Here is a 125,459-nt window from a genome sequence, read left to right on the forward strand (position 1 = left end):
AATAGATTCACCCTCACACCCTCCAGAAGTGAACACAGGTCTGCCTACAGCTTGACTGGAGTCCGATGAGACTTCTGACCTACAGGATTCTAATATGAATATCATAAAACTGGGTGGTTTAAAGCCACTAAATTTGTGATAATTTGTTACAGCAGCCACAGGAAAACTAAAGGGTTCTTCCTCCATCCTCATCATCCTTAATCCTCACAATCACCCACTTTCAACGTATTCAGTGCGTACTTTTCCAGCTCACCTTCCATCTCCCAATATATATCTGTAAAAAAGAAGTGTATAGAAAGTTGGCTGTGAGTTTTGAAAAATCCAAGTACATAGCATGGTACTCTGTTGTGCTCAGATGCTCAGTCCTGCCTGACTCTTTGCGACCCCATGAATTGTAGCCCGCCAGGCTTCTCTGTCCGTGGGATTCTCCAGGCAAGAATACTGGCGTGGGTTGCCATGACCTCCTCCAGAGGATCTTCCCACCCAGGGATCGAACCTGGGTCTCCTGCATTCCAGAGGGATTCTTACCAACTGGCCCACCAGGGAAGCCCAGTATGGTACTGTCTCTCATATTTAACATTTAGCTTTTTTCTTTCTTTCTATGTTCAACTTCGCATTATGTATCACCAGCTTTCAAATATACCTTCCGTCCCGTTCACAAAGGAGGCTTCCACCAAGTGCCCTCTTTGGTCTTCCAAGTGCACCCTGTGAAGTCAGGCCTGGGATTTCTAACCCTGGAGTCAGAGTTTTAGGAAACAAGGGCTCAGAGGCCAACGACTGCAAGCTGAGACTCCAGAAGTCCAGGTCAAGGCTCCTTCCGGAGGCCGCCCTGCCCTGCCCTGCCCGGGTGCTCGGCTGGACACGTCCGAGGTTCCTCCGGGCTGCACACCATTCGCACCGAGCCGGGCGGCGCAGAGGCCTGGCCGCGACGAGGTCGGGGCCGCTCTGCCTGGCCGGCGATCGAACTCCCGGGGCGCGACGGAGGCTCGGCTGCCGCGGGGCCAGGTGTCGCGCCTCGGAAGCCGCTGCTGGAGCCGCGGGCGCCCCGCCCCTCCGCCGGCGCTGGCCGCGGGGTTACCTGCGGCCGGTGGGCGGGGCGGCCCTTCCCGTCTGCGCCGGCCCCCCCTGCCTCCAGGGCGGCGGAGCCGGGAAGTGGGAGAGGGAGCGAAAGAGGCGGAGACTGCGGCGGCTGCAGCCCGGCCGGGCTCCGAGCGAGCGGGGGGCTGCATGGAGCGGCCGGCGCGGCTCTGCGGGCTGTGGGTGCTGCTGCTCTACGCCGGCCGCGGCGGCGTGGCTGCGCCCGCGGGTGAGTTCGGTCCCCCAGCCGGGGCAGCGGGAATCGCGGCCGAGAGGCCCGCCGGGGCGCCTGGGGCCGAGGGCCGCGGCGGAGTCGGGGTCGAGGGCCCTCTCCGGGACAGCCCGCGGCCGCGGCGGCAGGCGCCTCCCGCGCCCGGCTGGAGCTTGGGGGACCCGGGGCGACCGGGCTTTCCCGGATCCCGGGCGGCGGGGGCGGCGGGGCGGGAGGACGACGACTTGTCGCCGCACTTCCCTTGGTCGTCGGGCAGCGCCGAGGAGCCTGGCGCTAAGGCCTGGGGCCCGAAAGGAGTTCGCGGGGTCGGGCCGGGAGTGTCGCCCGTGGCCCGGAGCGGGGATGAGGGGCTGCGAGCCCGCGGGGACGGCGACCAAGGTCCGGGAGTGCGGGTGACGCGCCGAGGCTCCTTGCGCGGCGGGTCCAGCGAGGTGGCGGCAGTCGAAGGGAACCTCTGAAGCGCCTAGTCCCTGTAGCAAAGGACGGGTCTCCTCTGGCGTACAAGAAATCCACGGGAAATCCGGGGCACCATCCGCGTGGAAGCCTTTTTCTTTAGTAACCTTTGTATTTTGGAATAATTGTCGATTTACAGGAAAGTTGCACAGATGGGAATTCTCATATGCTCCTCACCTGGTGCGGCCATTTAAATGAACCAACCAGTTACTGTGGAAACTTGGGGGGAGGGGCACTAATGAATTCCTGAGGGACAGCTTTTGGCCTGAGCGACCTTCTGGACTTTTTTTTGGTGAAGATAGTAGCTCCGAAGTTGATAGGTTTTATTGTCACGTTGACACAAACACCCACAATTTGTTTATTGCTTTTTCAGCCAGTGCCTTGGGCTTTGAAACCCCAGCTGAAATGGTGATTAGGAAACTTGGATGCCCTCTATTGATTCAGTCAACAAAACCTATGCCCACTCTGCGTGCCTTGTGCCAGGCAGTGTTCTAGGGGCAGAGAATACAGTGGTGAGCAAAACAGAGCAAGTCCTTGCCCTTTGGAGCTGGTATGCTATTGGTAGAGTCAGCTTAAGCGGGGGGCGGGGGGGGGCGGTAAATTATAAGGTCTGTTAGAGGGCAGTAAGTACTATGGCGAAAAACAAAGCAATCTAGGGGTTTGCCATTGTAAATAGGGTGGACTACGTAGACTGCCACTGAAAAGGCAGCATTTGAGGAGAGACTTGAGGGAAGTTTGTAGTTTGCCAGTCATTCATTCAAGTGCCTGCCTTCTTTAGTACTGAGCCAGGTGTTGTGCATTGGCTTAGAGCCTTAGAGTATATTGTGTAATCTTGTGTTCCTAGTTCACTTGGGGGGATCTGATTTCCATATCATGGGGCAGCTACAGTGCAGAGAAGGGAGGGGGGTCACCTTTCCCTTCGGTTGTTGTCAGTGAGTTACTCAGTCACGTCCAACTCTTTTCCGACCCCATGGACTGTAGCCCTCCAGGCCCCTCTGACCATGGGAATTTCCCAGGCAAGAATATTGGAGTGGGTTGCCATATCCTTCTCCAGGGGATCTTCCCGACCCAGGGATCAAACCCGCATCTCCTGCATTGCGTTGTATTGCAGGTGGGTTCTTTACTGCTGAGCCAGCAGGGAAGCCACCCATCTCTTTAGTCTCCTGATTGTCACTGTGCCACTCCAGTCCCCTCCCTCCTCCAGACTCCTCTCCCACACACCTCACACCTGGAACAACAAACAGCTGACTCTAGCTGATACTGGCAATCCCCAACTAATCAGTTTTGTCACAGAGGTTCATTGGCGACTTGGTTACTTAGAAATACAGAAACTTTTTCCCATTGGAAATATTGATACAATTGCATTAAGATATGGAGGGGGGAAAAAAGGCAAAACAAAACAGGGGACTTGGCTGTTATAATGGTCTGACCTTACCCAGCTGTGGGACTTCAGGACTGGTCATTTCCCTCCCTCGTGCAACAGTGTTCTCTGTGAAAGGAGGTTGAACTCCATAAGTTTTAAGGGCTCCTCCAGCTCTAATGGTTTGAGTGTGTATAAAAATGATGAGGTTCCCAGCTTAGTTTTAGTCTGTGTAGATTGGTAAGCCCACATTGTGGCATTCTTAATAACAACTAGCATTTCTATAGTGTTTACTCTATGCCGGGCAGCGCTCTAAGTTTTCCACGTGACCTATTTCAGCTTTCCACAGAACCTCTCCTGTTGGTGCTGTTACCATTCTTGTTTTGTATAGGAGGAAACAGGCACCGCAAGGCCCAGAGGCTTGCCCAGAGTCTCGTAGGTGGTAGACTGCAGGAGGGAGCTAGGCTGCTGACCCCAGCAGTGGCTTCCAGAGACCATGCCCCTAACCACTGCACTCATTGCCTCTCTCTGCAGAAATGAGGAGAGTCCTTGGCTGGGAGGGGAGCTGGGCCTCTCCCAGAGCAGCAGGGCAGGACTGGTGGGCATTCACGCAAGTATGTACAGGCCATTGGTAAAAAGCGAATGATCATGTATTGGAGACTTGCTTTATGATTGCCAGACTGTGTAGTCCAAACAATAGGTACCACAGGCATTCAGAAGAGGGGAAACTGAGGGCTGGGAATTCTGAGGAAGAACTGAAATTTGAGCTAGACTTTTAGGGTGGGTGACATTTGAGTTGGTGGAGGAGAAGTTACTCCCAGTTTGGGAGGCGAGCAGGAGCACAGGCCCAGAAGTAACGGTGGTGGTGCCCCTGTGGGCTCAACGAGGAGTCCGGCTTGGCAGGAGGGTGTATTGGCCAAACCAGTCAAGGCAGAAGGGCTTCATTTGCCCTTGAGGCTGAGTTGGGGTGCAGAGGGAGGGAAATGACACTGGAAGAGAAGTCAACAGGGAGACTTGACTGAGTGTGGGGCTGGAGGGAGAGGGGACTTGCCAGAGTGCAAAGCTCCGCAGGAATCTAGGATTGGAGGTGGCCCCTAGAAAGATGGGTCCTGCACGCCTTCTGTCCAGGCTCGGGCCTGACTGCTGTATGTCTGCCTGCCTCACGAGACACAGCAGAGCACCTGAGTATGATCAGGATAATAAGAGAGGTGTTGCAAGGAAAGCACTGAAAGAGGTTGATGATTAAGATGTAAAGGAAGGAGATGGATGACTCACGTGTGACTCGTGATTTCCTTGACTTTTCCCGACATACGCATGCTTCTGCCAGTTCCTGTGACTGAACGAGAGACAGCACAAGCTTTGAGTTAAGCCTTATTATTAGAGACAGCATTGATCGTAGTCATTCAAAATTAGAGTGGAATCTTGCGCTAGATGACCATACAGACTCACTTGAGGTTTGAAGTTTAGTCAAGGGTAGTTAACTTGAGTCCCCCTGGCTTTCCCACTCCCCTTTCCGGCCAGTGATCAACCCCTAAGAAATGGTTGGAATTAGGTGCCTAAGAAAAGTTTATCAGGCAGATAAGCTTGTTCTGTCTCTAAGGCCATGGGCAGATTATCAATTCCATAGAAAACCAAAGCAACCATTCAGAACTGTTGGTCTCCTCAAAAAGAAAGAAAGCACATAGCATGTATTTACATAGCCCTTATTCTGTGCCAGGCACTGTTTGGGGCTTTTCATCTGTCGTAACTCATTTAATCCTCATAATAACCATTTTCTTTGGGTATAATTATCATCTTCATGTTATAGATGCAGTGAGAGGCAGAGAGGTTAAGTAACTTGCTGGCTAGTAAGTAATAGAGCTGGCATCTGAGTTCAGGCAGCCTGGCTCCATAGTCTGTGCTCTTAATCACTACACTACGCTGAAACGAAATGTCTTACAGATGAAGAGCTGTTAGAGAGCTTTACAAGAAGCACAGTCTCCACTTGTTTATGAGTATGTCTGGATGTATTATACCCACATACATGTATTCAGATACGTTTAAACATTTGCAGATTGCATTTAAACTTTCTGTGAGTGTGTGTGTTTTAAATAGGAAGTAGAAGAATCTCAAGAGAAATGGAAGGAACTATTAGGGGAAAAAAGGATGGCAGAGAGCCATAAGTACCTAAAATGTAAACGAGTTAGAAGATCTGACTAAAGGATGTTTGTGTGTGTGTGTTAGTCGCTCAGTCGTGTCCTACTCTTTTCGACCCCATGGACTGTAGCCCACCAAGCTCCTCTGTCCATGGAATTCTTCAGACAAGAATATTGGAGTCAGTTGCCATTTCCTTCCCCAGGGGATCTTCCCGAGCCAGGGATCTACTTCAGAACAAATGGGCAAAAAATAAATCCATTTGAGAGATGGGAAATAGGGGAGGCTAATATTCCATTAAAATACCAAGGTTAAAAGATAGATTTTAAAAAGTCTTAAACTACCTTGAAAATTGGGGTATGATTTAAAGCGAACCATAAATAGGTAATATTTTTATTGTGAGGGCTTTAATTTCTGTGTGGGAGTGGGAGGTGGGTGAGAAGGCAGTATGTCAGGAAGGGCTAAACCAGCTATCCTGGACTTTTGGTGCAGTGCATTTCTGGAAACTGCACAGTAAGGGAGTTAATCCTAAAGTAGAGTGTGGTCTCCAGTAGGAACAATGTTTTCATTAAAGGCTGTATACCTGATAAATGATTTGTCTTCAAAAATATCATTGATGTGATGTCAGAAAGGCCAAAATGGAATAACTGTATATCAAGTCCTAACTTAAATCCTAACTTTTAATCACTTAAAATCTTAACTTAAAATCATTGTCACCTGACCCATTGGTGCCCCCTGGCACCAGCTGTGTTTAAATGCAGTGCAATAGGAACTCCCTGCTTCTACAAGGACTTGGCCTGCTATGGGCTGCTCCTCCCCACAGCTGGGCCTTTGGTCTACCTTTCAGAAATGCTAATGGTAGTTGAGTCAGGAATGGTGGGCTGAATATTGAGAATTCATGGCCGGTGCAGGCTGCCGTGTAGAAAACTGATTTTGCGGGGAATCACAACTACATAGTGCCTGTCGGGTTGATGTTTTGGGACAAATGGCATTTTTTTGTTCAGTTAAAAAGGAAGGTAATGCTATAAATATTGCATATCATGTAAGAGGCCCAGAGTACTCCAAAGTGTTGGCATAGAGTATAAAATATAACTACCTATTGATAAGTTAATATAGCTGTAGTTTTTAAGTAATTAATAATGATTAAGTTTCCATTAGTTTAAATAACTGAGTTTTGCAATAATTTTCAACTTATAGAAAAGTTGCAAAGATAGTACAGAGAAGCCCTTATCCAGTCTCCTTGCGGCGGGGTGGGGGGGCGGGGGATGATTTTGGTAGTCCTGGCCTCAGGAGAAGTTCTCAGGAAAGTTTGAAATGATATTTCCTTTCCCTCTCTGTTTCCTTCCCTGCATTTGGCAGAAGCATGAAAACTCCTTTCCCTGGTCCTAAAGCTGAATCCAAAATAATAGAGTCAGTAAATACTTGGTGGAGACAGTGGTGGGTTTTCTCCAAATGAAACACATTTTTCAAGACATTGGTTCACTGTTTCTCCTCTTCTCTTCCCTCTTCAGATTTGCCAGAGCTACAGTTCCAGCTGTTTAGTGTCAGACCTCAAGGGAGCAACCAGGGCTGTTAAATCTCTCTCTCAGTACTTCTTTGGAATAGTCATTAAAAAACAATTACCAGGTCACGTTAGCAAGCACAGTTAAAGATGAGGCACTTCAACACATTCGCAGAACTGCCGAGAGGGAAGTGTCTATATGGAGTGCCCTTTGGTGAGCAAGTGTAGGGGACTCCAAATACCCACAGGAGGAAAAGTTGGATGTTTAAGAATATACTGTCCTCTGGGTTCACTCTATAGCAGATGATGCGGAATGGGAGCCATACTTCCTGGGTTTGCATCTCAGCTCTGTCATTTACCAGCCATGGGATATGGGGCAAGTGACTCAAAGCCCTTGTCTTGGGCTCCTCATCTTTACAAGCTGATAGTCCCTGTCTTCTAAGGTTGTGAGGGCTGAGCAGATTCGTTTGTGGAGAGTATTTATGATACTACCTGGGTCAGTAAATGTTAGCTCTCATTAACTCAGTTTTATGATTCCTGGCCTCTAGGACTTGGAGGAAAAATGAAATGAACCACTGAAAACACTGGCTGCTGTTGATAAATGTGTTTCCTGTGCTTGATTTGAACAGAATCTCAGCCACCTGTGACAAATTTGAGTGTTTCTGTTGAAAACCTCTGCACCATCATATGGACATGGAATCCTCCTGAGGGAGCCAGTCCGAATTGTAGTCTAAAGTATTTCAGTCATTTTGGCAACAAACAGGATAAGGTAAGTTTTCTGGAACAGATCACACTGATAAGGTAAAGTGATCAACTGTGAGTTGGAGCTAAGAATGAGCTACATTCTAATCTCATTTCAAAGTGGGGTTTTTAGAGTCATGTCCAAATTTTTTTTTTTTCACTTGCATCTTTTTTTTTTTTTAATTTTTTTTATGTGGAAAATTATGAAAACAACTATGTCCAAAACTGAACATCAGAAAATATTTGCTAATCAAATACAATTGAGGTTATTAATCTCTTAGGAAATATTAGGTATCGTTGTCTAGTAGGCACTCCATAAATAATTAATTATGTTAAAATTAGTTCCTATAGGCACTCCATGAATAATTAATTATGTTAAAATTGGTTTCTGTGTTGTTGCCTGAAGCATTGTATTTATATAAGACTCTCAGTTTCTCAGGGAATTTTCTCATTTACCATCCATTAATCACATGCACAGGTAGATATGCAAGATCTACGTGTTGCCAAAGAAAATAGCCATGACAGGTGGGATTGACTAAAAGATTCCCTGATGTTTGAGGAAAAATGAGAGAAACTTTCAGCTTTTCCCAGTTGGATGTGCAACCAATTTCAGTGAATTTTTGTTAACAAGATTTCAGATTCTTTATGATAATCGTATTTAACTTAAATTTCTCTTAAGAGCCTTATTGGTTTGTAGCCCCTTATAATTGACAGGTTCCTCAAAGCATCATATTGTCTGTTCAGAACTGTTTTATACCTGTATACACTCCTTGGTTTCTGCATCTGCAGACTCAACCAACTACAGGTGGAAAATATTCAGGAAAAAAAAAAATCCCAGAAAGTTCCAAAGCAAAACTTGAATTTTTCAAACTGTCAACTATTTCCATATCATTTACATTGTACTAAGTATTATAAGTCATCCAGAGATTAAGTATAGGAGAGGATTTAAGTATAGGGCAGAGGTCATATGCAAACACTGAGTGAAGTGAGTGAGGAAGTCGCTCAGTCGTGTCCAACTCTTTGCGACCCCATGGACTGTAGCCTACCAGGTTCCTCCGTCCATGGGATTTTCCAGGCAAGAATTCTGGAGTGGGTTGCCATTTCCTTCTCCAGGAGATCTTCCCGACTCAGGGATTGAACCCAGGTCTCCCGCATTGTAGGCAGACGCTTTACCGTCTGAGCCACCAGGGAAGATCCAAACACTAGGCCATTTTAAATAAAGGACTTGAGCATCCACACATTTTGGTGTCTACAGGAGGCCCTGGAACCAATGCCCCTCCCATGTAAGAGGGGTGATTCTTCTTTCAGTGTGTGGGTGGGGAAGATGGAGGATGTTTGGGGTTGAGTTTGCCCAGGATTTTGAGGAGGCCAATGAGAAGTTGTTATTAATGACAGTACTTCGGCTCAGTGAACTGTGGAATCATCACGTCCAGGCAGTTTGGTGGCAGGAAGAGTCCGGAGAACTAGTTAGTGCACCATGCAGCTAGCTCAGTGGCCTGGGGTAAAGTCCTTAACCTCTCTGAGCCTTCATTTCCTTGTGTGTAAACTGTGGCTTTATACTTCTCTGGCTTGCTGGGACACCAAAACTAATGTATGGGAAAGCTTAATGAAGTGAGGATGAAATGGGCTCTCCCTCCCGAGGGGAACTTGCTAATCTGCCTTCCCACAGAGGTGTTAATTGTAGTTTAGATGTCGATTGATAAGAGGCTGGTCAGTTCCAAGTATTTGCCTTTTAAGAGAGGTCCTCCAAATGCGGAAGCCAGTGAAACTCTGGTAGACCAGTTCCCCTTTTCACACTGTTGGCTTCCTCTTGTTCCGAAGGATGGGCCTTGGACAGTTGGAGTCTTAGTGACAGCTTCTGGTAGTTCAGCCTTCAGAAATTACAGGAAAGACCCTTTTTAGTGTGTCACCTAAATAATCTAACTGAAACCCCCAAGAGAGGTCACCATCTTTCTAACAGGGCCTTGTTCAGTAGCCTGTCAGCCATGCTCAAGGATCAGTCAGCTAGATATGCTGACATGCCAGCCTAGAAATGGGGCTGACTCCTTAGTATAGTTACAGAAACTTAGACATAAAAGTAACTTTAGGAGGCAGTCGAATCAGAATTGGGTTGGAAATTTTGTCTTTTCCCCTTTCAAGTCTTGTGGCCTTAGGCAGGCAAGTCATTTAACTTCTCTGAGCATGAGCCTCCATTTTCTTATTTATAAAATGCTGGGGTGGGGCGGGGGAAGGCTAGTAAAAGTACTTACTTCGTATGAATGGTGTACATTTATGAAAGGAGATAATGTTTGTGATATACCTGGTACAGAGTTTGTGTTCAATAATTGTTAGCTTTTATTATGATTACTGTTGGATCGAATCATGTAAAATTGTTTCTTTTATAGGTCATCTGTATGGTTGAACTAGTATTATTGTTTAATCTTGGTCCCTCCCTTTTGCTCCCAAAGAAACCTATAAAGGGTGGCCTCTGCCTAAGGCCTACTCATTTATTGCAGGCATTTGCAGCATTGAAGGCTACCAATGTCAGGACCGTGATAAACACAGATTATCCCTTCCAATCAGTGATGGGGGATTTCCTGTCTGGTCCTTTTGAAGTTTACAGTCCTGAGTCTGAGAGTCAATGGCAGGAGAGATTTTCTTCCCCTCACACTGTCCTTTGAATATAGCATTAATGTCGTGAGACCACACTGGGATGTATATATTGTTATTGTTTAGTCACTAAGTCGTGTCTGACTCTTTGCAACCCCATGGACTGTAGCCTGCCAGGCTTCTGTCTCCATGGGATTTCTCAGGCAAGGCTACTGGTGTGGATTGCCATTTTCTTCTCCAGGGGATCTTCCTTACTCAGGGACTGAACCCATGTCTCCTGCTTGGCAGGTGGATTTTGTTCCACTGAGACACCAGGGAAGGCCCATGCTTTGAAGCATATTGATGCAGTGGCATTATAATAGTTTGTATGTGTTATGGTGTTTTTGTGACCATCTAATGGTCCCAAATTGCTAAATGAGGTAAATCATTGAGGTCATTTTCAGTCTTCAGATTGGAGAAACATTAAGATGAGACATAGAGAATCGTAGAAAAATTTTTTTTAAATAGAAGACTAGTCCAAATGGCTGCCCTCCACCAGTGTTTTAGCAATATCTAATAGGATCTGGCCTCAGATTTTAGATTTCTTTCATCATCAAGAGACAGGTGAGTCTCACTCGGTGAATAAATTAAAAGGCTGTTGTTCTGTCTAGGCATCCAAAGAAGCTAAAGATCAAGCTGACCCCCCTTTCCTTCTGAGAAAGGATTAGGAATTGGGAAAGCTGCAACCTAGCCAAATGAACATTGGTCTTGAGGGGGAAGGATTGGCTCAGGACTCTGGCCTTGATTTTTGATTAATTTTCAAAGGAGCCCAGACTCTCTGAGGGGTGGAGCATAATGTCATACAGCAGCTACCAGTTGAATGAGTCACCACAGCCGAAAGTCACGTGGGAGCCATCAGACATACTTCATCAAGATCTGCTGGGAGGGATTTGGTTCCTGGTCTGATAGAGGCACACTTGATGTGGCAGTCATTGGCAACTGGGATTCCTACTTTATTCATGCCAGTTTAATATTATTTGCCTTGAGCTTCAGAAGAGAATTTTTTTTACAGTATTTTATTTTCCCCTACCATGTCGTTTCTATGTTATTTTATTATTCATTTGCCCAAAACAAAAGGTTCAGATTTAGGTACTAAAGTATGTTTTTAATTTAAGAAATTCTATTTATTAAAAATATTTGCGTAATAAAACTCAGCCCACTCACTGGAACAATATCTAGTATAATAACTGAGATTTTTCATTGATGATTCTCACTGATGGCATTTGACCATGCATTTTCCCCTGGGTGTCCTCAAATGGCAAACGCAACTTCCACACAAGAATTATCAAGGATTCTTGGTCAGGGCGGCTCCTTCAGGGGTATATGGGACTTTTGCTGAGTAAAATAGTGTGGTTGGTGAAATGTGCATTCAGAGCTTCCCTGCCGTCATCACCAAAAATCCTGGGACTGGTCGTCAGTTTCACCGGTTGAGAAACCTCATTTCCTCAGCACACATTCATCAACGCAGGGCCAGTTCCTTACTTCATCATGGGAACAATAATGCCAAAGCATTCTCAAGAGTGTTTCAAGAAACCTCATTTCCTCAGCATGTATTCATCAATCCAGGGCCAGTTCCTTACTTCACCATGAGAACAATAATGGTGAAACAGTCTCGAGAGGCTTCTGTTGGCACAGCTGGTATGTTCCATCCCTGTAGGCAGCAACTGTATGGAAAGCAAAATGATAAGTAGGTTCCTTGGCAAGGAGTCAGGAATTTGTTGTGAAAATGTACTTGGCTCAGAATAGCTGGAGGCACCACTGAGGGTAGGCATGGCTTTGCTGCTGGGACAAACTGACTCAATGTTCATGGACCGAATCACCTTTTCTCCCCATCACAATTTTGTTTGCAGACATTTCTTTTTCTCTTCTTCCAGGGCTGACCAACGAACTCCTCTTTTAGAGTGCTGTCTTGCCTAGTCCTTAGAGCTATTCAGTATCTCATAAAGTGTTGTTTTTTCCCTTGTGTGTTTGCTATGGTTTGTTGCTTGATGATTGGCTGGCTACCTCTCAGAGGACATCCTTGGGTCCTCATTTTGAGAGTCTCTCACAGTCGCCTTCATGCTCAGCTGCTGGCAGGCATGTGAAATGGTAGAGTAGCCCCTTTAGAGTGGTAGATAGAGGTAACACTGACAAAATTTCCTCTTCATGGCTCTCAGCACGTATATAAAAGGAAATGCTGTCTCCAACTTGAGTCAGAAAATATTACAAAACAGGAAGCGCCTTGGAACTCTGATTAAAAGCAGCTCCATTCTTAATAATTCCAACTCTGTCACCTTGGAAAATGTGAATTTCCTGAAGAGTCCTTTAATCTCATTATTCTAAATCATAATAACAAGACTTGTGATTTTTATCTGTAGGCTGTCTGTAAGTTGGCTGTGGTTCCACAAAGCTTATCTACCTTTCAGAATAAGAGTGTGCTGCACTCAGTGCACGTGTCAGCCCTTATCATTCCTATGTTTATGTGAGATTGTCAAAACGGTCAGTGCGGAAAGATGTTTGGTGAAAAAGTCGTTCCTCAGCCCTCAGGCTCCTCTTCTTTACTTCCTCTCCTCAGAGGTGACCAGAGTTGCCAGGTTCTTAGACCAGTTCATTTGACCTTAATCTTGATGTTATACTACGTCTACTTGGAAGTGAATTTTTATAATCTCACTGTGTTTCCTTTGAGTTTGCTCTTAGACAGTTGACATGTTAGCATGGTAGGTTTAGAGAAAATGTCATGATGTTTATACATGAAAATGTGAGGAACTGTCTCTTGTTTCTACCAAGGTTTCTCAATGGTGGCACTACTGCCATTTAATGTAGGGTAATTCTTTGTTGTGGGGGGAGGGAAGGCTGTCCTATGCCTTGTAGAGGGTTTAGCAGCATCCTTGGCCTCTGCCCACTAGATGCCAGTAGCAATTCACTCTGCCCCCGCCCCCCCCCCCACCAGTTATGACAACTAAACGTGTTTCTGGACATCAACAAATGTTATCAACGGGGGGGAGAACAGAATCACGCCCAGTTGAGAATCACTGAACTGCATACCATTTACTAACTTTTCATTTTCTTTACACATTTCAGCATGCAAATGTTTTATTACATAAATGTATTTCTGTGCATTGGCTACAGCAATACCTTTTACATTTCTTTACCTTAGAAAATTGCTCCAGAAACTCATCGTTCAAAAGAAGTGCCCCTGAACGAGAGGATCTGTCTGCAGGTGGGGTCCCAGTGCAGCACCAATGAAAGTGAAAAGCCCAGCATTTTGGTGGAAAAGTGCATCTCGCCCCCTGAAGGTAACAACCAAAAGCACTATCTCTTGGCATTTAGAGAATACATCCAAATTATCTACCTGCTTATGTTCAGTGTTCATTAATTCATTCCATTTTCAAACACTTGAGTCTAATAAGTGTCAGGCACTTGTACTAGATGATGACAACACACTGATAACTGTGAGATGCTCACAGACAACTTGAATGACCATGCCTGGTAGTTATAGAGTACCGACTAATTTGGAAAGTAATACACACTGGCACACCCTCACATGCACACATGCACGCGCACACATGCCTTTCCCCTGAATTGAGCTTCTTAAGCTTATTCTGTGAAATGACAAAGGTGTGTATTATTATCCTGATTCATTTTATGAGGAAAAAGGAAACTGAGTGAGTTGCTGTAGATCTTCAGATCCTAGATCCAGTGCCTTAAAAAAATAACACAAATATTATTCAGTATGGGTAAGAGGCTGGGAGCATGGTTTATAACAACTTAACCTCCCCTATTCTCATTTCCCGAGGAGTTTAATAATCTGAATAAAGCCTAAACTGTATTATGACCAAAAGGTGGTTGGTGATACAAAAAATTGTATTATGGCAAAAAGTAGCCTTTTAAGGATCACGATAGATAGCAGGTTTGAATTTTAAACAAAGGCATTTAATTTAGAGATGTTATATCGTAACTTAAAAGGCTTTCTAAAGGTAGAGATTTCAGGTCAATAAGATTTTCTGGCTCCTAAGACCATAACACCATAACACGCAATAGGAAGTGACTAAGAGTTATATTTTGTTTACCTTTCCCCAAATTGCTTCAAGAGGAATGTTTGTTTAATTTTTAAAACAAGATGTGTCAGTATTGCTCAATTGACAAGAAGGTAAATTATAACTCAGTAAATGTATTTTTTTAAACAACAAGTAGATATAATGGTTGTTTATGTTTTCACATTCATTTGGGAAACTTCCTAGTCATTTCCTATGATTGAAATATTGTTTGACCTTTAAACTCTCTCTCCAGTTAGGAGTACAAGAGTTAGGGTCCCTCAATAGTAAAGATGTCTTCTTAATCTGAGGAGATGAGAGAGAAAGTTGTGAGCAAATTAGATTTGGGTTTTCTCCCTCCTGGGTGCCTTCTGGGTCAAATGGGACTGAGAAGTTAGGGGTCAGCTTTCTGGAGAAGCAGCCTGAAGCACCCTCATCACACCCAGCCCTCAGAGTGATTGGCTAGCTGGCACTACAAGGCGAGGACAGTTGTGAACTCTTAGCTGGATGTTCTAGGTGATCCTGAGTCTGCTGTTACTGACCTCCAATGCATTTGGCACAACCTGAGGTACATGAAATGCACTTGGCTCCCTGGAAGGAATACAAGTCCTGACACTAACTACACTCTATACTACTGGTGAGTATGGACTGTACACTTACTTACTGCAGAGGGACTGACTGTGATTGCATTGGGAACCTTTGAAGCTAACCTAGTTAAAACATAAACAGAATACCCTATTCCTTTCTACAGTTTGCTCTAATGAAAAATGCATCTGCTCTTGGTGTCTCATTAAAAAAAAAAAAAAAACCTTAACAAATAATTATAGATCCACTGGTATGTTGCAAAAAATATCCAAAGAGATCCCATCTACCCTTCACCCAGTTGCTTTCAATGGTAACATCTCATATATATGGTGCAGTATTAAAACCAGAAAATTGACATTGGTACAGTCCACTGACCTTATTCCAATTTCACCAGTGTTCCGTCCAGGCATTTGGATCTGTGTGTAGTTCTATGCAGTTTTATCATATGCAAAGATGTAGAACAGTTCCATTACCACAAGGATCCCTCTAATTGTCCTTTTATTTATTTTTAAAAATCAGTTAATCTGTTTGGCTGCACCTGGTCTTAGTGGCTATATGATAGATCTTTAGTTGTGGTATGTGTGTCTAGTTCCCTGACCAGGGATCGAACCCAGGCCCCCTGCATTGAGAGTGAGGAATCTTAGACACTGGACCACCAGGGCACTCCCAAGTTGCCCTTTTATAGCTACACCCACCTCCTTCCTGCACCCCTCTCCCCACACTCCTCTCCCCCAAGTCTCTAACCTCTGGCAACCACTCATCTGTTCTCCATCTATAATTTTGTCATTTAAAGAATGTAACAGGAACAGAATCATACAAAATATATTAATAACTGTCAGAGGCTGACTATATTTTTCAGTCTCTGCATAATACTCTGGAGATCCATCCAAGCTGTTGTATATATCAATAGTCCATTTCTTTTTCTTGCTGTGTGGTGTTCTATGATATGGATGTATCAGTTTGTTTGACCTTTTATTCACTAAAGGATATCTCGGTTATTTTCAATTTTTTTGCAAGTATGAGAAAGCAGTTATAAATATTCATGTTCAGGTTTTTATGTGAATATCACTTTTCAGTTCTCTGGAACAAATGCCTTAGGGTATAATTGCTGGATCATATGGTAATTACACATTTAGTTTTATTAAAAAACCACCAAATTATTTTCTAGAGTAACTGTATTGTTTTACATTCTCACCAGCAATGTATGAGTGATTGGTTTTTATCTTTCAAAAGGAAAATTATATCATTCCCAGAGTTAAAAAGTAGTTTACTGCCCCAGAGAATAACTTGTATTTCCTATGTGTGACTGTATCTACAAAATTTGTTAAATTTGTAAATTAATCTTTCATTATTTCCTTTCATTTGGAGCCTAGAATTGATTATTAACAACAGAACAGGGAAGAAAGAACCAGGTTAATCAACTGAATTTAGTAAAACCTGAGCATACATAGTGGCTAAAGCTCTGAATGGTGAGCAGAAATAAGAAACCCGTCTTTTTACCCCTGAAGCGTCATTGTAGAGGTGACAGCGCTGGACACGGTAGTTTATATAGAAAGAAGAGTGCGTGATGGAGGCTTGCAGAAGTGCAGACAGGCGTGTGAGGAGTGAGGGTGGAGCTTGGCATGGTGGTGGAGCGAGGTGAGAGGCATTGCTGAACGGGTGGACTGCCCAGATGGGGAAGTGTCTCTGAGGCTGGAGGCTGGCGCTGAGGCAGAATGGTCTCAGGACTGGGAGTATTTCGTTTATGTGATTCCAGGTAGGGAAGCAGGAGGTCTGATGTTGGCAGGGTGCCCTGCACCTGGCCTTGTCCCCCCATCTGTCATTCATTCAGACTGTTTCTGAGAGAGTGGGGTATGGAGGGCCACATCCAGAACTTCTGAAGTTATAGGATGAACAGGGCCTTTATCCTGGAATGTCCATTTTGCCCAATGACTGGATGAAAAGTATGAATATTTTTGGTATGTGACGACCCTCGTGGCTATATCATGGAATAGGACACCAAAAAATCACATGAATTTTTGAACAGAAACCTCCCAGGTGGCCTGGAGGTTGGCATTCTCTCTCTTCCCCTGTCCCCAGAGGTGCTCCCAGGCAAGTTGAGGGGCACTGCAGGCGAAGGCAGACAGTATTGAATTCACGTGGTTCAGTCTGGAGTCCCCCTGACTCCCCAGTACAGATCATTCTCATGTGAGGTCTGCAGTTTCACTTGCCTGCTGGTGGTACCTGTTGCTTCTCCTTTACTTTAAGCCCTTCAGTGGTTCCTGGCGCCTACAGTCTAAAGTCCAAACTCATCAGCAGGAGCAACAAAGCCTTTTATGCTCGCTCTCCTAACTGGCTCTGTCGCCTCAGTGTCATCCTGCACCCACCACCCAACCCACACTGAACTTCTTTCAGTTCCTCAAACTCACTCTTCAGACACTCAAACAGAAGAGTGGCATACAGACCCAACATTCAGGCAGAATAGTGGAATCACTCTGCATGCCCTTGTGGCCCAGGCCTTGCCTGTTCACCTGGACGCTTCTAACTTGTCCTTATCTCAGCTCAGGCACCTCTTCCCTTCCAGAAAGCCTTCCTTGACCTCTCTAGCCTAGGTACGTGCCCGGTTGTCATGTACCATAGTACCTTGTACTTTCCTGTGTCATAATACTCAGCACATTGCAATGTCATTTCCTGTTTACTTAGTGGTCATCCTCTCCAGGCTACCGTCTCCCTTGAGAGCAGGGGCTGTGTCTTATTCCCCCACACCCCATGCCTGACACATGGGAGGTGCTCTGTGAATAGGTTTTTGAACGTTTGGTAGTATCCAAAGTTAGACAACATTCAGGATTGGGGTGAGGACTTAGGGGGCAAGGATAAGCAACTCAGGAGCATTATAATTCAGGAACAAAAAGAGAGAAGGATGGAGTAGATCTGCCTCCCCAAGAACTAAGCCTTAAAAGAAGCAGCCTGGCCCTGGTAATGTTTTGGTGAAGTCTGGAAAGAGCCGTTACTATAGGCTTAGGATCCCTGAGTTTATTATGCTATTAATTCCCCTTGCTTTTCCTAGAGTTGTTATTGGTAAAATCACAGGGAAAACCTTCAAAGAATCTATCTTTAGCAGGGACAGGGAAAGGAAGGGAAGAAGTCTTAAAACTTTATCTCAGTCCACAGCAGACTGTGCAGGAAAGTAACCTAAATATAGAAATTAGGGTAGCTCTGAGACAGATGATAGCCTAGCCCTTGGAGTTCTTATTAGACAAATTTAGGGAAGTGCCTTGGAACGTGTTATTATTTAGTGGCTCAGTGTGTCTGACTCTTTTGCAACCCCATGGACTGTAGCCCACCAGGCTTCTCTGCCCATGGGGTTCTCCCAGGCAAGAATACTGGAGTGGGTTGCCATTTCCTCCTCCAGGAGAACTTCCAGACCCAGAAATCAAACCCACATCTCCTGCGAGTCCTCATTACTTATCTGTTTTATATATAGTAGTGTGTCGTGCTCAGTCACTCAGTTGTGTTTGACTCCCTGTGACCCCACCAACTGTAGCCTGCCAGGCTCCTCTGTACATGGAATTTTCTAGGCAAGAATACTGGAGTAGGTTGCCATTTCCTCCTCCAGGGGATCTTCCCGATCCAAGAATCAAACCTGCATTTCCTCCATTGGCAGATGGATTCTTTACCCTTGAGTCACCTGGAAAGCCCCACCTTGGGGCATATACCAGCACAAAATGAATCTTAGTGCAGATTACAAAACTAGCATCCCCTCTGGATGAATAAATTATCAAAAACTGGCCCAATCAAATAAGAAGGCATTCTTCTTCCTCTGGACCAAAGTGTTCAACTTCAGGGCTGATGCAGCATCTTACCAAAGCTGACCGCAGACGGTGCTTGGGCTGGTTGGCTGGCTTTCAGCCCTTAGTTCATACTGTGGTGCAGGGATAAGCTACAACCATGGGATGGCATCCATCCCAAGATAGTGGGGGTTCGCTGGCACCCAGAGGTGGGGGGAATGCAGCAGGGACACCACTTCTTGTCATACACATTCCCAGAGTCGGTCATCAGCGTGGACTCTTCCTATAACATAGACCTGTACTGTCCAATACAAGAGCCACTAGTCACACATGACTGTGTTTACATTTTAATTCAAATTAATTAAAATTAAATCAAATTAAAACTTAAGTTGCTCAGTTTTACTAGCCAGTTTCACATATGGCTAGTGGCTCCTGTACCAACAGCACAAATTTCCATAATCCCAGAAAATTTTATTGGACAGGCTGGTATAAATTCTGTATCTTTTGCCCTTACCACCTTATTCTCTTTTCTGGAGCCATACTGCTTGGGTTCAAATACTGACTCTCTTACTAGCAGTGTGATTTGGGGCAAGTTACTTCTCTCTCAGCCCCAGTTTTGTAATCTGTAAAATGGGAGTAGTAACAATAGTGCTGCCTCTTAAGGATGTTTTGAGGGCTGTTATATGAAGAGTGTTTGGAGTTGGCCTAATTGCTAACATCTGTAGAGTAACCATGCAATGAAAGTGAAAGTGAAGTCGCTCAGTCGTGTCCAACTCTTTGTGACCCCATGGACTGTAGCCCACCAGGCTCCTCAGTCCATGGAATTTTCCAGGCAAGAGTACTGGAGTGGGGTGCCATTTCCTTCTCCAGGGGATCTTCCCAACCCAGGGATCGAACCCGGGTCTCCCGCACTGCAGGCAGATGCTTTACCGTATGAGCCACCAGGGAAGCCCATATAGCATGCAATACGTGCTAGCTATATGGTTTTTTATTATTCATCCCCACTCCCTTGAGGATGCAGCCAGTACACAGAGCTGACCTCTTCTACCACCTCACAGAATTGGCACCTAGCCCACACCTGTTCCTCCCCACTCTCCCCTGGAGAGATCCTTTCCAGTCTAAACCACAGAAGAAAGACACGTGGCTCATTCATTATCAAACAGTCAGAATTGGTTGAAGTACCAGTTTAAAATCACCTCAAACAAACTGCCAGAGACTGTTTCCCTAATCTCCAGTCAGAAAAAGATGGAGTCATTTTGAAGCCCCAGGGTGATGACTTCCAGTCCTTCAGGGATAGTCTGGCATTGAAGGGAGCCTGACCTTAATAGCTACAGACTAGCCAAGCCAATGAATTTTAGGGAATTTCTTAACAAACTAATCATCTTTACAGTGCAGGAAATAGTCTTTAATTTGTCCATTTCCTCCTTCTGTCAGCAGAGTGATTGTGTGGATTTCAGTGTGTGGTTTTTAACAGGAAGCACTCAAATGCCTCCTATCTTAGGTTATCATCTAATCTTTCACAAGATTTCAAAAATTTTCTCTTCAAAATCAGTATTTTCCCTTTTGTTATTTTTTTCTGAAGTACAACAAAAGATTTTTTTTACATTTCTTATCTGGATTCCATGAGAATATGTGAAATACTCAGGGTACAATGAAAAAGGAATCTCAAAGGTTACTCATTAGAGGAGTTCCGTTCATTATTGAAAAACGTTAACTTTCTACATAGTTCTCTTTAGTTATGTAACAATAATGTCGTAAGTTTCTTCAGTTTCTATTTCTGTGTGTGTGCAAAACATTTCAGGCCTGTCTGATCTAAAAACTAGTCATGGCTGTAACTTAGTTTTTAAAAAACTGTTTTCATTCATGAACCACAGGGGCCAACAACTAGGAGAAAAAATTTATATACTATCTCTTAAAGGACAAGGTCACTTTGTATATTGAAGCATTTCTTTGAACAGCCTTTGAAGAAGTAAATACATTAGATCTGAATTAAAAAAAATTTTTTTTGTTTGTTTTCGTTTTTTTAAAAAGACATTATTTATAGCAGTTCTAGGTTTACAACAAAATTGAGAGGAAGGTACAGAGATTTTCCATATACCCACTGCCCCTACAATTAATAGCTTTCCCCATTATCAACATCCCTCACCAATAGTACATTTGTTACAATTGATGAAGCTACATTGATATACATCACCACCATCAGAATTCTACATAGTCTGTATTAGGGTACACTCTTGGCCTTCTACATTTTATGGGTTTGGACAAATGTATGACATATATCCATTGTTATAATTACCATACAGAGTACTTTCATTGCCTTAAAAATCCTCTGCGTTCCACTAATTCATCTCTCCCCTACTCCAACCCCTGGCAACCATTGATTTGTTTATTCTCCTAGTTTTGTCTTTTCCAGGATTTCATCTGGTTGGAATCAGACAGTATGTAGCATTTTCAGATGGACTTCTATCACTTAATAATACACATGTAACATTCCTCCATATCTTTTCATGGCTTGATAGTTCATTTCTTTTTGGTGCTGAATAATACTCCACTGTCTGGATGTATTACAGTTTATGTATCCATTTAGTGACTAAAGGACATCTTGATTGCTTCCAAGCTTTGGCAATGATGAATAAAGCTGCTTTAAACTTTTGTATGTTGGTTTTTGTGTAGATATAAGGTCTCAATTTCTTTTGGTAAATACCAGAGAGCACAATTACTAATCATATGGTAGGAACATGTTTGGTTTTGTAAGAAACTGTCTTCCAAAGTGCCTGTACCGTTCTGTATTTCCACCAGCAATGAGCAAGAGTTCTTGTTGCTCCACATCCTCATCAGCATTTGATATTGCCGATGTCTGGATTATGGGCGTTCTGACTGGTGTGTAGTGGTATCTTGTTGCTTTCATTTGCATTTCTCCGATGATATGTGCTTATTTGTCATCTGTATGTCTGTGAAGATCTTTGGCTCATTTTTTAGTTGAGTATTTTGCTTTATTGTTCAGTTTTATGAGTTCTTTGTATATTTTGGCTAACAGCCCTTTATCACATGTGTCTTTTGCATACATTTTCTCTCCCGCCCCTCCAGTGTTTGGCTTCTTTTCTTATTCTCTTGATATTATCTTTTGCAGAAGTTTTTAATTTTAATGAAATTCAGCTTATCAATTATTTCTTTTAAAGATCATGCCTTGGATATTGTATCTAAAAAGTCATCACCATACCCAAGATTGTCTAGGTTTTCTCCTATGTTATCTCCTAGGAGGCTTATAGTTTTGCACTTTACATTTAGGTCTGTGATCCATTGTGAGGTTAGCTTTGTGAAGAATATAAGGTCTGTGACTAGATTCTTTTTTTTTTTTTTTTAACATGTGGATATCCAGTTGTTCCAGCACCATTTGTTGAAGAGACTATTTGTGCTCCATTGTATTGCCTTTTCCCCTTTGTCAAAGATCAATTGACTATATTTATGGGAAAGATCTGCTTTTTATAAGACTGGATTTGTAGCACAGTCCCCTGGAGAATTGCTGTCAAAATGCTTATCTTAGTCCCTGGGCAAAACCTTCTAAGTAGGATTCTCTGGGAGAGGGGTTGAGGGACTTGCATTTTTCAAATGATCACAGATGATTCTAAAGTAAACAAATCAAGGGTTTGGGACTCTTTCCTCTTAGTTCATTTTCTACATTGTCTTCCTTTTCTGCAGAATGTTTGCACATCTCCCTTGTGACTAATGATGTAAGGCTTTACTCTGTGTATTCTTCTAGTTACTATAAAAGAGAATCCTTTGATAACTTTGACAAAAAGTGTAATGAGCACATTCTGTCTGCCTGTACTGTGCTGGATGATTACTGGGGAAAGGTCTACATAGACGTTTTTGGAAATAAGAAAGAAGATATCAGCATTTAGAGCCACATAGTAGAGTAAGACACTTAGAAAGACCTCATGCTATGGAACACTGATCTGGCAGTGGTTCAGTTCAGGTCAGCCACTCAGTCGTGTCCGGCTCTATGCAACTGCATGGAATCTAGCACGTCAGGCTTCCCTATCCTTCACCATCTCCCAGAGTTTGCTTGAACTCATGTCCATCAAGTCTGTGATGCCATCCAACCATCTCATCCTCTATCATCCACTTTTCCTCCTGCCTTCAATCTTTCCCAGCATCAGGGTCTTTTCCAATGAATCAGTTCTTCGCTTCAGGTGGCCAAAGTATTGGAGCTTCAGCTTCAGCATCAGCATCAGTCCTTCCAATGAATATTCATGATTGATTTCCTTTAGGATAGACTGGTTTGATCTCCTTGCAGTCCAATGGACTCTCAAGAGTCTTCTCCAACACCACAGTTCAGAAGCTTCAATTCTTTGGTGCTCAGCTTTCCTTAGGGTCCAACTCTCACATCCATACATGACTACGGGAAAAACCATAGCTTTAACTAGATGGCCCTTTGTTGGCAAAGTTATGTCTCTGCTTTTTAATATGCTGTATAGGTTGGTATATATGCTGTATAGGTTGGTCATAGCTTTTCTTCCAAGGAGCAGCATATTTTAATTGCATGGCTGCAGTCACCATCTGCAGTGATTTTGGAGCCCAAGAAGTCTCTCACTGTTTCTACTGTTTCCCCATCTATTTGCCATGAAGTGATGGGACCAGATGCCATGATCTTTGTTTTTTGAATGTGGAGTTTTAAGCTAGCTTTTTCAGTCTCCTCTTTCACTTTCATGGATCACAATAAACTGTGGAAAATTCTGAAAGAGATGGGAATACCAGACCACCTGACCTGCCTCTTGAGAAATCTGTATGCAGGTCAGGAAGCAACAGTTAGAACTCGACATGGAACAACAGACTGGTTCCAAATAGGAAAAGTAGTCCGTCAAGGCTGTATATTGTCACCCTGCTTATTTAACTTATATGCAGAGTACATCATGAGAAATACTGGACTGGAAGAAACACAAACTGGAATCAAGATTGCCGGGAGAACTATCAATAACCTCAGATATGCAGATGACACCACCCTTATGGCAGAAAGTGAAGAGGAACTAAAAAGCCTCTTGATGAAAGTGAAAGTGGAGAGTGAAAAAGTTGGCTTAAAGCTCAACATTCAGAAAACGAAGATCATGGCATCCAGTCCCATCACTTCATGGGAAATAGATGGGGAAACAGTGGAAACAGTGTCAGACTTTGTATTTTGGGGCTCCAAAATCACTGCAGATGGTGACTGCAGCCATGAAATTAAAAGACGCTTACTCCTTGGAAGGAAAGTTATGACCAACCTAGATAGCATATTCAAAAGCAGAAACATTACTTTCCCAACAAAGGTCTGTCTAGTCAAGGCTATGGTCTTTCCTGTGGTCATATATGGATGTGAGAGTTGGACTGTGAAGAAAGCTGAGCGCCGAAGAATTGATGCTTTTGAACTGTGGTGTTGGAGAAGACTCTTGAGAGTCCCTTGGACTGCAAGGAGATCCAACCAGTCCATTCTGAAGGAGATCAGCCCTGGGATTTCTTTGGAAGGAATGATGCTAAAGCTGAAACTCCAGTACTTTGGCCACCTCATGCGAAGAGTTGACTCATTGGAAAAGACTCTGATGCTGGGAGGGATTGGGGGCAGGAGGAGAAGGGGACGACAGAGGATGAGATGGCTGGATGGCATCCCTGACTCGATGGACGTGAGTCTCAGTGAACTCCGGGACTTGGTGATGGACAGGGAGGCCTGGCATGCTGCGATTCATGGGGTCGCAAAGAGTCGGACTTGACTGAGTGACTGAACTGAAAGAGGCTCTTTAGCTCCTCTTCACTTTCTGCCATAAGGATGGTGTCATTTGCATAGCTGAGGTTGATATTTCTCCCAGCAATCTTAACTCCAGCTTATGCTTCATCTAGCCCACCATTTCACATGATGTACTCTGCATATAAGTTAAATAAGCAGGAAAATAAATAAATAAAAAGCAGTTAAATAAGCAGGCTGACAATATACAGCCTTGAGGTGTTTCTTTTCCAATTTGGAACCAGTCCATTGTTCCATGTCTAATTCTAACTGTTGCTTCTTGACCTGCATACAGATTTCTCAGGAGGCAAGTCAGGTGGTCTGGTATTCCCATCTCTTTAAGAATTTTCCAGGGTTTGTTTAGATCCACACAGTCAAAGGCTTTGGCATAGTCAATAAAGCAGAAGTAGATTTTTCTGGAAGTCTCTTGCTTTTTCAGTGATCCAAGGGATGTTTGCAATTTGATCTCTGGTTCCTCTGCCTTTTCTAAATCCAGCTTGAACATCTGGAAGTTCTTGATTCATGTTCTGTTGAAGCCTGGCTTGAATAATTTTGAGCATTACTTTGCTAGCGTGTGAAATGAGTGCAGTTGTGCAGTAGTTGAGCATTCTTTGGCATTGCCTTTCTTTGGAATTGGAATGAACACTGACTTTTTCCAGTCCTGTGGCCACTGCTGAGTTTTCCAAATTTGCTGGCATATAGAGTGTAGCACTTTTACAGCATCATCTTTTAGGATTTGAAATAACTCAACTGGAATTCCATCACCTCCACTAGCTTTGTTCATAGTGGTGCTTACTAAGGCCCACTTGACTTCACATTCTAGGATGTCTGGCTCTAGGTGAGTGATCACACCATTGTGGTTATCTGGGTCATGAAGATCATTTTTGTATAGTTCTTCTATGTATTCTTGCCACCTCTTCTTAATATCTTCTGCTTCTGTTAGGTCCATATCATTTTTGTCCTTTACTGTGACCATCTTTGCATGAAATGTTCCCTTGGTATCTCTAATTTTCTTGAAGAGATCTCTAGTTTTCCCCATTCTATTGTTTTCCTCTATTTCTTTGCATTGATCACTGAAGAAGGCTTTCTTATCTCTCCTTGCTATTCTTTGGAACTCTGCATTCAAATGGGTATATCTTTCCTCTTCTCCTTTGCCTTTAGCTTCTCTTCTTTTCTCAGCTATTTGTATGGCCTCCTCAGACAACCATTTTGCCTTTCTTTTTCTCAGGATGGTCTTGATCACTGCCTCCTGTACAATGTCATGAACCTCTGTCCATAGTTCTTCCGGCACTCTGTCTATCAGATCTAATCCCTTGAATCTATTTGTCACTTCTGCTGTATAATCATAAGCAATTTGATTTAGCTCATACCTGAATGGTCTAGTGGTTTTTCCCTATTTTCTTCAATTTAAGTCTTAATTTTGCAATAAGGAGTTCATGATCTGAGCCACAGTCAGCTCCTGGTCTTGTTTTTACTGACTGTAGAGAGCTTCTCCATCTTTGGCTGCATAGAATATAATCAATCTGATTTTGGTAGGGACCATAAGATGATGTCCATGTGCAGAGTCGTCTCTTGTGTTGTTGGAAGACAGTGTTTGCTATGACAAGTGGATTCTGTTGGCAAAACTCTGTTAACCTTTGCTTTGCTTCATTTTGTAGTCCAAGGCCAAACTTGCCTGTTACTCCAGGTATCTCTTGTCTTCCTACTTTTGCATTCCACTCCGCTATGATGAAAAGGACATCTTTTGGGGGTGTTAGTTCTAGAAGGTCTTGTAGGTCATCATAGAACCATTCAACATCAGCTTCTTTGTCATTAGTGGTTGGGGTATAGACTTGGATTACTGTGAAATTGAGTGGTTTGCCTTGGAAATGAACAGAAATCATTTTGCTGTTTTGGGATTGCATCCAAGTACTGCATTTCAGAATCTTTTGTTGACTGTGAGGGCTACTCCATTTCTTCTAAGGGATTCTTGCCCACAGTAGTAGATATAATAGTCATTTGAATTAAATTTGCCTATTTGGGTCCGTTGTAGTTCACTGACTCCTCGTATGTCGATGTTCACTCTTGTTGTTTGACTACTTCCAATTTACCTTGATTCATGGATCTAACATCCAGGTTCCTATGCAGTGTTGTTCTTTACAGCATTGGACTTTACTTCCTTCACCCGTCACATCCACAACTGGGCTTTGTTTTCTCTTTGGCTCCATATCTTCATTCTTTCTGAAGCTATTTCTCCACTCTTTGCCATATTGGACATTTACCGACCTGGGAAATTCATCTTTCAGTATCATATCTTTTTGCCTTTTCATACTGTTCATGGGTTCTCAAGGCAAGAATACTGAAGTGGTTCACCATTCCCTTCTCCAGTGGACCACGTTTTGTCAGAACTCTCCACCATGATCTGTCTATCTTGGGTGGCCCTACACGGCATGGCTCATAGTTTCATTGAGTTAGACAAGGCTGTGACCCATGTGATCAGTTTGGTTAGTTTTCTGTGATTGTGGTTTTCATTCTGTCTGCCCCCTGATAGGTAAAGATTGTGTTTAAAGGACACTAATAATGTCAGAGAGGTCAATCTGGAGAAGACATGAAGCCTCAAGTGATTAGGGCATGAAAAAGGGTGAGAGGAATATCATAGAGAATTCCAGAGGGTTTGCAAAGAAAGAAGTAACCGAATTTGGTGATAAGATATAAAAAAGAGGGGAGGGGTGATTTCAGAGGCTCTAATCTAATCAAGGAGCCCAGAGAAAAATGAGCTCTGGCTGATGGCAGTTGGGATGGTTAGAAAAAAAGGCAGTTTGTCCAAGAAGAGGGGACATCTGTCTTGGCTGTTGAATTTGAGGCAAGAGTGGAACTCTAAAGTGGAGCAGTTAGAAATCTGGGACTGGCTCCAAGGCAGTAGGTCAGGATTAGGAATCCTCAGTGCAGAAATTCTAGTTGAGGAGTGGAAGTGATAAATGGGCGAGTGGATGAGGGAGTAAGAAATAGAGAAGAATACACAGAGGGCTGAAGACTGGGTGTGAATTCTGTGAGAATAGAAGAAAGGAAAGGAACAAGCCAAGAGAACAAGGAAGGAGCAGACAGAGGGACTAGGGAAACTTGGAATTGAGCAGATAAGGCATTTTCAGGAAATATAAAATTTGTCCTCCTGGCCTCGTACTGTTTCCCATACAGAAGAGGAAAAAGAGTCAAGACTCCTATGGTTTCCATAGCTATTGAAAATACAATATTCATGAAAAAGGAACATTCATTTCTTCCTCAAGTGTGAAGTGGAGCCATGTTATAAAATAGGGCTTTAAAAAAAAAGCTACCCTGCCAAATTGCAAATATGGCTTTTCATGGATATCTTTAATCATTTAAAAACAAACAGACATCTGTATTTGTTTCTTGCATATGTGGTTAAAAAATAATGCAGAAGGTTATCTCATTTTATCTTGTAGGCACAACAGCCTGGGAAAAATTCTTCAGTGTGAAAACATCTACAGAGAAGGCCAACACATTGCTTGTTCCTTTAATCTGACTAAGGTGAAGGATTCCAGTTTTGAACAGCACAGCGTCCAAGTAATGGTTAAGGACAATGCAGGAAAAATCAGACCATCCTTCAATATAGTGCCTTTAACTTCTCATGGTAAGTTTTAGAAGTATTCCATGACAGTGTGGATGAAAGTGTTATGTCATCAATACGAATGATAAAAAAAATGATGATTTTGATTTGAAGATCTTCCCAGAAAAAAGGGACTATATTTATGTATATTTTTCTTTGTTCCTTGTTAAAGTAGCAAGCTTGTAAATTCTCATATTTCTTGTGCATATATGCCACATGCTTTATCCATATTTACTTATGCATATGCTGAGCCTTAGAGCAAGCAGTTAGTTGTAGAACTGAGATTGGAGCTCAGGTTCTCTGACTTTTTTAACAGTTTTAAATGTTTAGTTATTTATTTGACTTCACTGGGTCTTTGTCGAGGCATGCGGAGTCTTTGATGTTCATTGTGGCAGACGGGATCTTTAGTTACAGCATGTGGGATCTGGTTCCCTGACCAGGGATCAAACCCAGGCCCCCTGCATTGGGAACATAGAGTCTTAGCCACTGGAGCACCAGGGATGTTCCTCTCTGACTCTTAAGATCTATTCTCTTTTACTTACATTCCAGAGGATGATGCTGCAGAATAAATGTGATTTAATATAGTTCCTGAATAATCTGTCTCTTTGTTTAACAACAACAAAAAAGCTTAGACTGGAGATGGAGTGATCAGGATTGATATTCAAACTGTCTAACATTTTGAGTAACCCAGGCACGGATCAATGAGAACAACCAGTGCAGCTGAGTTTCGGCCCATTACAAAGAGCCCTCAACTTGAAAACAAAATACCTGCTTAAGGTCACTTTGGATATGGCATATACACTCTAATTTCCTCTTCATCTATAAAAGGGGGTACATAGTCCCTCTGGAACTCAGAGGATTGTTGTAAGGTCCAAATGATGTGACATATGTAAAGGCATTTTGTATATCTCTAAAGCAGAGTCATATGTGCTTAGTCACTCAGTCGTGTCTGACTCTTTTCAACCCCATGGACCATAGCCCACCAGGCTCCTCTGTCCATGGGGATTCTCCAGGCAAGAATACTGGAGTGGGTTGCCATGCCCTCCTCCAGGGGATCTTCCCAACCCAGGAATCGAACCCAGATCTCCTGCATTGCAGGCAGATTCTTTACTGCCTGAGTCACCAGGGAAGCCACATTATATTTACTTATTTGCTGTAGTATCACAACAGGGAGCTCTGATTCTAGCTAAAGTGGTACACAGAAAATTTACAAGCAAATAATCATGAATTGACAAAGGTTCCCAAGTCTGTGAGCAGAACACTATTTACTGGCCTTTCAGACAGTCGTGGAAGTGAATTCTAATGGTGCACCCAAGGCAGCTTAATTTGTAAGCCAGGGAGTGATGTTGAGGCAACTTGCCAAATGGGATCATTTGAAGCAAAGCCCTTCTCTCTCCTCCCCCTTGCTTGGAAGCATGTCCTCAATGGACCTTTTAAAGCTCATTTTGCTGCTCTTCTACCTAGAGATGAGTGGTGCTGTAAGAGATGAATGGGAGATTCTTGTTAGCCAGAAGAGGATGCTGTGAAGTTGTTTTCTGTTAATTGTCCACTCTCTTTTGTTGCTTGGTCTTAAGCATAATTGACTCCTGAAAAACTAAATTGACCAGGCTAATTTCTCTTTTTACTTTCTTTTAAATCATGGTTATGATTATATAACATTAAATATGCCATCTTAACCATTTTCAAGTGTACAGTTCAGTAGTGTTAAATATATTCACAGTGTTGTGCAGTAGATCTCTAGAACTCTCTCACTTTGTAAAACTGAAACTTCATGCCCATGAAATACTAATTCTCCCTCCCCCGGCCCCTGGTAACCACCTTCCTACTTTCTGTTTCTATGGCTTTGACTGCTTTAGATGCCTCTTATAAGTGGAATCATACAGTATTGGTCCTTTTGTAATGGACTTATTTCATTAGTATCATGTCCTCCAAGTTCATCCCTGTTGTTGTTTAGTCACTCAGTCATATCCGACTCTTTGTGACCCTATGGACTATAGCCTGCCAAGCTCCTCTGTCCATGAGATTTTCTAGAGTGGGTTGTCATGCCCTCCTCCAGGGGATCTTCCCAGCCCAGGGATCGAACTCACATCTCCTACATCTCCTGCATTGGCAGGTGGGTTCTTTACCACTGCACCACACGAGAAGCCCTTCATTCCTGTTGTAATCTATGACAAAACTATGCTGATGTTTTCATTGTGGTCTTTGATTGGCATAAATGAGCGCTGGCTGCGGGAACCCCTTGTACCTGATGCCCCTCAGTACCATCAGGAAGAGTCACGTCTGGACCCAAGCACTTCTTTACCCCACCCCCTTGTTGTAGCTAGATGTCTAGATTATACCCCAGCCATGCCCTAACCAGATGCAGGTCAGAATCTGCATCATCTGCCAGCCCGAAGATGTTCCTTAGATCTATTTTACTACGCAGTTTAAGCTTCCTACAAGGGACTTTCCTTCTGGTCCAGTGATCAGGACTCTGAGCTTCCACTGCAGAGGACCCAGGTTCAATCCCTGATCAGGGAAATAAGGTCCTGCATACTGTGTGGTGTGGCCAAAAACAAGAAAAAGAAACAAAGAAAAAAAAATAAGCTTCCTACATTAACTGTGATTAATCAGAAATTCTAGAACTGTATGTCTGATCATGTAAGGCCATTAAAAGCATCAGACCTATTTTGATTTACCTTTGTGACCTTCATTGTCTCTACGTATAAGTGCTGTGCCGTGTTTAGTCGCTCAGTCCTGTCCAGTTCTGTGCAACCCCATGGACTGTAGTCTGCCAGCTCCTCTGTCCATAGGGATTCCCCAGGCAAGAATGAGGATTTTCCCAACCCAGAGATCGAACCCAGGTCACCCACATTGCAGGTGGATTCTTTACCATCTGTGCCACAGGGAAGCCTAAGAATACTGGAGTGGGTAGCCTATCCCTTCTCCAGGGGAATGTCCTGACCCAGAAATCAAACCGGGCTGTCCTGCATTGCAGGCGGATTCTTAACCAGCTGAGCTATTAGGAAAGCTCATATGTGTATCTCATCAAAATTAACTCTGGAAATTAATTTGTATTCTTCTGTTTTTTGTCTTTCAGTGAAACCTGATCCTCCACATATTAAAAATCTCTCCTTCCAAAATGGTGACTTATATGTGCAGTGGACAAATCCACAGAATTTTCAAAGCAAATGCTTGTCTTATGAAGTAGAAGTCAATAACAGCCACGCTGAGACACATGATATTTTCTATGTAAGTTTTTTTTTTTAGATAGTTGTTATTTAGAAATTTTTCTTGCATTTCTTACAGTGTAATAAATTGAAATATCAATGAAAAATAGCTTATAGATTTGTCACCTGATGATAATGGTTTCTCTGAAACAGCGTGTGGTGGAAGGTTTGATGGTTTATGATAGTATTGCCTACAAGAGTTCAGGCATTCCTTAATGTATTTGCTGAAAAGTCTTTTTACTACATGTCTGTCGTGTACTACCAGGCACTATTTTACGTGCATGTGACACCTGATAAAAAAAAAAAAAAAAATTTGCCCATGAAGCTTACCTACTAAAAAATAAGGACATAAATGAGCAAACTAATTTCAGAGAATGAATGCTATGCAGAAATTTAAGTGGGGTAATGGCAGGGCCTGAGGGAATATTAGGTAGGGTAGGTATCCACAGTGATGAGATTTGAGATGAGACCAGAACAATGAGCAGGAGCTAGCCATTTGATGATCTGGAGGTGGAGGGGACAGCGTGGTCAAAGACTTAGGCAGGAATGAGCTTGGCATGTGTGAGAAACAGGAGACTGGCATGACCAAAACATAGTAGGAAGAGGTGTCTGAGCCTAGAGCCGAGATCAGATTATGTAGCTACTTAGAGGCTCCAGTATGGCTGTTCAGTTTTTTTGGAGTTTGTAGCAACTAGAGTAGTCAATACTGAGTAGTTAGTATTTTTTGGATAATCTACATTTATGCTCTTTAGAATCTAATACAAAACAAGCAGATTAGAGGTCCCTGTGGAGTAGGAAATGGCAACCCACTCCAGTAATCTTGCCTGGGGAATTCCATGGACAGAGGAGCCTGGCGGGCTACAGTCCATGGGGTCGCAAGGAGCTGGACTCCACTGAGCGACTGAGCATATACGCATGCATTGGAGCACTGGGCCTAACAGGGTGTGGCATAACCTCAGGGCTCAGTTGCATTGTTATGCTCTAGAACAGAGATCTCAAACTCAGACCTCAGACATTTTTGTTTGGACCACAAAACGAAGTGGGGTTTTGTTTGCTTGTCTATTACATTTGATTTTTCTGCCCAGATTGAAAACTGTGGTACCTGAGGGTATAGTTGCCATAAGGTGGCGCCTTAGGACCACTGGAACTGTGCCACTCACTTGTGTTACCTGCCTGGGCCCTGTGTCCATTTGAGTTTGAGAGGTTAGAAACCATGGGCTTTTACAGGAGTCCTGCATCTCACATGTGGGAAGATCCCTTGGTTCACTTGTTTTAGCTCGTCATGGGAATTTCGAAAACTAAAGTATTTTATTTACTAAAATAAGCCGCTGTTGACAGGCTGTAACTCTTGAGGGAGCAACCAGGTCCACAGCTGAGCAGAGCTCTTCTGGGCATTTGCAAATGAAAGCATTTGTTGAAGCAGAATAATCATTTTTCATCCCAGAAACCAGGGTCTCCAAATAATGCCACAAAAGGAAAAAGCAAAGGGCTTCCATGCGGGGAGGGGGTGAGGCTTGAATTTACAACTGAGTTATCAGAAAGCCAAATATGCTTGACTATTCCAGCCTTGACTGCTCTCTTCTGTCTGAAATCCAGAGACACATGCCACTTGCATTACTCACTTGGCACTAAATGATGTCCTGCTAGCTACCCATGATCTTGACTAAAAATATAAGCTCCTGTAAGGGGGAGGAGTTAGGTGGTGTTTACTTTGTACTGTTCTGGCTACTAATACCAGCTAATATGTATTAAGCAATTGCTGTGTATTAGCTATTTCAACTGGAGAAGGAAATGGCAACCCACTCCAGTATTCTTGCCTGGAGAATCCCAGGGATGGAGTAGCCTGGTGGGCTGCCACCTATGGGGTCGCACAGAGTCGGACGCGACTGAAGCGACACAGCAGCAGCAGCAACAGCAGCTATTTTAATAAGTACTTTATCTGAGTTGTCTCATTTAGTCCTCACAGTAACCCCAAGGATCTAGGCCTGTTACAGATAGGAAAACTTCAGTCTCAAAGATTATTCCTAAGGTCACATTTCTAGTAAGGGTTAGAATTCAAGATTTCAGCAAAAGTCTAACTCCAAAGCTTTTATTCTTAACCCCCTAGGGACCACCTCAGTACTTCCTCTTGCTAGTAATAGCCATCACTTATTGCTCATGATGTATTACAAATACAGTCTTCTATGTACTTCTTATAGAGTTGCTCATAGCAATCCATGAAATTGGTTCCTTTTTAACCTATGTTTTAGTGAGAAACAAGGCTCAAAGAGCAAGTTGAGTAACTTGCTACAGGCCACACAGCTAGTAAGTATGACTTCAGAGGTTGGTCTCCAGGTATTACATTTTAACCAAGAACACTGGGTATAAGACCATGTGTACAGTTGTCACTTAATAAATTCTTATTGGATTGTTACCTTTTTAAAAAAAAAAAAACTTCTGAACTGAAGAGAGCATATATACTGTGGAGTTTATCCATCAAAACCAGAACTGTAGTCAATTTGGAATTAACTCTGTTTATACACTTGAGTTTAATGTTCTGTATCTTAGCAGATGTTCACCAGCTGCTCCATCCCCTAGATTGTCATCAGCTTTTTGTGTGCACACTGCTTTTGAGCTCAGCTGGTTAGACCCTTTCTTGGTTCTTCTTGCAAGACTTTTTGAGGAGCTATTTGGCCTGGTGTTCTAGTTAAGAGGGGGAAGTAAACTGGAGCATGAGCTGGTGCCATCCATGGCTCTGGGTCAGGGGTCGCTTATGACAGAATCATAAAGCATGGAGTGACTTATCTTTGGGCATGCCCATTCCCGCCAGCTATCCACTTGGTAATCTGTGTCCTTGTTTCCCTTTTCTCACGGAAGTATCTGAGCAGCTGATAAACTACACAAGGAGATTTACATTTGAACAAGAGCCCAGAACCATCAATTTACACAACAGGCCTCTGACTCCATATGGCCAGCACTGGGGTACAGTAACCCCCGAGTAGCTTTTTCTCTGACCTTATATGAAGTATTGACAGGATGGCTCATCATCATTCAGTTGGCCTTTCACTCTTCACAAATGCTGGTAGGAACCATTCAGTGAATGACATTGAATGCCCCAAATCATAGCATGTGTTCTAGTCTTTGTCCCATGTTTAAACATCTCTGATAGAAGTTGACTATTTTTTCCATCTGTACTGAGGTATGATTGGCAAGTAAAAATTATATGTATTTAGGTTGTACAATATTATTTTAAGGTATACAAGGTTATAATAATCATATACATTGTGAGATGATTATCACAATCAAATTAACTCATTCATAACCTCACAGACTTAGCTTTTTCTGTGGTGAGAAAACAAGATCTCTCAGCAAATTTCAGGTATACAGTACAGTATTATTAACTGTAATCATCATGTGAAAGTTGCTCACTTGTGTCCAACTCTTTGCAACCCCATGGACTATATAGTCCATGGAATTATCCAGGTCAGAATACTGGAGTGGGTAGCCTTTCCCTTTCCCAGGGGATCTTCCCAACCCAGGGATTGAACCCAGGTCTCCTGCACTGCAGGTGGATTCTTCACTAGCTGAGCCACAACAGAAGCCCAAGTATACTGGAGTGGGTAGCCTATTCCTTCCCCAGCAGATCTTCCTGACCCAGGAACCGAACCAGGATCTACTGCATTGCAGGCAGATTCCTTACCAACTGAACTATCAGAGAAGCCCCATTAAATCCTCAGAATTCATAACTGAAAATTTGTACCCCTGACCAACATCTTTCCATTTTCCCCACTCCCCAGCCTCTGGCAATTACCATGCTGCACTGCGCCTCAGTAAATTTGACTTATTTGAATTCCATATACAAGTGAGATCATATAGTATTTGTCTTTCTCTGTCTAACTTATTTCACTTAACATAGTGCCCTGAGGTTTCTTCCATGTTGTCACAAATGGCAGGATTTCCTTGGGGTTGCTGAATCATATGATAGTTCTATTTTTAATTTTTTGAGAAACCTCCATACTGTTCCAAAGTGACTGCAACGGTTTATATTCCCACCAACAGTGCATGAGGGTTCCTTTTCTCTACACCCTCTCCAGCACTTGTTATCTCTTATCTTTTTGACGACAGCCATTCTGTTATCAACAGTGTAAGATGATTGTGGTTTTGATGTATATTTTGCTAATGATTAGTGTATATTTTATACACTAGTGTATATTAGTGATATTAGTGTATAATAGTGTATATTAGTGATGTTGAATGTCTTTTCATGGACCTGTTGCCAAAAGTAGACTATTGAAATGAAGCAAGAGACTTTCATGTGTTGATTTTGAAATATCTGCATTTTAGGAACTGGTTATTCTCTTTACATCATACAGCAAGTGACTTAAATTGTGTAGAGGAGAAATTTGCATTTTCTTTTGTTTTCTCTAACTCAGTCATTTAAAAACAATAATTTTGTTTAACGTTTTTATTTTTGGCTGTGCTGGGTCTTTGTTGCTGCATGGGCTTTCCTCTAGTTGCAGCAAACAGAGGCTAGTCTTTCTTGTGGTGTGCAGGCTTCTCATTACTGTGGATTCTCTTGTTGCAGAGCATGGGCTTTAGGGCACACGGGTTTCAATAGCTGTGGCACATAGGCTCAGTAGTTGCAGTCCCCAGGCTCTAGAGCTCAGGCCCAATAGTTGTGGCTCATGGGCTTAGTTGCACCCCAGCATGTGGGATCTTTTTGCACCAGGGATCGAACCCGTGTCTCCTGCATGACAGGTGGATTCTTTACCACTGAACCAGCAGGCAAGTCCTAACTCAGTCCTTTTTTGATATTTGATATGTTATTGGGCTTCCCAGGTAGTAGTGCTAGTGGTAAAGAATCTGCCTCCCAGTGCAGGAGGCGCAGTTTCAATCCCTGGGTCACGAAGATCCCCTGGAGAAAGAAATGACAACACACTCCGGTATTCTTTTCTGGAGAATCCCATGGACAGAGGAGCCTGGTTGGCTACAGCCCATGGGGTTGCAAAGAGTCGGACACGACTGAGCGTCTGAGCACGTATTCTCAACAAGGGAGCATATTTTTAAACTATGTATTGCTATGTAGTGTACTATAGAAAAATTGCAGAAGGCATTATGGACAGCTCAGTGATTCTTCACAAATGATTTGTCACTTACAAAACAGCTCCCCATAAGCTCAATCGTGACCTCTTTTGGTCACTACTTTCCCAAAGAGCACTTATTATCTGGACTTCGAATCCCACTAGTGCCACCTGAGAAGCCCTGTATTGGGATATAGCTGATGAACAATGTAGTGATAGTTTTAGGTGCACAGCAGAGTGACTCAGCCATACATATACACGTATCCATTCTCCCCCAAACTCCCCTCCCATCCGGGCTGCCACATAACATTGAGCAGAGTTCCCTGTGCTGTGCAGTAGGTCCTTGTTGGTTATCCTTTTTAAATATAACACTGTATACTTGTACATCCCAAACGTCCTAACTATCCCTTCCCCCAACCCTTCCCCCTGCTAACCATAAGTTCATCCTCTAAGTCTGTGAGTCTGTTTCTGTTTCATAAATAAATTCATTTGTATCATTTATTTTTTTAATTTTTATTTTTAAATGAAGGATTATCACTTTACAATGTTGTGTTGGTTTCTGCCATACAAAAACGTGAATCAGCTATAAGTGTACATATATCCCCTCATTTCTTTTTAGATTCCACACACAAGGGTTATCCTATGATATTTCCTCCCTCCATCTGACTTACTTCACTCAGTATGACAATCCTAGCACCATTTATTTTTTAAAAAACCTCCCTTTTTCCCACTATACCTGGTCTTCTATTAATGGTATAAAAAAAACTTGTTAAAAATGCTTAAATGATATAAAATATGGTCTTTAATTTCTTTTGAATTTATGTATTTTTTTATATTTTTGAGGTTGAAGAGGCCAAATGTCAGAATACAGAATTTGAAGGAAACCTAGAGGTCAGTGAATTCAACTTGAGCTATTTGGACTTAAACTCAATGGTAATTGGTGATGAGGCATATCCTAAATTTGAACTGCTTTAAGGAAAACAAAGTACTTTGTTCTATAGATTATTGCCAATTTTCTTTTTCATGAGTTAAAGTCAGATAATTTACATTGCAATACGAAGTCTTTGTCATATACAGAACTTGGCAGATAATTATATTTAGGATTCAGAAGCAGAGAAAGAGAATAAACTGGTAATATTCCTTGTGTTTTTATCTTGTATCTAAGGGTACAATTTGTTTCATGGTTCCTGGTGTTCTTCCTGATACTTTGAACACAGTCAGAATAAGAGTCAAAACAAATAAGTTATGCTATGAAGATGACAAACTCTGGAGTAATTGGAGTCAAGCGATGAGTATAGGTAAGAGAATGGGATTTCATTAAAATTTAAACCATTGATGCATGGAAACTAAATTGAGGCAGAAAACATTATGGGAAAGCACTGTTCTTCATTCTTGACATCAGCCAGAGAACACTCACAATTGAAATATACTTTCTGTTTAATTATTATCAAGTCACTCAGAGTTAATTTACATTATGCAGCTCTTTGAAAATTTGCCATCCAAATGATGTTATTCTCTCTTTTGTCCTGTTTCCATCTTTGCCAACAACCTGAACAAAACTATAGAAGGCAGGCATGATTAAATCTGCAGATTGTGCAGTGCTAGAGGACTATCCTATGTGCTGGTAACAGAATCAAGAGTATGACAATGACCTTGATGACATTTTATTGAAATAAACCTGTATCTGGGATTCCCTGATAGCTCAGTTGGTAAAGAATCCACCTACAGTGCAGGAGACCCTGATTCGATTCCTGGGTTGGGAAGATCCCCTGGGAAAGGGAAAGGCTACCCACTCCAGTATTCTGGCCTATAGAATTCCATGGACTGTATAGTCCTTGGGGTCACAAAGAATTGGACATGACTGAGTGACTTTCACACTTTCAGGTTTGAAAAAAAAAAGTTTCACTTATTAATTGCTAGAAGCAAGTATAGGATTGAAAAGACATGTGCCTTATGGATACATGTATTGTAGGGTGGGGGCTAGGGTTTTATTAAGCTCAAAGTGACTCAACATCAGACCCTTTAAATGTCTCCCAAAGGCATATATAATCATAGGCAGCAGTGATAGTACAGCATCCAGAATAAGGGAATGCTGCAGCGTGTGGCACAATGTCCTGGCCACATCTGAAGTGTGCAGTATTCCATCCTGGGCACCACATTGTAAGAGGTACATTAGGAGACTGGAATTTTTCCCTGAAAGCGTAATCAGGATGTTGAAGAATGTTAAAATTTGGGGAGGCACAGTTAATGAAGTAAGCCTAGGGAGTCATGTTTGCTGAATTCTAATATTTGAGGTAGTGTCAAGTAGAAGAGAGAATAGGCTGTCTTTTGTGTGTGTGTGTGTGGCTCTATGGGGCAAAACAGGACCAACTTAAGAACTTCCTAACAGCTACCTTGGAGAAGGCAATGGCACCCCACTCCAGTACTCTTGCCTGGAAAATCCCATGGACAGAGGAGCCTGGTAGGCTGCAGTCCATGGGGTCGCTAACAGTCGGACACGACTGAGCGACTTCACTGTCACTTTTCACTTTCATGCGTTGGAGAAGGAAATGGCACCCCACTCCAGTACTCTTGCCTGGAGAATCCCAGGGATGGGAAGCCTGGTGGGCTGCCGTCTATGGGGTCGCACAGAGTCGGATACAACTGAAGTGACTTAGCAGCAGCAGCAGCAGCAACAGCTACCTAACAATAAGAGAAACAGGCTATTGAAGTAATCAAGCCCTATTAATTGAGAGATTGAACAAGCTATATGCCAGGCTACATTATATTATTGCATAAGAAATAAGTGTCTTAAAAAATAGATATTCACTATCTCACAGTTTCCATGGCTCAGGAATCTGGGCACAACTTAGCTAGGTACCTCTGGCTCAAGTTCTCTCATAAGGTTCCAGTCAAGCTGTTGACTGGGACTGTGGTTCCATCTGAAGGCTTGACTGGTGCTGGAGAATCCACTTTCAAGATCACTTATATGGTCATTGCAAATCCTCATTTTCACACTGGCTGCTGGATGGAGGCTTTAGAAGGTTTCATTTTGTGCCTCCAAATGATATGTTCAAGTTGCAATTCCTCATGCATATGAATATGACCTTATTTGGAAATAGAATTTTTACAGATGTAATCAAGTTAAGAGGAGGCCATAAGGGCTAAGTGAAAAGTGAAAGTGTTAGTCTCTCAGTTGTGTTTGACTCTTTGTGACCCCATGGACTGTAGCCTGCCAGGCTTCTCAGTCCATGGAATTCTCCAGGCAAGAATACTGGAGTGAATTGCCATTCCCTTCTTCAGAGGCTTTTTGCTTTTCCTGACCCAGGGATCAAACCCAGGTCTCCTGCCTTGCAGGCAGATTCTTCACTATCTGAGCCACCAGGGAAGCCCTTAAGGGCTGAGAGCAGGTCCTAAATCCAGTGACTAGTATCCTTATCAGAAGAAGAGAGAATACACAGAAGCAGAGAAGGCCATGTGAAGATGAAGGCAGAGATTGGAGTGATGCAGCTACAAGCCAAGGAATGCCAAGGATTCTTGAGAGCCACCAGAAGCTAATATTTTGGCCTTCTGGCCACCAGAGCTATGAGAGAATATGTTTCTATTGTTTTGGGTCAACCAGTATATGGCGATTCTTTACAGCAGCTCTAGGAAACTAATACGGAGGTCTCTCTCAGTCCCTTACCACTTGAACCTCCCCACAGGGCTACCTTATGACATGGCAGCTGGCTTCCCCAAGTGAGTGGTCCAAGAAAGAAAGAGCATATGAGAGAACACCCAATATGAGAACCACAGCCCTTTATAACCTCGTCTCGGAAGGGACATTCCATCACTGTTGTGGTTCACACATTTAGTCTGCTGCTGCTGCTAAATCACTTCAGTCGTGTCTGACTCTGTGCGACCCCATAGATGGCAGCCCACCAGGCTCCCCCATCCCTGGGATTCTCCAGGCAAGAACACTGGAGTGGGTTGCCATTTCCTTCTCCAATGCATGAAAGTGAAAAGTGAAAGTGAAGTCGCTCAGTTGTGTTCAACTCTTAGTGACCCCATGCACTGCAGCCTACCAGGCTCCTCCATCCATGGGATTTTCCAAGCAAGAGTACTGGAGTGGGTTACCACTGCCTTCTCTGACACATTTAGTCTAGCCCACCCTAAAGGGGAGAGAATTACACAAGGGTGTGAATATCAGGAGGCAAGGATCATTTAGAGTCATCTTAGAGGCTGCCTAACACAATGCTAGGCCCTGATGATGCTTTCCAGATGTTCATGCCCTCATGGAAAAGATGAGGATATAAATAGACATATGCCATTCTAAGTGTTAAGTGTAGCAAGGCAGTTAATGAAAGGATTTGGAATTGGACAGTGCTGGGTTTTAGGCTTGACTCCATTACTTATTAAACCCTCTGGACAAGCCATTAAACCTTTCTCAGCCTTATACCTCTCATCTGTATAAATGGGAAATAATATTATCTATCTCTAGAACTTCCCTGGTGGCTCAGCAGTAAAGAATCCACCTGCCAGTGCAGGAGATGTGAGTTTGATCCCTGGATTGGGAAGATCCTCTGGAGGAAGAAATGGCAACCCAGTCCAGTATTCTTGCCTGGAGAATTCCTTGGGACAGAGGCGCCTGGTGGGCTGCAGTCCATGGGGTCACAGAAGAGTTGGACACTACTTAGCAACTAAAACAATGACAACAATAATGCTAAATAACCAATAAAACAAGATAATTGGTGTTAATGAGATGACATATTTTAAAAATATAACTTCTTTGTTAATAGTGTCTAAAACCAATTAAGATATCCTGGTTTCAGATAATCCTTAAGGTGCTTATTCATCCATGGAATTTTAGAGTAGGACTCCCCCCTCCCCACTAGTAACATAACAAAAGACAAGAGAATTGAAGAATTTAGGGGAATATGTTGGTGTAGAGGGCAGAAATAGCTGTAATCTCGTTAGTCTAATATAACAAGATTGCTTAGTTTATTTCTCAAAAGGTTTTATTTCTCATGTCTTTCTGTTTGCTTTCCATTTTCCAGGTCAGAAGGCCAATCAGACATTTTACATAACCACATTACTCATCATTCCAGTCATCGTTGCAGCCGCAGTCATTGTCCTTCTGCTGTATTTGAAAAGGTAAGGCAGCTGCTCAGGCAGGCTTTCTGCTAGCCTGGCTACTATTCTTTGTGGGTGTGTTTGATGTCTTCCCAGTGTGTTGGCAGCATTTTGGCTATACCTGGCTTTTGGTAGGATGGCGTGGCAAGTATTACTGTGCCCATTTTCTAGTGAGCAAAGTGTTAGTCTTCCAAGGTGCTGCTCAGGCAGCGCTCTGTTTGTACAGTTTTAGAATGTTGATAAGACTTACGTTCACTCAACTCCCTAAAACACCTAATTTGTCAACCGTTAGTTGCTAGCTCTTAAGTTTTAGAAGTGGAGATCATTACCAATTAAATGACTTGTCTAATGTGAAGGCGAAATGAGTTGCTACTTAATGCTATAGGATAAAGTACTTCAAGTTCTAAGACATGATACTCATTCTTGGAGAATTTTTTACTTTCTTGATTTCATCATAGGGACTAGTCTGGTGCTATTATTTGCTCTTTCAGGAAAATACCTAAAGTTGGAATAAGTTTACTAAGCTGGTTCTAGAATCAATATTTTATCATTATTTCAGTATTCTTTAAACATGCATGTGTTGAGTGCCTATTTATGTGCCAGCTCAGTTCAGTTCAGTTGCTCAGTTATGTCTGACTCTTTGTGACACTATGGACTGCAGCACGCCAGGCTTCCCTGTCCATCACCAACTCCCAGACCTTGCTCAAACTCATGTCCATTGAGTCGGTGATACCATCCAACCATCTCATCTTCTGTCATCCCCTTCTCCTCCTGCCTTCAATCTTTCCCAGCATCAGGGTCTTTTCCAATGAGTTAGTTCTTCACATCAGGTGGCCAAATTATTAGAGTTTCAGCTTCAGCATCAGTCCTTCCAATGAATATTCAGGACTGATTTCCTTTAGGATTGACTGGTTGGATCTCCTTGCAGTCCAAGGGACTCTCAAGAGTCTTCTCCAGCAGCACATTTTGGAAGCATCAATTCTTTGGTGCTCAACTCTCACGTCCATACTTGACTACTGGAAAAACCATAGCTTTGACTAGATGGACCTTTGTCAGCATTATGTGCCAGGCACTCTTCTAATTGCTAGAGCTGTGGTGCTGAACAGGACAAAATCCCTACCTATGGGTTCACATAGTGAGTAGTAAAGTTATAGAGTTGGGCTGGGGAGAAAGGCTAGGAAGTGATATGAGGCTACTCTTACATGGAATGCCAGGGAAGGCCTCTCTGAGAAAGTGACATTTGAAGACAGACTTAAAGGAGTTAGCCAGTCAGATATTCAAAGAAAAAACATTCTAGGCCAAAAGAACAGCAAGTGCAAAGGTCCTGAGGCTGGAATGAGCTTAGTGTGTCTTGTTAGAGGAGAGCATACAAGGGGGGAGAACAAGAGGATATGAGGCAGGAGAGGCTGGCAAGACCAGATCATGTAGGCTGTGGCATGGAATTGAGATGTTATCCTAAGCATGATGGGAAAATATTAGAGAGTTTTAAGCAGGAGAGGGATGTGATTGGATTGACTGTCATAAAGGATCGTTGTATTGTTGAGTGAAGACTTGACTTGGACAAGAGTAAAAAGCAGATAGACCAGTTGAGAAACATTGTAGTGCTTGGGTGGAAAGATGAGAATAGTGTAGGCCAGGAGGTTTGCAATGAAGGTAGTAAGAAATATTCTGATGCAGGATGTATTTTGTGGAGAAGGCAATGGCACCCCACTCCAGTACTCTTGCCTGGAAAACCCCATGGATGAAGGAGCCTGGTAGGCTGTAGTCCATGGGGTCGCTAAGTCGGCCACGACTGAGCAACTTCACTTTCACTTTTCAATTTCATGCATTGGAGAAGGAAATGGCAACCCACTCCAGTGTTCTTGCCTGGAGAATCCCAGGGACGAGGGAGCCTGGTGGGTTGCCGTCTATGGGGTTGCGCAGAGTCGGCCATGACTGAAGTGACTTAGCAGCAGCAGCAGGATGTATTTTGAAGATGAAATTAATAATAGCACTTGCTGATGGCTGCTTGTTTTTGGAGGTTGTAGGAGTAATTGAGGATTCAAGGGATAACTCTTAGATTTTTGGCTTCAGCACCTGAGTGAATATTGCAGCCTTTTACTGAGATGGGGAAGATTGGGAGGAGATCTGACTTTAGGGAAAAGGTGAGAACTTCAGTTTTGAACATGATAAGTTTGGAATGCCTATTAAATATCCAGGTAGAGATGCTGAATCATTACCTGTATACATGAGTATACAGGAGTTTAAAGAAGAGGTTTGGGCCAGAGTTAGAAATTTGGGAGTCCTCAGCATATAAATAGATTTAAAGCCCTAAGACCAGAAGAGAGTGCTCATAAAGTGAGGGAGATAAAGAGGGCAAAACACTGAACCCTAGGACACATCAATATTTAGAGACCTAGGAGATGAGGTAGGTGCACCAGAGGGTACTGTTGGATTGGCCAAAAAGTTCGTTTGGGTTTTTCCACACCATCTTACAGAGAAACCTGAATGAACTTTTGGGCCAATGTAATACTATCAGATGCAAAAACAGAATTCAGACAAAACGGTAATTCAAAAAGATACATGCACTGCTATGTTCATAACAGCACTCTTTACAATAGCCAAGACATGGAGACAACCTAAATATCCATTGACAGAGAAAGGGATAAAGAACATGTAGCATATTTATACAGTGGAATATTACTCAGCTGTTAAACAATGAAATAATGCCATTTGCAGCAACATTGATGCAGTGGGAGATTATCATTTGTCATATGATATCACTTATTGTGGACTCTAAACTGTGACACAAATGGACTTATTTGTGAAACAGAAACAGAATCACAGACATAGAGAATAGACTGATGGTTGCAAGGGGGAGGGGTGTGGGGGAAGGGACGGATTGGGAATTAGCAGATGCAAACAATTATGTATAGAATGGACAAATAATAAGGTCCTACTGTACAGCATAGGGAACTATATTCAGTATCCTGTGGTAAACCATAGTGGAAAAGAATATACGTTTATATGTATAACTAAGTCACTTTGCTGTACAGAACTAATTAACACAACATTGTAAATCAACTATACTTCAATTAGAAAAATTGAAAAAAAATTTAAAATAGAAGACGAATTAGAAAAAGAAAAGAAAAATTAAAGAGGAATGTCCCCTGTTCTCAGATTTTTTTTAAAAAAATTATAAACAGCAGGCTCCCATGTGATCTGTGATAAGTAAAACACCATTATTATTTAAATGATAGGGTATAACACACACACACACAGGCCCACACACACAATTATAACTATGTGAGGTGATGGATATGTTAATTACCTTGATTGTGATGATCTTTTCACAATGTACACCTACATAAAACTCACTTTGTACACCTCAGATTTATACAATTTTTGTTTGTCAAGTATACCTCAATAAAGCTGGAAAACCCACACTTGATACTCTTGAGACATTGATTTCTCAGCGTGCTTTAGAAATTTCTTCACAACTGCATTATCACTAAAGATGACTTGCGTACCATGTCTTTTGTCTAAGCCCTCTTTTAATATGGCTGTATTTAAGAAGAACATTTCTATGGACTGGAAGATTTGATCAGAAATGTCCCTGTTTTCTTAAAGGCTCAAGATCATTATATTCCCTCCAATTCCTGATCCTGGCAAGATTTTTAAAGAAATGTTTGGAGACCAGAATGATGATACCCTGGTAAGTACTGACTATATGGGGTATAAAATTGATTTTTTGAGGGGAGGCTATAGGATTAAAAAATTTTTTTTTGGTAAAATATACATAACATAAAATTTACCATTTTAACCAGTTTTAAATATCAGGTCAATGACATTAAGTACATTTACAATGTTGTTGGACCATCCTCAACCATCCTCACTATTTCCAGAATGTTATCATCATCCTAAACAGAAACTGTACCTGGTAAACAATAATTCTCCATTCCCCTCAACACCTGACAACCTCTAATTCTGCTTTCTGTCTCTATGAAGTTGCCTAGTCTAGGTACCTAATATAAATGGAATCCTACAATATTTGGCCTTTTGTGTCTGACTTCTTTCACTTAGCATAATGTTTTCAAGGTTCATCCATGTTGTAGCATGGGTCAGAATTTCATTTCAAAATTGGTTATTTTAAAGTACATTTGGTCTAAAAGATTAAAGAACTGATTTAAAATGCTGTATCTCAGGCCAAACATAATATTTAAGAAATCCCCAGAATACTTCACCCAGTTTGTATTGCTGGGCTTCATTCTCTCTCTGGGGAAGAGAATGTATTTGATCCAAACATGCAGGGGGAAGAGCCTCCTTTATGAAACTAAACTGATAGGTAGGTCTTCTGACTCTTGGATAATCTTTCAAATTTAATTTCGGGAAATATAAACATAAGATAAACAGTCAAAGGGCTTCCCTCATGGCTCCATGATAAAGAATCTGCCTGCAATGCAGGAGACACAGGAGATGCGAGTTTGATCCCTAGGTCAGGACAATCCCCTGGAGGAGGAAATGGCAACCCACTCCATTATTCTTGCCTGGAGAATCCCATGAACAGAGGAGCCTGGTGAGCTATAGTCCTTGGGGTTGCAAAGAGTCACACATGACTGAGCTACTGAGTACACATGCATGCAAACAGTTGAGTTCGATTTTATTCATGCTATTGCCTGAAAAGCTGGCCTCAGAAGACACGGAACTAGAGCAACCTCTTACCCCCCGAACTGTTAGAGTTAGGTGGCTACAGATACTCCTGCTGGAATTTATGGCTGGGAGAGCTAAGACCTTGTGGGAACAAAAGAGTTTGTGGTTTCTCTGATAAATACATTCACCCAAATAAGATAATAAAGACACTAAATAAAATAAATATCAATATTATTGTATGTATCTTAAAGTAATCATTTCAGGCATAAGACACTTAATTCAGGGAAATAGTAGAACATAGTAGATAATAGCTTGTGCTCTGGAGTCAGATTGTCTGGATTCGGATCTCTGCTGTGTCATGTACCATCTATTTGACCTTAGGTAACTTCCTTAACCTCCCTGTGTCTCAGTTTTCACACTTGTAAAGTGAAGGTAATAATAGGTGGCACTAGCAGTAAAGAACCTGCCTGCCAGTGCAGGAGACATAAGAGATGTGGGTTCGATCCCTGGGTTGGAAAGATCCCCTGGAGGAGGGTATGGCTATCCACTCCAGTATTCTTGCATGGAGAATTCCATGGACAGAGGAGCCTGTCAAGTTACAGTCCACAGAGTTGCAAAGAGTCGGACATGACTGAAGCAGTTTATCATGCATAATGTTGTTATGTGGATTAAATTAATACATAGAAACTCCTTAGTGTGCCTGGAAATTACTTTATAGGTGCTTAGTAAATATTAGTGCTTGGTGCTTCACAGGTGGCTCAGTGGTAAAAGAATCTGCCTGCAATGCAGGAGACCTGGCTTCGTTCCCTGGGTCGGGAAGATCCCCTAGAGGAGGGCATGGCAACCCTGTCCAAAATTCTTTCCAGGATAATCCCATGGACAAAGGAGCCTGGTAGGCTACAGTTCATGGAGTTGCAAGAGTCAGACATGACTATTGTATTAACTTTTTAGTTAACAACTAAACAACCACAACAAATGTTAGTGCTTAGTATTACTACTGATAATACTTTCCATTTCTCTTTAATGCCCGAACAGTTCTTATAATAACGGGTGGTTCACAGTGGCAGTGATGCTATGTGGCTAGGGAAGGAAGGCACAGAGGCTCGCATGCTGGATCTTTTTCACCAAATCAGGGTCATAGACAGTGGGTAACTCTGCTATATAGGGCACCACTAGGCAGGGAGATCCAGAAGTCAGCTGCCTAATGAAGGACTCATATATTGTGACCGAGGTGGCTGTGGCAACCACTGGTTCTTCACCTTTGAGTCACAGTTGACTGGAATGCTTATAAGAATATAGAATCCTGGGCCCTGTTTCAAGAAGTTCGAACTCACTGGTCTGGGATGGTTCCCAGGAATCTGCATACTTAACAGGAGCCCAACAGTGATGCCTCTCCTGGCAAGATCATTCACAGACCACACTTTGAAAATCACTGTTACCGATATTTTCCTTAGGATTACCCCTGTGTCTTCATTTTACCAGCTGCTGTGATAGATGCTGGAGGCTAAGAATTGTGCAAGTATTCTAATAACACCTGTAACCAGCGACTGGCAGTCTCCCATGTGTACACAGTGTATTCAGTGCTCCATCTTCACACCCACCCTGTGGTGTCAGTGCTCTTAGTAGCATTTTGTAGATGAGGAATTGGAGCCTCAGTGAGGTTAGATAACTTTACTGTAGTCACACAGCAAGGAAATAATAAGGTGGGATTTGACCAAGAAGTGTCTGATTCTAGAGTTCTCTCTTTCCACCATGCTGCAGGGCCTTTTGTAAGACAGGATGTTTGTCCTCAAGAGCCTCACAGTCTCCTTAGAGTTCTGTGTGGTAGAAATACTGGGTTGGGATAGAGGAGTTCCCAGAAATAGATTTGGAGTCACATTTTGGTTGGTCTCTATGAGAAGGTAATAGGAATATCATTCTTTGGGGTTTTGTTTGTTTGCTTGTTTGTTTTTAAGTTTATTTATTTTAATTAGAGGCTAATTACTTTACAATATTGTATTGGTTTTGCCATACATCAACATGAATCCTTTTCATTGGCATGGCCAATGATGCTGATGCTGGGAAAGATTGAAGGCAGGAGAAGGGGACGACAGAGGATGAGATGGTTGGATGGCATCACTGACTCAATGGAAATGAGTTTGAGCAAGCTCCAGGAGTTGGTGATGGACAGGGAAGCCTGGCATGCTGCACTCCATGGGGTCGCAAAGAGTCAGACACAACTGAGTGACTGAACTGACTGGCCTGGCCAAAAAGTTTGTTCAGGTTTTTCTGTAAGATGGAATGGAAAACCCTAATGAACTTTTTGGCCAACCTAAATAGTTAAAATTGGAGTAGAGTTGATTACAATGTTGTGTTAGTTTCAGGTGTACAGCACAGTGATTCAGTTATACATATACATGTATCTATTCTTTTTCAAATTATTTTCCCATTTAGGTTGTTAGGTAATATTGAGCAGAATTCCCTGTGCTATATGGTAGGTCCTTGTTGGTTATCCATTTTAAATATATCAATAGCGGTGTGTACACATCAATCCCAAACTCCCCAGTCTATCCCTTTCCCCTACCCTCCCTGCCCCTGGTAACCATAAATCTATTCTGTAAGTTTGTGCTCTATTTCTGTTCTATAAATAAGCTCATTTGTATCATTTTTTTTAGATTCTGTGTATAAGCAATATCATACAATATTTGTCTTTGTCTGACTTACTCCCAGACAATCTCTAGGTCCATCTAAGTTGCAAATGGCATTCTTTTTAATGGCCAAGTAGTACTCCATTGTATAAATATACCACATCTTTTTTATCCGTTCCCCTGTCAATGGACATTTAGGCTGCTTCCATGTCTTAGCTACTGTAAACAGTGCTTCAGTGAACACTGGGGTGCATATATCCTTTTGGACCATGGTTTTCTCCAGATATATGCCCAGCAGTGGGATTTCTGGATCATATGGTAGCTCTCTTTTTAACTTCTTAAAGAATATCCATACTGTTCTCCATAGTGGCAGTACCAATTTACATTCCCACCAATGGTGTAGGAGGGTTCCCTTGTCTCCACACCTATCATTCTGACAACAACCTGAAGGGAATGAATTAGAGACAGGAAGTGCTATCACAGTTGCTAACTGATAATGTAGTCCTGAATTTGTCCCATAGATGTTTTGTTTGGCCAGTGTAGTGTATTTAAAAATTTTCAATTTGGGATCTTAAGCAGGGCATGGACTACCAATTCATCTCAGGCCCTACCATTCCCAATTCCCACTGTGGTTTCACACATTGACCTAACATGCTAGACCCCTGAAAGGCATTTGAGTTTGCTACCACTCTTAGCAGAATGAAGACAGGCAAAGTGCCATGACACAAATGCCCAATGTCTGTGAAAACGTGTTTGGACTCATTGATATATATGAGACATACAACCAAAGATATATGAATTTCCAGCTTATTAAATTTCTAAAAAGTGCTAATATCCAGTGTTAACAAATGGATGGGGGACTGGTACTCTTCACACACCACTGGTGGGCCTGTAAAATGCCCTTCTTTCCGGAGAGCAACCCAATAAAATGTAATCAGAATCATCTTCAATCTTATAATTATGTCTTCAGGAATTTATTTTAGGAAAATAATCCAACAATGACATAAGGATGGCCAATGCAGATTTTGTTTCTAACACAAAAAATTAGAAGCCAAGGAAACATCAACAGTCAAGAATAAGTTTTTTAACAAGTTAGGTTTTCAAAGCATTTAGTGTCCTAACAAAATACTTACGACATAAGTATAAAAAACGTATCATAAATGTGTAGTGTCTTACAATCCTAATTTTTATAAAAATTCATCAATATATACATAGAACAATGAGTGGAAGGAAATAGGTCAAAATAATCATCTCTGGGCAGAAAGATTGTGGATAATTGATATTATTTTGTCTCTCCATGTTTCTGAAATTTCCAAATTGCCTGTAATGAGCATGTATTACTTTTATAATAAAAAGAAACTCCATACAAGTCATTAAGGGAAAAGCGAATATCATGGTCATCCAAGCCTGTGTGAGATAATAGGGATTCGAACTTAGGTGGTAGCAGAGGCGATTGATGCAAAAGACATTATTAAAGGGAACTCATTATGACTCAGTGACTCTGTGTGGGTGATGAAAGGTGGTGAGAGTAAAAAATAATTTCAGGGTTTCAAGTCTGGGTGATAGAGTGAATGATGATAACATTGACAGCAAAATCAAATCAATTATCTTTCTCAGAGATGGGAAAATTGCTTTTTTTCAATTTGCTGTCTAGAGGGTAACATGTTGTCCCGATGAGGCAGATAATTCTATAATTTGGTGAGGCGGATACACTGACAAGATGGAGCACTAAAAGCATAAGATGTTTTTGTTTGTGGTGGCTGCAGACCATTAAATAAGATCAGTGTTTAAAACTAAAAATATAATAAAAGTGCCAGGCAGGGGAAAGGATCATAGAACAAACCTCCATGTTTGCTTTTTAACTGGATGACTAATCTACTTTCTCTACATGACAATAATCCTCACAAACTGAACTGCATATACTAGCGGAAAGACTGTCATTTTACTTCTAGAACCATTGAATTAGGAAATGAATAATTACAGCATGAACATTGCCCGAGAGGTCATCTAATGAGGTATATGTTTACATGTTTCGTTGCCTTTAATTATAAATTTTCAAAACTCTAGGTTCTGGTCCAGGCCCTCACTTTTAAGATGGAGACACTGGGGGCCGTGGAGAAATTTCTTAAGGACTATCACATAGACAGATAATTCCAGAACCTGCACTAAAAGTCACTGTAGCCCAAAGTGACCAGCTTCTAATCCCAAGAAATAATCCTTTCTAAACACTTTCTTCTTCCATGCTGTGCCATCAGTAGTGGTACTTAAAATGTATTTAGGTGTGGCTACCAATAAATTAAATCTTCTGTATAGTTTTCCTTAAGGTTTCTAGTGTTTTGACAATGTTTTGTTTATCGCTGTAGTAACATTTTGGCCAACAGCATTTTTTCCTGTTGCTTTGCTGTTTTCCCTTTCTTTGTGACTAATTGGGCCACTGGCCATATTTGGGGGTGGGTGCTTTGCAGAGGGAATTGCTTTTCTTCTGCATCTGCATTTCTTTTCATCCCTAAAATATTATCTATTCTTCCCCTGCTTCTTGGAAACCAATTTTATTTTCAGTCCTGTGCCAGTTTTGAATTCCTGATTAGAAAACAGCCTTTTTAACTTGAAGTTGACTTCCAAGTACTGCTGAATTTTTTTAAACTTCAGTATGTATCTTTAAAAGCTAAGATCGCTTCTTAAATAGCCAAAATAGCATGGCCTCACTTTAAAAATGATTATGGCCTTAATATCGTCTAATACGGGCTTACCAGGTAGCACTAGTGGTAAAGAATCCGCCTGCCAATGCAGGAGACATAAGAGATGCAGGTTCGATCCCTGGGTTGAGAAGATCCCTCGGAGAAGGAAATAGCTACTCAGTCCAGTATTCTGCATTGGAGAAGGAAATGGCAACCCACTCCAGTGTTCTTGCCTGGAGAATCCCAGGGACAGGGGAGCCTGGTGGGCTGCCGTCTGTGGGGCTGCACAGAGTCGCACACGACTGAAGCGACTTAGCCAGTATTCTTGCCTAGAGAATCCCATGGACAGAAGAGTGGGCTACAGTCCATAGTGTCGCAAAGAGTCAGACACAACTGAAGCGACTTAGCATGCATGCACATCATCTAATGCTCAGTCCATATTTCAATCTTTCCAGCTGTCCCAGGTATCAGGAGACAGATAATATCCAGTTGTCCACCCATAGTGAGGCTAAGATCGACCACTGTTGCTTGATTCAATAATCTCACTAGTGGTTGTGAAATGATGATGATTTTTCTCATCTATCATTTAATCTACATTTCTAAGCTGACAGTTTCCTATAAGCACTGCTCTCAATTATCAGCTAGGCTCCTTTTAATTGTTCTGGAATTCAGTTTCTGCTAGAAAGGGAGGAAATGTATTTAATTCTTTCCCTTTAATTATCAATTTTTAAAGTGAGGGTTTGAATTGATAACCACCTCAACTGATATCAAATTAGTCCCCTCCATACCACATTCAGCTAGTTCTTTTTAAGCTACAGTGATTTGAAGGCATGGGGATTTATGATTCATATTGTGCAATTTTCTGTTGTGAATGTTGCTCTGAAAAAGACAGAGGCACGTAATCCATTGACTTTCACATACAAGTCCAGTGTTTTGTGTGATGCTAAGGTGCATGAAGCCCACTTCACCCCTGTGGATAGTTCACTGCAGGAAATAACTAAATCTTGAAAGCACTCTTCAATTGAGACTTGATGTTCCATTATTCTACGACTTTTATTTCTTTCTTTAAAAAATAATAGTTACATACATGTTATTTTTCTAGGATGACTACCAACTAAAAACTACTTGTGTTCACCACCCAAACACCTGTTATATTTTCACCTAGGATGTTTTTCATCTTTGGCCATTATTCTGTTGTTGATTATCTTATTTAAAAAATCAATCGGGTAAGAATTGAGTTGTGGACTGTAATTTTGTGGATTTAGGTTTTTTCTACAAGTAATTTCAAAATTAGACTGACATATAATTGGATAATAAGCCAGAGCTTTTGCTTTTGTCCCTTTAACCTTATGTGAACATATTCGCAGACATAGTGCTCAAAGGCCCTGTTGCTGATGATGGGTAAAAATGAGAGTAATAAAAGTTTCAGGAATAAAAAAAGGCAATTAAAAAATTAATGTATTTTTAGAAGCCATTTCTGCTGCAGTGTGCAGATTGCTTTTTTCCTGTCCAACACAGTTTAAGCATTGAGTCTAATGAGCAGAAACCAATGAAAATGTAATATTCAGGTTACTTTTTTTTTTAATTAAAATCATTTTTACTGTCATCCCTTGGTATCTGTGGGGATTGGCTTTAGGACCCCCTCAAATACCAAAATTCATGGATGTTCAAGTCCCTCATATAAAATGGTGTAGTATTTGCACATAACCTATGAATATCCTCTGGAGGACTCACTGCACTTTTACCGGTAAATGGAAAAATAGTAACAAAAATAGTAATAACAGTTCATATTTATTGAACTTTTGCTCTGTGTCAGAAACTTGTCCAAGTCTTTCCTTCATTAATTTGTCCCCCTTATGCAGTAGGTTTTATCTCCACTATACAGATGAAGAAAATGAAGTACCAGAGGGATTATGTGTAACTCATTTGAGGTTACACAGCTGCTACCTAGCAGAGCTAGGATCTCAACTAACAAGTGTTTGAGCTGGGATATGAACTCAGGCATTCTTATCCTCTGGTCCACTGTTTTCAAAAAATATATTTCTTTTTTTTTTTTTTTGACTGTACTGGGTCTTAGTTGCAGCATGTGAACGCTTAGTTGTGGCATGTGGGATCTAGTTCCATGACCAGGGATCAAACCCAGGCCCCCGGCATTGAGACTGGGGAGTCTTAGCCAATGGACCACCAAGGAAGTCCCCTCCAGTCCACGCTTTTATTTTTTATTTTTTAATATAAATTTATTTATTTTAATTGGAGGCTAATTACTTTACAATATTGTACTGGTTTTGCCATACATCAACATGAATCCACCATGGGTGAACACATGTTCCTCATCCTGAACCCCCCTCCCACATCCATCCCTATACCATCCCTCTGGGTCATCCCAGTGCACCAGCCCTGAGCATCCTGTATCATGCATCCAACCTGGACTGGTGATTCATTTCACATATGATATTATACATGTTTCAATGCCATTCTCCCAAATATCCCACCCTCGCCCTCTACCACAGAGTCCAAAAGACTGTTCTTTACATCTTTGTCTCTTTTGCTGTCTCACATACAGGGTTATTGTTACCATCTTTCTAAATTCCATATATATGTGTTGGTATAATGTATTGCTGTTTTTCTTTCTGACTTATTTCACTCTGTATAATATGACTCCAATGTATTCTTTTTAATGGCTGAGTAATATTCCATTGTGTATATGTACCACTGCTTTCTTATCCATTCATCTGCTGATGGACATCTAGGTTGCTTCCATGTCCTGGCTATTATAAACAGTACTGCGATGAACATTGGGGTACACATGTCTCTTTCAATTCTGGTTTCCTCGGTGTGTATGCCCAGCAGTTGGATTGCTGGGTCGTATGGCAGTTCTATTTCCAGTTTTTAAAGGAATCTCCACACTGTTCTCCATAGTGGCTATACTAGTTTGCATTCCCACCAACAGTGTAAGAGGGTTCCCTTTTCTCCACTCCCTGTCCAGCATTTATTGCTTGTAGACTTTTGGATAGCAGCCATTCTGACTGGCGTCAAATGGTACCTCATTGTGGTTTTGATTTGCATTTCTCTGATAATGAGTGATGTTAGGCATCTTTTCATGTGTTTGTTAGCCATCTGTATGTCTTCTTGGGAGAAATGTCTGTTTAGTTCTTTGGCCCATTTTTTGATTGGGTAGTTTATTTTTCTGGAATTGACCTGCAGGACTTGCTTGTATATTTTTGAGATTAATTCTTTATTTTTGCTTTTATTTCCGATATTCTGGGAGGTGGGTCATAGAGGATCCTGCTGTGATTTATGTCAGAGAATGTTTTGCCTATGTTCTCCTCTAGGAGTTTTATAGTTTCTGGTCTTACGTTTAGATCTTTAATCCATTTTATTTTTATGTATGGTGTTAGAAAATGTTCTAGTTTCATTCTTTTACAAGTGGTTGACCACTTTTCCCAGCACCACTTGTTAAAGAGATTGTCTTTTCTCCATTGTATATTCTTGCCTCCTTTGTCAAAGATAAGGTGTCCATAGGTGCGTGGATTTATCTCTGGGCTTTCTATTTTGTTCCATTGATCTATATTTCTGTCTTTGTGCCAGTACCATACTGTCTTGATGACTGTGGCTTTGTAGTAGAGCCTGAAGTCAGGCAGGTTGATTCCTCCAGTTCCATTCTTCTTTCTCAAGATTGCTTTGGCTATTTGAGGTTTTTTGTATTTCCATACAAATTGTGGAATTATTTGTTCTAGCTCTGTGAAAAATACCGTTGGTAGCTTGATAGGGCGGAGAAGGCAATAGCACCCCACTCCAGTAATCTTGCCTGGAAAATCCCATGGACGGAGGAGCCTGGTGGGCTGCAGTCCATGGGGTCACTAAGAGTCGGACACGACTGAGCGACTTCACTTTCACTTTTCACTTTCATGCATTGGAGAAGGAAATGGCAACCCACTCCAGTGTTCTTGCCTGGAGAATCCCAGGGATGGGGGAGCCTGGTGGGCTGCCGTCTATGGGGTCACACAGAGTCGGACATGACTGAAGCGACTTAGCAGCAGCAGCAGCAGCTTGACAGAGATTGCATTGAATCTATAGATTGTTTTGGGTAGTATACTCATTTTCACTATATTGATTCTTCCAATCCATGAACATGGTATATTTTTCCATCTATTAGTGTACTCTTTGATTTCTTTCACCTGTGTTTTATAGTTTTCTATATATAGGTCTTTAGTTTCTTTAGGTAGATATATTCCTAAGTATTTTATTCTTTTTGTTGCAATGGTGAATGGAATTGTTTCCTTAATTTCTCTTTCTGTTTTCTCATTACTAGTGTATATGAATGCAAGGGATTTCTGTGTGTTGATTTTATATCCTGCAACTTTACTATCTTCATTGATTAGCTCTAGTAATTTTCTGGTGGAGTCTTTAGGGTTTTCTATGTAGAGGAACATGTCATCTGCAAACAGTGAGAGTTTTACTTCTTCTTTTCCAGTTTGGATTCCTTTTATTTCTTTTTCTGCTCTGATTGCTGTGGCCAAAACTTCCAAAATTATGTTGAATAATAGTGGTGGAAGTCGGCACCCTGTCTTGTTCCTGACTTTAGGGGAAATGCTTTCAATATTTCACCATTGAGGATAATGTTTGCTGTGGGTTTGTCATATATAACTTTTATTATGTTGAAGTATGTTCCTTCTTTTCTTGCTTTCTGGAGAGTTTTTTTTTTTATCATAAATGGATGTTGAATATTGTCAAAGGCTTTCTCTGCATCTACTGAGATAATCATATGGCTTTTATTTTTCAATTTGTTAATGTGGTGTATTACATTGATTGATTTGCAGATACTGAAGAATCTTTGCATCCCTGGGATAAAGCCACTTGGTCATGATGTATGATTTTTTAATGTGTTGTTGGATTCTGATTGCTAGAATTTTGTTAAGGATTTTTTCATCTATGTTCATCAGTGATATTGGACTGTAGTTTTCTTTTTTTGTGGCATCTTTGTCAGGTTTTGGTATTAGGGTGATGGTGGCCTCATGGAATAAGTTTGGAAGTTTACCTTCCTCTGCAATTTTCTTGAAGAGTTTGAGTAGGATAGGTGTTAGCTGTTCTCTAAATTTTTGGTAGAATTCAGCTGTGAAGCTGTCTGGTCCTGGGCTTTTGTTTGCTGGAAGATTTCTGATTAGAGTTTCAATTTCCATGCTTGTAATGGGTCTGTTAAGATTTTCTATTTCTTCCTCATTCAGTTGTGGAAAGTTGTACTTTTCTAAGAATTTGTCCATTTCTTCCAATTTGTCCATTTTATTGGCATATAATTGCTGATAGTAGTCTCTTATGATCCTTTGTATTTCTGTGTTGTGTGTTGTGATCTCTCCATTTTCATTTCTAATTTTATTGATTTGATTTTTCTCCCTTTGTTTTTTGATGAGTCTGGCTAATGGTTTGTCAATTTTATTTGTCTTCTCAAAGAACCAGCTTTTGGTTTTGTTGATTTTTGCTATGGTCTCTTTTGTTTCTTTTGCATTTATTTCTGCCCTAATTTTTAAGATTTTTTTCCTTCTACTAGCCCTGGGGTTCTTCATTTCTTCCTTTTCTAGTTGCTTTAGGTGTAGAGTTAGGTTATTTATTTGACTTTTTTCTTGTTTCTTGAGGTATGCCTGTATTGCTATGAACCTTCCCCTTAGCACTGCTTTTACAGTATCCCACAAGTTTTGGGTTGTTGTGTTTTTCATTTTCATTTGTTTCTATGCATATTTTGATTTCTTTTTTGATTTCTTCTGTGATTTGTTGGTTATTCAGCAGCTTTTTGTTCAGCCTCCATATGTTGGAATTTTTAATAGTTTTTCTCCTGTAATTGACATCTAATCTTACTGCACTGTGGTCAGAAAAGATGCTTGAAATTATTTCAATTTTTTTGAATTTACCAAGGCTAGCTTTATGGCCCAGGATGTGATCTATCCTGGAGAAGGTTCTGTGTGCACTTGAAAAAAAGGTGAAATTCATTGTTTTTGGGTGAAATGTCCTATAGATATCAATTAGGTCTAACTGGTCTAGTGTATCGTTTAAAGTTTGTGTTTCCTTGTTAATTTTCTGTTTAGTTGATCTATCCATAGGTGTGAGTGGGGTATTAAAGTCTCCCACTGTTATTGTGTTATTGTTCATTTCTCCTTTCATACTTGTTAGTATTTGTCTTACATATTGCAGTGCTCCTATGTTGGGTGCATATATATTTATAATTGTTATATCTTCTTCTTGGAGTGGTCCTTTGATCATTATGTAGTGTCCTTCTTTGTCTTTTTCCACAGCCTTTGTTTTAAAATCTCTTTTATCTGATATGAGTATTGCTACTCCTGCTTTCTTTTGGTCTCTATTTGCGTGGAATATCTTTTTCCAGCCCTTCACTTTCAGTCTGTATGTGTCCCTTGTTTTGAGGTGAGTCTCTTGTAGACAATATATATAGGGGTCTTTTTTTTTTTTTTATAGGGGTCTTGTATTTGTATCCATTCAGCCAGTCTTTGTCTTTTGGTTGGGGCATTCAACCCATTCACATTTAAGGTAATTATTGATAAGTATGATCCCATTGCCATTTACTTTATTGTTTTGGGTTAGAGTTTATACACCCTTTTTGTGTTTGCTGTCTAGAGAAGATTCTTTAGCATTTGTTGGAGAGCTGGTTTAGTGGTGCTGAATTCTCTCAGCTTTTGCTTGTCTGTAAAGCTTTTGATTTCTCCTTCATATTTGAATGAGATCCTTGCTGGGGACAGTAATCTGGGCTGTAGGTTATTTTCTTTCATCACTTTAAGTATGTCCTGCTATTCCCTGCTGGCCTGAAGAGTTTCTATTGAAAGATCAGCTGTTATCTTTATGGGGATCCCCTTGTGTGTTATTTGTTGTTTTTCCCTTACTGCTTTTAATATTTGTTCTTTGTGTTTGATCTTTGTTAATTTGATTAATATGTGTCTTGGGGTGTTTTGCCTTGGGCTTATCCTGTTTGGGACTCTCTGCATCCCAAACAGGGAAGTTTTCAACTATTATCTCCTCAAGTATTTTCTCATGGTCTTTCTTTTTGTCTTCTTCTTCTGGGACTCCTATGATTCAAATGTTGGGGCATTTAACATTGTCCCAGAGGTCTCTGAGATTGTCCTCATTTCTTTTCTTTTTTTTTTTTTAATTTTAAATTTTTTATTTTATTTTTAAACTTTACATAATTGTATCAGTTTTGCCAAATATCAAAATGAATCCACCACAGTTATACATGTGTTCCCCATCCTGAACCCTCCTCCCTCCTCCCTCCCCATACCATCCCTCTGGGTCATCCCAGTGCACTAGCCCCAAGCATCCAGTATCGTGCATCGAACCTGGACTGGCATCTCGTTTCATACATGATATTTTACATGTTTCAGTGCCATTCTCCTATATCTTCCCACCCTCTCCCTCTCCCACAGAGTCCATAAGACTGTTCTATACATCAGTGTTTCTTTTGCTGTCTCATACACAGGGTTATTGTTACCATCTTTCTAAATTCCATATATATGCGTTAGTATACTGTATTGGTGTTTTTCCTTCTGGCTTACTTCACTCTGTATAATAGGCTCCGGTTTCATCCACCTCATTAGAACTGATTCAAATGTATTCTTTTTAATGGCTGAGTAATACTCCATTGTGTATATGTACCATAGCTTTCTTATCCATTCATCTGCTGATGGATATCTAGGTTGCTTCCATGTCCTGGCTATTAGAAACAGTGCTGCGATGAACATTGGGGTACATGTGTCTCTTTCCCTTCTGGTTTCCTCAGTGTGTATGCCCAGCAGTGGGATTGCTGGATCATAAGGCAGTTCTATTTCCAGTTTTTTAAGGAATCTCCACACTGTTCTCCATAGTGGCTGTACTAGTTTGCATTCCCACCAACAGTGTAAGAGGATTCCCTTTTCTCCACTCCCTCTCCAGCATTTATTATTTGTAGACTTTTGGATCGCAGCCATTCTGACTGGTGTGAAATGGTACCTCATAGTGGTTTTGATTTGCATTTCTCTGATAATGAGTGATGTTGAGCATCTTTTCATGTGTTTGTGAGCCATCTGTATGTCTTCTTTGGGGAAATGTCTATTTAGTTCTTTGGCCCATTTTTTGATTGGGTCATTTATTTTTCTGGAGTTGAGCTGTAGGAGTTGCTTGTATATTTTTGAGATTAGTTGTTTGTCAGTTGCTTCATTTGCTATTATTTTCTCCCATTCTGAAGGCTGTCTTTTCACCTTGCTAATAGTTTCCTTTGATGTGCAGAAGCTTTTAAGTTTAATTAGGTCCCATTTGTTTATTTTTGCTTTTATTTCCAGTATTCTGGGAGGTGGGTCATAGAGGATCCTTCTGTGATGTATGTCAGAGAGTGTTTTGCCTATGTTCTCCTCTAGGAGTTTTACAGTTTCTGGTCTTATGTTTAGATCTTTAATCCATTTTGAGTTTATTTTTGTGTATGGTGTTAGAAAGTGTTCTAGTTTCATTCTTTTACAAGTGGTTGACCAGATTTCCCAGCACCACTTGTTAAAGAGATTGTCTTTAATCCATTGTATATTCTTGCCTCCTTTGTCAAAGATAAAGTGTCCATATGTGCGTGGATTTATCTCTGGGCTTTCTATTTTGTTCCATTGATCTATATTTCTGTCTTTGTGCCAGTACCGTACTGTCTTGATAACTGTGGCTTTGTAGTAGAGCCTGATGTCAGGTAGGTTGATTCCTCCAGTCCCATTCTTCTTTCTCAGGATTGCTTTGGCTATTTGAGGTTCTTTGTATTTCCATACAAATTGTGAAATTATTTGTTCTAGCTCTGTGAAGAATACTGTTGGTAGCTTGATAGGGATTGCATTGAATCTATAAATTGCTTTGGGTAGTATACTCATTTTCACTATATTGATTCTTCCAATCCATGAGCATGGTATATTTCTCCATCTATTAGTGTCCTCTTTGATTTCTTTCACCAGTGTTTTATAGTTTTCTATATATAAGTCTTTAGTTTCTTTAGGTAGATATATTCCTAAGTATTTTATTCTTTCCGTTGCAATGGTGAATGGAATTGTTTCCTTAATTTCTCTTTCTGTTTTCTCATTATTAGTGTATAGGAATGCAAGGGATTTCTGTGTGTCGATTTTATATCCTGCAACTTTACTATAGTCATTGATTAGTTCTAGTAATTTTCTGGTGGAGTCTTTAGGGTTTTCTATGTAGAGGATCATGTCATCTGCAAACAGTGAGAGTTTTACTTCTTCTTTTCCAATTTGGATTCCTTTTATTTCTTTTTCTTCTCTGATTGCTGTGGCCAAAACTTCCAAAACTATGTTGAATAGTAATGGTGAAAGTGGGCACCCTTGTCTTGTTCCTGACTTTACAGGAAATGCTTTCAATTTTTCACCATTGAGGATAATGTTTGCTGTGGGTTTGTCATATATAGCTTTTATTATGTTGAGGTATGTTCCTTCTATTCCTGCTTTCTGGAGAGTTTTTATTATAAATGGATGTTGAATTTTGTCAAAGGCTTTCTCTGTATCTATTGAGATAATCATATGGTTTTTGTTTATCAATTTGTTAATGTGGTGTATTACATTGATTGATTTGCGGATATTGAAGAATGCTTGCATCCCTGGGATAAAGCCCACTTGGTCATGGTGTATGATCTTTTTAATGTGTTGTTGGATTCTGATTGATAGAATTTTTTTAAGGATTTTTTCATCTATGTTCATCAGTGATATTGGACTGTAGTTTTCTTTTTTTGTGGCATCTTTGTCAGGTTTTGGTATTAGGGTGATGGTGGCCTCATAGAATGAGTTTGGAAGTTTACCTTCCTCTGCAATTTTCTGGAAGAGTTTGAGCAGGATAGGTGTTAGCTCTTCTCTAAATTTTTGGTAGAATTCAGCTGTGAAGCCGTCTGGACCTGGGCTTTTGTTTGCTGGAAGATTTTCGATTACAGTTTCAATTTCCGTGCTTGTGATGGGTCTGTTAAGATTTTCTATTTCTTCCTCATTCAGTTGTGGAAAGTTGTACTTTTCTAAGAATTTGTCCATTTCTTCCACGTTGTCCATTTTATTGGCATATAATTGTTGATAGTAATCTCTTATGATCCTTTGTATTTCTGTGTTGTCTGTTGTGATCTCTCCATTTTCATTTCTAATTTTATTGATTTGATTTTTCTCCCTTTGTTTCTTGATGAGTCTGGCTAATGGTTTGTCAGTTTTATTTATCCTTTCAAAGAACCAGCTTTTGGTTTTGTTGATTTTTGCTATGGTCTCTTTTGTTTCTTTTGCATTTATTTCTGCTCTAATTTTTAAGATTTATTTCCTTCTACTAACCCTGGGGTTCTTCATTTCTTCCTTTTCTAGTTGCTTTAGGTGTAGAGTTAGGTTATTTATTTGACTTTTTTCTTGTTTCTTGAGGTGTGCCTGTATTGCTATGAACTTTCCCCTTAGGACTGCTTTTACCGTGTCCCACAGGTTTTGGGTTGTTGTGTTTTCATTTTCATTCGTTTCTATGCAAATTTTGATTTCTTTTTTGATTTCTTCTGTGATTTGTTGGTTATTCAGCAGCGTGTTGTTCAGCCTCCAGATGTTGGAATTTTTAATAGTTTTTCTCCTGTAATTGAGATCTAATGTTTCTGCATTGTGGTCAGAAAAGATGCTTGGAATGATTTCAATTTTTTTGAATTTACCAAGGCTAGCTTTATGGCCCAGGATGTGATCTATCCTGGAGAAGGTTCCATGTGCACTTGAGAAAAAGGTGAAATTCATTGTTTTGGGATGAAATGTCCTATAGATATCAATTAGGTCTAACTGGTCTATTGTATCATTTAAAGTTTGTGTTTCCTTGTTAATTTTCTGTTTAGTTGATCTATCCATAGGTGTGTGTTCTCATTTCTTTTAATTCGTTTTTCTTTTTTCCTCTCTGATTCATTTATTTCTACCATTCTATCTTCTACCTCACTAATCCTATCTTCTGCCTCCATTATTCTACTATTTGTTCCCTCCAGAGTGTTTTTGATCTCATTTATTGCATTATTCATTATATATTGACTCTTTTTTATTTCTTCTAGGTCCTTGTTAAACCTTTCTTGCATCTTCTCTATCCTTGTCTCCAGGCTATTTATCTGTGATTCCATTTTGGTTTCAAGATTTTGGATCATTTTCACTATCATTATTCAGAATTCTTTATCAGATAGATTCCCTATCTGATATTCCTCTTTTGTTTGGTTTGGTGGGCATTTATCCTGTTCTTTTACCTGCTGGGTATTCCTCTGTCTCTTCATCTTGTTTATATTGCTGTGTTTGGAGTGGCCTTTCTGTATTCTGGCAGTTTGTGGAGTTCACTTTATTGTGAAGTTTCTTGGCTGTGGGTGGGGTTGTACGGCTGGCTTATCAAGGTTTCCTGGTTAGGGAAGCTTGTGTTGGTGTTCTGGTGGGTGGAGCTGGATTTCCTCTCTCTGGAGTGCAATGAAGTGTCCAGTAATGAGTTATGAGATGTCAATGGGTTTGGAGTGACTTTGGGCAGCCTGTATACTGAAGCTCAGGGCTATGTTCCTGTGTTGCTGGAGAATTTGTGTGGTATGTCTTGCTCTGGAACTTGATGGCCCTTGGGTGGTGCTTGGTTTCAGTGTAGGTATGGAGGCATTTGATGAGCTCCTGTCGATTAATGCTCCCTAGAGTCAGGAGTTCTCTGGTGTTCTCAGGATTTGGACTTAAGCCTCCTGCTTCTGGTTTTCACTCTTATTTTTACAGTAGCCTCAAGACTTCTCCATCTATACAACACTGTTGATAAAACATCTAGGTTAAAGATGAAAAGTTTCTCCACAGTGAGGGACACCCAGAGAGGTTCACAGAGTTACATGGAGAAGAGAAGAGAAGAGGGAGGAAGGAGATAGAGGTGACCAGAATGAGATGAGGTGGAATCAAAAGAGGAGAGAGCAAGCTAGCCAGTAATCACTTCCTTATGTGCATTCCACAGTCTGGATCACTCAGGGATGTTCAAGGAGTTCTACAGAGAAGAGAAGAGGGAGGAAGGAGACAGAGGTGGCCAGGAGGATAAAGGGGGGAATCAAAAGGAGAGAGACAGATCCAGCCAGTAATCAGTTACCTAAGTGTTCTCCACCGTCTGGAACACACAAAGAGATTCACAGAGTTGGGTAGAGAACAGAAGGGGGAGGGAGGAGATAGAGCCGACCTAGTGGAGAAAAAGGAGGATCCAAAGGGGAGAGAGCAGTCAAGCCAGTAATCTCGCTCCCAAGTAAAAATGGGTACTGAAGACTGGGTTCTTAAAGGTACAAAACTGAGAATAAATACCAAAAAGCAAAGATTAAAAATCTAGAGTAGAGGTTGGAATTTCAAGAATACAATATTAAAGAAAAAGAAAAAAAAAGTCACAAACATTATAAAATATATACATAAGTTTGCTTTTAAAAAATAGGTCTCTCTTTTTTTTTTTTTGCAAAGTAATAGTAGGTTATAAAAATGAAAATTAAAGGAGTAATAGAGGACTTAAAAATAGAACAATTTTTTAAAAAAATTAAAGAATGATAGTAAAAATATATCTAGGACTTTCTCTGGTGGTGTTGTGGGCAGTGTGGGGTCAGTTTATTTTCGGGTAGTTCCTTGATCTGGCTTATATTTCTCAAGATCTATAGGCCCCTTCCTATGTAGTTTGGTGCCTACTACAGGATCTTAATCTATTGCACCTGTTACTTCCAAGGAGGTTCCCTCCATTTTAGCTTCTTCTGTTTGCTGATCTCTTCAGTGTCTAATTTCCGCCCTGGCACAAGGGGGCGGTGGTGGACACTTTTTTAGGCTCACTTGTTCAGTCATGCTGTGGAGAGGGAAGGACGCTGCAAAAAAATAACACTGGCATGTGCTTGCAGTATCTCGGCCACATTGGGTTTGCCCCCGCTCACGGCGTGTGTGCTTTCCCTGTCTACACTGCTTAGGCTCTAGGTTGCTTTGCCAGGAACTGTCTGAGGCCAGCCCCAGCTTGTATGCACTTCCCAGGTCTAAGCCACACAGGTTCAGGTACTCGGGTAGTCCTCAGAGACACAGACTCAGTTGGGCCTGTGTTTTGTGCCCTTCCCGGGTCCGAGCAGCTCAGGTGACCAGGTATTTGGTGAGTGCGGTAGCTGAACTTATCGCCTCCCCCATCCCTGCCTCTTGGTTTTCTGGGTATACAACCAGTGCACCTTCTCAGGCAGATGTTGACCGTCCAGAATCCCAAGAAGTCTTGGTTAGCAACGAAGCCTGCTTGCAGTTTGGTAGATAATGCCTCTCTGGGGCTGCATTTGCCCCCTTCCGGCTCTGGCTACCCTCGTCTGCCTGGCACCGGAGGGGGATTGCTGGTCTGCAGCCGGCTAGCTCTGCTCAGTCCTTTGTTCTGTGAGCCGGCCTGGTGGTGTCTCAGGTTAGGGCTTTTCACGTGGTAGTGATCCCACTGTCTGGTTTTCTATCCCAAGTTAGTTCCCTCAGATTGTCCTCAGGGCCTTCAGGCCCAGTCCTTACTCTAAGCAATGCAGCCCAAGCCTCCCTGCCCAGCCCCTGCTTGCTCGTGGTGAATGCAGGCATCTGTGCTGCTTCTCCGCTGGGGCAGTTACTGTTGGGCATGTAATCTGTGGGGTTTAATTATTTATTTATTTTTCCTCCCAATTATGTTGCCCTCTATGGTTCTAATGCTCGCCACAGACTAGGCAGTGAGAGTGTTTCCTGGTATTTGGAAACCTCTCTTTTTTAAGACTTCTTTCCCAGGACAGAGCTCCGTCCCTACCTCTTTTGTCTCTCTCTTTATCTTTTATATTTTTTCCTACCTCCTTTCAAAGACAATGGGCTGCTTTTCTGGGTGCCTGATGTCCTCTGCCAGCATTCAGAAGTTGTTTTGTGGAATTTTCTCAGCATTCAAATGTTCTTTTGATGAACTTGTGGGGGAGAAAGTGGTCTCCCCATCCTATTCCTCCACCATCTTAGGACCGCCCAGTCCATGCTTTTAACAAATCATCGTATATAACATGTTTTAATAAAATGCTCACATCTTTATTTGAATTTAACAGAAGAGAAAGAAACAGGTGGATCTGAAGGAATTTCTGAACTTTTGACAAAGCTATAAAATAATTTTTAATGATTATCAAATATAGCAAATTTTCCATATGTTCTTCCCATTATCTCCCCATTCTTGAAGTTGTCCAGTATCTACATGTCCAATGCATAAGGTCATTATGTACTATATTTTCTCCATTATAGCCCTTTTTAGTCTTAATTCTGTATGGTATGTATTTGATGCTAACTCCCATTCTTTCTGTTGATGTCATTCCAGTAATTTTGGTTTTATGAAGCACCAAAAGTTTTCTCAGGATTCATGAGACCAACATTTCCTGAATTATTTACACACTGATGGAGTTTCCTTCATTAATAATTGAAAGTCATTTTAGCTAGATATAAAATCCTTGGCTTACATGTTCTTGCCTTGGGTGTCTTAAATATGTCATCCATTTTCTTCTGGCATAAATGTTGTCAAAGTCTACTGACAATTTTCTCTGTATTGAAACACTTGGTCTTTTTTGCCTGGTTGTCAAAAGACTTCTTTCCTTCAAGTCTAATAATGTTATTAGGATATGTCTTGGTGTTAGTCATTCTGGGTTGATTTTCCAAGGTATATAGTGTGCCTTTTCAGTATGTAGTTTCAAATCATTTTTTTAAATTTCAGTAAAAATTTCTTTGCTTATAAACTTTGTTATTCTGTCCCCTTATTTTATTTGCCTGTCTTCTATGTTTGTCACATCCTTTTGATAACTTTCTTTTTGATTATTTTAATCTCATTTCTTTTTGATTTAAAAGAAATCTTATTTAATTAATTCTTTTGATTTAAAAGAAATTTTCATTGTCTGTTTCTCTTAAGGTATTATCTGTTGTGTTTATTTGCCCATGTTTCCTCTAGCTAGTCTTCATTTCTGAAATGATTATTTTCTTTTACTTCTAACTGTTTATTGGGTTTTACCATATAATTTCTCTGTTGCTCTTATTTTGAATTTTTATATTTTTTGATATCATGTACATTTTCCCATATCACATAACTTTTTCTTAATATCTTTTCACTAGTTTTAAAACATTAGATTATAATTTTCATCTATTTTTTGGTGGACATCTTTCTGGCCTGCTTTAATTCTGTAACAATATTATTCTGTTGCTTATTTTTACATGAAAGTAGTTTCCCTGAAGTTTTAGAAGGAGGCTTGATTTAGGATAGTTTTTTTTTTTTTTTCCCTAATTTCACAGCAATAGAGTTCCATCTTCTATTATTTTTGCCAATTTAATTATAGTAAATTCCTTTCTGAAATCTGACTCTGCCTGTTCACCTCCTCTACTTTTATCTGGACTCTGTAATTTGTGTCTCCTGGCTCTATCCTAGCCAGTGTGGAGTCTGTTTCCATCAGTTTCTCTTCAGGGTAGACTTGGCCCAGGAAGGGAGCTTTGGGTGGTTTTGAGAGTTCAAAGGGCCCAGGTGGCTCCCAGGCTGTCCCATGGTCTCCTTGCATTTGGTCACTCTTGGACAATGCAGACTCCTACCAGACTCACTCACTTCATACATCAGCTTGCTGACATTACAGTGAGTTGTCTTAGAGTCCTGACATCTACCAGAGGCCCTGCTGATTCTGTCTCCAGACTCTCCTGTAACTAATACGATCCTGCTCTTCTAGCATCTCTAATTTGGCCACCCAGTCATATTTCAGGGTTCATTGGAGCATCACTTTGATCTGGTATTATTGCAGACTATGTCTGTGGATTTTAGCTTTGCCTTCCTACTTAGCATGTGGACTTACCTTTCCTGCTTGTGCTTTTTATTGTGGCATTTGGGGAAACAGAAGAACTATGCTGCCTTGAAATATATACATTACCATGTGTAAAACAGATAGCTAGTGGAAAGTTGCTAGATAACACAGGAAGCTCAGCCTGGTGCTCTGTGAGGACCTAGAAGGTAGAAGAGTGGGCAGGATAGAAGGGTGGGGTGGGAGGAGAGAGACTCAAGAGAGAGGGGATATGTATATACTTATAGCTGATTCATGCTGTCATAACGGCAAAAACCAATATAACATTGTAAAGCAATTATCCTTCAATTAAAAAAAAAAATTATGCTGCCATCCATGACCTTCCTCATAGGATTTCTCTGTAAACTACAGACTGTGGGCCAACTCCTGTCTGCCAGTTGTTTGCATATAGGCTGAAAGCTGCAAATGGTGTGTATACTTTTAAGTAGTTGAAAAAATCTAAAGAAGAAAATTATATGAAATTCAAATTTCAGTGTCCATAAAGGTCAGTTGGAACACAGCCATGCCTATTCATCTGTATATGGCTGCTTTCATGCTACAGCAGCAAAGTGTCAATATCATGATGCACTTGATACTATTATTGGCCATTTAGATTAATCTAAATTTTATTATTATAGGCATCATTTCACAGCTAATATTAACATATATATTTCATTACTTTCTTGGGATAAATTGTTACAGTTAAGATTGCCAGATGAAAGGAGATTATATTCATTTTAAACTCTTGAATTGCCATTGACAAATTGTCATCCAGAAAGGATATACAAGTTAAATATCTATTAATATTAAGGATACTGCTTAAATAAATTATAGTGTAGTCATACAATGAAATATTATACAGAGGTTCAAGAAAATGGGGTAGGTCTATTTTACTGATGTATAAAAATATATAATATATGCTGTCTCATTAAACACTCTGGTTCAATATCTAGGGTATGATTCCTTCATATTAAGGAAATGGTGGCATTAGAATACACATACTTAAGATGAGAACTTTAAGGATTAACTCTCAACAACTTTTATATATAACATATGTGTTAATTATCATGTTGTACATTGCATGCCTAATAATTTGTTTATAACTGGAAGTTTGTACCTTTAGACAGCCTTCATCCAACTCCCCTTCCCCCCTAACTTCACCTCTGATAGCCACAAATCTGATCTCTTTTTATGTGAGTTTGTTTGTTCATTTTTTTTTTAATTTTATTTTATTTTTTAACTTTACAATATTGTATTGGTTTTGCCAAATATCGAAATGAATCCACCACAGGTATACATGTGTTCCCCATCCTGAACCCTCCTCCCTCCTCCCTCCCCGTACCATCCCTCTGGGTCATCCCAGTGCACCAGACCCAAGCATCCAGTATCGTGCATCGAACCTGGACTGGTGACTCATTTCATACATGATATTAGACAGCAAAAGAGACACTGAGGTATAGAACAGTCTTATGGACTCTGTGGGAGAGGGAGAGGGTGGGAAGATTTGGGAGAATGGCATTGAAACATGTATTCCTAGATATTTAATTCTTTTTGTTGCAATGGTGAATGGGATTGATTCCTTAATTTCTCTTTCAGAATATTCATTGTTAGTATATAGAAATGCAAGTGATTTCTGTGTATTGATTTTGTATCCTGAAACTTTGCGAAAATCACTGATTAGCTCTTGTAATTTCCTGATACTATCTTTAGGGTTCTATGTACAGTATCATGTCAGCTGCAAACAATGAGAACTTTACTTCTTTCCTGATCTGGATTCCTTTTATTTCTTTTTCTTCTCTGATTGCTATAGCTAGGATTTCCAGAACTATGTTGAATAATAATGGTGAAACTGGACACTCTTGTCTTGTTCCTGATCATAGGGGGAATGCTTTCAGTTTTCCACCATTGAGAATAATGTTTGCTGTAGGCTTATCATATATTGCCTTTGCTATGTTGAGGTAGGTTCCTTCTATGCCCATTTTTTGAAGAGTTTTAATCACAAATGGGTGCTGAATTTTGTCAAAGGCTTTTTCTGTATCTATTGAGATGATCAGGTGGTTTTTATCTTTCAGTTTGTTAATATGGTGTATCACATTGATTTGCAAATATTGAAGAATCCTTGAATTCCTGGAATAAACCCAACTTGATCGTGGTGTATGAGCTTTGATGTGTTGCTGCATTCTGTTTGATAAAATTTTGTTGAGGATTTTTGCATCTATGTTCATCAGTGTTATTGGCCTGTAGTTTTGGTTTTTGGTGTTGTCCTTGTCTGGTTTTGGTATCAGGGTGATGGTGGCCTCATAGAATGAGTTTGGAAGTGTTCCTTCCTCTGCAATTTTTTGAAAGACTTTTAGAAGGATAGGCATTAGCTCTTCTCTAAATGTTTGATAGAATTCTCCTGTGAAGCCATCAGGTCCTGGGCTTTTGTTTTTTTGGGAGATTTTTTTTTATCACACTTTCAATTTCAGTGCTTGTAATTGGGTTGTTCATAATTTCTATTTCTTCCTGGTTCAGTATTGGAAGATTGAACTTTTCTAAGAATTGGTCCATTTCTTCCAGGCTATCCATTTTATTGCCATATAGTTGTTCATAATAGTCTCTTATAATTATAATTCTTTGTATTTCTGCATTGTCTGTTGTAACCTCTCCTTTTTCGTTTCTAATTTTGTTGATTTGATGCTTTTCTCTTTTTTTCTTGATGAGTCTGGCTAAAGGCTTGTTAATTTTGTCTTCTTAAAGAAGCAGCTTTTCATTTTATTAATTTTACTATTGTTTCTTTTATTTTTCATTTATTTCTGCTCATATCTTTATGATTTCTTTCCTTCTACTAATTTTGGTTGTTTTTTCTTTTTCCAGTTGTTTTAGGTGTAAAGTTAGGTTGTTTATTCGATGTTTTTCTTGTTTCTTGAGGTAGGATTGTATTGCTATAAACTTCCCTCTTAGAACTGCTTTTGCTGCACCCCATAGGTTTTGAGTTGTGTTTTCATTGTCATTTGTTTCTAGAAATTTTTTGATTTCCCTTTTGATTTCTTCAGTAACCTGTTGGTTATTTAGAGACATGTTGTTTAATCTCCATGTGTTTGTGTTTCTTACAGTTTCTTTCTTGTAAGAAAAAAACTTCACCTCATCTCATAGCATTGTGGTCAGAAAAGATGCTTGATACAATTTCAATTTTCTTAAATTTACTGAGGTTTCATTTGTGACCCAAGACGTGGTCTATCCTGGAGAATGTTCTATGTGTACTTGAGAAGAAGTTGTACTCTTCTGTATTTGGCTGGAATATCCTGAAGATATCAGTGAGATCTGTCTCATCTAATGAATCATTTAAGACTTGTGTTTCTTTATTAATTTTCTGTTTTGATGATCTGTCCATTGGTGTGAATGGGGTGTTAAAGTCTCCTACTATTATTGTGTTACTGTCAATTTCTCCTTTTATGTCTGTTAGTGCTTGTCTTATGTATTGAGGTGCTCATATGTTGGGTGCATAGATATTTACAATTGTTATGTCTTCCTCTTGGATTGATCCCTTGATCATTATGTAGTGTCCTTCTTTATCTCTTGTAATATTCTTTATTTGAAAGTCTACTTTGTCTGATATGAGGATTGCTACCCCAGCTTTCTTTTGCTTTCCATTTGCATGGAATATATTTTTCCATCCTCTCACTTTCAGTCTATATGTGTCTTTAGGTCTGAAGTGGGTTTCTTGTAGACAGTATATACATGGGTCTTGTTTTTGTATCCATTCAGCCAGCCTGTGTCTTTTGGTTGGAGCATTTAATCCGTTTCCACTTAAAGTAATTATTGATATGTATGTTCCCTAATGCCATTGCCTTAATTGTTTGGGGTTTGTTTTTGTAGATCTTTTTCTTCTCTTGTATTTCCTGACTATATAAGTATCTTTAACATTTGTTGTAAAGCTGGTTTGGTGGTACTGAATTCTCTTAACTTTTGCTTGTTTGAAAAGTTTTTGATTTCTCCATCAGTTTTGAAAGAGATCCTTGCCAGGTATAGTAATCTTGGTTGTAGATTTTTCCGTTTCAGTACTTTAAATATATCCTACCATTCTCTTCTGGCCTGCAGAGTTTCTGCTGAAAGATCAGCTATTAAATGTATGGGGCTTGCCTTGTGTGTTACTTGTTGCTTCTCCCTTGCTGCTTTTAATATTCTTTCTTTGTGTTCAATCTTTGTTAGTTTGATTAGTGTATGTCTTGGCATGTTTCTCCTTGGGTTTATCCTGTATGGGACTCTTTGTGCCTCTTGGACTTGATTGACTATTTCCTTTTCCATGTTGAGGAAATTTTCAACTATAATCTCTTCAAAACTGTTCTCATACCCTTTCTTTTTCTCTTCTTCTTCTGGGACCCCTATAATTCAAATGTTCGTGCATTTGATATTGTTCCAGAGGACTCTGAGACTATCCTCAATTCTTGTTACTTTATTCTTCTCTTCAGCAGTTATTTCCACCATTTTATCTTCCAGATCACTGATTCATTTTTCTGCTTCAGATATTCTACTATTGATTCCTTCTGGAGTTTTTTTATTTTCAGTAATTGTGTTGTTTGTCTCTGTACATTTATTGTTTAATTCTTCTAGGTCTTTGTTAATTGATTCTTGCATTTTCTCCATTTTGTTTTCAAGGTTTTTGATCATCTTTACTATAATTATTCTGAATTCTTTAGGTGGTTTGCCTATTTCCCCCTAATTGATTTGGACTTCTGTGTTTCTAGTTTGTTCCTTCATTTGTGTAGTATTTCTCTGCCTTTTCATTATTTTTTTTTGTAAGTTATTGTGTTTAAAGTTTCCTTTTCCCAGGCTTCAGTGTTGAATTCTTTCTTCCTTTTCGTTTCTGCCCTCCTAAGTTTGGTCCAGTGGTTTGTGTGAGCTTCGTATAGGCTGAGTTTTGTGCTGAGTTTTTGTTTGTTTGTTTGTTTTTCCTCTGATGGGCAAGGCTGAGTGAGGTGGTAATCCTGTCTGCTGATGATTGGGTTTGTATTTTTGTTTTGTTTGTTATTTAGATGAGGCTACTGGTGGTTGGGTGATGCCAGGTCTTGAATTCACGTGGCTTCCTATGTGTGAGTTCTCACTATTTGATACTCCCTAGGGTTAGTTCTCTGGTAGTCTAGGGTCTTGGAGTCAGTGCTCCCAAAGGCTCAGGGCTTGATCTCTGGTCAGGAGTGAAGATTCCACAAGTGGCTTGTTATGGCATTAAGTGAGATTAAAACAAATATCCAAAATCAAGAAACCAAAAATGAACCCCAGACAAATGGCAGTTACAAAATCAGGCAAATAATAATTAAAATAATGGAATATACACACATATATATATACACCCATGAGCAAAGTCAAAAAAAGTCCAACAAAAATAAAGTACAGTAGATTGACCCAGAGAACAATGGAAATCAAAAGTTATATTTACCAGTTAAGAAAAAAACTAACTAAAGCACAAACTGGAAAACAAAACTAGTTCAAGGTACCAAGTGGGGAATAAAGCAATGAAAACAAAGCTAACAAATATGTTGAGAGGAAAGGAAAGAAAGAAAAGAAAAAAAGAATAAATATGCAGTCAAATAGAGGTAGATGAAGAAGATTCATATACATTAAAGATTAACTGCAAGGGGAAAAGAACAGTAGGAAGGGCAAACAAAAGAGTAAATTTAGAAAAATAATAATAGGTTTAAAAAATTAAAATTAAAAAAAGAGAAAAGGGAAAACTCCACAGAATTGCAAAAGCCCAATGTACAGGCAGATGTTTATAACAACAGTAAAAAATGTGACTGAGGAAAAAAAAGAAAAATATCAAAAGCTTAATTAGATTTCATAGTGCCAATAAAATCTGCAACTACAACAGAGGGTGGAAAAAAGGGGGAAAAAAAAGAAAGAAAAAGTCCAGAAGAATCTACAGAACAAGTCAAAACCTAAGAATAATAAATGTTTTTCTTGGGTCACTGCTGTCAGAGTCCTTTCCCTCTCTGGGAGTCAAAGTCCACCTCACCTCCCTAGGATGCCGTCCAACACTGTGCTGATCTCTGGACCTGCTGTGGGGGCAGCTCGTATTCTAATCTGATCCAACTACTATGTGTTCTTGCCTTCAATGTCCTCAGCTATCAGAACTAGGGCATTTTCTTTTGTGGGAGCTCTCATGACCTTTTATATATTCCATAGACAGAGTCTGCCTAGTTGATTGTGTGGATTTAATCTGCAGCTTGTACAGCTGGTGGGAAGGTTTTGGGTCTTCTTCCTTAGCCACACTGCCCCTGGGTTTCAATTGTGGTTTTACTTCTACCTCTGCATGTGGGTCTTCCATTGGGATTTGCTCCTGAGGCTGCCCTGGAGGATTTGGGTTTGCCCCTGTGAGGGCCAGGTGTGGAGGTGGTGCACCTGCTTGGCTCGCAGGGGTTCTGGCAGTACCAGGTAGTCAGGGGAGTTGGCAGCTTGGGCAGCAGGAAATATAGTGCTCGAGAAGGGTATGGCAACCAGTATTGGCCAATCTGCTCCAGCATTCTTGCCTGGAGAACCCCCCTCCCTGACAGAGAAGCCTGGCAGGCCACAGTCTATACGGTTGCAAAGACTCAGACACTACTGAAGTGACCCTGCATGCATAAATGCAAGAATTTTTTTTGCCTGTGGCAGCTCTGCCCCAGTGAGAGTTAAGCATGAAGGTGGTACAGCTGCTTGGCCTGCGGGGACCCTGGTGGCACCAAGTATGCAGGGACACGGATTGCCCCTGCCACAGAAGTTATGGCCCTATCAGAGTCTTTTTTCAAGCCCCTTTTAGCTAGTGATCAGAAGGCCTCTTTGGCCAGTCTTTCTCCATAACTCTGCTCGTTCAGGCACTTAGAGGGCTCCCTTGCCTGGGGTTCTTCTGTTGTTCAGTGTGTCAGGTACATAGAGGGACCCCCATGGCTGGGGTCTTATTCTGTAGATCAGCGCATCAGGCACTTAAAGGAGCACCCTGGGTGGGGTCCTGCTCTGTAGTTCAGTGCAGTCAGGGGTTTGATGGGCCAGCCTGTCTATTGTTCAGCTCCTGATGCTGGTATGTGGGGAGAAAGAGGCTATGGTGATGGCTCCACCCCCTATGCATGACTCAGCAGTATCATCTTGCTTCCATGGCTGCCTGGCTTTCCTCCACAGGCATTTCCCACCACAGTCTCCTCCCTCAAGTCCCCTCAGTTGGTCTCGCCCCAGTCAACAGAAGCCCTCACCCTGGGATTGCTCCACAATTCCTAAACTTTAGCTCCTGGCTGCTGCACCTTCTAGGAGACTTGCATCCCTGTCTGGGTTATGTATGGCTGTGGCAAGGACTGTCTGATTCTCATTCCATTTAGATTGCCACAGATCAGCTGTTTCACTCTCAGCCTTAAATGTGTCTCCTCTGACTCAGATGATTGCCCACCGAGGGCAGGTCCAGTCCGACTCACACTCCTGTTCTTCTCCCTAATTCCTTCGTCCTACCGAGTTTTACATGGTTCTATATACTCTTTTCCTCTGGTCAGGTACTCCTGTCTGCTCTCAGCTGGTGTTCTGCATGCACTTCTGTGTCTGAAGATGTATTCCTGATGTATCCATGGAGAGAATTGTACTCCATGTCCACCTACTCCTCCACCATCTTATTCTTCCCCTTCCTTTATTTTTTATGTGTAGAAAGCTCTTTCCTACTACAGATTTATATAATTGCTCCTTAACACATTTTTCCAGGACTTACTTGATTTTTGTTTTTCACATACAGGTCTTTAATCCATAGAGGGTTTATCCATATAGGCTGTGAGGTAGGGTTTAACTTTATTTTTCAAATGTTTAGCCAGTTGTCTTAGTGCCATTTATTGGATACACCATTACTTTAAGGTTGTATAATGTTTTTAGATTTTTTATCAGTTATCTATGCATTTTTTAAAAATTCAAGTGTGTGAAGATTTACATACCATACATTTTATTTTTATGTGTACAGTTACAAGAGTTTTAGCGAATGTATGCAATTTTGTAGCCACCACTCCAATCAAGATATAGAAAACTTCCATCATCCCTCCAAGTTCCCTCATACTCTTTTACAGTACACCCCCTTCCCTGATCGTGTACCCTTGCAACCGTTGATCTGTTTTCTATCCGTAAGTTTTTGCCGTTTCCTGAATATTATATAAATGGAATCATGATTAAAGTGAATGGGGAAAGTGTTAGTCCCTCAGTTATGTCTTACTCTTTGTGGTCGCATGGACTGTAGCCTGCCAGGCTCCTCTGTCCATGGGGTTTTCCAGGCAAGAAAACTGGAGAGGGTTGCCATTTCCTTCTCCAGGGGATCTTCCCAACCCAGGAATCAAACCTAGGTCTCCTGCATTGGCAGGCAGATTCTTTACCATTTGAGCCACCAGGGAAGCCCAAAATAATCATGCAACCCACAGATTTTTGAGTCTAGCTTCTTTCACTTAGCATGATGTTGCTGTGTTGTTGTATATCATTGCTTTTATTTGTATTGAACCATTTACTTGTTCAAGGACATCATGACTATTCCTGATTTTTGGCTTTTATGAATAAAGGTCCTATAAACATTCATGTAGAGGTCTTTGTGTGGACATATTTTCATTTCTCTTCGGTCAGTACCTGGGAGCGAGATTTCTGGGTCATTCAGTAAGTGTATATTTTGTTCTATAAGAAACTGTCAGACTGTTTTCCATAGTGATTGTGCTATTTTACATTGCCACCAGCAATATATAAGAAGTCCAGGTACTCTGCATCCTTATCAGCACTCGGAATTGTCAGTATTTTTTTATTGTAGCCTTTCTACTAGGAGTATCACGGTTAAATATTTAGGATAATTTGGATATTTTAAGCAGTGTTTCCCAACTCATCCCTCTATATGTGCTTTAAGACTGGATGCTCCTGACTTGCTGGGTCCATCTCTAGTTGCACAACATGAGGCAGCTGAATCATCATTGTCATTTGTTTTTGGTTTTTCTTCTTTCCATTTACTTCTCTAGTCTTACAGAACCAGAAAACAGCAGAGCAGAAAGGAGCTTAGAAATAATCTAATGCAGGGATTGACAAACTTTTTCTGTAAAGAAGAAGATAGTAAATATTTTTGGTTTCACAAGCCACTGGGTCTATTACAGCAACTCAGCTCTGCTGTTGTAGCGTGAAAACAGCCATAGGTGATACAGAAACAAATGGACGTGACATTTCATGCTTTCCTCTGACTTGGAAGGAAGGAAGGCAAGGACTAGGATATTGGCTTTCACCATAAGAGACACACTTAACTTGAGTTCAAGATGTGCTTACTTTGTATGCACAATTCCCTTTTCTTGCATGAAGTTGTTAATGCAAGGTCTTTCAAAACTTTTAACTGCACTGTCTTCTAGGATATTTTGTACATTGCCATAAACCTTGATGCCTTCCTGAGCCTCTGACAGCTCTGGAGCAATGGTCAAATTTGAGCAGTAAAAAAATAGAGATAGAAACAGTTGAAGTAAGAAAAACATGTCACTCTTTCATTCTTCTACAAAAGACTTTGTTTCCAGTTTTGGAGATGTATGTCCACATAAGTTTACCTTTTGAGATAGCTATTAACAATCCCATGCTTTTCTTCTTGATAAATTCATTTAATTGTCCAAACAGATGAAGATTCTTGGGTCAAAACAAACAAACAAAAAAACCCAAAACAAAAAGGAAAACATACACTCGGGGTTCCATGAACACAAACCTAAAAATAAGCAGTTACTGCAGGTACTCAGGAAAAGAACACTGTTTAAAAAAGTCATCATGTGCTTTTTTTCTTCCCTTCCAGCACTGGAAGAAGTATGACATCTATGAGAAGCAAACCAAAGAAGAAACTGACTCTGTAGTGCTGATAGAAAGCCTGAAGAGAGCCTCTCAGTGATGGAGATAATTTATTTTAACCTTCAATGTGACCTTGTGAAGATTCATTCCGTTCTCCATTTATTATCTGGGAACTTGTTAAAGGGAAACTGAAACTACTGGACCATTTCAAAACAGGCAGCTCATAAGAGCCACAGGTTTTTCTGTTGAGTCGTGCACCGAAAAACTAAAAATAATAGGCCCTTTGGAGAAAAGAACAGAGTCATTCTTGTTGAATTTTAAAGGCAGACATCTTTTGCGAAGGCTTCACACTAGGGGGCAAAAGCTAGAAAGTGAAGATGGCAGTCGAGTTAATCTGATCAAGAATTGTGACAACTTCCTGAGGGATCTATGCCTGCTTTGAATTCTTTTTCTCAGATAATACCAACACATATTATTTGTAGGAGAACTCATTTTGGGTGCAAATGCTGAAGTCAAACTTGAGTTATAGAGAACATCTAACAAAACAGAATTGATAGAATCTGTTATCTATTGTTTGGGATCCCACTGAGTTGGGGCTACGGCTATTAAAACTCTTTAATAGTATGGAACCTTCATCCCCTCCAGCAGCATTTTTCTCTGCTTTGAAAGGCCCAGGCATCCGTGTCAGCCAGCTGTGACTACAGAAAAAGCAGAGGCAGCTTCTTTACTGAGAACTTTTGAAGCCATTGCAGGCTTTTAATGGCAGTGGAGGCAGAACAACTTATTGACTATTAGAGTTTGAAGGACACAGTTTCTAATGATGAATTTCTTCTTCACCACTGCTATTCAGATCAAGTATTTAGCACACGTCCGGATTGTATTGGGCCTCCAGCTGTGAAGCGCTGACTCCCTCAAAGAATTCACAGTCTAGTTGGGGCTCGATCAGTTTTTTCTCCCCACTAGTCATTTTCCAGACGTTTCAGCTCCCCACTCCCCACCCCGATTTCCCCTTTTGCATTCTCCCTCTGTGTATTCTTTCACCTCTCATTAGCAATTAGAATATAAATCTGCTCACAGCACCTAGAGGAGCAGGGAGTAATTTGCATCTCAGGACAAGTGTGAGTAGATTGAGAAACAATGACTAATTCTCGCATCTTTTTTAACTTCTATGTGAGTCTGCATTTATTTGAAGGTTTTCAGCATTTACTGTTTATGCATTTTCTACACAGAAAAGAAGTATTCTCTTCACTTAGAACTTTGATATTTGCTTGAGAAAAAAAGAATAGTTATATCTTTCTCTTTTCCCTTACTCCCCCAAATGGTTATTAGCAGGCTTCATTTCTAATACTGATAGCCAGCCATCCCAGGCTCCAACGGTAGTCCTTTGTGGGGTTTTTTTGTTTGTTTGTTTGTTTTTTGCCTATGTTAGGGCTCCATCCTCACCCATCCCCACAACATATTCATATGTGTATATATATATATTCCCTCTATTTCTACTTCCTCTATATTCAGAGTATGGAAATGAGAAGTCCCCCTCCTCACATAGACTCAGATTACTGGTAGGAATTTGAGAACTCTATGTCACAAGTTCTCCAAACATTCATTCATTCATATTAATAAGATAGTGCTAGTTCCAATTCCTGCTCTTAGGGGGAAGGGAGATAAGACATCCCTACTCTTTACAGGTTTGGGCAAAAGTGGCAATGTCCTTGCACCACAGTGGAGGAGAAAATTAGGGATCATGGCAATGGCAGATGTCAAGATGTTTCCTCCCTGCACTTCTATATTTGAGGTCAGGTTGAGGCTGGAAGACAGGCATGGATGTTCCATTCTGCCCTACTGTTCTCTAGAAAGAATATTTGGTTTTCCTGTGTAGGGAAGAGATTATTATTTCCTAGCCAGATCTTATACTTCCAGAAAACACAACACCTAAATGCCTCACCCAAAGCCATTTTTCCTGTCGTCCTACTTAGATGGCAGTGGTGGGGGATGCTCTAATATTCTGATGATCTAAGGAACTACTGATGCCAGACAGTCCTGCAGCCTGGGAGTGGGAAAATTATGTTTTGTTTCCATCTTGCTCTTTTAGTAGCAAAATAGTTGGGGGAAAAAATGGGGTGGTGAATTATAAAAGTCCCTATGGCTGTTTTATAATTCCTGAAAAGTGATCCCCAGGTCTTGAGAGCAATTGGATACTTTAATACATCAGCTTAATTCCCACTACCTATAGGAAACTAGTAGATTTATGTACTATTTGATGTCTAACCTATATTTTTTTTTCTCCACATAGCTAAGTAAACCCACTGTAAAAATGGTCATTCTTATTCTTTCATTCAGATAAGTCTTTTCCTCATCTGGCACAGAAGGGATACATGAAACTATGTTAACATTTTTGGTAATGCCTTCAACTGGGGATCATTTTAACTTCTTGCAGAAAAGCTTGAGTAAAATAAATATTGTTTTTTTGTATGTCACCCAAATGTTTTCCTTTTGTCTTATTTTGAAGAAAGTGTTATGAGGAGTAGGTGGCAGGAAAAAAAATGGAGTTAAAAGAATGTAAGTTGGGAAAAAATTCCAAGACTGCTAATTTATCTTACAACCATTTATCATGAGCTTCTCTGCTGTTCTTGGCATGCCTGGGTTTTCTGATAAAGGTGTGCATGTGGTTTAATATTAGCACAGCCTTTGCAAACAGTACCTAAAGGGACATAAGTGTTTGATAAATCATGGTTCTAACAAGGGAAATGGGGAACTGGTCCTTTCTGATTTTAAGCTTCCAGTAGAGAACAGTGTGGGCTTCCCTGCTAGCTCAGCTAGTAAAGAATCTGCCTGCAATGCAGGAGACCCTGGTTTGATTCCTGTGTCAGGAAGTTCCCTTGGAGAATGGATAGGCTACCCATTCCAGTATTCTCAGGCCTCCCTGGTGGCTCAAACGTTAAAGAATCTGCCTGCAATGTGGGAGACCTGGGTTCGATTCCTGGGTTGGGAAGATACCGTGGAGGAGGGCATGGCAACCCACTCTAGTATTCTTGCCTGGAGAATCCCCATGGACAGAGGAGCCTGGCAGGTTACAGTCCATAGGGTCACAAAGCATCAGACACAACTAAGTAAGCACAGCACAGAGTGCAGTGTACCTAGGAAGCTGTCATGGTATATACATGATGAGGGAGCTCTAGTTATGAATGAATCACATAAGCAAGTTAGATTTGAGACTAAGAAATTCCATTTACAAAAGTTTCCCTTTTAAGAAGTAGTAATATATATCCATGTTTTCTTTAACTACAGCAAAATGGTTTGAATGTCATGGAGAGTTTCTCATTTGTATTATGTTCTAGGAGTGGGTCTTTAATCTGACATTTGTCACTTACCCTGCAACTTTCCAGGATCCAAGCCCTAGGGTATGGATAGGAGGTGCTGGTCTGGGTCAGGTTACTTTTGTAATTATTTAAAATGATGCAGGAAGATTCTGGAAATCCGTCTCCAGGTAAGTATAGTTTTGATTAAGAAACTGCCTTTTGATTCTCTACACATCAACACTATTAGGACAGAAAACATTTAACTGGGGGCCCTTGAGATTATATATCTGTATGAGATCTATAGAAAACAAATTCCTGTAGCTACAAATGTGTTCACCTCATCTCAGGGCAGAGGAGCCAGAACGATCTAAGCCCATTTGCTTTCCAGGATAATTTACCATTTTGTCATTTCCATGCAGTCCTACTCTTTTACAAGCACAACTTTGTGCTCACATGAGTAGTGTTTCATGCTACTAGAATATTAATAGTTTTAGAAGAAAGTAATAGTTTTAGAAGAAAGTAATACTTTGGCCACCTGATGCGAAGAGCCAGCTCATAGGAAAAGACCCTGATGCTGGGAAAGATTGAAGGCAAAAGGAGAAAGGGGTGGCAGAGGGTGAGATGGTTAGATACCAACAACAACTCAAGGAACACAAATTTGAGCAAACTCCAGGAGACAGTGAAGAACAGGGGAGCCTGGTATGCTGCAGTCCATGGGGTCACAAGAGTTCGATTTGACTTAGCGACTGAACAACAACAGAACACTTATTTCAGAGACTCTATTTTCTTGTAAACCCTAATGATTAGATCAAGCAATAACAGGTTTTGTAAATACTGTAGCAAAATCTTGGCATGCTTCTACTTCAAGTGAGGGAGGAGTTTTGCTGACACTTGGATGTACTTTTGTATCAGTCCCCAACATGATTTCTTCCTGAAGGTTCTTTGGCCTTAGCTGTCTTTTCTAGGTCACACTTGGTTTGCCATTAGCAACAGGAAAATATTTCACTGCTAGTTTTCAACATTTATTAGGTAGACCATTATATAAAAAGAGAAAATTAATAATTACCCAGTAGCTACTGTCTGCCAAGTTACATGTGTTATTTCACTAAATCCCCATATGAGTCCTATGAGATAAATTGTGCTATTATCTTCATGTTACAGATGAAGAAAGCAAGGCATAATGTGATTCAGTTGGGAGTGCAAGATCACATAGCTCATGACTGGGACAGAATTGGAAAACAAGTCAGCCTGACTTTAGAGCCTGTATAATACTGCCAGTGATGTACTTATTTGTCCTAGGAGACTAAAGAAGAAACATCTGATTTCAAATTATTACCAGATTTCTTATCAACTGGAAGACTAAGAATTTAAATCATTTCGTTGCAAAGTGAAGTGAAAGTGAAGTTGCTCAGTCGTGTCCAACTCTTTGCAATCCGTGGACTGTAGCCCACCAAGCTCCTCCGTCCATGGGATTCTCCAGGCAAGAATACTGGAGTGGGTTGCCATTTCCTTCTCCAGGTTCTTTTCATTGCAAAGTGAGCTTTTATACACTGTCTTAAGATTCATTTGTGCATTCATTCCTCTATGAGCCAGGCAGTGTGCTAGGCGCTAGGAATTTAGAAGTGGGTAAGTGTTTTGGTATCAAGTGGTTAGTGGGCTTTTCTGGTGGCTCAGATGGTAAAGAATCTGCCCACAATTTGGGAGACCTGGGTTCAGTCCCTGGGTTGGGAAGATCCCCTGGAGAAGGGAATGGCTACCTACTCTAGTATTCTTGCCTCGAGAATTCCATGGACAGAGGATGGAATACAGTCCACAGGGTGGCAAAGAGTCAGACGTGCCTGAGCAACTAACACTTTCACTTTCAGGTGGTTAGTCAGGGAGAGGCTACTTTGTACAGGGAAAGAGACCTGGATTAGAATTTAGAAGTTTCAAATGACTTTGACAGGTATCTCTTCCTATCTGCATCTACTTCCCCATCTAGAAAGTGAGATGTTAGACAGTGATTTATCATCCCATCCAAGGCTCATAACAATGGCCATAAGCTGTAGAGCTCATTTAGAAGTGAGGATCTTTGCTGTGTGCACTAGCAATGGCATGGGCAGCTTCCTTTCTCTCTCTCAGCCTCAGTATTCTCATCTGTAAAATGAGGAGGTTGGACTAGATTGGCTCTGTTCTGATATCCTGCAACAATTAAGATGATGACTTTTGTTTTACATATCAAGAGAATATGTTTATGGTTACCTCCTATTCTTGCTACAGTAGATAGCTAGCTAGCAGCAGTATCTGCCAAAAATAACCAAAGTTGGTCCTTTAATGCAACAGTAAGAACAAAGGAATTGATACATTGGAAGAATCCTGTGATTCATCCAAATCAGAATTTTCCCAAGGGCCCAGCCATGGTTGTACCTAACAAGTATTTCTTAACATGCTTTGCAGTCTTAGGTCATTTTGCCTAGAAGTGCCAAAATGGACTTTGTATAATATAGATTGCTTGTACATCTGCTACTATATCTGATGCATTCTCTAAAATAGTCCCTTTGAATTCAATACTTGGAAGTTGGGTCATTGCAATTAACTTTTGGGATTTCATTTGATCAACGTAAAACATGTACCTAATTTTAAAAGTCTTTGTGGACAAAGATCCGTATAGCCAAAGCTATGGTTTTTCCAGTAGTCGTGTATGAATGAATGTGAGAGTTGGACCATAAAGAAGGCTGAGCACCAAAGAACTGATGCTTTCAAACTGTGGTGCTGGAGAAGACTCTTGAGAGTCCCTTGAACAGCAAGGAGATCAAACTAGTCAATCCTAAAGGAAATCAGTCCTGAATATTCATTGGAAGGACTGATGCTGAAGCTGAAGCTCCAATACTTTGGCCACCTGATGTGAAGAACTGACTCACTGGAAAAGACCCTGACGCTGGGAAAGATTGAAGGCAGGAGGAGAAGGGGACAACAGAGGATGGGATGGCTAAATGGCATCACTGACTGAATGACATCACTGACATGAGTTTGAGCAAGCTCCAGAAGATAATGAAAAACAGGGAAGCCTGGTGTGCTGCAGCCCATGGGGTCGCAAAGAATCAGAAACAACTGAACAACAACAATTTTAAAAATCAAAGAATACCACGGGGCTTTAAAAAAAAAAAAAAAAAAACAGTTCCCCTGCTCTGCCACTCTTATGCTGATTCCTCCTCCCAGGGGAGAGGCTCACACCCTAATCCTTGGAACCCATGACAATGTTACTTTACATGGCAAAGTTCAGTCACTCAGTCATGTCTGATTCTTTGTGACCCCATGGATTGCAGCACACCAGGCTTCCCTGTCCATCACCAACTCGCAGAGCTTGCTCAAACTCATGTCCATCGAGTCGGTGACATCACCCAACCATCTTATCCTCTGTCGTCCCCTTCTCCTCCTTCCTTCAGTCTTTACCAGCATCAGGGTCTTTTCCAATGAGTCAGTTCTAAGGACTCAGCAAATGTGGTTAACATAACAGAATTTTAAGTGGGGAGATTATCTTGTATTATGAGAGTGGGTCAGATGTGGTCATTTGAGCCCCTAGAAGCAAAGAAATTTCTCTGGTTGAAAACATAAGAGGAGGAGAGATTCAAAACACAGAAAGGACCCAAAATGTTGCTGGCTTAAGGATGGAAGAAGCCATGGACAAAGTGTTGGAACCGCATCCTGCCAGCAACCTGAATGAGCCTGAAAACAGACTCTCCCCCAGTTCCTCCAGAGAGGAGCACAGGTTGGCAAGCCTGGTGTGATTTCAACCTTGTGAGACCCTGAGCAGAGAATTCAGTCATGCTGGGCTGCCCTTCTGACCTGCAGAAATGTAAGCTAATAAATTTGTGTTATTTAAAACTGCTTTTAACATCTGTAGCTGTTTCTTTTGGCATATAACTCTTTACTTTGGAATAATACCCTAATACTTAATGCTATTTCTTTATTTTTACTTAGGCTTAGAGATTATCTATTTCTAAATTTCTACTATAGAAGCTGAGGAACTAGCTTTACATACACACCACATGCACCCATAATTCCCTGCCACAAATGCAACAAATTTGAGCTTAAATATTCAGTAATTACATTATATCATATAATTATTGGTCTACAGTTGATCCATGTAAAATGCCATTAACTGTAGTGCATTTATTTTGTGATTCCCAAATCGTCTCTTTTGCTTTGATTTGTTTTTTTTTCTTCCAGTTTTATTGAGATATAATAGTCATACAGCAGTTCATAAGTGGACAGCAAGGAGATCAAACCAGTCAATCCTAAAGGATATCAGTCCTGAATATTCATTGGAAGGACTGATGCTGAAGCTGAAGCTCCAATACTTTGGCCACCTGATACAAAAAAACGGACTCATTGGAAAAGACCCTGATAACTGCACAAGATTGAAGGCAGGAGGAAAAGGGGACGACGGAGAACGAGATGGTTGGATGGCACCACTGTCTCAATGGACATGAGTTTGAGCAAGCTCCAGGAGATGGTGATTGACAGGGAAGCCTGGTATGCTGCAGTCCATGGAGTCACAAAGAGTCGGACATGACTGAGTGACTGAACTGACTGACTGACTTCATAAATTTAAGGTGTACAACATAATGATTTGATTTGCATATATCATGAAATAACTTCCACAATAAGTTTAGCAAACATCCATCATCTCACATAGATACAAAATTAAAGAAATAGGAAAAAACAATTTTTTTCTTGGGGTAAGAATTCTTAGGCTCTATTCTCTTAACTTTCACATATAACATACAGCCATGTTAATTACATCAATATTTATCATGTTGTACATTATATCCCCAGTACTTGTTTTATCTTATAACTGCAAGTTTGTACCTTTTGACTGTGTTCATCCAATTCCCCTGCCCCCTGCCTCTGGTAACCACAAATCTGATCTCTTTTTGTATGACTTTATTTGTTTGGTTTTGAAGTGTAATTGACCTATGTTGGTTCCTGTTACACAACATAGTGATTCGATGTTTCTATATATTGCAAACTGATCACTACAGTAAGTCTAGTTACAACATGTCACCATACAAAGATATCACATAGTTAGTGACTATATTCCCCACACTGTACATTTGGTTTGATTTGTTTTTCTATAAACCTACCATGTTGGCAATTTGATCTCTGGTTCCTCTGCCTTTTCGAGTCCAGGCTCAAACTTTCTATCAAAACCATTAAACTCCACTCAGTATGGTCAAGTATATTAGGTAATCTATGAGATTCTATTTTTCTTAGAGACAACCCTGCCCTCCTTCTCCATTCTGGAATGGTTGCCCTCTTTGTCTACTACCCAGCTGTCATCCCAGGAATTCCCTTTGTTTCTCTTCTGTGTTAAATTCCATTTCCTAGATCTTAGGTTGTCCTCTTGATTGCTTTATGATCTAGTTTTGGTGGACCATACCCTGCACTAACTTCTTAGAAAGATTACATGGGAGGTAATTTGAATAAAACCTTTCTGTGTCTGAATATATCTTCATACATCATTCAGAGTTTCACCAGTTGAAGAATTCTTAATTAGAAACAATTTCCTGTAAGAATTTTGAAAACTTTATCCCAATGTTCTTGGTTCTAGTGTTGCTTTTGAAAAGTCTGATGTTCTATTGATTTCTTTTTTTTTTTTAAGATTTCTTATTTTTTTGTATATAACTTTTTTTCTACAAACTTTAAATGTTCTCTTTTGATCTTTAGTGTTTTAACATTAAACAGTAATATACCTTCTTATCCATTGTCTTCCATTTACTGGGCTGGGCTTTTGTGAGCCCTTTCAATCAAAAAACTTATCTTTCATTTTTGAGACATTGTATTATTTCTCACATATCTTTTTTGTTTTCTCTATTTCTAGAACTCCTAAAAATTGGATATTGTATGTCTTAGACTGATTCTCTCATTTTCACATCTTTCAGGCTCCAGTTAATCATCTTTTGGTTCCACTTTTGGGAGGTTTCCTCAACTTGATCTGTCTGAGCTTCAGTTCTCATCTGTAAAACGGTGATAAAAGGACCTACCTCATCAGGTTATTTTGAGATATTGATGAAATAAACCATGTAAAGTGAACTTCAATAAATGATGGCTATAATTGCATATACTGTTTTTCTAGCATCAATTCCTTTTTCCTTCTTATGTGAAAATGACAATCCTAGTGGCAGCAATATATCTTGCTTTTACAGTATCTTATTATACTATTAACCTTCATTGTACTGAATTTGTAATAGCATGACATTTTCTAATTGTAATGTTTTAGAAAAATATGGTATAAATCCAGTTAGCAATATTAAAATCTTAGAATGCTAGAACTCAAAGCTTAACTCTTGTTTACATTTCTAAAAATGCTTAAGATTAAAAGTAGGGTTTCCCCCCCCCCTTTTTTTTTTCTACTTTTCAAGCTGCTGGGGAAAAAAAAAAACACTCCACAGATTCACTTTCTCCCCTCACCCCTGGGGTAGATTAAAAACCGGAAAAATAATGCTATATAGCTACTCCTTGACAGTAAAATAGGTAGTTTGGTGCCCAACTCACCATTTTCTCACTATGGGAGTGCAGTGTAAACCTTGAACCTGGATTAGCTATGACCTTCACAGCCAAGAGCCGGTCTGTCTGCACATAGGGATCCCACGGAGACCAGAACTAGAATTATAGAGAAGGCCTATAAGTCAGGGACGATCTAACTTTGCTTTCTCTATTTATTTATTCATTTTTTCCAACCAGGAATGGTGTTAAAACTGTGTGACATGGGCACCAACCAATCATATCTGATGCCAGCTGTAATTTCTTGGTAGAGTTATACTGTGTGTGTTAGTCGCTCAGTTATATCTGTCTCTTTGTGACCCCATGGACTGTAGCCCTCCAGGCTCCTCTGTCCATGGAATTTTCCAAGCAAGAATTCTGAAGTGGATTGCCATTCCCTTCTCCAGAGGATCTTATGGACCCAGGGATCGAACCTGAGTCTCCTGAACTGTAGGCAGATTCTGTTTTTTTAACTTAAAAAAAATTATTTTTTTTAAATTAAAAGATAATTGCTCTACAGAATTTTGTTGTTTTCTGTCAAACCTCAACATAAATAGCATGCAGATTCTTTACCGTTTGAGCCATAGGGAAGAGTTATACTAGAATGTACATTTATTGAGTGCCTACCATGTCTGCCTGCAATGCAGGAGACCTGGGTTTGATCCCTGGGTCGGGAAGATCCCCTGGAGAGGGAAATGGCAACCCACTCCAGTATTCTTGCCCAGAGAATGCCATGGACGGAAGAGCCTGGTGGGTTACAGTCCACGGGGTAGCAGAGTCGGACATGACTGAGCGACTTCACTTTCACTTTCACCATGTCCCCATCCTGTACAATGCTAGGCAGCTCACTTCCTTCCTCTTAGTTTCTATTTTCTCTCCTGGGAAAAGGAGTAAGTGATCTACAGGAGCCCCTTCAGGTCTGCCATCCACCATCATTAAAATGGTAACTTTTGATTGTTTTTAGACCAAAAATGAAAGCAGATATAGAAAAATAGCAGCTAACCCAAGACTTGTAGATTTCAAAATGTAGACAAAAACAGAAGATGATTCTATAATTTACTGTTTGACTTGAGAATTGGACCAGGAGTGAATTCTAAATGCCTTATCTCCATGATGTTTCCAAAGGCACTAGAGGGGAGACAAAGCCAGCTTGACCCAAAGGGTAAGTTTGTTTTACAGCTTTTACGTTCCAGCTGCATCTCACTAGCCCTCGCCAACATGCATACACAGGATCCCTTCCTTCTTTTGAGTCTACTACTTTCTCGCAGCATTCTCTCTCCAGCTACTACCACTCCCAAATGCTCTCTCTCTGTGGCTGGCAGTCACTTGTCCACTCTGGCAAGAATCTATGTTCCAAGCCTTTCCCAACTTCCTCTCTTTTCAGATTTACCTGCCTCATTTCATCTTCCTTTTGGCCTCCACCTCCTTTAAGAAATTTGATCAGTTCATCTTTGCTAAAGTCAAGGATGGCCAAGATATTTGTGGATAATTATTCCTGGATAAGATTCATATATTTTGGAAAATCATTTATTATGGAAAAGTTCCAGCATAGAAGTAGAGAGATTTTTACAATGAATGACCAACATGTACTCATCATCTGGCTTCAACAACATGGAAAATCTGGTTTCAGCTAAACCTCCACCCATTCTTTACTCCACACACAATAAATTATTTTAAAGTCCCAGGGACTTCCCTGTGGGTCCAGTGGTTAAAACTTCACTTTCCAATGCAGGGAGTGCAGGTTCAAATCCCTGGTCAGGGAGCTAAGATTCCACATGCCTTGTGGCCAAATAATAATAATAATAAAGCAGAAGCAATATTGTAACAAATAAAAGCTTTAAAAATGGTCCGTGTCAAAAAAGAAAAAAAGCTAAAAAAAGTAAAACCCAAACACTATCATTTCATCAGCAAACATATCAGGGCATACATCTCTAAAAGCTGAAGACCCTTTTATTTTAAAAGTTACAGCAATACCATTATTGCACTTAAAAATGAATAATAATTACTTAATACTACCAAATATCCAGTCAATGTTCATATTTCCTTAATTGTCTCATAAATCTTTTTTAATTTGTTCAAGTGGGGATCCAAAAAGGCTCATGGTGGATTTTTGAATACTGATGCTCTGTGATACTTAGGGGCAAGGATTTGGAAACAAACAATCGTTGGCCCTTAAACCATACAATGTTGACAGCCAGTAAAGAATATGACCCTGTCACCACAAAGTAGCTTTTTTTCCCTTTCCAGATTGCTGTGACTAAACATTAGTTAAATGTCCAATTGGACGCCAGAAATTCTTTATAAGAACAGTAAGACATCTGTGAAATAAGTGAAAACTCAAGTTTGGCCTTGAAATCGCAAAGTTCTTACACAACATTGTTTTATTGGGGGAAAAAAAACCCTGCAAGCTTGCATGCACACACACACACATACACACACTCACCCAAATGCCAACTTTTAATATATTTAGGGAATGGTCTTGCAAATGGCAGTACAAAGCATACATGTGTTGCATCGTTTTTTTCCCTCAGGATAATGACTGATATAAACATGTTGGAAATGTGATACTGAAAGAGCACTTCAGCATGGAGTAAGACCAAAATAGTGCAACCCCTTTATGATATTTTTAAATGCACTGAAAATCTGAAAGCAAAGCAGAAAAACAGGTTTATGAGTCTGAATATTAAGCTCAGAAAAGTTATGCATGGTTAAGTACGTGCTCCTTAAACCTGCTGAGTGTACACTTAGTCATGCAGCTTTCATTAAGTTTCTGCCTTGAATACCATTGGGAAATATTGATATACACCATGTCTGTTACTGGCAGGATCAGTTCAGTTCAGTCGCTCAGTCGTGTCCGACTCTTTGTGACCTCATGAATCGCAGCACGCCAGGCCTCCCTGTCCATCACCAACTCCTGGAGTCCACCGAAACCCATGTCCATTGAGTCGGTGATGCCATCCAGCCATCTCATCCTCTGTCGTTCCCCTTCTTCTCCTGCTCATGATCTTTGCCAGCATCAGGGTCTTTTCCAATGAGTCAGTTCTTCACATCAGGTGGCCAAAGTATTGCATTTTCAGCTTCAACATCAGTCCTTCCAATGAACACTCAGGACTGATCTCCTTTAGGATGGACTGGTTGGATCTCCTTGCAGTCCAAGGGACTCTCAAGAGTCTTCTCCAACACCACAGTTCAAAAGCATCAATTCTTCTGTGCTCAGCTTTCTTGATAGTCCAACTCTCACATCCATACATGACCACTGGAAAAACCATAGCCTTGGCTAGATGAACCTTTGTTGGCAAAGTAATGTCTCTTCTTTTTAATATGCTGTCTAGATTGGTCATAACTTTATTTTCAAGGAGTAAGCGTCTTTTAATTTCATGGCTGCAATCAACATCCACAGTGATTTTGGAGCCCAGAAAAATAAAGTCAGCCACTGTTTCCACTGTTTCCCCATCTATTTGCCATGAAGTGATGGGACCAGATGCCATGATCTTAGTTTTCTGAAAAAAAGTTGAACTTTAAGCCAACTATTTCACTCTCCTCTTTCACTCTCATCAAGAGGCTCTTTAGTTCCTCTTCACTTTCTGCCATAAAGGTGGTGTCATCTGCATATCTGAGGTTATTGATAGTTCTCCCGGCAATCTTGATTCTAGCTTGTGCTTCTTCCAGCCCAGCATTTCTCATGATGTACTCTGCATATAAGTAAAATATATATAAGTTAAATATATATTAATATATATAAATATATATTTATATTAAAATATAAGTTAAATAAGCAGGGTGACAATATACAGCCTTGAAGTACTCCTTTTCCTATTTGGAACCAGTTCCATGTCCAGTTCTAACTGTTGTTTCCTGACCTGCATACAGGTTTCTCAAGAGGCAGGTCAGGTGGTCTGGTATTCCCATCTCTTTCAGAATCTTCCACAGTTTATTGTGATCCACACAGTCAAAGGCTTTGGCATAGTCAATAAAGCAGAAATAGATGTTTTTCTGGAACTCTCTTGCTTTTTCCATGATCCAGCAGATGTTGGCAATTTGGTCTCTGGTTCCTCTGCCTTTTCTAAAACCAGCTTGAACATCTGGAAGTTCACGGTTCACGTATTGCTGAAGCCTGGCTTGGAGAATTTTAAGGATCATTTTACTAGTGTGTGAGATGAGTGCAATTGTGCAGTAGTTTGAGCATTTGTTGGCATGGCCTTTCTTTGGGATTGGAATGAAAACTGACCTCTTCCAGTCCTGTGGCCACTGCTGAGTTTTCCAAATTTGCTGGCATGTTGAGTGCAGCACTTTCACAGCATCATCTTTTAGGATTTGAAATAGCTCAACTGGATTTCCATCACCTGCACTAGCTTTGTTCATAGTGATGCTTCCTAAGGCCCACTTGACTTCGGACTCAGGGATGGTGGGTTCTAGGTGAGTGATCACATCATCGTGATTATCTGGGTCGTGAAGATCTTTTTTGTATAGTTCTTCTGTGTATTCTTGCCACCTCTTCTTAATATCTTCTGCTTCTGTTAGGTCCCCACCATTTCTGTCCTTTATCGAGCCCATCTTTGCATGAAATGTTCCCTTGGTATCTCTAATTTTCTTGAAGAGATCTCTAGTCTTTCTCGTTCTATTGTTTTCCTCTATTTCTTTGCATTGATTTCTGAGGAAGGCTTTCTTATCTCTCCTTGCTATTCTTCGGAACTCTGCATTCAAATGGGTATATCTTTCCTTTTCTCCATTGCTTTTCGCTTCCCTTCTTTTCACAGCTACGTGTAAAGCCTCCTCAGACAGCCATTTTGCTTTTTTGCATTTCTTTTTCTTGCGGATGGTCTTGATTACTGTCTCCTGTACAATGTCACAAACCTCTGTCTATAGTTCATCAGGCACTCTATCTATCAGATCTAGTCTCTAAAATCTATTTCTTACTTCCACTGTATAGTCATAAGGGATTTTATTTAGGTCATCCCTGAATGGTCTAGTGGTTTTCTCCACTTTCTTCCATTTCAGTCTGAATTTGGCAATAATTTAGGATATACCAGCAGGATAGAGCAGATATATTGGTGTGAAAAAAAAAAGTGATTAAATTGAACCATGGAGTCTGGGAACAGCATTCCTGCTGCCAGGGTCTGCTGCATTCCACTTTTTTAAATTCATTCATTCAAGAAGTCTTTAAATGAGTATAGATTATATTTAAGATGCTATTATTCAAAGAAGAATAGCATATGTTTTCTGTCTTAATGTTTTTCATAGTCTGGGGCAGGGATGGAAATTTGTTTCATTTGGTGACCGGTTCTGCCTAGAGTACTGTTTCAAGAAGGATTTTGAGATAGAATTTGGATCCAGTAGGATTACAGCTAGGATCTAATAATGATGTCTCTTATTGGGTGCTGCAGGGGGATGAGATGAAGAATTTGTGCCACACAGTTGCCCTCCTGGGCTAAGGGATAGAAGGAAGTATTCATCTATATAAATAATCAAATATGCTAAAAATTAGAGCTAGAAAAAGAGGTCCAAATCAAGTGCTGTGGACAGGCAAGGTATAGAGTGACATGGGTTACGTGGCTGGGAGGAGAGCTAGAAAAATTTCTTAAAGAAAGTACTGGTTGATCTGCATTTTGAAGTGTGAGTAGAATTATCCTTGGAGGAGTTGGAGTGAAGGCAGAGATCATGGTGCCAGGATGGAATTTGGAGGCGAGATGATGGAGACAAACAGATGAGAGAGGAGCTCAGGCAAGAGGTGCGAGGGTCTCCTGTGCCAGAGAAATCGGAGAACAGGGTGCAGATCTGAAATATTTTAGAGGTGGACTCACCAAGAATGGATGGAAGGTGTCTAAGATGACAGACAGGACATCCCGGGTCGTCCAGTGGTTAAAATGCCACACTTCAAACCAGGAATGTGGGTGCCATCCCAGGTCGGGGTAACTGAGATCCCTGCATGCAGTGCAGCACGGCCAAAACAAACAAACAAAAGATGATAAATGTGCGCCTGCACACATTTTGGTCAGTAGCTACAAGACAGCAAGGGCAGCATGAAAGATCTCAGTTTAGTGCTGTGATGCCAGACTGGAAGCAGTCTGTGGTCAAGGTGAAGCCCTTTAAGAAAGAAATGATACTATGGAACATCTGCCCCCAGGTTTCTTCCCTGGTGACAGAGAAATAGATCTGGCGGAAAAGATCTATTGATCTTTTGTGGCTTGAGTGGGGGTGGGGGATGAGGCAGAGGAGAAATAGGAATTCTGTTTTGGACATGTTGACATGGATTATTGGAACCATTGGGTCATGATTTCTATCAGGGTGGAGGGCACTCGGGGGTGACAGTGAGAGGACAGTGACTTCAAGAGTCGGGGTCTCCGAAGCATAACACCAGGAAGACCGATGGGGGGCACTCCCAGGAGAAGACACATTGCAAGCCTTCTGGGCACAGGGTGAAGAAACTCCAAACCGAAGCTTACTGTGGGGTAGTCATGGGACAGTCGGAGAGTCAGAGCGCTAGGCAGGACCTTCCAGCTGAAGACTAACGCACTGCTGCCCTCTGGGGGCTGTATGGAGAAACTGTAACGGCGGCTTTGTGGAAACCTCTTAGTGAGAGGGGACGTATTTTGAGCCAGCAAGAAAAACCCCGCCTCTCAAAAGTCTTTTACAGTTCTTCCTCAATTTATTATTTTTTGGCTCTACCACGTGGCTTGAGGTATTTTAGTTCCCCCATGGGGACTGAACCTAGGTCCTCAGCGGCCAAATCCTCAAGTCCTAACCACTGGACGGCCGGGGAATTCCCCTTCAAATTCTTTTCCGCCAGATCTATTTCTCTGTCACCAGGGAACAAACCTGGGGGCAGATGTTCCATAGTATCATTTCTTTCTTAAAGGGCTTCACCTTGACCACAGACTGCTTCCAGTCTGGCATCACAGCGCTAAACTGAGATCTTTCATGCTGCCCTTGCTGTCTTGTAGCTACTGACCAAAATGCTAGCCTGGACCGCAACTCCTTATGGGACCCATGGAATTCTTGATTTTGACTGAGTCACTGGCTGGCCCTGATTTTTGATACTGTTGTAGAATATCCCACATTTAGCATTCAGGGGCTCCACTTGAATGTTTTCTTTTGCCAGTCTCCTTTTCAGTAACAGAACTGGACCTTCATCTTTTCATTCATTCAGTCAACAAATGGGCTATAGCATGCTATACATCAAATTACCAACATCTGTTGTATCATCAAAAAAGCAAGAGTTCCAGAAAAAACTCTACTTCTGCTTTATTGACTACGCCAAAGCCTTTTACTGTGTAGATCACAACAAACTGTGGAAAATTCTTCAAGAGATGAGAATACCAGACCACCTGACCTGCCTCCTGAGAAATCTGTATGCAGGCCAAGAAGCAAAAGTTAGAACTGGACATGAAACAACAGACTGGTTCCAAATTGGGAAAGGAGTATATCAAAGCTGTATATTGTCACCCTGCTAATTTAACTTATATGCAGAGTATATCATGCAATATGCCGGGCTGGATGACCCACAAGCTGGAATCAAGAGAGAAATAGCAATAACCTCAGATATGCAGATGATGTTACTGTTATGGCAGAAAGCAAAGAACTAAAGAGTTTCTTGATGAAAGTGAAAGAGAAGAGTGAAAAAGTTGGCTTAAAATACAATATTCAGAAAACTAAGATCATGGCATCTGGTCCCATCACTTCATGGGAAATAGATGGGGAAACAGTGGAAACAGTGTCAGACTTTATTTTTTTGGGCTCCAAAATCACTGCAGATGGTGATTGCAGCCATGAAATTAAAAGACGCTTACTCCTTGGAAGGAAAGTTATGACCAACCTAGATAGCATATTCAAAAGCAGAGACATTACTTTGCCAACAAAGGTCCGTCTAGTCAAAGCTATGGTTTTTCCAGTAGTCATGTATGAATGTGAGAGTTGGACCATAAAGAAAGCTGAGCATCGAAGAACTGATGCCTTTGAACTGTGGTGTTGGAGAAGACTCTTGAGAGTCCCTTGGACTGCAAGTAGATCCAACTAGTCTATCCTAAAGGAAATCAGTCCTGAATATTCATTGGAAGGACTGATGCTGAAACTAAAACTCCAATACTTTGGCCACCTGATGTGAAGAACTGACTCACTAGAAAAGATCCTGATACTGGGAAAGATTGAAGGTGGGAGAAGAAAGGGACGACAGAGGATGAGATGGTTGGATGTCATCACTGACTCGATGGATATGAATTTGAGTAAGCTCCGGGAGTTGGTGATGGACAAGGAAGCCACGTGCTGCAGTCCATGGGGTCGCAAAGAGTCCGACACGACTGAGCGATTGAACTGACTGAACTGATAGTGTGCTAGGTGCTGAGGATACACTGAGAAGCAAAAACAGATGGGACCCTGGGACTTCCCTGGTAGTCCAGTGGTTAAGACTCCATGGTTCCAAGGCAGTGGGTTTGATCCCTGGTAGGGGAAGTAATCCCACATGCTGTGCAGTGCAGCTCCAAATAGTAAATGCTATGCTATGCTAAGTCACTTCAGTTGTGTCTGACTCTGTGCGACCCCATAGACAGCAGCCCACCAGGCTCCCCCGTCCCTGGGATTCTCCAGGCAAGAACACTGGAGTGGGTTGCCATTTCCTTCTCCAATGCATGAAAGTGAAAAGTGAAAGTGAAGTCGCTCAGTCGTGTCCGACTCTTAGCGACCCCATGGATTGCAGCCTAACAGGCTCCTCCATCCATGGGATTTTCCAGGCAAGAGTACTGGAGTGGGGTGCCATTGCCTTCTCCACCAAATAGTAAATAGGTAAAATAAAAAATTAAAGGTTTGAATTTAACAGAGAGCTTGTTATTCGTAATAATACCAGTAAATACTTAAACAAATGGGGCCCCTCAAAAGTTGTATTACAGTCTAACTATAAAGGGAGAAAAATAATCATATAAATGTGATCATTGCTATGAAGGAAAGTTTCATGATGCAGTGAGAGCAGGTAACAAGGTAATCTGACCTAGTCTTGAAGGGTAGCAAAAACTTTTCTAAGGATGTAACATTTAAGCTGAAATTTGAAGGATTAGTGGAATTAGCCAGGAGTTAACTATTCTGGAAAATATGGAACCCATAAGGCTGGGCAAATAAGGAGCCATTTTCCTGGTTATTCTGTCTTCTAGAATGATAGTGCAGTAGGGAGATCCCAAGCTTTACACAGACAATCCTTAGGAGAACCTTTAATCCTGAGCTGGCATGTCAATTAAAGTGAAAAGTATGTGTCTAAAATCAAAATAATAATTACAGCGACAATCAGAAAATCAGGAAACATAGTAGAGATAAAAAGTAACTACAGATTAGGCTGCCCCTTTCAGAAAAGGATAGGTATAAGTAGATAAAGAAATATTAATTTTCTTGAAGTCTTGAAATACTAGATTTTTACTTCTTTCTTTCATTTTTATTTTTCTAAGAATTAAACCAATTTTTTAAATCTCCGTATACTCTCACTTGGACTAGAACATAATGTCTTAAGTGTTCTAGCACATTGAACTTGAATCAAATTAAGATATCAAAATCTGTCTGAACTTCAGATTCATTGTTGTTAAAATAGGGCTAATAATAAGAACTGTATCATGTATGGGGGGGGCGGTTTTGGAAACATAATGAATTAACATATCCAAACCAGTTACACCAATGCCTGGCCTTAAGCACGTGGAACGTGTTAGTGAGAGTATTAATAGCTGCAAGTAGGGAGGCCAGAAGTCCCCAAGCAGCAGGAGAAAATAAAACTGCAAGTGGCAGGCATTTCTTTTTCTTTTCTCTTCTAATCCTGTATTGTCATCAGTTCACTTCAATTCATCGCTCAGTTGTTTCTGACTCTTTGCGACCCCATGGACTGTAGCACGCCAGGCTTCCTCATCCATCACCAACTCCTAGAGCTTGCTCAAACTCATGTCCATTGAGTCAGTGATGCCATCCAACCATCTCATCCTCTGTCATCCCCTTCTCCTCCTGCCTTCCATCTTTCCCAGCATCAAGGTCTTTTCCAATAAGTCAGTTCTTCGCATCAGGTGGCCAAAGTATTGGAACTTCAGCTTCAGCATCAGTCCTTCCAATGAATATTCAGGTCTGATTTCCTTTAGAATTGACTGATTGGATCTCCTTGCAGTCCAAGGGACTCTCAAGAGTCTTCTCCAACACCACAGTTCAAAAGCATCAATTTTTCGATGCTAAGCTTTCTTTATGGTCCAACTCTCACATTCATACATGACTACTGGAAAAATCATAGCTTTGACTAGATGGACCTTTATTGGCAGAGTAATGTCCCTGCTTTTTACTATGCTGTCTAGGTTGGTCATAGCTTTTCTTCCAAGGAGCAAGCATCTTTTAATTTCATGGCTTCGGTCACCATCTGCAGTGATTTTGGAGCCCAAGAAAATAAAGTCTGTCACTGTTACCACTGTTTCCCCATGTATTTGCCATGAAGTGATAGGACCAGATGCCATGATCCTAGTTTTCTCAATGTTGAGTTTTAAGCCAGCTTTTTCACTCTCGTCTTTCATGTTCATCAAGAGGTTCTTTAGTTCCTTTTTGCTTTCTGCCATAAGGGTGGTGTCATTTGCATATCTGAGGTTATTGATATTTCTCCCGACAATTTTGATTCCAGCTTGTGATTCATCCAGCCTGGCATTTCACATGATATACTCTGCATATAAATTAAATAAGCAGGGTGACAATATATAGGCTTGAGGTGCTCCTTTCCCAATTTGGAACCAGTCCATTGTTCCATGTCCAGTTCTAACTTTGACTTCTTGACCTGCATACAGATTTCTCAGGAGGCAGGTCAGGAGGCAGATGGTATTCCTATCTCTTTAAGAATTTTCCACAGTTTGTTGTGATCCACACAGTCAAGGCTTTGGCATAGTCAATGAAGCAGAAGTAGATGTTTTTCTGGAACTCTCTTCCTTTTTCAATGATCCAATGGATGTTAGCAATTTAATCTCTCGTTCCTCTGCCTTTTCTAAATCCAGCTTGAACATCTGGAAGTTCTCAGTTCACGTATTGTTGAAGCCTAGCTTGGAGAATTTTGAGCATTAGTTTGCTAGTGTGTGAGATGAGTGCAATTGTGCAGAAGTTTGAACATTCTTTGGCGTTGCCTTTCTTTGGAATTGGAATGAAAAATGACCTCCTCTGGTCCTATGGCCACTACTGTGTTTTCCAAATTTGCTGGCATATTGAGTGCAGCACTTTCACAGCATCATCTTTTAGGATATAAAATAACTCAACTGGAATTCCATCACCTCCACTAGCTTTCTTCATAATGATGCTTCCTAAGGCCCACTTGACTTCACACACTCTAGGATGTCTGGTTCTAGGTGAGTGATCACACCATTGTGGTTATCTGGTTCCACTTGAGCTTAACTTTATCTCAAACGTTGAGCTAATCAACGTGTTTCTCCCATGGAAATGTCGTCCTTAAGCTATGTTTTTAATGAACTATGTATTTGCTTGGAAATCTGCCTTTCTTCAAAATTCATGTCAATTGTTTTATGGCCTGGGATGACTCACCTTGTGCCAGTACTATCTCAAAATGCATATTGTGGGTGAGGGGCCTGGTGCAACTCTCTCAGTATTGAGGCATTTCCTTTCTCTAATTTTCAACTTACTAATAGGTAAATATGGAGAAGGCAATGGCACCCCACTCCAGTACTCTTGCCTGGAAAATCCCATGGACAGAGGATCCTGGAAGGCTGTAGTCCATGGGATCGCTGAGGGTTAGACACGACTGAGGGACTTCACTTTCACTTTTCACTTTCATGCATTGGAGAAGGAAATGGCAACCCACTCCAGTGTTCTTGCCTGGAGAATCTCAGGGATGGGGGAGCCTGGTAGGCTGCTGTCTATGGGGTCACACAGAGTCGGACACGACTGAAGTGACTTAGTAGTAATAGGGAAATAATTTCTTTCTAAAAACTAGCAAGAGGGCACTCTCTCTCTCTCTCTCCTTCTGATGTCTATGTCAGAAGCCTTCACTATCTCTTTATACTTTAATAAAACTTTGCTACACAAAAAGCTCTGAGTGATCAAGTCTTGTCACTGGCCCTAGATCAAATTCCTCTCCTCTGGAGGCCAAGAATCCTGGCGTCATTCACAGCTTGTAGCAGCAACCTTTCATTAGTATTATTATTTCAGGGCTGACCTATTTATAGAACATGTCAGAGGAAATAGTTTCAGCCTAATGGAACACTGAGGTTGCTTCAACACCATGTCATGGAAGAGGCTGGCTACTCCAGCTACACATAGGGCCAACTCTGACACTAGAAATGCTAAATGAGGAACTTTCCTGGTGGTGTAGTGGTTAAGATTCCCCTTCCAATGCAGGGGGCATGGGTTCAATCTGTGGTTGGGGAACAAAGCTTTTACCTGCCTCTCAGCCAAAAACAAACAAACAATAAATAAAACAGAAACAATATTGTAACAAATTCAGTAAAGACTTTAAATATGGTCCACATCAAAAAACTTAAAAAAAAAAAAAAAAAGAAATGGTAAGTGGAAAAAAAGAATCAAGCCCAGTATATTGCATGTAAGTCATCTAGTTTAGAGAGGTACATAGAAGCTTGTTCTGTAGCTCATGTTCAAAAGTCATCTCCTCTTCCTTCATTCCTAACAGGTCATCTAGTCTCTACCTAAATACCTCCAACAACAGAGCGTTCCCTATCTTTAGAGAAAGGCCATTTTATTCATTGGTATACCATTCTACAATCTTTATATTATATAGCCAAAAATTACATTCCTCATATGCCTACCTCTTAATCTTCCTTCTGCCTTGGGGAACCAAACGGGGAAAAAAAAATCTTCCCTTACAATTGGAAAAACTAGAATAAGAACTGCAATAGTGTACCACATTAAACTTACTGAATTTGATAACTGGACTGTGATTATCTATGGAAATGTCCTTGTCCTTTGAAATTATGCACTAAAATATTAAGAAATAAAGTAACATGGTATGTTTAACAGACCTAGTTCAGAAAAAAGTAGCAAGAGTGATAAAATGTCAAAATGGTTTAAATTGGTGGGATCTGTATAATACGGCATATGAAAATTCTTTGTAATATTCTTGTAACTATTCTGTAACTTTGAAATTATTTCAAAATAAACAGTTAATTTTAAAAATCCTCTGTCTTCTGTATGACAGCTCTGCAAAAGTTTGAGAACATTACATTTATTCATTTCTACTTTGCTCTCTCTTGTTCATTCATTCATTCTTTGACAAATACTGATTGAGTATTTGCTTTGTGGCAGGTGCAAAGCTGGGCACTGTAGCTATAGCAGAGAAGATAGTCAATTCCATCTGCTCTCATGGAAACTTTGAATAAATCAACATCATTCCACAAACTAGTTCTATTCTTTCTAACTGTGATAGAATTACAAGGGGCAGAGGGTGGTATAAAACAGCCTACCCAAAGGTTCTGAATCCAGAAATGGCCTCAGCATCTAAGGGTGTAGGGATGCAAAGGGTGGTGATCCAGAGAGACTGATGTTCCTTTATGAAAAATCTATTGGCTGAGGGGAAGGATTTGGGGGCTCAGGTGAGCTGCTTCAGACAAACATCTGACAAGTTGTTCCATCTGCTTCTTTAAATGTCACAGAGCATTGAAAAAAATTGCCTGGATTTGAAGGATAGCCACTCTGTCCCAGCAATGTAATTGTGAGAGAGATAGAACAGCCTCAGGGCCTCAGTACGGGCTGGAAGCCACCAAAAGTAAGAGTCCTTAGCTAATTCCTCAGAACATTGGAAACATCCTCAGGAACAAAGAGCTCCAGTTTCTGCCGTGCCCTTGCTCTCGCCCTCAGTGGTCACAACCATGCCTGATGTACAGCAATGGCAGATGGGCCCCTTCCCGCACAATTTCGAGACTGGGTTTTAGTTGGCCTTAGAAGAATTCTGAGAAAGGAAACTCCAACGGTAATTATGCCCATTCCTGTAGTTGGATTTGCCTTATGGCCTAGATGAGAAAACTTTACAGCCATTAACATATATTTTTCCCCAAGAAAAAATAGGCACTAAACGCAGGGGTGAAGTCAAAGATCAAGCTGAGAATGTGCCTGTAGAAGATAGTGCCAAGGACATGAAAACCCTCAATGAATGGCAGCTCTCATTCTTTTCATGATTGGTACCAAGAGGGCTGCGTGAGGGGAAACATAGTAGCATGAGGACACTGGGTATTTAATGCCTGTGGGGCATCACCTTGTCAATGGAAAAGGGACAGGGCTCCAAGTGGAGAAGTACAACAACACGGACTCAGAAGGAACTTCTTCACCTTATTAAGAACGTGTGTGTGCTCAGTCGCTCAGTTGTGTCTGACTCTTTGCAATCCCATGGACTGTAGCCCGCCAGGCTCCTCTGTCCTTGGGATTCTCCAGATGAGAATACTGGAGCAGGTTGCCCTTTCTGCCTCAAGGGGATCTTCCTGACCCAGGGAAGTCTCCTGACCCTGTCAGTGTCTCCTGCACTGACAGGGAGATTCTTGACCACTGTGCCACCTGGGAAGCCCTATTAAGAGTTTTAGGAAGAAATAGTAACAGATGATAGTTACCAAACACACAAGACCTTACAAGGATAGTCTCCTTTAATCCTCACAATAACATTTAAAGCAAGATGGGATTATAAACTCCCTTGACAGATGTGGAAACTGAGACAGAGGAGGAGTCAGAAACTAAGTAGCAGTTGCAGAATTTGAACCTAGATGCTTTGGCTGCAGAATCTGGATACTTAACCACAATTACCCCATCTTCAGTGCATTGCTCAGGACCCCAAGGAGTAGTACTTCTTAAGAAAGTCAAATCCTCTTCTTTCTTCCTCTGCCCTATTTCCTGTCCACCTCTATGATGTCTTAGACTCTCACTGACAGTTAATACAGAAATTCTTTTCTTTAAATATCTGGAATGAATAACGGCTCAGTCCAACATTTTAACAGTTTGGTGTAGTCCACATACACTTACATGAATGAATTTAATTTTATTGTTTTATCCAAAATAGGACATTTATATAGAAATGTGCACAGAACACATAAGTACATTTTAACAAACAGAAAAAAAAATGCATATGTAACACCAATCAAGGTCAGGAATAAAATACTGGGGAAGCCCACTGGAGGTTTCTTTTCAATCAAAACTCCACCCTCACCTGCAGGATAACCACTATCCTGACTTTTTTTAATATGTATATATTTAATATTTGCTTGCTTTCTTTTAGTTTTATCATCTCTGAATACATGTCTGAACAATATAGTCTCACCTGTGTTTGAGCTTTATATAAATGGATCCATACCACAAGTATTCTTTTTTTTAAACAGCTTTATTGTGCTACAGTGTGCATCCATAAAATTCATTCTTTTAAGGTGTACAAGTCAATGTTTTTAAAAATAATTCAGAGTTGTGCAATCATCATCACAATCATTTTAGAATATTTTTATATCAGCAAATATTTTTATATTTGCAAAAAGAAACCATGGGAAATTCCCTGTCAGTCCAGTGGTTAAGACTCTATATTCCACTGCAAAGGGCATGGGTTCTATCCCTGGTCTGGGAACTAAAATCCTGCATGCTGCCTAGCATGGCCAAAAAAAAAAAAAATGAAAGAAAGTCTGTACCCATTGACAGTCTCCCCCTTTTTCCTCCTCCATCAACTCCTAGCAACCATTGATCTACTTTTGGCCTCTTTACATTTGCCTGTTCTGAACATTTCCTATAAATGGAGTCATACAATACCTGACCTTTTTGTGACTGGCTTCTTTCATGGATTAGGATAATGTCCCCAAGTTTTATCCATATTGTAACATGTATCAGAACTTCCTTCCTCTTAACTATTCATCAGTTGATGGACATTTGGGTTGTTTCCATTTTGGGAGCTAATACTGCTGTTATGAACATTTGTGTACAAGTTTTTATATTGATATACATTTCCATTTCTCTCAGGTATTCACCTATTTTATATTCCCACCAGCAATATTTGAGGATTCAAATTTCTCCATATCCTTGCCAACACTTGTCTCTTTTTTTATTACAGATATCTTAGTAGGTATAAAGTGGTATCTCATTGTGGTTTTGATTTGCATTTCCCTTATGGTTAATGATGTTGAGCATCTTTTCATGTGTTTATTGGCCATTTCTATACCATCCCTGGAGAAATGTCTACATTATGATTTAAGCAACTTCTAAGAACAGTTGTCTACTGAATGAAAGAGACTAAAGTTTTCTCTGAAAGAGTGTATGCTCAGTCACTCAGTCGTGTCCAACTCTTTGCAGCCCCAAGGACTGTAGCCCACCAGGATCCTCTGTCCATGGGATTTTCCAGACAAGAATATTGGGGTGGGTTTATTTGTACTATATGAACTATATGTGAACTATATATGAACTATATGTGCCATTTATGTGTACTATATGACCTTGCCCAGTATACCAAGCACCCAGGCTTGATCTTATATCTTACAATCACGCTGAACTAATTCATTCATTCTAGAAGTTTTTTTTAAAATGGTTTCTGTAGTCTTTTCTATATGCAAAATCATGTCCTCTATAAATAGATTGTTTTACTTATTTTTTTCCAGTCCAGCACTGTGTACTTCTTTTTCTTGTCTGATTTCCCGGGCTAGAACTCCAGTTCAAGATAGGACATTCTTGACTTGTTGTCTTTATTGCTTTCTATTTCATTAATTTATATTCTTATTTTTATCATTTCATGTTGCCCTAATTTTGTTGGGCTTATACTTTTTGCTTTCTCAAGTCTTGAAATAGATACCTCATGAACTTTTAACCTTTCATCATTGTCAAAAGACACTTTTCCTTCTAAGCACTGTTTTAGCTACATGCCACAAGTTTTGATGTGAGTATTTTCATTATTGTTCGACTACAAATTTTTGTAATTTCACTATGATTCTTCTTTGACCAATCTGTTATTTCAGAGTCAGTATCTTAATTTCTAAACATAGAGGTTTTCCAGTTATTTTTTCTATTTATTGATTTGTAATTTATTTGCATTATGATCAGATTTCAATTTTTGAAGTGTATTGAGACTTGCTTTCTGTCCTAGTACAAGCTCAAATTTTACAAATGTTCTGTGTGTGTATTCTATAGTCGTTGGTGGGCATTGTTCTATACATTGGCTATTAGCTCAAATTTATTAATTATGTTGTTCAAATATAATATATATATATTCTATATCCTCAGAGACAATTTTTTCCCTCTCCTTGATCAACTATGAGTGGTATCTATTTCTCCTTTACATAAGTTAACTTTTCCTTTATGTATTTTGGAATTTCGTTATAAGTGCAAAATCATTCCTAGTGAATTGAACCTTTTATCATTAAAAATAACCTTCTATCTCTAATAATGCTTTTTGCTTTTAAATGTATTTTGTCTGATATGAACACAGCTGTACAAGTTTTCTATCACTTAAATGTTATTTGTATGATTTGTCTCTCTCCCTCTTTTTTTGTCAACCTATCTGTATCCTTATATTTTGGATTAATCTCTCCTGAAAAGCATATGGGTGTATTTAGTAGTTCTATCTGACAATATTTTTTAACTTGAGCATGTAATACAGAAACATTTATAAAATTATTAATATATTTGGGTTTCTGTACTCGTATGGTTTTAATCTATCTTTTTTCCTTCTATTATTTTAACCTTTTCTTTCTTGACTTAAAAAAATTGACTCAGAATTTTTTTATTCAATTATTCTGTCACTATTATTATTATTAATTTTGGTCACGCCATGTGGCTTGTGATATCTTGGTTCCCTGACCAGTAATCAAACTTGAACCCTGCCCAATGAGAGCTCAGAGTCCTAATCACTGGACTCCCCCCCACCCCAGGGAATTCCCTGTTGCTATTATTTTAATAGTTGCTGCTGCTGCTAAGTCACTTCAGTCATGTCCGACTCTGTGCGATCCCATAGACGGAAACCCACCAGGCTCCCCCGTCCCTGGGATTCTCCAGGCAAGAACACTGGAGTGGGTTGCCATTGCCTTCTCCAATGCATGAAAGTGAAAAGTGAAAGGGAAGTCGCTCAGTCGTGTCCTACTCTTAGCAACCCCACATTTTAATAGTTACATCCTATTAATTCTTACATAGATAACTACCTTATCAAAGTATAAATTTAATAAATACCTAAATCACTTCCGATATGATACAAGTCTCTTAGAAAAGTTGAACTCCATTTATGCCCCTTCTGACATCTTTTCTTACTGTATAGTACTTAAAGTTTATTTTTTAAAAAAACAGCATAGACTTTTTTATGATTGCTTCTGTCGTCAATGTTCCCTTACACTGTCTACATACTATCGCTTTTCTTGCTCTTCATTCTTTCCTGCATTTAGTTCTTCCCAAATCATTTTCCTCCTGAAGTACATCCTTTAAAATTTCCATTAGTGCAGTCTGCTGGTAACAAACCCCCTTAGTTTTTGGTTTTTTAAAAATATCTTATTTCACCCTCTTGTTTAAGATTTTCATGAAATATGCTGCCCTCAGGGTCCCAGATAGGCAGGATCTCCTGTAAGCACCCTCACCCCGGCTTTAACTTCCAGGGCTGAGTTGAAGCCCTGGTGTGAAGTGCCTGTATGCTCTCAGTCCTTTGATGAGGGAACAGTGTCTATCTCAACAAAGTTTCAGGAGAAGCTTAAACAGGTAACAGATGAAAGTAGACAGGTAACAGAGAGGAGTAAGGCCATCAAAAGTAGCTTATACTGTTTCAACTGAAAGCTTTAGCTCCTAATCTTCAGGTTTTAAATGCTGGAAAATAAAATATGGTTTCCTCCAAGCCATCAGAGCCTGAATCTTTGCAATTGAAAGTGTCCCTTGACACCTAGCAACATGAGACCAGAGATAAGACCGGAGACCATGCTGCTCAATAACCAACATGCTTCTCCTAGTGCTACATGGAGCGACCCCGTCTTTGATGTAATGACCCCACCCAGGCACCATGATACACAATCCATTTTCTTCCAACATTTTGCCAGATCTCTGAAGTCCAGTCTGTCTTTTGGCATCTATGATGTCACCATGTCCAACTGCAGGTCACCTGATTTGGTGATGAAGCTGAGATGGGAATCCGAGTTTTTATCTGCAGAGCCGAAGAATGGAATCCACGAACACTCAGACACTCATGGTAGCAAGTGAATAGGATTTATTAAAGAGGAGGAAAGTACAAAGTTCTCAGCATAGACACTCATAGGAGGTTAAGAGTCCCCCCCAAGATGGGACTTACAGCAGTTTTTATATCCTTCCTTAAATCATATTATTTCTAACCAATCAATTTAAAGGTCAAAATACTTAACTTCTTTATGGCCTCTCTTGATCCTTGGATTAAGTCTCCACCCTTTTTCATACCTTCTGGCAATTTTCCCATGGACCAGATGTATGGGTTTAAGACTAATGATCACCAGTTGTTTTTCCCTCAAGCATATGGAAGTGAAGTGAAGTGAAGTGAAGTCTCTCAGTCATGTCCAACTCTTTGCGACCCCATGAACTGTAGCCTACCAGGCTCCTCTGTCCATCGGATTTTCCAAGCAATAGTCCTGGACTGGATTGCCATTTCCTTCTCCAGGGGATCTTCCTAACCCAGGGATCAAACCCGGGTCTCCCGCATTGTAGACACATGCTTTACCATCTGAGCCACCAGGGAAGTCTATGGAACAGAATTTAATTACTGCCCTTCCCTGGATCTGAGTGCTGATAATTTATCAGATTAAAGACACATTCTGTAATTCAGGACAATGGAGTGGGATGTTTACAGAACACAAGACAGAGGTCTCAGAGTTCTACACTGACTGCCTAGTAATTTCTACCTCAAAGCTATTCAAATTCAGAACAAAGGGACTTCCCTGGTGGTACAGTGGATAAGAATCTGTCAGTCAATGCAGGGGACATGGGTTTGATCCCTGGTCCAGGAAGATTCCATATGCCATAGAGTAACTAAGCCCATGCCACAACTACTGAGCCTGTGTGCCACAGCTACTGAAACCCACGTGCCCTAGAGCCTGTGCTCTGCAACAAGAGAAGCCATCACAATGAGAAGCCCATGCACTGCAATGAAGAGTAGCCTTCTCTTGCCACAACTAGAGAGAGCCTGTGCAAAGCAAGAAAGATCCAGCACAACCAAAAATGAAAATTAATTCATCAATTAATAAGAAATTCAGAACAAGGGTGTGGTGAGAGATTAGGGTCAGATTTCACAGCACTGGGAAGCTGAAGGGAGAGTCTGAAGGTAACCCACAAGCTACTGCCAGCATTACCCTCGACCCTGCCAGGTGACCAACCTACCTTCTCTCTTCCTCCACCACCCTCCACTCTCCACCACCAGCACCCTACTGTTCTGTCCACAAGATAAAGGCCACACTCCTGAGTTGGAAGATGCCTCATCTCCAAATTGGAACTGTCTATTCCAAAGCATTCTAACTATTGGGATTGGGAATAAGAAAGCAGAAAGGAGCAGATGAAGTACCTTGGCAGGCTAAAGAGGAACCCCACAGCAGCCAAAAGACATCGGATCATTCACTTGCTTCCAAGCAAGAACAACCAAGAACAAGATCAACAGCAACAACAGTGTCCTTGGGCAGTCCACTTGTGCAGCACATGCTGCCACCACCTTGACCCCCACAGTGCCACAGGGACCTCCTAATCACAATCTACATGAAGGAAAGTAGACATACTTTCCCAGAACCAGAAGTAAAGGAAAAGAGAGTGTTGTGAGCTGAACTGCATCTTCCCAAAATTCATATGTGGAAGACCTAAGCCCTAGCACCTCAGAATGTGACTGTATTTGGAGATGCACATATGCATGCTCATTCATGTCCGGCTCTTTGTGACTCCATGGACTGTAGCCCTCCAGGCTCCTCTGTCCATGGGATTCTCCTTCCTTTGAAGGAGGTCACCATTACCGTCATTACCCCTACCATAGTTTGGCCCAAACAGCAGAGAGGATACAAGCCCTGCCCATCAACAGAAAATTGGATTAAAGATTTACTGAGCATGGTTCCATCCATCAGAACAAGACCCAGTTTCCCCTACAGTCACTCTCTCCCACCAGGAAACTTCCATAAGCCTCTTATCCTTATCCATCAGTGGGCAGACAGAATGAAAACCACAATCACAGAAAACTAACCAAACTGATCACGTGGACCACAGCCTTAACTAACTCAATGAAATGATCAGTCATGCCATGTAGGGCCTCCTAAGACGGAAGGGATCATGGTGGAGAGTTCTGACAAAATATGGTCTACTGGAGAAGCGAATGTCAAACCACTTCAGTATTCTTGCCTTGAGAACCCCATGAACAGTATGAAAAGGCAAAAAGATATGACACTGAAAGAAGAACTCCCCAGTCAGTAGGTGGCCCAATATGCTACTGGAGAAGAGTGGAGAAATAGCTCCAGAAAGAATAAAGAGACGGAGGCAAAGCAAAAACAACAACCTGGTTGTGGATGTGACTGGTGATGGAAGTAAAGTCTGATGCTGTAAGGAACAATATTGCATAGGAACCTGGAATGTTAGGTCCATGAATCAAGGTAAATTGGAAGTGGTCAAACAGGAGATGACAAGAGTGAACATTGACATTTTAGGAGTCAGTGAACTAAAATGGATTGGAAAGGGTGAATTTAATTCAGATGACCATTATATCTACTACTGTCAGCAAGAATCCCTTAGAAGAAATGGAGTAGCCCTCATAGTCAACAAAAGAGTCCAAATGCAGTACTTGGGTATAATCTCAAAAACGACAGAATGATTTCTGTTCGTTTCCAAAGCAAGCCATTCAATATCACAGTAATCCAAGTCTATGCCCCAACACCTAATGCCTAAGAAGCTGAATTGACCAGTTCTACAATGACCTACAAGACCTTTTAGAACTAACACACACACACACACAAAAATGTCCTTTTCATCATAGTGGACTAGAATGCAAAAGTAGGAAGTCAAGAGATACCTGGAGTAACATGCAAGTTTGGCCTTGAAGCACAAAATGAAGCAGGGCAAAGGCTAAAAGAGTTTTGCCAAAAGAACGCACAGGTCATAGCAAATGCCCTCTTCCAACAACACAAGAAACGATTCTACATATGGACATCACCAGATGGTCAATACCAAAACCAGATTGATTATATTCTTTGCAGCTGAAGATGGAGAAGCTCTTATATAGTCAGCAAAAACAAGACTGGGAGTTGACTGTGGCTCAGATCATGAACTCCTTATTGCAAAATTCAAACTTAAATTGAAGAAAGTAGGGGAAAACACTAGATCATTTAGGTATGAGCTAAATCAAATCCCTTATGATTATACAGTGCAATGACAAATAGATTCAAGGGATTAGATCTGATAAAGTGCCTGAAGAACTATGGATGGAGGTTCATGACATTATACAGGAGGCAGTAATCAAGACCATCTCCAAGAAAAAGAAATGCAAAAAGGCAATATGGTTGTCTGATGAGGCCTTACTAATAGCTGAGAATAGAAGAGAAGCTAAAGGCAAAGAAGAAAAGGAAAGATATACCCATCTGAATGCAGAGTTCCAAGGAATAGCAAGGGGAGATAAGAAAGCCTTCCTCAGTGATCAGTGCAAAGAAATAGAGGAAAACAATAGAATAGGAAAGACTAGAGATCTCTTCAAGAAAATTAGAAATACCAAGGGAACATTTCATGCAAAGATGGGTACAATAGAGGACAGAAATGGTATAGACCTAACAGAAGCAGAATATACTAAGAAGAGGTGGCAAGAATCCACGGAAGAACTATACAAAACAGATAACCACGATGGTGTGATAACTCACCTAGAACCAGACCTCCTGGAGTGCAAAGTCAAGTGGGCCTTAGGAAGCATCACTGCAAACAAAGCTAGTGGAGGTGATGGAATTCCAGCTGAGCTATTTCAAATCCTAAAAGATGATGCTGTGAAAGTGCTGCACTCAATATGCCAGCAAATTTGGAAGTCAGCAGTGGCCACAGGACTGGAAAAGGTCAGTGTTAATTTCAATCCCAAAGAAAAGCAATGTCAAAGACTGTTTGAACTACTGCACAATTGCATTCATCTCACACACTAGCAAAGTAATGCTCAAAATTCTCCAAGCTAGACTTCAATAGCACATGAACTGAGAACTTCCAGATGTTCAACATGGATTTAGAAAAGGCAGAGAAATCAGAGATCAAATTGCTAACATCTGTTGGATCATGGAAAAAGCAAGAGAGTTTCAGAAAAATATCTACTTCTGCTTTATTGACTATGCCAAAGCCTTTAACTGTGTGGATCACAAGAAACTGTAGAAAATTCTTAAAGAGGTGGGAATACCAGACCACCTTACCTGCCTCCTGAGAAACCTGTATGCAGGTCAAGAAGCAACAGTTAGAACCAGACACGGAACAACAGACTGGTTCCATATTGGAAAGGAGCAAGGCTGTATATTGTCACCCTGCTTATTTAACTTATATTCAGAGTACATCATGTGACATGCCAGGCTGGTTGAAGCACAAGCTGCAATGAAGACTGCCGGGAGAAATATCAATAACTTCAGATATGCAGATGATACCACTCTCATGACAGAAAGCAAGGAGGAACTAAAGAGACCCTTGATGAAAGTTAAAGAGGAGAGTGAAAAAGCTGACTTAAAGTCAACATTCAAAAACGAAGATCAAGGCACCTAGTCCCATCACTTCATGACAAATAGATGGGGAAACAATGGAAATAGAGACAGACTTTATATTCTTGGATTTCAAAATCACTGTAGATGGTGACTGCAGTCATGAAATTAAAAGACACTTGCTCCTTGGGAGAAAAGTCATGACCAACCTAGACAAGTTAATAAAAAGCAGACATTACTTTGTCAACACAGGTCTGTCTAGTCAAAGCTATGGTTTTTCCAGTAGTCATGTATGGATGTGAGAGTTGGACCATAAAGAATGCTGAGCATCAAAGAGTTGATGCTTTTAAACTGTGGCATTGGAGAAGACTCTTGATGGTCCCTTGGACTGCAAGATAAAACCAGTCAATCCTAAAGGAAATCAGTCCTGAATATTCATTGGAAGGACTGATGCTGAAGCTGAAGCTCCAATACTTTGGCCACCTGATGTGAAGAACTGACTCATTGAAAAAGACCCTAATGCTGGGAAAGACTGAAGGCAGGAGGAGAAGGGGATCACAGAGGATGAGATAGTTGGATGGCATCACCGACTGGATGGACATGAGTTTGAGCAAGCTCTGGGAGTTGGTGATGGACAGGGAAACCTGGCGTGCTGCAGTCCATGGAGTTGCAAAGAGTTGGACACGACTGAGTGACTGAACTGAACTGAACAGATCTGAACAGTAAAGACTCTTTGACTTTATAAGATAACATTTGAAGGTTCCAGCGCTTAGGCCTTGATGTATTTGGGTGGACTTCCCTGGTGGCTTAGATGGTAAAGCATCTGCCTACAATGCGGGAGACCCAGGTTCAATTCCTGGGTTGGGAAGATCTCCTGGAGAAGGAAATGGCAACCCACTCCAGTATTCTTGCCTGGAGAATCCCATGGATGGAGGAGCCTGGTGGGCTATAGTCCATGCGGTTGCAAAGAGTCAGACACGACTGAGTGACTTCACTTTCACTTTCACTTTCATTCAGTCTCCTGCTGCTGCTGCTGCTAAGTCGCTTCAGTCATGTCCAACTCTGTGCGACCCCATAGACGGCAGCCCACCAGGCTCCCCCATCCCTGGGATTCTCCAGGCAAGAACACTGGAGTGGGTTGCCATTTCCTTCTCCAATGCATGAAAGTGAAAAGTGAAAGGGAAGTCGCTCAGTCGTGTCCAACTCTTCGCAACCCCATGGACTGCAGCCTACCAGGCTCCTCCGTCCATGGGAGTCTCCTGGCAAGAGTACTGGAGTGAGTCGCCATTGCCTTCTCCAACAGAGTCCAAAATCTTTGCAAACAATTTCAGGAAGATCATGGACCCCAGGAAGAATATCTGCTCTGTCGTTGCATGTCAGCATAGGTATGCTGTGAACATATACACTGGAAGTTCAGTTCAGTCGTGTCTGACTCTTTGTGACGCCATGGACTGCAGCATGCCAGGCTTCCCTCTCTTTCACCACCAAACACATGTCCATTGAGTCAGTGATGCCATCCAACCATCTCATCCTCTGTTGTCCCCTTCTCCTCCTGCCTTCTATCTTTCCCAGCATCAGAGTCTTTTCCAGTGATCTGGCTGTTCACATCAGGTGGCCAAAGTATTGGAGCTTCAGCTTCAGCATCAGTCCTTCCAGAGATACATTGGAAGCAGATCTATTATTCACCATCCTCTTGACACCTCCGAATCAAATACAGTGCTTTATTCCCCCCTAAAAAGTAGAAATAGAGATACAGATGTACAGAACAAATGGATGGACACCAAGAGGGGACAGGAGGGGGCATGAACTGGAAGATTGGGATTGACATATATACACTACTATGTATAAAATAGACAACTGATGAGATCCTGCTGTGTAACACAGGGAACTCTGCTCAATACTCTGGTGACGAAGAGGTGACTAACATAGCATCGTATAGCAACTAAACGCCAATTAAAAAAATACAAAACCTCCTAACTCTAGCCCTAGTAAGTCAGAATATCCCACAGGCCAGGCCCAGGAATCTGCATTTGTAACAAGCACCCCAAAATGATTGAGGCAGCCAGCCTTGCCCACATCTTTTCGTGAGTATTGGTTAAAGAGTCTGAGGGCCCAAGTGCCCTCACTGTTAAATGGACGCAGTACTGCCACCTTCTTCATAGTAAAAAAAAAAAAAGTCTGTGCAAGTTATTTGCACAAAGAAAACGCTAACGCTTTTATTTTCCACTCCCCTAATACAAAGGTGAAGAACTTTTATTGCTTATTTGATTTGGATTCCGCCTCATGTTTAATGCACCTGGCTCCAAGACCCAAAGTTGAGCCGACAGAGAGAGGGAGAAGGGAAGACTCGAGAAAACTCCTCCAGTTCCCACAACCAAGTCGCACTTGACCTCGCGGGGACCTGCTGCTTATCGCCACCCCCCACCGCTGGCGCACATTTGTATCCAGCCCTAGGCTGCGCGGCAAGCCCGCCCCCGCGCCCGGTTGATTGGCCGCGCCCGCCCGCCCGTCACGCTCTTTTGTCTCGGTTAGCTGAGGATAAAAGCTGCCGCGGCTGCCGTGGGAACCGTGCTGTCTCGACTCGGCTACCAGTCTCAGGGCGGCAGTGCAAAGCAGCTTCATCGGGTGGTCCCGGCTAGCTCCGCGGCTGAGGAGGCGCCCATCCTTTTCCCCTGTAGGACCGCGGAGACCGAAGGCGGAGACGCAGCTGTCAACGCCAGAGCGTCCGCTGCCCACCAGCCCAACACAGGTAAAGAAAGGGGGGCAAGATTGCCCCGCGCGGAGAGAGGAGGGGGAAGCCCTACCAGGACTGGCGGCGCCCAGTTTAGGGAATCGAGGGTTGTGCGGCCGGGGAAGGAGCCCTCCCGCGGCCTGGCTGCGCTGAGGGAGGAGGTGGGGTTCCACTGGATGCTGCCGAATGGGTAGGATTTGCCCGGATTGAGAAAGGGGGCGTTTTCAGGGGGAGGTGGCAAGGGGCGCGTTTGGGAGGTGGGAGAATCGCAAACTGCCTTGAAGCCCCTTTGCATCTCCTCATCCCTTCCGGCGGGAGGAATATGTGGGTGTGCGTCTCCAACTCCGATTCTCTTTCTCGGTGGCAGGCCACCAGAACCGAAGCTGAACTTGAATTCCGTGCGGCTGATTACAGAGCTGGTAGGACGACGATTTCCCCGGGGGAAATGGAATGGGGGGGCGCCTTCTTTGGCTTGTATTCAGAAGGTGGGAGAAGGAGTTTTCCACCTGGCTACTGCGGAGGCCGCGGGGTGGGGAGGAAGAAGCAGAATGAGGAATGAGGCTGTTTCTGACCCTTCCCCTCCCTTCCAAGCCCTCTGCGGCGGCGCAGTCTTGACGCCCTAAGGTCCTGGATCGGTGACCCCCGGTGGACAGCGATCAGTTGAAGCCCGGAGGCGAGCTTTCCCACGGAAGCCACCGGTTGCAGAAGCTGGAAGTGAAATAAAGGCGCGCACTTGTTCCTGAGCTCCTGTAAGAATCTGAGAAATAGCGGGGCGGGGTGGGGGGTGGACTTTTAGAAGGGGGTGTGGTGAGACCGGAAACCAAGAGGTTAATGAGAGCTTATTTATTCCCACAAATCTGTGACCGCTGTGCTCTATTTTGAGAGCCCACTATCCTCTCCATACACTGTTACACTTAGAAGCAACAGTTGCCGTCCCTCTTGAAGGAACCGAGGGAAGGGATAGAAGTGGCTGTAAAAAGCATCCTGCTAACACGAGACACTGGCTGGCTCCGTGAGGTTGTAATTAATTGCCAGTCTCCTGCAGGATATTTTTAGGGTAGTGGGCAGATATAAAATGTACTGTAGGATATTCAGGAAGGGAGAAAATAACCCCTGCTCCCGTTTTTTGTTTTGTTTCGTTTGTTTCTTTTTTACAGTTCCTACTGAGACAGGAGGACGACAGAACCCTCCAGCACGCCTGCAGATTAGGCTTTTTGTAAAAGCCTGAGAATCTTGTTAACATTTAGAGACCCAGTCATCATCCGTCATGACTAGCATCATTGCACGCATGAGTAACAGCCGGCGGCAGAACACATCCTTGCCACCTTGGGCCCATTCTATGCTAAGGTCTCTGGAAAGGAGTCTCGGTCCTTTAATGGCCATCCTGGCAGAGAAAAACCTGAAATTGTTCTCAGGGAGGGTGGTGCCAGCCCAGGGGGAAGAAACTTTTGAGAACTGGCTGATCCAAGTCAATGAGGTCTTGCCAGATTGGAATATGTCTGAAGAAGAAAAGCTCAGGCGCTTAATTAAAACCCTGAGGGGCCCTGCGCGGGAGGTGATGCTTTTGCTGCAGGCGGCCAACCCCAACCTCAGCGTGGCAGATTTCTTGCACGCCATGAAACTGGTGTTTGGGGAGTCTGAAAGCAGTGTGACTGCTCATAGTAAATTTTTTAACACCCTGCAGGCGCAAGGGGAGAAAGCCTCCCTTTATGTGATCCGTTTAGAGGTGCAGCTCCAGAATGCTATTCAGGCAGGGATCATAGCTCAGAAAGATGCCAACCAGTCTCGCCTGCACCAGTTCCTTTTAGGGGCTGAGCTGAATGGGGACCTGCGCTTCAGGCTGAAGAATCTTCTCAGGATGTATGCAAATGAGCAGGAGCGTCTCCCCAGTTTCCTGGAGTTAATCAGGATGATAAGGGAGGAAGAGGATTGGGATGACATTTTCATTAAACAGAAGCGGACCAAGAGATCTGAGTCAGTGGTGGCAAGGGCAACTAGGCCAGTGGCATTTGGGGGCTCCCCACCCATAGTGATTGATAATAAAGACTGTAACGTGATTGAGATAGATGATACCCCTGATGACTCAGATGAGGATGTGATCCTGGTGGGGGAGTCTCAGGACCTTCCACGTTCATTCTCGGATTCTCCTCCCTCCAGACGCAGGGCCAGACCTCAGGATCAAGTGCTAATCATTGATTCCCCCAACAATTCCCAGTTTCCATCTCCTTGCACCAGTGGGGGTTCTGGGTATAAGAATGATGGTCCTGGGAATATGCGTAGAACCAGGAAGCGAAAACACACAATTCGCTGTTCATATTGTGGTGAAGAGGGCCACTCAAAGGAAACCTGTGACAATGAGAGCAACAAGGCCCAGATGTTTGAAAATCTGATCATCACCCTGCAGGAGCTGGCACATACCGAGGAGAGGTCAAGAGAGGCCCCTGTCGAACCCAGCGACCCTTGTGAGCTACAGTGAGGTGCTAGCCCCCAGCTTTAAGTGAACCCTAACCTATATGCAGAGTCCAGCAATGGGAAAAATGGGGGGGAGAGGATGCTTCTAATCACATAAATTAATCCACAAAGCAACTTTCTTTTGGGGTGGAGGATGGAGGGTCTTGAATATTGGTATAGTGGGGGGAGATGGCCTGACATCCATCCTTGCTACTAATCCCCTGCTGCCTAAGGGTCTACCCTCTGCGTGCCCCCCTTTCCTTGATGCTTTTATTCTCTTTGTGAAAGTTATATAATTCATTGTTAAATATTAAAACAATAAAGACAAATGCAAAATGTACAAATTACCCCAAACCCTCCAACCCTTAAATAACCATTGTCAACCCTTTGATGAATGTCCTTCTAGGTAGTTCCCTTTACCTATGTACCCAGATAGATATATGTATAGATAAGAGTGAGCAAATATAAGTGTTGTTCTAAAGTCTGTATTTTTTCAGCAAATAATATATGTTCTGAGCTTCTTTCTAGATCAACAAATAAACAGCAGCAGCTAGCTTACTGTCTGTGTATTATTTTAAGGGGAAGTAAAGGAAAAAGGAATAAGAAAAATACAGTAAAAAGCTATAAAGGGTGGGGTTATACACTGAGGTGGGGTTTTGATTAACTTCACTTTGCAGATGAGGAAAAGGGAAGAAGAAATGGGCTGAAATCTTCCCCAGAGGTAAATGGACAGAGCCCCTTACCACCACTGACCTGTCCCTTAGGTCACAGAGCCAAACTGTGGCACCCACTAGTTGACAACTTAAGGCTTTCTTCTCTAAGGTATCCAGAAGATTCTGACAGCGGGGGAGGCTGGTGCTGAGGTAATAGCCCAAACGGAGGATACCAGGGGTCCATTCCTGATTACTTTGGGGAGGGGCAGCTCTCCCTGCTCTGGGTGGGTTTTTGACATCGCTGTTGCCATGGCTTCACCCCGTCCAGGTTACAATGGGAAATCTCTCCTGTGGGCTGATGCGGCCCCTACCCCACCCCACTCCCCCAGTTAAGGAAGGAGAGAGAAGCTACTGGTGGGAGCCAGCGTCAGGGGGCTCAGCCCCCAGAAGCCCTGAAGTTACATGTTAGAGGTCACTGGCAGCCCAATGACTTCAAGGCAACCCCTCTCAATCCTGCAACTGAGAATATGTGGGGAGGGATGAAAAACAATATAGTTGCCTTTACACATGAAGGAACACGGTGAGCAGGAAGCCTTCCACATTTTAGTGGAGTGGTGGACATTCATGGCCTGGGGAGAAGCAGGGCGGCGGGGGGTGGGGGGTAACACCTTCCCAGGAACCTGCCCTGTCCCTTCTCCTGATCTCATATTGGAGATATCAGAGGGTGGTAAAAGAGGACATGTCTGACCTCAGACCCCGAGGTCCTTACGCTTCTTGTAGATTTATAAATACCTACCTCTGTGAGCAGCATAGGGCCAGGGGCACGGGAGTGGAGAGGACTGCATTTAAGACAGGGGGCAGAGTGAAGGAATGGGCACACCTGAGGACCTGAAGGAGCTGGTGTACAGGAAATCGGTGCTCCTCAGAGCCGAGAGGAGGGAGCCCAGTGGCTGGAGAGAGTGTATGAGGGGCTAGAGAGTAAGAGGAGAGCAAGTGAGGGTCCATCAGGGACACTCACAGGAGACAGACAGTGACAGGAAGGCTAGTCGGAATCACAGATCCCCAGGTTTTGCATACAACTCCAGGTTGAGGGTACCAGCAATGGTTGAGGCACCCAGAGAGAGACAGTGGGGTTCCCATTGTGTTAGCAATTGAGGGAGGAAGGAGAGGGAGACACCAGGTGCTGTAAGAAGCCAGTGCAGCCTTTCCTGGGCTGTCACACCTCTGGAACCTGCTTAGAAAGAACACCCCACCCCCCACCCCCAGGCACATTCTCCATCGGTGGAGAGGGTACAGGCTCAGCCTCCCTTGTTCTGCCATCACCCCTCCCCCAGACTCCAGCATCCCAGGTTTGGCTTAAGCCTCAGCCTCCTTAACCCTCCTGACCAGAGGGAGACTGGGAGGGCCTCTCTGCTTTGGACCCTTTAGCTGAGAACTGGCCTGGAGTGCAGACTCCAGAGGCCTTCTCCTTGCATCCATCCCCAGCACCTATGAGACCCTGATAGCCACCACCATCTCTCCAGAGCCGAAGGGGACCCCCCTCCCTCACCTCCAGGCAAGAGGCAGCTCCACTCAGGCCCCCAAAGCCACATGGACCCCCAACATTTCCCAGATCATATAGAGTTGGAAAAATCCCTGATGCTTGGAAAGATTGAGGGCAGAAGGAGAAGAGGGTGTCAGAGGATGAGATGGCTGAATGGCATCACCAATGCAATGGACATGAACTTGGGCAAACTCTGGGAGATGGTGAGGGACAGGGAGGCCTGGCGTGCTGCAGTCCAGGAGGTTGCAGAGTTGGACACGACTGGGCAACTGAACAACAACAATAACATAGAATTTAGCCCTTAATTCTTCTCTACCTCTCCATCTCTGCTCTTTTCATAATTTTACTTTATAAACACTTGTTGAATATTTGCCCAAAGACACACTCTATGTTGCCATGTGTCTCTAGTACCCAGTAGAAGACAGAGCTGAAATAAGACAAAAATAAATCCTGCCCACTTCACTAACCTCCTTTTCACTGGAGTTAGCTTGGGAGTTCAGTTAGACCACTGCTTTAAAAATATGTTCTGTGATTCACCCTGGTTTTCTTCCCTCTTTCATCCTCTTCTCTGGTGTATGAATTTGAGACTGTCTAGGTTTTTATTTCACCAACCTGATGTCATCTGACATTTTTCTGTTTCACTTTGTGTGACACTGGCTTTTCCTTTACTTGAGAAATACATATTCTCCCTAATTAGGAGACATGGCCCCAATACCTGGGCATTCAGATCAGACTAATGGGGTTAGCCGAAAAAAGCCTTCATTTCAAACTCTAGGCTTCTTTCTTCCTTTCTGCCTTCATTCTCATTGGAAAATCACTCTTTTGTCTTGTCAGAAGAAACCGGCCTTCTAGTGCCTTTCTGCATTAAGGATCCCTCCTTCCTGGCGTTCTTTTCCCTTGGTTTCCATGATGCCCCTCTCTCATGGTTCCCCCCTTCCCTGACCTGTTTGGTGCCCAGTTCTCAGTTTACTTTGCTGAATCTTCTTCCTTTTCCTGATCTTTCCATGCTGCTGCTGCTGCTGCTAATTCGCTTCAGTCATGTCCGACTCTGTGCAACCCCATGAACAACAGCCCACCAGGCTCCTCTCTCCACAGAATTCTCTAGGCAAGAGTACTGGAGTGGATTGTCATTTCCTTCTTCATACTAGTAATCAAAATCAAAATCATTACAATTGTTATTTAAGAGCTTATTGCATGCCTGTACCAAGTCCTTTATCAGCAGTCCCCAGCCTTTTTAGAACCAGGGACCAGTTTCATGGAAGATAATTTTCCTATGGTGGAGGGGAATGGCTGGTTTGGGGATGATTCAAGTATATTACATTTATTGTGCACTTTGTTTCAATTATGTTTATATCAGCTCCACCTCAGATCATCAGGCATTAGATCCCAGAGGTTTGGGACGCCTACTTTAAATGCATGAGCTCCTTTAGCCCTCACATCAATTTCATAAAATAGGTATTACTATTAGCACATGTTTCAGAGGAGGAAAGGGCTTCCCAGGTGGCTCAGCAGTAAACAATCCGTCTGCAATGCAGGAGACACAGGTTCCATCCCTGGGTTAGGAAGATCCCCTAGAGAAGGAAATGGCAACAATATTCTTGCCTGGGAAATCCCATGGACAGAGGAGCATGGCTGGCTACAGTCCATGGGGTCCCAAAGAGTTGGATAAACTTAGCGACTAAACAACAACAACAACAGATAAGGAAACACACTGCAAAGTTAAATAAACTTGCCTAGGGGTATGCAGCTAGTTAGTGGTGGAGCCAGAGGTCACACTCTAGGGTGGGAAGCCTACACTTCTTACATATTTTAGCTCTCCTGTGTCCACAGCACCCTACAATGTAGGTGCTGCTGAAGCTGCCTGTGGGAAACTGAAGTTTCTAAATTCAGGATGATAAGACCTGCCTTCCCCAGGTGCTTGGTGTCTGAGTGATTAGCATCAGGCTTTCAAAAATGGTAACTATTACTCCATTAGAATGCATGATTCTGCTACAGAAGGAAGGATGGGGGAAAGTAAATGCTGTCTTTGCTAAGCAGACAGTGCTTATTCAGTGATAATCTGACACTGTGACAGTTGGGCTCCAGGAGCTGTGCCGAGCCTGGCCGCTGGCAGGCACAGGAGTGAAATCAGAAATGCCCGAGTGTTTAGTGGGCTTCCCTGGTGGCTCAGTGGTAAAGAATCTGCCTGCCAATGCAAGAGATGTGGATTAATTAGATCCCTGGGTTGGGAATATCCCCTGGAGGAGGAAATGGGAACCCGCTCCAGTATTCTTGCCTGGAAAATCTCATGGACAGAGGAGCCTGGCGGGCTATAGTCCATGGGGTTGCAAAAGAGTTGGACATGGCTGAATGACTAAACAACCACAACAGCCACAACAAATATATATATATATATATACACACAATACACATATACATGTGTATATATATACATATTAATATATACATACACAGTGGGATATTAGCCATAAAAAGAATGAAATATTGCCATTTGAAGCAACATGGATGCAGCTAGAGATTATCATACTAAATGAAGTAGTAAGTCAGAAATAGAAAGACAAACACCATATGACAGGGGTCCCCAACCTCTGGGCTGTGGACTGGTACCTCTTGCCAGATCAGTGGCAGCATTAGATTAGAAATGAAGTGCACAAGAAATGTAATGCACTTGAATCACCCTGAAACCATCCTTGCACCCTAGTCTGTGGGAAAATTGTGTTCCATGAAATCAGTCCCCGGTGTCAAAAAGGTTGGGGACTGCTGCCATATGATATTACTTATATGTGGAATCTAAAATATAATATGGGCTTCTAGTATTCTCACCTGAAGAATCCCATGGACAGAGGAGCCTGGTGGGGTACAGTCCATGGGGTCACAAAGAGTTGGACATGACTGAGCGACTAAGCACAGCACAGCACAGGGATCTTGACGGGCTTCCCAGGTGGCGCTAGTGGTAAAGAATCTGTCTGCCAATGCAGAAGATGTGGGAGATGCAGGTTGGATCCCCGAGTCCAGAAGATCCCCTGGAGGAGGACATGGTAACCCACTCCAGTATTCTTGCCTGGAGAATCCCATGGACAGAGGAGCCTGGCGGGCTACAGTCATGGGGTTGCAAAGAATCGGACATGACTGAGTGACTAAGCACCCACACACACAAAATATAACACAAATGAACCTATCTATGAAACAGAAAGAGATTCATGGACACAGAGAACAGACTGGTGGTTGCCAATGGGGAGGGAGGTGGGGGAAGGATGGAGTAGGAGGTTGAGGTTAGCAGATGGAAGCAGATTGCACATTCTATCATGTGTGGAATGAACAAACAAAGTCCTCGTTATACCACAGGGAACTATATTCAGTATCCTATGATAAAGCATAATGGAAATGAATACATAAAAAAGAAATATATAACTGAATCACTTGGCTGTACAGCAGAAATTAACACATTATGAATCAATAATAAATAAATAAAACTGCATGCCTGGACCAGCATTCTCATTCTGTTTTCCCTCCTCTGTTTGCCCATCACATGCCTCTTTTCTAGCACAACACATAAACTACTGATTTATTATATTATTTGTTTATTCCTGTCTATCCCCCACTAGACTGTAAACATTTTAGTCTGCTTAGTTCACTGTGGTATCCCCAGCTCCTAGAACACTACCTGGAACATAAGCTGGATCTCAATAAATGTTAGTGAATGGAACGAACCAAGTGCTTGGCACACAGTAGGTACACAGAGAATGGCAGCCTTTATTATTGCTACGCTCCCAGAAGAAACGTTATTGGAGGGGAGTCAGTCAAGGAAACAACAGTGTATACTGCTGAACCGCCATCCATCGAGTTGATGAGATCAGGAACCTGGGAGACATTCTAAATCAACTGCTTGCTTCTTCTCTCCCACTCACTCTCTGTGACTTGTTAGTTGGACCATTCACTCCTAGCAAGGCAGAAAGAGAGAGATGGGTTTCTTTGTAGCTTCATCCATATCACATCAACAGATCTTAGGTTTAGGTGTTTCAAACTCCCAATTTCATGTGCACTTGTAAGTATTAAAAGACAACTGCCCTGGATGTTTTGGGTACTCTTTGCTATTTCCCTTTTACTAAAGGATAAGTAAAAAGAATAATTATGTGGTGCAGTCACTATGGAGAGCAGTATGGAGGTTCATTAAAAAATTAAAAATAGAGCTTACCATGTGACCCAGCAATCCCACTCCTGGGCCTATATCCAGAAAAGAGGAAAACTCTCATTTAAAAAGATACATGCACCCCAGTGTTCATAGCAGCACTGTTTATAATAGTCAAGACATGGGAACAAGCCAAGAGCCCATCAAAAGATGACAGGTTTAAGAAGATGTGGTATTATACATACAATGGAATATTACTCAGCCATTAAAAGTGAAATAATGCCGTTTGCAGCAACATGGATGGACCCAGAGATTATTGTACTAAGTGAAGTAAGTCAGACAAAGACAAATACTATGATATCACATGATATCACTCCTTTGTGGAATCTGAGAAATTGTACAATGAGCTTATTTACAAAACAGAAACAGATTCATAGACATAGGAAATGAACTGATAGTTACCAAAGGGGAAAGGGGGGAGGAATAAATTAGGAGTATGGGATAACAGATACAAACTACTATACATAAAACAGTTAAGCAACAAGGGTTTACTGTGTAACACAAGGAACTATATTCAATAACTTGCAATAACCTATAATGGAAAAGAAACTGAGTCATTTTGCTCTACACTTGAAATTAACACAGTATTGTAAATCAACTATACTTCAATAAAAATATGTAAGACTTATGTGTGTAATAAATAGCCTAAGATGTAAAAAAAGAGTAATAATGAATATTATTTTCATTTGCTATGTGTTGAACATGTCAGTAATATAGTAAGAATCATTAACCCCATTTTAGAGGAGTTAAATGGGTCTCAGTAAGAGAGAGCAAGAGGATTAAGGTGCTATATGCCCGTAAACACAGAGTAAGTCGGGTACCAAAGCCTGTGAACTTTCCATTATATATTTGAAGTAAAAGTGTCAACATTAATGAGAAAACCTGTATCACAGTAGAAGATCAGTTATTGGGGCAGTGGTAACAGACAGATATGAACATCTGATCAATTTCCTGTTCATCAAGTACAGGTTAAAGCTGTTTGAAAATCTGTAAGTGAAAAAACTTAAATTTTACTAGAGGGAACATGATGGAAGTTGATTTTTTTTTTTTTTTTGGAAGTTGATTTTAAATATCCTGAATGGACCAAGATTAATTTAGCTCAGGGAAACATAATTGAAAATAGAATCTCTTTAGAATCACTGATCTCTGAAGCTCAAGAAATTGACACACAAACTTTTTCCTTCTTTGTCTGCCAGAATGTTTGGTAAAACTATTTTATTCACGAAATGATTTTAGAGTTGTTATAAAAGTAGGATATTTAGAATACCATAATATTATATAAAAATTTTATATGGTTAATATTTTAAAAGGCATCAAAGTATACAGAAAGAATAAAAAGCCATAGGTAAGTACTGAACATTTGGCATATTTCTTTTAAATCTTTTTTCTAACTTTGAGAGTGTGAGTGTAGATATATGTACAATTTATTGAGTAAAATTTGTTATTTTTCTATTAATAAGTACAATAACTTCAAAAGCACAAAATAAAGATTGGTAAAAGAGAAGTAAGGGGGTGGTAACATCTGAGCAAATATAAAAACATACCAAGAAAACCTACAAGAAGTAAACTGTTACTGGCTGACAAATAATGATCATTAACTGTAGTAAGTATGATTATTTTCACAGACAAAGCAAAAGAATTGGTGGGAACATTTCTGAAAATAATGAGGGACATTAATGTAAAATCTGAAAGGGTTAGGAAAGGAAAATTATAAGAAGAACTTTTTTATTTTTAGAGGATACGAGTGAAAGGGCAGAACTCAAGTTAAGCTAGAAGATAGTGAGTGAGCTTGGTAGCTGTAGAGAGGAAGACATGGTTATAAATTCACCCAGGCCCCAGCCACATCACAGACTGACCTCACAATTAGAATGCAGGGATCCTCTGCCCTGAGTAAAGTAGCTAATTAGAATAAAACAAGAGTGATGAGAACCATGGCAGGGGGAGCCAGGGGACAGAACACAGAGAAGGGCCCTATAATCCAGGGGGTCAGAAATATCTTCTCACAGGGTGTCAAGTGTAGGCCATAGGACTAGTATCCTCAGCAACTGGGAGATCAAAGGGATCAGATCTAACCAGTGTGAAACCTACCTACCTTACCATTGTGGTCAGAGAGCCCCAAGCAGGCAGTCCAAGAGGACAGAGGAGCACACTGTTTCCAAGTTGAAGTTCTTGAGCTGTTGTGCTGAGGTCTCAGCTGCATTGGATGTCAGTGGGGACTTCAAAACCATCAAGTGCCAACTCTCCAAATATCTCCAACACACCTGTTGATATGACAAAGTTGAATTTATCACTTACCTCTGTAAGCGAGAACCCCCACCTCACAAAGCTTTGCTAGTGTTTTAGGGAGGAAGGAAGTTCCAGTGGATTGAGAAATGAAAGCATGGTTTATGGTTGAGGGTCTTTTAATCTGGGACTTGATTAGGATTGGAGTAGGGACCTTGATCAGAGAAGGCAATGGCACCCCACTCCAGTACTCTTGCCTGGAAAATCCCGTGGACGGAAGAGCCTGTTAGGCTGCAATCCATGGGGTCGCGAAGAGTCAGACACGACTGAATGACTTCCCTTTCAGTTTTCAGTTTCATGCATTGGAGAAGGAAATGGCAACCCACTCCAGTGTTCTTGCCTGGAGAATCCCAGGGACGGGGGAGCCTGGTGGGCTGCCGTCTATGGGGTTGCACAGAGTCGGACATGACTGAAGTGACTTAGCAGCAGCAGCAGGGACCTTGATGGACTTCCCAGGTAGAGCTAGTGGTAAAGAACCTGCCTGCCAATGCAAGAGACATAAGAGAAGTGAGTTTGATCCCAGGGTTGGGAAGATCCCCTGCAGGATGGCATGGCAACCCACTCCAGTATTCTTGCCTGAAGAATTCTATGGGCAGAGGAGCATGGCAGGCTAAAGTCCATAGGCTCGCAAAGAGTCAGGCATGACTGAAGTAACTTAGCACACACAGCATAGATCATGAAACCAAAAGCCTGGGATTGGTGGAAGCTGCAAGGGGAGGATTTTGAGGAGGGAGACTTAAAGAATTTCAGAGTGTAAACTGTTGATGCGTTCCACAGAAAAGTTTATGGATCTTTGGGGAGGATGCTGTAGTGAAGAAACCATTTGCCTGGACAGAGGAGTCCTGGAAAAGTCAGTCAGTCAGTTCAGTCTCTCAGTCATGTCCAACTCTTTGCGACCCCATAGATTGCAGCACACCAGGCTTCCTTGTCCATCACCAACTCCAGAAGCTTGCTCAAACTCATGTCCATCGGGTCGGTGATGCCATTCAACCATCTCATCCTCGGTCGTCCCCTTCTCCTCCTCCCGTCAATCTTTCCCAGCATCAGGGGCTTTTCCAATCAGTCAGTTCTTTGCATCACGTGGCCAAAGTACTGGAGCTTCAGCTTCAGCATCGGTCCTTCCAATGAATATTCAGGACAGATTTCCTTTAGGATTGACTGGTTTGCCCTCCTTGCAGGCCAAGGGACTCTCAAGAATCTTCTTCAACACCACAGTTTAAAAGCATCAATTCTTCGGCGCTCAGCTTTCTTTATAGTTCAACTCTCACACCCATCCGTGACTACTGGAAAAACCATAGCTTTGACTAGACGGACCTTTGTCAGCAAACTAATGTCTCTGCTTTTTAATATGCTGTCTCGGTTGTTCATAGCTTTCCTTCCAAGGAGCAAGCATCTTTTAATTTCATGGCTGCAGTCACCATCTGCAGTGATTTTGGAGCCACCCAAAAATAAAGTCTGTCACTGTTTCCATTGTTTCTATTTGCCATGAAATGATGGGACCCAATGCC

At 41.4% G+C, this 125,459-nt stretch overlaps 2 protein-coding genes and 2 non-coding genes across 5 annotated transcripts; all 4 read left to right on the plus strand.

Moving 5' to 3' along the window:
• The first annotated feature begins 1,147 nt into the window (after positions 1 to 1,147).
• IL13RA1 (interleukin 13 receptor subunit alpha 1) lies at positions 1,148 to 79,175 on the plus strand. Of its 2 annotated transcripts, none has more exons than XM_070784204.1 (11): positions 1,148 to 1,306; positions 7,386 to 7,525; positions 13,262 to 13,400; positions 14,655 to 14,775; positions 27,686 to 27,873; positions 30,929 to 31,080; positions 36,962 to 37,009; positions 37,284 to 37,416; positions 41,134 to 41,230; positions 44,819 to 44,903; positions 76,709 to 79,175. In XM_070784204.1, the coding sequence occupies exons 1-11, from the start codon at positions 1,228 to 1,230 to the stop codon at positions 76,799 to 76,801; spliced, it is 1,275 nt and encodes a 424-aa protein (XP_070640305.1). In that variant the 5' UTR covers positions 1,148 to 1,227; the 3' UTR covers positions 76,802 to 79,175. The 2 variants fall into 2 exon arrangements, with proteins under 2 accessions (XP_070640305.1, XP_070640306.1); XM_070784205.1 differs by lacking the exon at positions 76,709 to 79,175 and adding an exon at positions 74,663 to 74,692.
• Positions 5,961 to 6,088, plus strand: LOC139181810 (small nucleolar RNA SNORA35). Its single transcript, XR_011565549.1, has one exon. It is a non-coding gene; the product is annotated as a small nucleolar RNA SNORA35 (small nucleolar RNA).
• Positions 79,176 to 110,897: 31,722 nt separating the features above from the next.
• On the plus strand, positions 110,898 to 110,969 carry TRNAC-ACA (transfer RNA cysteine (anticodon ACA)). The gene has a single exon. It is a non-coding gene; the product is annotated as a tRNA-Cys (tRNA).
• A 1,654-nt stretch (positions 110,970 to 112,623) lies between these two features.
• Positions 112,624 to 115,841, plus strand: ZCCHC12 (zinc finger CCHC-type containing 12). Its single transcript, XM_070783447.1, has 4 exons — positions 112,624 to 112,850; positions 113,200 to 113,251; positions 113,424 to 113,581; positions 113,990 to 115,841. Exon 4 carries the CDS (start codon positions 114,100 to 114,102, stop codon positions 115,306 to 115,308), a length of 1,209 nt encoding a protein of 402 aa, XP_070639548.1. The 5' UTR covers positions 112,624 to 112,850; positions 113,200 to 113,251; positions 113,424 to 113,581; positions 113,990 to 114,099; the 3' UTR covers positions 115,309 to 115,841.
• Positions 115,842 to 125,459: the final 9,618 nt, after the last annotated feature.

This window comes from Bos indicus, chromosome X, assembly GCF_029378745.1.
Source record: "Bos indicus isolate NIAB-ARS_2022 breed Sahiwal x Tharparkar chromosome X, NIAB-ARS_B.indTharparkar_mat_pri_1.0, whole genome shotgun sequence".
Taxonomy (NCBI): Eukaryota; Metazoa; Chordata; class Mammalia; order Artiodactyla; family Bovidae; genus Bos; species Bos indicus.

Excerpts from the sequence above, each read along its gene's own strand:
- IL13RA1 (XM_070784204.1), top strand. The coding sequence starts at position 1,228 with ATGGAGCGGCCGGCGCGGCTCTGCGGGCTGTGGGTGCTGCTGCTCTAC. Across the intron at positions 37,010-37,283 it reads AATTTGAAGGAAACCTAGAG|GGTACAATTTGTTTCATGGT; the intron begins GTCAGTGAATTC and ends CTTGTATCTAAG. Across the intron at positions 37,417-41,133 it reads GAGTCAAGCGATGAGTATAG|GTCAGAAGGCCAATCAGACA; the intron begins GTAAGAGAATGG and ends TCCATTTTCCAG.
- ZCCHC12 (XM_070783447.1), top strand. The coding sequence starts at position 114,100 with ATGACTAGCATCATTGCACGCATGAGTAACAGCCGGCGGCAGAACACA.